The sequence below is a fragment of the Pleurodeles waltl genome, chromosome 6 (assembly GCF_031143425.1).
Source record: "Pleurodeles waltl isolate 20211129_DDA chromosome 6, aPleWal1.hap1.20221129, whole genome shotgun sequence".
NCBI classification, from domain to species: domain Eukaryota; kingdom Metazoa; phylum Chordata; class Amphibia; order Caudata; family Salamandridae; genus Pleurodeles; species Pleurodeles waltl.
This window is the reverse complement of record NC_090445.1, coordinates 1,546,962,806-1,547,106,984: the sequence shown is the minus strand read 5'-3', so window position 1 is coordinate 1,547,106,984 and position 144,179 is coordinate 1,546,962,806. Positions and strand designations below refer to the sequence as shown.

Below are 144,179 nucleotides of genomic sequence, written 5' to 3'. Positions count from 1 at the left end.
ACTCCTTGCAATTGACTTGCAAATGTTCTGCTCAACAGAAGCCCGAGAAAGCAAGAGCTAAATACCGTGTCTAAAAATAGTATATTGCTGCTTCTTATTCTTGCAGAAGCGCAGAGAGCTCTTTACAGCCCGCCTCTAACCTCTGAAAAATCACTCGGAGACTTCCCACCGAAAGAGGACAGCGACGACAGGCAATAAAGCATCTCCATGCTCGTCAGCACCACCGCTCATCGTTTCACTGCAAGATCCGGCGCTAATGGGCACATTTATGTACTCTTTCTTGGAACTTTTTCAACAAACACGAGGGAGTTAAATCAATCTCCAAGCAAAAGCCACTTTCAATCGAAATTTGATGAACTTCACTGAAATGTGGAGTTTCCCGGCTAACGTATAGTCTCCACCTGTGGGCATCAGCGTCAGTCATAGGGGTACTGACGGTACTCTGTCTTTTTTATTTCTCTGCTTCAACATTTAAGTTTTATATAGGACAAACACCAGCCACGTATATTTAAACTCGTCTGATTATTTTATATAATAATTATACGATATGGAATTAATTATACAATGCTGTTTTCATCATAACATTTGCAGTTTCCACCAAAATTCAACGCATTTTAAACTGCTTTTAGGAAATGAAGTGATTGAAAAAATGAAGTTTAGTGGACATTTACCAAAAATGTCCAAATGTGACACTTTGTTCACCAATGGAACACACATAACTTGAAAACAACTCCTAATTCTCTGAAATAATTTTCACCATGCTAGACATAAACCCAGCTCAACCCTGGACTACGCTCGCTCTTTACAAACGGAAAAAAAATTAGACCAGCATTTGGTGGGAAGGTGGCGTGGAGAGGCTTAAACGTGGTTTCGATTACTCTGTAATATAAGAGTGCGGAGAGAGACGGAAGATATTAGAAACAGCATATATGAAACAAGCAATGTGCAAATGCCGCCACAAGAAATGTATATCCGGAGCATTAAACACTTGATAGAAAGTGTGTGTGCGCGAATCCATACCTATTAGCACTGCGAATACTTTATAGAATACAATACAATGCACTCCTGGGCAAATTCAGTATATCATGATGAATCCATTAAATACGTCCACTAATCTTGTCACAATGAAATTAAACCTGGCACGAATCATCCATAAGAAACAGACATATTCAACAAACGATTACCTGTGCCACTCACAATATATAACACACATGAATATACATAATCCAACAACCGGTCTGTACAACATTCCACCAAACATGTTCAAGAAATACAACCCACCGTTAAGAATCAGATCCTAAACGTGCCACCCATTACACACATACCAAATGTAAACGTCAATCCACACAAACACATGCACAATCAACTCAATAGGTCAGTGATTCCTGTGTTCGCAATGGAATGTAACATATGCCATGCATCTAACACACCGGCAGCAAGTAAATAAACATCCATATGAAACACTCAGGCCCATATTTATACTTTTAGATGCAAAACTGCGCCAACGCAGTTTTGCGTCAAAAAATGTAACGCCGGCTAACGCCACTTGTTTGTGCCGCTTGGGCATCAAATTTATACTTTGACGCACAGCGGCACAAACCACTGGTGTGAGTCTTTTTTTTTTTACTCAAACCAATGCGTCACGTCGAAAAGAAAAACGACGTTAACGCGGCGAAAATGATTGTCAGTCGGTTTACGATGTCGCAAACCGGATACGGGCCTTTTTTTTATGCAATTGCGTCAAAAAGCAGCGCAAACACTGCAAAATGTGCAAAGGAGAGCCAAAATGGATCCCAGAAGTTTGGACAGACCCCAGGAAGATGACAACAGACCAGGAACCAGCCAGGAGGACCCACACAAGACCCAGGAGAGGGAGAAGAAAAGAAAGTGTCGGATAAGTGCAGAGGAGCAGGAAATACTGGTGAAAGAGGCGACGGAAAACCAGCACCAACTTTTTGTCACCTCTAAATTGCCAATTAGTAGGAGAGAGGCAATATGGCAACAAATTGTTGACAAGATAAACAGTGTGGCACAAGTAAGGAGAACAGTCATTGAGTGCAAGAAATGCTGGCATGACTGCAAGCGCAGGACCAAGGAAAAGATGGCCAGGAACAGGAAGGCAGCACTGCAAACTGGAGATGGGAGTCCAGCACCGCAGAAGGCCCTGGACCACATGGAGGAGATTGTGGCAGCCGTCATCCCTGAGGAGATTGTCACAGGGATTCAAGGACAGGACAGCGCAGACTACCAGGAGACAACACAGATGCAGGGTAAGTGGCATGAGGAACTAAAATGGCTATTTGTAAACTGTAAGCAGGGGGGGACCTACCTACTCACAATGCATGGAAATCATGATATTCAGGGCGTGGAATGGGCAAAGGGGCACGGCACAGGGGCACGGGCTGTCCAGAAGAAACCTGGGGCACAGTACTACACTACACCAACAACCTTTGCCTGGGGGTATGCTGCCATGCCAAGGATGATGGAAAGGTAAAGCCAGTCCAGGAGGGTAGGGTACAACGTAAAACTGGCCTGCTGTCACATGTCAGCTGGTAGTCTCCCTACATGCACAAGGGCTCAATTAACAGTCTCAGGCCATATCCGCAAGTGGAATTTAACATTTACAACAGCTGCCACTACCAACTCTGCTGTGTGTGGCGGTCAAGTAGCGAATGGCAGTTACGTGACCATGGATCAAACACGCCCAAATTAGAGGGTTCAGGATGACAATGTTATCAATCCCCTGTAATCAATACAAATGTGCCAAACCAGACAAATGTGAATGTCCATAGTCGCTACAAACATCAGCCATTGTCATAAACATTATGAGGTACACAGCAGTAATGTCATACCCATGCTGCATATGTCAGGGTCCACCCTGTGCCAGGGTCACAATAGCTGCAATGACACCATGGAACATCCCAACTGTTATACTGCTCAGGCAACAGCATTGAGGGGGAGGACATATGTTACTGGCTAGTGAGATACACCCGCACAGTCAGAAGAGGAAATGGAACACTGCTAGGACCATCAGTGCAATCCAATGTAGCACACATTCCCCAACATCAACATTACACACTACCAATGCTGACATCTGTAGTGTACCATGCCAATGCTATACATAGTATATGCTAGTTCTCAGCAACATATAGCTGGATGTGAAATATCTGAGACTGGGGCAGTTCCACATTGCTAAGTGTGTTGCAAGTGTCATCAGAACACCCACAGCCAGTGCAAGGCCACAACATGAGAATGGAAGTAGACGGAGGGTTGAGTAAGACAACTAAGGTGGCAACATACAATTTGGGCAGAACCTACACCTAGAGGATATGATGCTGGCATTGCCCCAAACTGCCCACACTACATGTGATATGCCGGAGGGGCATAGACCTGGGAGAATACTAGTATGAATAACAGGAACAATTAACAGGAACAAAGATCACAATGTTCAACTAATAGGAAGTCAGGCACGTCACATTACAATTGCCACAACACAGACACACTAATTGTACCATATCTCATTGCAGAGGACGATGGCTCTCCTGGGGATATGCCTGTCCTGGAATTCCCTGATGACATGGATTATGAGCTGACAAACATCAGCCACCAGACCCTCCAAGATGTCCTCTGAACCCTACAGACCCCACCTTCAGTCTCAAGGAGGAGCACAGATACAGCATCCACCACAGAGGACCCACCCACCACCCCAATTGTACGACCTGCCAGCTCCAACCCAGCTGAGGACTCTGACGACACTGACACCAGCTTTGAGAGAACTGTAGTTGGAGTACAGCAGGAGCTAGCCAAGGAGGTGCAGGTGGGGATGCAAAATATGGCAGCCAGCCTAGAGGAGGTGTGTTCGTGCATGATGACAACTGCAGAACAGGCAGCAGCCATGCAAGGGCGAACATCTATCTTGCAAGAACAGCAACAAACTGTGAAGGAAATCAGAACAGCAGTAAGGGAGTTGACACAACACCTCCAACAACAAACCTTTCAACGTGTGCACAAATGCAATATTGTCCCCCTCAGTGCCGACCTGGCTGCCTACCACAGTGATGTAGCTTCTATCCTTAAGAACCAGCAGCTCCTCCTTGCTGCAGTACTGCCTTTAATAGCCCCACAGTTGGCAGCTACCGGGATTTCTGACGCCACGTCTTCAAACACTGAAGTGTGTGTTGACCCTTCAAACCCACCACCACCAAGGGCAGAGGAGACACCACACACATCAGAAGATTAAGACATGGAACAGATCACCTTTACCCGTAAGAGTACCCAGTAGCACAAGTCCATGCCACATGGCCACTTATAACCAAGGTCCTGTGTTTTGTAACATGCCAGTCTTGCAACAGCTGCTAACTACCACTCTTCTCCAGCCCACTGTTTATCTTGTCACTTTGCCCTGTGATTGTTTCTCACTACCTCATTGGCAATTCATGTCCCTCTGCACTGTATGACACTTCACCCCAGCATGTCCAATGACATGTCCATTTGCAATTGTGTAGGATTACAATGGAAGGTGTCACACTAATGGACTCACAATCCTGGAATATGTAAAATAGCACTACAGTACTTTAAAATAAATAGCACTTACACAACCACTTTGTCTCTGTGTAATGTGAAACATCAACCGTGAGGGAGGTCAGTGATGTTTGCCTCATTTAAATGCCCATAGAATGTCAATACAACTGGCCTGAAAGATTGTGGGCTGATAACTATGCACTGCGGTCTGGATTGTATCATCATCTACTCTTCCTGAGGGTTACTTCTGAGGTAACTAGAAACTATACAGTATAATGCTGTGTTGGACAGAAAAAGTGATGTCTAAGCAGAAAAATATTTTCTTCTACTTTTTCTTCCAGACAATCTTTACGTGTGTGACATTTGTCACAATGTTTTCCTCACACACCATACAGCAGGAATGGATGTGTATGAGTGTACGTACAAATAAGTAACCTGGCTGTACAATGTAACAAATGATAGGTGTGAGTTATGTATACTATACTACATGAGATTATACCATCACTCACCTTATCAGGGTTCACATGAACATCAGGCTGCAGGCAGACGTAACACAGTGTCCTCAATACCAAATCTGGTCCCAAAGTATGTCAGATTGAAAACATACATCAAAACTTAACACCACATGAGGATCCATAGTAACCTTGAGTGGTGGGTGCAATGGATGGCAGATTCCTAGCGAAGTAGCTTTGGTGTAGCTGCCAATGTGACAGCTCAATTGGGATTTGGATGCAAAATAAATAGACACTGTTCACCGATGCAAAGGCCCTGATCCCCAAGCATATGACACATACTGTAAAGGAGTACCTAAATATTTATTTAACTGTAAAAAAGGATACTAAAAACAGCGGAAACACCTTAACTAACCTAACCTATCCTAACTACACATTACCCACAACTGGCCCTAACTAACCTAAGCTAAACTTACTTATCACATTTAACTAAACACTCTAAACATCAACCCCCCACCCCCGTTATAAGACGGGACACACGGAGGACAACATATACTAACCTAAACACATACTATCTTATAATAAACAAATATATATTTTTTGTATTTTTGTTTTATATATTTTTATTTTTTTAAACACAAATACCCCAACATCATTCCCCACCCACTCACCCACACACATAAAAAGAAACATGTAAAAATATCATACCCCACCCCCAACCCACTACTACTAACTAAACTAACAGTCTATTCTAACTAATACTAAGCCCCCTAAACCCACTAATTAAAAGAACCAGGAAAGAGGAGGGAGGGGAGGGAATCATGGGTGAGGGTATTATAGTCACAGGTTCGCCCTCCGCAGGGTCTTCTTTATTGCATGCACCCTCTTATTGATTTGTGACACCTCCTGCTGCAGCCAGTCCAGTCTTCGCAACATACGTTGCATGTCACGTTGCATTGCTCTAACATAACCACGGTCAATGACTGCAGCAGGGGTGGTCTGAGTGCCAGTTGTTGAGGTTTGTCCCGTTGGTGGTGCCATGCTTGGAGGGGGAGGTGCAGGTGCTGCTGTCAGTGGTCCTGGAGCTGAGGAAGTCGATGGTCCTGCAGTGGTGGCTGTCATCCTTGGTGCTACCTGGGTCATAGTGGTGGTGCTGGTGGTGGCAGCTGTTGTGGACACCGAAGGGCCCCCTTGGGCAAATGCCATCTACACCCCTGAGGCTCTTTCATGGCGATAACGCCGTGCCATGTGGCGGAACCCAGACTCCACATCCAAAATGTGCCGGTAACGCATCGCCCGCCGCTGAAACTCACAGATCTGGCTGGCATCCATATTGGTTGCTGTTAAAAAAGATAAAGCCAAACATTAGGTACTTCATTGTGTGATATAGCTACTGATGAGAATCAGCCAATACATCTAATGTAGCTGAAACAACCCATATCACCATACAGATCACAGATTCTCCCTGAGGAAGTACATGCCAACGCAGCCTACACATGTCCTATCTAACAGCACAGCAATGCTCTAAAAGATGTGTACCAACTTAAATAACCTATGCATAATTGTTCAGCCATTAGCCACGTAAAAAATGCTGCAAGTCCTCCACATGTGACAGGCCAACTAATGACTATCTTCTGGATGACAATCAAGGGCCACAAGATCTGTGATTTGTAAATGGAATTGCCAGAATGGTATGCAGTTGCTAATCAAGAGTGGGTATCCTAGGTTTGGACAAGTGATTCACAGATTTACATGTCTGTGTGCCAAACGTGGATCATAACACCTCGGGACACATATTTCATTAACCTAAGCCTGTGCCTTAGGGGGGGATGGACAATCAACACATACTTTCAAACTTCAAGGACACCCAGGAAGCTTTGGACAGCTGTACATGGGTTTAGGCAGTCCACCACAGGCAAGGAGGGTGTCCAACTAGGATAGACACAAACCTTGGACGATCCCATCCACATTTATGTTTGTAATTGCAGACAATTGTCAACATCATTTGATACCACTAATACCTATCCTAAAACAAGGAGATAGATGCAAGCACACATCTGGCCATGAGTTGCATGCACACCTATGACATTGTACTCAAGTGTCACGTACACGTAGCACAACATGTGGAGCTAGATGCTGCTAGGAAGTCAAACATACAGTCGAACATGTTCATTAGTGAACAGGGAGGCTCAAGTATGTGGGTGAGACTTTTGCATCCCTATTCTGTGAGATTCAGGGTCTGACTTGCTGACTAAATCATGAATATGGCCCTCCGCTAAATTTAATTTATAAACATTTTAACAACAAATGTCACCCCATTCACATGGCCATGCCTACAGGGCTGCACTACAATCCCAAAATATGACTATACACAACTGATTGTCCAACTCAAATATGGAAAAAAAGTGAAACTCCAGTCAAGTTAAATATCAGATCATGTGCCAGCACATCATACCTTGCTATGTGTCCAACACACAGGAGTCAGTCACACAACAGCTGCAAACACAACAGAAATATCAACACTTACTGGATATGTCTGGGTCTGCAAATCAAGCCACTTCTCAGACTGTGTAAGGGGCAGGTCCACCTGTAAAGCATGGAAGGGTGAAATGTGCTCAATGTCTGTGCACTGTACAACACTTTCAAATACAATTACTGTGTGTAACATTATATCTGAAAGACCAGCCTCTCAGGCATGATGATACTCCAACATACATACCACTGGAAACATGTATAGACCCTGTCACTCCAGTGAGTGATACACACACATCTGCACACATGCAGTGGCCCTAACTATCATGTGGTGACAAACATGCTCCATCAATTGTTTGCAGACTCATTTATGCAGTGTACTCCTCTCATCATTTGTAGTAATGAGAGACATGCAATTTGTATGTACCTTCGGAATGGCAGCAGTCACAGGAATGCTGGTCTTCTGATCTTAGCAAACACCCATGTCTGTGATAGTCTCCATGCTGGGAAGTTAGTTATTGCACATATGCTGCATTAGATCAGTAGGGGTGTACCAAACGAAACTAGCAAAATATTAGGGAACTTTATATGTATGATGGAATTGGTCAGGGGTCCCTTGCACGACATCATGCACGTAATACATTGTGACCATGCATTCCCCAACGTCAGGTATCCCATGATGACCCCATAACTTATGAGAAGTGCATGGCTATAGAGTAACACAGATGGGAAATGCATTAGCTCTGTTCCAGCTATTGTGCCCAAGACCAATTTAAAACACACAGGTACAATGAACAGAGGGCCATGGATAGTTGTTATCCCTCAATTTGTATAATTTGCTTCATGTTATATGCTACAGCTATGGAAAGTAGCACCAAACATTTAGATCTGAACCCATGTGCATTACTTTGGTATCCATTCCTAATTTAATTGCGGCACAACCAAGTCAAACTATCAGCCTAAGATATTACCTGAGGTTAGAAAGAAATTGGTACATATGGGCCAGAATACAGTTTAGACATGTATTCAAAATAATTGGGGAACACATTAATTCTTGAAATTAGCTGGTGAAAAACTTCTCTTTCCTGGTACACTCACAGACCATGGATAAAACATATGTTAGAGCTGCATTAGCATCATCTATTGACGTGAAGGCAGCACTAATTTACAAGCTCCAGTTGTGTTTTGTAACTTAGTGCAGCTGTTATGTCAAAAAATGACAGTGATGTGTAGGAATCATTGTATAACTCAGGGCCACTGTATGTTTAACTTGCATTCCACATGTCCAAAAACATTGCCTGCAGCATATCAACAAATCTGCTACTATCACTACTGAGCATTTAAATGTGCACATTACTCTGAATTGTACTCACCAACAGGGCCACCAATCACAATACCCAGGTGGTCCAGCAGGTCTTGCTCTCTGGCAACAAGATTGGCCCAGCGGTGCTTTAGTTGGTGGTCGTTGTGCGGTGTGTTGTAGACACGTCGCAGATGGTACAACACCTTTACCACCGGAGCCTGCTCGCATCTGTGTGATACCCCTGTATCACCTTGCCACCTGATTCGATCATCAAGGGGAGGAAGTGGCACACCAGCCAAATGAATCCCCCCAGCTCCTCCTTACCCATTCTCCCCAGATGTGGCCTACCCAACATGACAGAAATATTACTAAAATTAAGGGATACAGAGGATAATAAAGGGAAAGGAGGGAGGAAAATGAAATAAAAGTAACCCTAAAACAGCCCAACTATCCCCAAAGTAACAATACCCACAACAGACTCCCAAGAGTACAAAGACAACATTTGACACCAAAAATGACAAAAATACACTTACAGAGGATACCACAGACACTTTCAAAACACCAAAAGACAATATAAAGAGCACACAGGAGACAAATTCACAATATTCACAGAGAGACAAGTCAAAACACAGCCACACAGTCTAGAAAAACACAGACTGCAAAGTGAAAGTGAAAGTACACCCACTGTACCAATTCTGTAAACAGGATATCCTATTACATCACTTCCTGCCTCAAATGCAGTGCGTTTTTATTATGATGCATCAAAATATTAGGATGCTTAGTCTGTGCGTCATTGTTTTTGATGCACATGCTTAAAAACTACCCTGCATCCATAGTTCCAAATATTTAGCATTGGTAACCAATTTCATGGGGTACAATGTAGGAATTACCGCTCGGGTAAATGGATGTATCATGGCTGTGAGTGTCATTTTGTGACGCATGTGCGTCTTTTTTGACGCATAAGCGTCACCATTTCTGTCTTTTACTGGTTTTGGGTCATTTCTATAGTACATGACAGCTGTAACTATACAGAGATAGGCTGTTTGCACCTACATTGTGCATTCCAGTGTTTGGGTACATGTGGCAGATCACATTACTGCGGACCATGATCCTCTAGTTGTTGTTCCGGATTAGCACTCTTCACTGACGCTATAGATACCCCAACTTTTGTAACACAAATTGGTATTACCCAGCTTGAGCAGGTTGTGCGTCAATAGAGGATAGCAAGGCTACGCAACTTAAAACATTAACTCATTGCCTGTGTCACTGTCTGTGAATTTCATTTTTAGTTGGCCTTCTTTCTTAACCAGGTGACTGGTTGACACCTGTTCGGTATAAGTCAATAAGGACGCTCAATGAAGGACCACACGCCAATTATGAATACAATTTAGCTTTACTAGAATTTCAGGTAAATGTAGGCATTTAGCACATTAACAATAGTAGAATAAGAATAGCAATGAAAAGCATCTATTTGTATATATAAGTACACTACAAAGAGCATCTATGTATGCATATGAGCAAAGAGTTCATTGACAGAATAAGAATAGCAATGAAAAGCATCTATTTATATATAAGTACACTACAAAGAGCATCTATGTATACTTATGAGCAAAGAGTTCATTGACAGATATAAGCTTGGAATAACTGTATACCAAAATGTGTTACACTACGATGATCAGGTAGCAAAATATAAATGAGTTGAATACTTCAGATAAGCTTTGATTTACTGCACACCAAAATGCATGTTTCAATTACTGGAGCAGGCTCACACTACGATGTTCAGGAAGCAAAATATAAACAAGCTGAATACTTCAGATAAGCTTTGATTTACTGCACACCAAAATGCATGTTTCAGTTACTGCAGCAGGCTCACACTACGATGTTTAGAAAGCAAAATATAAACAAGCTGAATACTTCAGGTTATAAACACAGTGCAAGCATAAATAATCAATCATAATAATAGAGCAGAGAAACAAAGGCCTTTCATCCCTGTGTGGAACTTAACTTAGTCCATGAAATGCTGGGAAGCCCTCTACCACCTGCTTGGACCTCTCTCCCCCTCAAGCATCACGGTCAGCAAAACAGGGAGGCAGCGCTGGGCCATGGCAGCTTTCACAACTCCATCTGCGAGCTTCAAGTCCCTCACCCACACTTCAGTGCTTAAATAACTCGAAGTTTGGATTCTATCTCTTTCTGGCACTTTCTAGCTATGTTATCAGCACTTGGCTGCTCTGCCCTTCCCCAGCCTTTGTTTTCATTCCATCTTCTCCCTGTACTCTCGTTCTCAAGGTTGAGATGGAGTCTTCTACACAAACAAGCTTGAAAATAATATCATGAACTTTTCCAAGTTGTTCGGGGGTTTCAGCAGGCATCACGCTCATCTACACTGCTCAAGCTAATTAACCCTTCGCGTCACAATGTCTTCCGCACCTTTCCCTATACTGATCATCTTCTGTGTGAACATCACAAGATGTGTTATCATAAATGTGCTTGTATGCATGTGTTGTAAATGTGGATAACCATCAGATGCTATTCAGTGTGGCAATGAGTCAGGAAATGTGTTTGTCATACATGTAGCAACAAATGCTGTGTGTACATGCCTAACTTTTGGGACAAAGCATCCCCCATGACAAACTATGCACAGGATAGATAGAGGACGGTTGATAGTGGCAATGTTACAAGACTAAGCCATCACATGTACTGGAATGTTGGATACCACTTCCTGGTCACTTGTTTGGATACTACCCATGATCAGGCATTTGACAATGCTATGTGGGTACGGTGTGTGTGACACAGAGTCCCAATACCAATCCAAAAATGTAATGTCACTCCACAGTTTGAGTCATATAAATTACCTATGTTTCTCTTGTGGCAGTGGAGGACCAGCAGACCAAGCAGCATTTGTTCACATATTTCCATTGGTTAATTGCACAAAGGTGTCCAGTTCAAGTGTGTGGCCATGTGTACCCTTAGTCATTATTGGGGCCCATGTTGTCACAGTTACGTGCAGGTCTAGTCATGAGTCTGTGGAACCATTCCCTACATTAACAGAGTATCTTCAAAGCAGAATTGAACGAAAGCCAAAGAAGAATTGACAACACACATAGGGACAGCTATGGCACTGCAGAAGTTTTATGAGACTGACAACAGAGAAACCTTGTTGTGCTCACAAAGTTAATGAATCAGTAATTGTAACCCGGCAGGTTTCATTACAACATTTGTACACAGGGTGGCCTCTAAAATTCCCACTGCAACCGGAAACATCAGTGCTTCTGTGCTGTTAATCTCACAGCTATTCACCATGCAAGGCCCATCAATAGGTTGGGGCCGATGTGAATCTGTGTGTGGACTGTCAGGGCACAAACATGTTTTGTACTTTCATGCACATTAGCAAACGCTGTTTGTTGTGCTGGAGCCACCATACCCAATCCATGCATACAGCCATGGCACACTGTCACTGTTTGTCACTCATGCATACATGAAACCCAGACAAGAGATGGGCCGTGATTAGGCTATCTGAAGACATGTCCCACACCATGATACGATAAGTAAACTGATTCCGCTATACAACCTATTTGAGGATTCATTGTAGACCTACCAGACACAATACCCCAGGAGGAAAGTGGGGGCATGGAAGCAACTATGAGACAAATGTACCCACAGGGAACCTTTATGAGAACACAAAGACAGGACCCAATCAGGCTAACAGGATGGAGGCTCTGTCAGGAACTAACATGAACAAGGCAAATACACAGTGAGCAGACTCTGACTGGGAATACCTGGAACAACACTGTGGAAAATGAAAACTGTATTTGTCCTGTGTGCTGCAATGTTATACAATCACCCAAAGCCTGTGTTACACAAGGGATTTCTACGGTAATGCATAACAACGATATACATATAATGGCAGCTTCTAAGCCGTTCCAGGCAGCAGCAAGGGCAGTGCAGGTTCAAATGGCTGGTCTGCATGGAAGTGCTCACAGGTGTGTGCAGCTTCAGTCTCTCACAAGTCCTGTAGGTGAGAATCAAGTTCAAAGGGCCAACCGTACCTTTCACATGGGAAGCAATGGACAGTTGATTACAGGTCCTACAGACTACCAGGCAGTGAATTATCTGAACTAAAGTCCATGAAAACAGATGAACTATGACTATGGCATGCCATACTAAAGAGGGAAGCACACTGGAGTCAGAATGTGAGTCTGGGTGTGTGTAGATGAAGGATTATCTGGGTACAAAAAGTCAATTTCCAGGGCCCCCTAGAGAAGGGAGGGGAGAGATTGAATACATGCCTGTGGCAGGACTTATGACCTGGGATGGACTGCACAGGGCATGTCTTGTGAGCAATGCTTGTCATACCTGGGGCACTCGTGCTAGCCATTTGCAGCTTACATGGACTTCTTGTCACACATACTCCTTGCAGAGATAGCCGATGTCATACTTACTGCTGTTAAGGGTCTGGTCATACATTCCTGTTACCAATGAAATAGCACATCCACTGCCTCATGTATGAAGCAGTTTATTACCTTTTGAATAATGGTGTCTTAGTTGTGTGCCATATGCTGTAATGAACCATTTTGCCAACATGTATGTGTGCCATAGCTGTGGTCCCCTGATATTGACCTTCAAATGTGAAATGGACAGGATATATGTCATTTCATTTATACTGTGTGTGAAGTTGTCTGTACATTCATGCCCATCAATGTGATGTGGATTTTTCAGGATCCTAATCTGTATATATGCAATGCTCCACAAGGCTAAACTCTGATTATGAATCCTAGGGATAATGTGAAGCATAAAAAATTACCCAGACCATCATTAGTTGATTAGACTAGGTGTTTAATGACATATGGTAAGACAGTGTTGATGGTGAGTAGCGTTAAAAGAGGTTTTGTACAATGTGTTGTCTCCAACGCAATCCTGCTGCAGTGTTTGGATGGTCCCCCTCATGTTGATGGCCAGCATCCTCCTCTTCAGGCATTTGTGGGTCTGGTTCATAGAGGGGAATGTTCCTCCTTACACAAATGTTGTGCAGGATGGCACAGGTCAAAATGATCTTGCAGAACATTTCAGGTGAGTATTGGAGGCTGCCTCCGGTGATGTCGAGGCACCTGAATCTTGACTTCAGGATGCCAAAGATCCTCCCTACTATGGTGCGTGTCCTCCGATGTGCCTCATTATAGGCATGCTCTGATGCTGTGCTTGGGTTTGCAAATGGGGTCATGATCCATGGCTGGATCCCATACCACTGATCAGCTGAAAGAGAAAATGAGTTAAAAAAATTGATGGTGCTTGCACCATGATTATCACTTTGCATGGCAGTTGTTATCTTGTGTAGTCTGTGACTCATCTTTGTTTGTGTTATTGTGTGGAATCCTAGGCTTCTAGGATGTACCATCAGCATTGGAATGTTTCATTATCTGAACTGGTGTTTGGCTCATTGACCGGATGTCAGCGGTATTGTTGTAGACTTGCAGTACATTGTGTACTTTCATGCATTATGTCATGTAAAAGAGGTGTCCATGTGTCTTAACTGGGGGTGACATGATACTTAGAGGTGTGAAAAGAAAGCAGCTTCCATACACATAATCAATTCCACAGTTGTGGTCCAGTGGCCTGGACATCCCATCCAATTTAACATATGAAAACAGAATTTGTTAAACATCAGTGAGGCCCTTTGATTTAGCTAGGTGACAATGTACAACACATCTCCATAAGTTGGCAGCACTGACGTGTTGACAATTGACAATGCACAAATATCCCATGTGTGACAAGTTCTATGCAGACCTATTTATCTGCCCATACCGAGTTGACTCATGTTCAAACGTGTACCTACACTACTGAATCTGTCCAGTTCAGCTGGCTAACTTGGTTGTGGGGTTGGAGGTTTAAGTGTCAGAAGGTCCATATGCCAGTACATCTGTTGTGTATATGTGTAATTGTCTCAAACCGTATATGTAGGAATGTGCACTTTGCAATATTGTCAATATGTGTTCTTAGCACAGTCAATTTACTTATTGGTAGTGGGCAATGTCAGACCACAAGTGATGTGAGATGTTGGTACAGCCTCAATGATTCCATGTCCCATTCATTAGAGTCATCATCATTGTGCTATGTGTATCATGGTGTTTGACCTGCAGCGAAACATACCGCATACCCCTTACACTGTGCATATTGTTTGGAAGGGTGTGTGATTGAGTGTTATTGATGTGATATTGTAAGATTAATCTTCCAAGTAGTACTGGCAGTTAAGGCCATGTCATTGTCACTGTGTGGTTTTAAATTGTTCCCCTGTGTCTCTGGAGTGGCATCTGTTATTTGCATCTGTCATTTGTCCCTAGGTGTGTATCCCATTGGGTGAGGATATCACACATGACTAGCAGTGTCACAACCTCCGTGTCTTCCTGGCCACGTGTCAATGTAGTGGTGTATGTGTTGTGTGTCCTACAGGATTGCTGTTTTGTGTGTATATAAGTAAGTTTCTATACTTACCAACAAGTAGTCCATTGCCATATCGTCCATCCTGGAAGTGTTTATTGATGGTGCAGTGGCGGAAGATAAATGAATCATGTACACTCCCTGGATACTTTGCCACGATGTTGGTGATCGACAATGGCCTGCACATTGATGGAGTGTGTGTGCTTCCTGTTGCGGTATGGATGTTCGGTTGCAGCAGGTGACACAATGCGTACATGTGTGCAGTCAATGGCACCAAGCATGTGTGGGAAGCTTTTGATTTGGTAGAAGCCCTGTTTGGTCTCCTGCTGCTTCTGCTGTGTGTTGGGGAAGCTGATGTGGCGGGGTGTGAGGGAGATGATGGCATCCAATACCTTGGGTAGGAAGGCAGAGAATGAGGGCTGTGAGATCCCGGCAACCAAAGCACCAGTGGTTTGAAACGAGCCACTTGCCAACATGTGGAGGACAGCTAGCAGCTTGGTCTCTGGTGGAATGATGTGGAGTGTCTTCAAGCTGGGTGCCAACTGTGGCTCAATGGGGTGCAGCAGCTGCTGAATGGCTTGCCAGTTGAGTCTGTACCTCTGGATGATGTCTTGTGGCCGGAGTCCCTGAAGGGTTGTCCTGGTCCTGAATATCCTTTCCTGCCTTCTGCGTTGCCTTTGGGGTCCCTGCTGGTGTGGTGGAAGCTGCTGGTGTTGGTCCTGTGCTCTCTGTCTTCGTGCATGCTGGATGAATAGCACCTCCATGTCTCCCTTTTCGAGCTCTGCTGTTGCTTCTGTGTGTTTTCCTGAAGTAGTGGTGTGTTTGCCCCATTTTAATGCCTGCCCTGACCCAGGTGTTATTTTGTTACGCAAATCGAGCTGTGCGTAATTTTCTGACTCCGCCTCCCTGCCGTGCAGTTTTTTTGCATGGTAGGATAAATATGGCGCATGGGTGTTTAAGTCATTTTTTGGACGGGAACGCCTACTTTGCATGTCATTAACGCAAGGCGGTTTCACGCATCCAGAAAATGACATACACAGCGGAATTTTGGCATTCGCGGGGTTGGGCGTCAAAGTATAAATATAGTGTAGGGTTTTTTGCCGAATTAATTCGGGGCAGGCAGAGTATAAATATGCCCCTCAGTATCCAACAAATAATCAACTGTTCCAAACATGCACACAAACAACGCTTACATAACGCTTGCATAAAAAATCCCTAATACAAAACGGGTATATCATTGTTTTTCACCTGAGTCAACAGATACATCCAGGCATTCAGAATGAAATACCATAATTCACGCTGACGACTTCAGGAGGAGAAAGGTGACTAAAGGGCACCATCCGCGCACTTCATCAGGGGTGTGGGAATGGTACGATGGGGCAAAACTTTGCTTCAACTTCTTATGTTTCTTATACTACCTGAAGATTTGGAGTGTGAAGAAGACCGGGTTTGAGAGCAGCTCCGTCGACTCAGATGGTGAGCAGGTTTTTGACTTGGAGAGGGACTTAGAGTGGTCCCGGAACTGCATCTTCTTGTGCTTGGCTGTGTAAAATTTCAACTTGCGTTCCCAGATGGCCTTATGGTTCATCAACGTGCAGTCCCTGCAGGTCTTGGAATCATGGCCCGACCTCAGACATCGCAATTACACCTAGTCAGGAACTGTTGCAGGCATTTGTTTGCAACAGTCCTAACAGGGATTAAAACCTTTCCTCTTAAAGGGTGCTATGCCTTGCACACTCCAGAACCTTTGGAAAATAGCTGACAAAAAGCAGTCTCTGAGAGACAAGAGAAGCACCGAATCCACATTTAGAGGTGTGGAAAGAAAGCAGCTGACATCAGTGCGCAGGAGTGGTGCCTTTATAGGCCTCACAAGTTATTTTTGGAGTGGATTGGCATTAGTGCGAAGCCATATGGTGCCACTTTGCAGCAGGCTGAGATGCTACATAAAAGTTTCCGGATCCAGTCTGATGCCTGGGGAATATTCAAAAGATGGGGAATGTGCGGCTAGACATCTCTATCAGAATGAAGGTGCAGTCTCAAAGCAAGCCAACTGCTAATTTCCCCGTAAATGTATAAGTTGAATAATAATGAAGAACAATACAGTCTTCCAATAAACATGCTAAAGGCCTTACTTGCAAAATCCCCAGAGTCAGTGGAGAAGTTGGAGCAAGAAATAGCACAAGGACCCTTGACTGCTGATCCCTGAAAAACCTAGAGGCGATACCCCTCCCCACTGAGAACAGATTCAGAAACGTGTAGTGACCTTTGCACAGAGCTAAGGAAAGGCTACAAGACTGCACACAAACAGCTTCACTGGTACATACCCACAAACAAGGGAAAGCACCCACAAGAATATGCAAGATACAAAAAAGACATGCATTGACAATAGAACATCCCATGGCTGCCTACCCAGTGGGGTCATGGGACTAACTTCATAGAAAGAAGATTGCTGTGTAGAATCTTACCTTGCATTTAGTGTCAGATAGAAGATCCTGCCTAGCCCTTCAAACGCTTATATGGTTCTTCAGGGAGGTGAAATAGGCCTGGTAACCAACACTGATGATGCCACTCCAGAGTAATGAGGATCATTTTCACCTTTTGTTTCAGAGGATAAAAAGTCACAAGTTCAATTTATAGAACGGGTATTCTTTGATCAACATCTGATGGAAATTCCTGGCAGTTTGTGGCATAGCAGAAGTCATAGCGAAGTTGGTCCCCACAGATGGAATATTTCACCAGTGGCATCATCGCTGATGGCTTGTGTCTACGTTTTCTGTACTTGCTTAAGGTAATGCTGTTCCCTTAGAATACCTGTAATCAGAACTCCCATCATCAAGAGACTTCGAGTACTCAACAAATGGCAAATTAACTGAGCCTTACTACTTCTAAAGATAATACATTGCTTGCTGTGGAAGGATTTTATGGCAAGTTGAGATGTGCCTAAGCGTTTTTCCTCATCTCATAAAGCGATCCATATGAGCTTTCTAAACAACCAAGGAATTGCATGTTATTATGGACTACGGCCATAGCTTCAATGAAAAGGCACTCACTTCAGCATGTCCTTGTCCAGACAGCACTGTGGTGAATTGATGAGCTTCAGTTTATATTCCCTTTGGATGCTTTGTTAGCTGCACTGGCTCTTCATAATATTCAGGTTTTCAGTGCGGCGTGCATTGGACAAGAACGATTAAAGTAATAGTTCTGGATGATTCTTACACAACATGAAAAAAAAAACTCCCCTCCAGAGAATATGCTTTAGCATTTTCTATGTATCACAGCCCCAAATACTGGATAGTCTAAACCGGGAATGAAGTAGATTAGGTGAGACCAAGCAAGGGATGTTGTCACTTGAAAATTCTAACAAAGTTTATGGTATTTGTTGGTCTCAAGCATTGAATTGTGTGTATACACTGACATTAGTAAGTTCACCCCATTCAGAAGGCCATTGCTATGACAGCCATAGAATAGGAGAAAGCCTTTGTGGAAAAAATCAGGCTAAATTAAATGATGCTTTGAGCCTCCATAAGTTTGCTTTAAGGAAGCATCTGTCTTACAGAGTGCCTGTAAACATACAATCTCCCTGAACAAGTTACATGAAAATTTGATGTAAAGGTACCACTCTGAAATTTTCTTATTTGCTCACTCATGTTAATAGTTTTAAAATCTAGCATCAGGGTATTGAATTTAATAAAATATTTGCTTATCCATGGGACAGGTTGCTTCTTAAATCTACTTGTCTGGTAAAAAATTTACCTGTCCCTTTGTTGCCATGTAATTCACCGACAAATTATGGCAGCAATCTCATTGTGTAAGAGCTCCGATCACAGCTTATCTGATTATGCCAGGGCTAATAATATATTAGGGCTTGAGTACTAGCAATTTCAAGCCTAACTATAGCAATTTACTTATTTTGCCACCTCTCCACAGATCTACATGCTGGGGCTGGAGGAAGCTGTAAGCTATTGTTCCAGGGCTGGAATGCCTTTGAGTCTGTGCAAACCTACTAATTTGCATGTTTTAAGGATTTTCACAAGTTCTTCTCCATTTTGTTCCCATACTGAGAAAGTTTGGAAATTTAATCCTGACAAGGGCAGAAGGAGAAGTTCTTACAAGGTTGGGAAAAAAAGTGGTTGGAGGGAAAGGGGAATTGTAAACGCTCAATTGATTTTTGGATGAGCAAATCTACGCATGCATATTTCCTCGTGCTAAAATACAGTTCATAAATATGTTATAGGAGTACAATTTCCTGATCTACTTCTATAAATTCTTGTGAATTCAAGTAAGCCACTAATTTAAATACATATACCATGGGATCGCTTTTGTGACTTTCTTTAAGAATTGGGCCCCTAATTAGGTCTGGTGATAACCAAGATAATTTGCTTTTATTAAAATTCTATTTCTCTCAATATCGATCTATTGGTTGGCTTTACTGTGAGTGATAGCATTCTACTCTTCCAGAAGGAGCATATTGGCACACTAAGTAGTTTTCTTCAGTGCCAGGAACTACTGTGGCAATGTGTGCTTTTTGAGACCAAAAACCTTTTTACTTTTTGCCAATGTTTGTCACAATGGTGAGCACCTGGTAGTGCCCACAACAATAAAGTGTTACAAAAGCTTTGTCAAAAGAAGGCAATATTGACTCAAAAGATTGACAACCAATGTTGGATAAGTTAGCTTTGCCAGTGCTTGTTTATTTTCATGTTTCCCATGATCTTGTTGAAAATGGTTACACTGATTTTCCATCATGAATATTTTTTGGAAATTCTAGCATGCATCAACACAATAGTAAATGATGCTTTAAAGAAATAGTACCTAAAATTTCACAGTCATTTAGCAAAATGTTTTTTTCCTACTTGCATTTTTTTCTGACCATTTTATTTTGAAAGCAAGGAATCATCAGTCTTGCTAACAAGCTTCTGCAAACATTTGCATCTAATCAGGTAGCATTCTGGGAGCATTATAGATAGCCGTATATTATCAAACTTTACATATGTGTATACTATTTTTTTGTTTTGGTTTTTACTGAAACCACTGTCAGTAGTGCAGTGTGACCTTACAATGTTTATTTAGAGTGTTCATCCTAATAAAGGATGTGGATTAACCCCATTAGTGCATGTGTCACCCAATGGCTGACACACGCATAACCTCCCTGGTGCGGACCACGACAACTGGCCAACACCAGGGAGGACTTTATACCCTTGGGAGTTATGGAAGAGCTCCCGCATCTCCAGCTGTCCCTCCTCCTGCCTATTTGTGACAGCACACTGACGTCACAGGTTTCCCCACCAGATGATCGGAGGAGCAGGTGAGTGTCTTCTCCCCACTCTAGTGGAGAAAAAAAAAAGTCAAAACGGCCTCCCCAGATGCCAGGGAGGCACCAATGGAAAGGGGAGAGTCCCCCCCTTTCCATGGATTCCTTCCTGCCACCATTTCCTGGCCATGGATCAGAGCACAGCTGCTATCCATGGCCAGGAAACGGCTCTAGGCCCCAGGGATCTTGTTTGGGGGTCGGCCCCCATGTAAGTGCACCTCCCCTCCCATGGGGGCAATATTTGGAATAAAAACATGAGGGTTTCTCCTCTGGGGGACCGACACATGCACAACTTCCCTGGTGCGGGCCACGACAATTGGCGGACATCAGGCAGAACTTTAAAAAACATCACTGCACTGGAGGATTTTTCTGTTTTTTTTCAAAACTCTCGGGAGATGCGGAAGAGCTTCCACATCTCCCCCCGTTCCTGCCTATCTATGACGGCGTACTGATGTCACAGTTTTCCCCACCGGAGGAGCAGGTGAGCGACCTCTCCCCACTCGAGTGGGGAAAAAAGGCCAAAACGGCCTTCCCAGACTCCTGGAGGCATCGATGGAAAGGGGAGAGTCTCCCCTTTCCATCAATGCCTTCCTGGCCATGAATCAGAGCACGGCTTTTATTCATGGCCAGGAAATGGCCCTAGGCCACAGGGATCTTGTTTGGGTGGGGAAGTAGGGGAGGGGGAGGTTTCGGCCCCCGTCTAAGTGCCCTCCCTCCCCCAAAGGGGGAAATATTTGTAATAGAAAATTACGGTTTCTCCCCTGGAGTGGCCTTAAGAAAGAATATAAAATAAATAATAAAAATGGTGGGTTGGCCCTGCTGGCACGGGCAGACCCCTGATGGCTGCTTAATTGTTCTTCTTTTTATACATGTGGTTTCACTTGGGGTCGTGATCGCCCCCCAGGGAAACCACATGTACAAAACAAAATAGAGATAGGGAGAGAGCGAGCGAGAGACTGACTCTCTCTCTATATATATCACTGTTTTATAATTGTGTGGTTTTCCGGGGGCAGCGATCAGCGCACAGGGACACCACACACATAAAAATAAAAAAATGATATAGAGAGTCCCTCTCTCACTGTCTCTCTCTCTCTCTATATATATATATATATATATATATATATATATATATATATAATCTCTTTCAGGCATAGACAGCTGGCAAGCAGGAATAAAAATGTAAAGTTAACTCTTGTGATTATGTTCCTTCTAGAGAAAGAGATAAGACTTTTATCTAGTGGTAGTTTTGGGTGCCATAATATAGCGCAGAAGGTTTAGATGCTTGCTGCAAAGAATAGATCTGTATTAAATGTGAATAGCTGAGTGGATCAGTAATGCCAGCAGTTACCTGCAGTTTCAAACAAATGAAATGTAAGTGCGAGGGGGGCTATAGAGAGATGAAGGGCACTTTTGCAGCGTGGTAGTGAGGGAATACAAGGAGGAGGACATGGGACGGGAGCACCAAAATTGATTGTTGCTCTAGGCGCCATTATCACTAAAGGCTGTGATGATGGGTATGTGGCGAGGTAAAGTAACAGTGTGTCTTTTTTGGGTTTTTTCCAGTGTCTTTAGAGAACCTGCTCATTGAAGGAAGAAATGAAGGGAAGGTGACTGACATTTATTGTTGCACACATCACACACACACACACACACACCAGCAATTTTGCTGACAACATATCTGCCTTCTATGTAGGCTAGTGTTTTAGAGGGACAGTTTAGCCAGTAGCAGAGATGGTGCCTCGTTGGATGACTACTACTGAAGCCATAACTTGGGTATTTGCGGACAGCTCTGAAGCAGGAACAGAGACTGAGGCAGCATCGGAGAGAGAGAAAGGGAACAATGGAGCAGAATCTGGGAGTGATCTTTCAGTCGGCGGAGTCCCATCCAACGACACCTCTTCCAATGATTCTGAGGGAGATGATGAGGACAGTCATACTGTCCCTTCGCAAGCACAGTCTGTTCAGCGGGACAACAGTGGGTTAGCCTAACATTAGAGAGCAGGAGCGTGTAGCGGCAAGCACAGGGTGCTCTCCAGTCAGCCCCCCAATTTAGTTCAGTCCCAAATTCCACCTTTTACTAGTGACGCTGGATGTAAAGTCAATACAGACAACTTTTGCCAGTTGACTACGTCCATCTCTTTTTGGATGTTGACTTCCTTTGGCAAACTGTGCAGTGAACAAATATGCATGCAGAAAAATTTCTGAGGGAGCATGGAGGCACTCTTGGGCCCCGTTCTAGGACATGCCACTAGACTCCCACTTCACTGGTGGAGTTGAAGATATTTTTGGGCCTAACCCTCAAAATGGGGTTAGTGCAGAAACCCACCTTGCAGTCCTATTGGATGACTCGCACAGTTTAGGTAACACCCATCTTCACACCGTACATGAGCAGAGATCGTTTTTTGCTATTGCAGCGCATGCTGCATTTCAATGACAATTCTGTTGCATTGCCCTGGGACCATCTAGACCATGACAGGTTGTTCAAAATTCGGCCTGTCATGAAACATTTGTCTCACAGGTTTCCAGAGCTCTATAGTCCTGAAAAGAATATAGCAGTCAATGAGTCCTTGATCCTGTACAAAGAGCGGCTGCTGTTCAGACAGTACATTGTGAGCAAAAGAGCTCGCTATGACATCAAGCTGTACGTTTTGTGTGAGATCTCTTCTGGCTATGTGTACAGCTTGAGAGTGTATACATAGAAGGACTCCACGCTAATCCCTTTAGGTTGCCCTCCGACGTTAGGGGGTCACAGGGAAGATTGAATGAGAGCTTGTCCAGCCACTCCTTCACAAATGTTATAAGCTTTATGTAGACAATCTCTATACAGGAGTAGAGCTGCTCAGTGAGCGCCACAAAGATTGCACTGTGGCCTGCAGAACAGTTTGCTATGACCACAAAGGATTCTAACAGCAGCTTGCTTGCAAGAAGCTCCAGAAATCCAAGAGTACTTTGTTGCGTTCCAATGAACTGCTCGCAGTCAGGTTCTCAGATAGGCGTGATGTACATGTGCTCACTTCAATTCATGATGAGAGCACTCCCCCCCCCATCATCATGGTTTGAGGTCAGATGGCCTAAGTCCACAAGCCCACCTGTGTACTTGATTACAATAAGTACATGGGCAGAGTGGACAAGAATGATCAGGCTATTCAACCAAACAATGGGTGTCATAAAACTTGGCACAAGAAACGGTTTACCCACCTGATCCAGATGGCAACATACAATGCCTATGCTGTTTATTGTCAGGCAACCACAGGAAGACTCATGTCTTTCCTTGACTTCCAGTTGTCTGTCATTGAAAGCCTCACTCCTGCTACAGAAGTAGCAGCCTCCACTTCATATGTTCTGGTGGATGTGCCAAGATAGCAGGAAGAAAACTTTGCTGATCACATTCCTAAAACACCCAAAAGGGATCACTCATATCATCCCTTTAAAGTGTGCTTGAAGCATGGAAAGTGGCAGGAGAGTCCTTATTACTGCCCCCAGTGCCCATCTCAGCCAGGCCTCTGTTTCCCTACTTGCTTTACGTTGTATCATACTAAAGCAAAGTTTTGTGAAAATGACTGAGGTGGAGCCGCCACTGGGTAAACCTTTCAGTGGCTGAGCATGGTTACCGAATGTCCATGGGCCACTGCTTCGTTAGGTAAGCAGCCACAGAATTTTAGTTCAGCTGCTTCAGGAAATCATGAACTTCCTTGTGGCCCGCTCGAAACCTTTATCCGCTGTCAGAACGTGGTAGGTGTTCTGTTTGAATAATGTGCATTATAGGCCCCACACTGCACATACTAGTGGACAGAACATATGCCACATTGTCACGGAGTATCCTGTGTGGCAAAATGTTAAAGGCGTAACTGAATTTTGAAGTTCTTGCTAGGGAACTTATGTACGCTACACAAGGACCACCATGATTGCCAACGAGAACCAGAGTAAGTGTAAAAAGTCAAACAAATGTCCTGTGGGACATATTCACCAACATTTCTACTTATTTGAAAGTGTGCAAACTCAATTTGTAGCTTAACTGTCAAAGCAAAAGTAGAAGTGTTGGTGAACGAGTCCCACAGGATATTTGTTAGACTTCTTACTTTAGGGACCTTAGGTAGCATTCACCATCATGTCTGCCTTAGTTTCAACAGTAGATATGCAGACTGTTCGAGAAATAGGCCTGGCAAACACAAACTGGATGGAGTTGGATTTAGAACAGTAGGTGCACTTATGGAGCATGAAAGACATGTTTTCTTGAGCTTCAAGTAGCTAATGGCGGAAGGCATTAGTATAGGTTCATTTGGCAATTATACAGGATTAGTCAGGACTCTGATGACGACAGAGACATGAAAGGGTAAGAAAAGCTTATGGTAGGTGTCCTTTCCCAGGGATATTGCACAGATAGAAGGCAGATTGTAAAGGTAGCACAGATGCACATTATCTACACCTATGGATTGAAACCCACTGGTGCCACTCTGGCACTGAAGGACAATGGCATGTATGGGTCAGTGTTTGACCTACTTGCCATGTTCATCCTCCGTCATAACTTAGTAGATGTTCTATCTGCTGTATGATAAGTGCATTACAGTCACAGCACTGCACATAACGGTGTCTGGGACATATAGTACCTTCTCATGAACTGCCCTGTGTGCCAAACACTACCCTTCTTCATAGGTTATTTTGTTCTCTTTAGGGAACTTCGTGAAATTTCCCCAGCATGTCTGCCTTAGTTTCAAAGGTAGATATGCTTGCTCAGTTTGAGGCATAGGCCTCATGAAGCATACTCGGAAAACCCCCAACTTGCATCCACAAACTGGAGGGAGTTGGATTTAGCACAATGAGTGCGCTAAAGGCGCATGAAAAACATGTCTTCCTGAGCCTCATGTGGCTGTCATGGGAGCCATTAGTTAAGGTTCCTTACGCATGCCTTCGGTAAAATTCAGGAAGAAGGAGGCAGTCACCTGAAAGGTGGTAAAATGTAGTCAAACTTATTCTGTCCAGTGGCGTATGAATGTGATCGGCCCTTGTTTGACAGCAGTAAATTGAGGTGAGTGCAGTGATTGGTTGGTTTGGGTCCCTGGCCAGCGGTATGAAAGTGTGATGTGTTGTGCGTGAATGACCCATAAAGTGGTTGGTGCCATGAATTGGCTTTATGGCTCACCTTCAGAAGGCTTGGTGTCACTATTCAGATACTTTGAGTATTCATGATTTGAAACCATAATTTCTGGAGGTTCAAAAACCAACCAGTGTGAGTAGTGAATTAACTTTAACATACTAGTCCCAGGGGAGTACAAGGGTGAAGGACTTGTGTGGCTCTCACCAGTTTTCCTTCACCCAGAATCCCCTTGAAATCACAAACTTTGCTTAAAAACACCTTTTCCTTGCATTTAGGTTTCCCTAAGTCTTCAGAGGAAAAAAGCTGCCTCACTTGTGTGGGTGGGCATGTGACCACGACAGGGAAGGGCCCAAAACGTATTGTGGAGACATCAAAATTACTTATCACAAAACAGCCTGGTTTTGTAAGACGGTCACCTGTATTTTTGGTCCTGGGCTCGGCAGCCATATAGGGAAAACTACCAAACCCAGAGATTTCTTAAAACTAGACATCTGGGGCAGTCCACTGAGGTATAGCATGTGTGGATCCCACAAAGTTTTCTTACCCAGAATACCCTACAAAGGTGAAATGTTGATTAAAAATATTATTTGTCTTTGCTTTTCCATCACTTAAACTACAGGAATGCACAAATTCCTACCACCCAAAGTTTCCCCCCTTCAGGAATCTATAATCCAGGGTCAACAGTAGCCCTCATGCAAGGGCCTCCATTGATGCTTGTGTGATCCATTCCCGTCAAAGGTACTAGGCCTAGGAACACCAGTGGGGCAGCGTTTTTATATGGACAAGTTGGGGGATGCTAGGTGGTGAAATGTTTATGGATCCATGCATATTCCTGTAGTTTACTTCACAGAAATGCTAGGAAAATACTGTTTTCATTCAATGTTACACCTTTGCAGGGTATTCTGGGTAAAAAAAAAACTCTTTTGGGAATTCACACAAGCCACACCTCCGTGGACTTTCTTGGGTGTATAATTTGTTTTTTCTTTTTTTTTTAGAAATGTCTGGGTTTCGTAGGTTTCCCTAAATGGTTCCAGATCCCAGGACTAAGTAATACACTCACCTCAATTATCATTATCGCCACTGTACGTTTTGGGCCCTTCCCTGTTGCAGGAACTTGGCCTACTCACACGAGTGAGGTACCATTTTTATCGGGAGACTTGGAGGAATACTGGCTGGAAGGAAGTTTGTGGCTCCCCTCAGATTGCAGAACTTTGTATTGCTGAAATGTGAGGAAAATGTGCTTTTTTTAGTCAGACTTTGAGGTTTGCAAAGGTTTCTGGGTGACAGAACATGCTGAGAGCGCAACATGTCACCTCATTCTGGACTCTCCTAGGTGTCTAGTTTTCAAAACTTTATAGGTGTGCTAGGTTTCCTTAGGTGTCAGCTGAGCTAGAGGCCAAAATCCATAGCTAGGCCAAAAACGGGACAGGTTTTCAGGGGAAAAATGTGATGTATCACATTGTGTTTTTGGGCGTTTTCTGTCATGGGTACTAGGCCTATCCACACAAGTGAGGTACCATTTTTATCAGTAGCCTTTGGGGGAATGCTGGGTGGGAGGAAGTTTGTTGCTCCCCTCAGATTCCAGAGGTTTCCATCACCGAATTTTGAGAAAAAAGTGATTTTTGTCAAATTTTGAGGTTTGCAAAGGATTAGGGTGACAGAATCTAGTAGGAGCCCCACAAGTCACTAAATCCTTGATTCCCCTAGATGTCTGTGAGTTTTGTAGGTTTCCCTAAGTGGCAGCTGAGCTAGATCCCAAAATACACAGCCAGGCACTTTGCAAAAAACACATTTCATTGGCAAAATGTGATGTGTCTACGTTGTGTTTTGGGACGTTTCCTGCCGTGGGGACTAGGTCTATCCACACAAGTGAGGTACCATTTTTATTTGGAGACTTGGGGAAACACAGAATAGATGAACAGGTGTTATTGCGAATTGTCTTTCTTTACATTTGTGCCTTCCAAATGTAAGACGATGTGTAAAAAAAGTCATTTTGAGAAATGCTCTGTAATTTACATTTTAGTGTGGGTACCCCCAAGTTCAGAGATAGGCAAATAACCACTGCTTATAAACTCCGCATCTTGTGCCCATTTATTTCGGAAATACATAGGTTTCCTTGATACCTATTCTTCACTCTTTATATTTTACGAAATTAATTGCTGTATACCAGGTACATAAGAAAACGCATTGCAAGGTGCAGCTCATTTATTGGCTCTGGGTACCTTCGGTTGTTGATGAACATACAAGCCCTACAGAGCCCCGCAACCAGAAGGGTCCAGCAGACATAACGGTATATTGCTTTCAAAAATCTGCCATAACTGGAAAAAGTTACAGAAGTAAATGCAGACAGAAATGGCTTTTTTTTTGTTTGTTTTTTTACTCCATTTCAACATTTATTTCAACTGTTACTTTCTGTAGGAAAACCTTGAAGGAGCTACAGAAATGACTGTATTTCAGAATTGTGTCTTCTTTTCAGAAATGTTTAGCTGTCTGGGATCCACACTGGTTTCACACCCATTTCTGCCACTAACTTGAAAAAGGCTGAACACACAAAAAAATAGTAAAAATAGGATATGTCCCAGTAAAATGCCAAAACTTTGTTTAAAATTTTTGTTTTCGGATTCAAGCCTGCCTGTTCCTGAAAGCTGGGAAGATGGTGATTTTAGCACCCCAAACCCTTAGTTGATCCCATTTGCAGAGAAAGAAAACAGATGCTTTCTTGAAAAGCACTTTTTTCCCATTCCCCTTCCCCCAAAAACGTATTTTAGGTGTATTTTGGCTAATTTCTCTGTCTCCTCCATGGGAACCCACAAACGCTGGGTGTCTCTCAAATCCCCAGGATTTTTTTTTTTAAAAGGACACAAATTGGGCGTGGACAGCTTATGTGGACAAAAAGTTATGGAGGACTAAGCGCAAAGTACCCAAATAGCCAAAAAGGGGTCAGCACTGAAGGGGGAAAAAGGCCAGCAACTAAGGGATTAATGAACAATAAATACAAGTTTGAACAGTGTTAACATATGGACACAAACATTACCTCAACTGCAGACAGTTCTCTTCCCTGTAAACTGGCAGTCAAAGGGTTTGTGCTGCAGGGGGTTGGGCCTACTTGCCCCAAGAGCAAAATAAAAATGAAAACTCGTTGCCTTTGACCCCAAACAATATGTCCTGGGCTTTGGGTTATAAGAATTCCACACCCCTGTAATATCCACCTGGATACTTGGCGTTTGCGCCATTAAAAAGCATGAATAGGTGATGCCCTTGTCCCTGAGATGTTAGCATAAACTTTACTGTAATAGACTATGATCTTACTGATGTTTGTAACGTTTATTGAAGGATTAGAAATGAGGTTTTGTCTGTCTCTAGGGAATTTATAGTGTAATAATGGGAACAAAATGTTACAGTTTGTGTACAGTAAATGTTAACTATTTGCCCAACATGCTCAGTCTCACCATGAATCAAAGGTGCATCAAACCGCGTGGCAAAAATGATTTGATACATGCAAAATATTCTCTACACTTGACTTAACACTAGCAACACTTCATTTACTACCTCATTGAAGTCCTACTTTTTACTCTGGGGAGATTTCCAAACAAACTTTGCCTACAGCCCTACACTACCTTGTTGTACCTTTTCTATAGGTGCATATCCGTTTTCAGGTCTCATGGAGGTGACAGGAATGTCACTTAACAATATAGACTACATTTTACCTGCTGATCTTCTTTCCCAGATAATCTATGATGCAGATACATTGCATATCTTCTTAACTGCTGACACTAACTAAATTAGGCCTGCAGAGTTCATGTCAGATACACTGGGTCGTTTGGGGTGTTGGTAATTTTTCAACAACATAGTCACTTTTACTTTGCCATTACAGAAATAGATAGGGACTATGCTCTAAAAAGGTAGTAAAGCAGTGATACACATCATTTCAAAGAAGGTCAATCCTACAAGAAATAAAATATGATCACAGATTTTGCTTGAAGACAAGAGAAAGAAATATTTCATTTTGTAGTTCTTCAGATCACCACTTTATGGTGATGTTGCAAGGTGGCGACATAATTCAAAATGTTGTAAAATAGATGAATCACTGCTCCAAGATGATTAAAGTATTATGGATCGCTCAGTGGCATATAAGACTTTCATGCAAATAACTTATCACTCAATGGTGCATGACTCCATTTTGGAGAATGCCTCATAGACAGTGTGTCTTTTCTTGAAATTTCCTGTCTAACAGGAAACTTGTGGACTTCAGCTTGGGCCTTTAGTGCCAGAGCAGGCCTTTAATGGTCAATATATCCCACTTCGGCAGGTTAGAAGGCTATATTGGGGCTTTGAATGTGGCTTTGTTTCATGGTTGGTCTTAGCCATCATTCATCCTTCTTATCCATCATTCATACCTCTTTCATCCTTCTAGTGTGGGCCTGTTGCTACAAACAAACTACAGCTTTCTATTCTCACCACAGCTTCCAGTGATTTATTACAAGGACTACACACCAACACAGTCATTTTGGATGAGGGGCTCTATGATAATGCATCCTATAGACAATCCTGTCTGTGGGTGAGAGTCCTTTTTAAAAACAATATCTACAAAGATTCGAGCACTGTGCTGAAATGTCCATCTTGCTCCTCGCCACATACCCTTTGGAGATAGTAGGCCACATCTCACATATTGCTTATTGTACCTTCATTGAACTAATTGCACCTGAAATGTGAAAAGTTCAGGACTAGAGACTGTGGCCCTCATTCTGACCCTGGCGGTCGGCGGAGAGGCGGCGGTCGGACCGCGAACAGACCGGCGGTCAGAAAAATGGCATTCTGACCGCGGCGGTCACCGCCGCGATCGCCCGCCACTTCCCCACTCCGACCGCCACGGCGGTCATGACCGCCGGGCTGGAGTTTGCGCACTCCGGCCCGGCGGTCGTCCCAAGACCGCCAACGGTATCATGACCCTGCCTACCGCCGCGGTTTCTTGCGGTCGGGAACCGCCATGCGAACCATGGCGGTAAGCACTATCGGGGCCAGGGAATTCCTTCCCTGGCACCGATAGGGGTCTCCCCCACCCCCCACTACCCACCCGAGTCCTCCACCCACACCCTCCACCCCCCTGCCACCCCCCAGAGGTGGTATGAACCCCCTCCCCACCCCCACCCCGACATGCACATACATGCACCCCGACATGCACACACCCCCAACATGCACATATACACACCCCCTACACACACATACACAACGGGGACACATACCCGCACACATACATGCAGACATGCGCACCTGCCGAACAGCACACATTACCCATAGACACAGCAGCACCCCCCGCCCGCATACACGCACTCACACACCCCCTCTACACACTCACACGCACACCCCCATGCACGCCCACATCACACAACACCCCCCCTCCCCCTCCCCTCACGGACGGTCAACTTACCTTGTGCGTTGGTCCTCCGGGAGGCGACGGGAGCCATGGGGAGGTGACCGCCAACAGAACACCGCCAACAGAAGACCGCCACACAGATATGTGGGTCGTAATTCTGTGGGCGGTGTTCTGCTGGCGTGGCGGTGGAGGTTGACCAGTCTCCACTTTTCCGCCGACCGCCAGTGTGGCTGCTGGCGGTTTCCCGGCGGAACGCTCCCAGCGGTCGGAATGCGCACAGCGGCATACCGCCGCGGTCGGCGGTCTTCACCGCGGCGGTAACTCGGCGGTCTCGCGAAAAGACCGCCAAGGTCAGAATGAGGGCCTGTGTCTGTAATGGCCTTAATTGAGATGGCCACCTTAACCTCACCAGTGTCATGAGGCATAGCTTTTGAATAATCCTCCAATCTTCCTCTCAGCCAAATAACCTTCATCTCTCTGAAAATCTGCAGGCATATTCTAGAAAATTAACAATACAGCCACTAAGAGGATTTCTGGAAAACTCAGGATGCACAAAGCATGTGATCAATCCACAATTTTTTTCTTTCCACAGAAACAGCACTTCACAAACAAATTAGGGGAGAGAGGTCTTAACAGGAATCACAAATGATCAGATGGAAAAAACATTTCTGCAAGAACAAAAATATGGTAAAACAGGAAGGGGCATCAGAGATGTTTAAATACTGTCCTAAAATGGGTTCTTAAAACAGTTCTCTATTAAATGCCATTACAGCTATATGAAATGCTATTCAAATGTCGAGGGGATGAGAGCACACTGCCCCGCATAACAGCACAGTTGGCCCCTTTGCATTGTGGTAAATGCAGTACAAAGTTTGCGCTCAGTTGAATATTAGCTGTAGTTTCTCACCACAGTTGGTGCAGATAGTGCTGTATATCTCTAGACTTGTGTTTCTGGATTTTATCTTTCCTCAGTAGAGATCAGAAAATGAATTTCATCAGGGGTTGCTGAGAATGCTGCCACAGTCCTGTTAGTTCTCAGTACCTCTCAGTAGTGCACAGGTTCATCTCCAAAAGTTTGTCAGCTTGTTGGTTCCAGGGAGCCTTTTGAAACAGAAGGGGAATGGGAGCACACGGCCTCAATCACAGCATAGTTTACCCGTCTGCATTGTGGTAAATGCAGTAGAAAATTTGTGCTTGCTTTAATATTAGCCGTAGTCTTTCACCACAGTTGGTGTGCTCCCATCCTGGCCCGTTGATAATGAAGCTGAGAGACTCCAAAAAAGGGCCCACCATTTGGAGATGTGAGAACAGAACCTGCGGGGACTTGTCCATCAAGAGGTCGTCAATGCAGACAATCAGGTGGATGCTTTGAGCCCTGAGAAACTCCACCACCGGGGGCATCAACTTGGTAAAGCACCACGAGGCAGATGGGACAGTCAAGTATGCGTCCTTTAGATAGAGACGCACCATCCACTGTTTGTGTTGGAGTGGGTCCTGTAAAAGATGGATCCCTTCCATCTTGAATTGGCGGTAAGCCAGCCACTCACAGAATTCCTTCAGGCAGATGACTGCCCTCCGTCCCTCTTCTCCACGAGGAATATATTGCTGATGAATCCTGTTGGATGGGTGAATGCCCTGACGATTGCACCTTTGTGTAGTGATTTTGACACCTCAGAGTCCATCAGCTCTCTGTCCATGGTGGGAAAAGACCAGTGGAACAGGAGGCTTCCTTTGGGTGGGTGAGCCTAAAAATTTGATGTGGAAGTCCTGTACAGTTTGGAACACTCCTGCATTAGAGGCAAGAGCCGCTCAGTTGGGAAGGAACCTCGGAAGTCTGCCCCCCCAGTTTGTGATATGGAAATAACTGGATACTCACCTTGGGAGGAAACATGGATACCACCGTCTCTAAGGCCACCTACTGCGTCCCTATACTTGCATTAGGGTCTGGTGGCATAGAAGGTCCCGTGCTGTCCACGCTTCTGAACAGGATCCCTGCTGGGAGCTGGAAGTTGCAAGTGGCAGGCCGAGCGCCCCCTGCCTCAGAGAGCCCCAGTGAAAACCTGGGGCGTAAAGATCAGTTTAATGGACATCTGTGCCTTGGCCAAAGAATTAAAGGTCAGCACAAACTTATCCCGCTCACGAACAAACAGGTCACCAAACAACCCCCCTTGGGTGACGGGACCCGCCTTAGACGTCGCAAGGGCCCCCAGTTTGGGATGTATCTTGATGAAGAGCTAATGGCGCCTCTACATCGATAGGGCATAGTTTGCATTCCCCAAAAAGATAATAGCCCTCTGGGCCTAGCCTGTCAAAGGGAGATCAGGGTGCCTGACGCTTGTGTGTCCTTAGCCATATCCAGGATGCAAGTTAAGGGCCTGGACACATTCAGTAGCTTGTCCTGGCAGGCGCGCCAGGACCTGTTGATCCCCCTTTCTGGGGTCACCCATAAACTTTCCAAGGAAAGTTTCCATGCGCTTATCGATCTCGGGGTGAGTGGCACTTTATCACCTAGAGACGGGGAGAGCATTCGGCACATGGGTGGTTGCAGACCTCCTTATCAAGCAGCCTGCGGAGCTGCCACATGACATATGCACTTCTGGTACGTCTCAACGTCAATCTGGATCTTGCCATCGAATGGCCATGATGTGTCGACATGGACAAGGACCTCGACGGTGGATTTCCATGATAAGTCATAAGCAACCCTCCCTCTTCCCCAGGAGAATAGACAGAGGTATCGATACATACTGTACAAGTCTACCGTCGCCTTCAAAAAGAACTGAAGCAACTGCCACAGCTGTGCATGATGGGATACTGGTGGTCTTTAAGTTCTAAGGCTCCTTTTTTTAGCCATATAATAACAGCCTATGAGACTACTCTGTCCTCCTTTCCCTTCATTTCTATTATGCAAAAGGGATTTGGGAGGGAGATTAAATCTGTGAACAAATTACTCTCAAATTATAATATGCTGACCCTTTCTTTGATTTGAGATGAAGAGCTCAGCCAGCACAGCCTAGGTACATAGGCTGCATTATCTGTCTTTATCTTAAGTGCCTTTACAGGCCTTCCTGAAGAAAGGTGAAAACGTCCACCTAAGAACATATTTAGAAGATGTGCTCCGGGGTCCCCGCACATGAGCGGGTCTAATCAGTGCTTATTACTATACATGGAAATCCTCTATGAGCTAATAAACACTTTTGAGGACACAAAAACGCCTGTCATGTTTAAATGGAAACGCACCGCCTGAGCTGGTGTCAGGGCGGAGTCAGTGACACACTCTGCATTAGACGTGTATACCGACCCCTGTAAGGAGCATATTGCTCGAGGCGAGAGGGAGCAAAGCAGTGTTGGGCACCTGGCCTGTTGTGAACCAAGTTCAAAAACGCACGCCGACCTTGAAAGCCTGTGGAAGAGTGTGCAAGTCGTGCGGTAGATGGGGTGCCCCTTAGTGGTCAGAAGACAACACCGCATGAGCTCCTGGATGCCGCAGCTCGAGTTCAGCCAGGAAAGCGGCAGTGGAGGAGCAACAACCGATCCCACGGCTGTACACTACCAGAATCAAAGCAGTACAATCAACGCATACACTACCATGAATTTAAAATAACAACGAAGTAGCAATAACAGCGTATGAGGAAAAAGAAATGGCCCGGGGGGGGGGGGGGGGGGCAGAGATAGTTATCTCAGCTGTGGGAGCAGTGATGAAAGAGTAAGTGGCAAGAGACGAACGACTATCTGATTGTTATGGAGTATGGATTGTATGTTAATTTTGTGTTGACTGTTTGCTTTCGCAAGTGCTTATGGGTGACCTAGTTGTTGTTACTTGGCTGCTGTTATAAAGTGATGAAGAAAGGAAAAACATAATCCTCGCCTCCAGTCCTGACATAGAGTTCCATCATAAAGATAAATTACCTATGTGCAATTTCAGCACTGAACAATTAAACAGAATAAGAACAGTGTTTTGGTGACTATTGTACTCTATTACCCAAATACAAAGTTAGGTTACATGTCATTTCTAAATGTACAGCGAGGACCTCAGGCCAATGAAAAAATAGGTGCTTATAATAGAGGACGTTACCACTAAAAAGGAGAGTAGAACATGACTAGCAACTTCCCACAAGTCTTTAAAGTAATGTCTTTAAAGTAAAGAACATAAATCACAATTAGGAGGATAGCTACATCTTAAACCAGGTTATATTTTGGTGTACTTTGATGAAGCCCATAATAGCTCTTCATGATAAATGCAGACTGCTTTGAGAAGCATCCTAGTGAATGTGAGAAAGTTATCAGATAAAACATTTACAGTTAAGTGAAATAGATCAGCAGCTTTGGTTAAGCATGTAAAATTGTTTCTGATATTAAAATTAAGCCTGGCTTTTATATAAGCCTGCATGTAAATAAACGATGGCCGCACTAATTGAGATTTTAACAATTATTAAATTGTCATTCCTGAGTCGTGCAAGTAAATAGTTAAAATCCCAGCCTTTCAGAGAGCAAAAACATCCACCTTTAAATTGAAGGACAAAAATGACCGTTGCATCGATGAAAAAAAAATGTTGCATTGTAAGAAAGAGACAAGTGTGGTCATGACGGGTTGGAGGCAGAGACAGCGAGCGCCTTCAACTAATGACCGATTTCTAATCTTTCATTCGTGTTCAAGTGTGAAAGAATAATAACACCACATGAAATAGTTACAGTATGCTCCCTTTACACTTAAGCTTCGAGCAAATAATTGTATACGAAACACGAGGCCTTAATGTTTTTGTAAAGTTTTTGCCATTTTCTTTAAATTTATATACAGATCACGAACGCATTTTAATGAAATTAATTTTATATATGATTAAACAACCAATCTCACTGGAGGTAAACATATTTTGTTTTTCAACTTCAACAGAAATTATTTTTTGTTTTTAACAAAAGGGAGTGCGATACTTTCACTTCTCCGTTCATTACTAAATTAACTGAGGGCGAGGAGACCTGATAATTGCACATATTTCTAGAATCAGATTACAGCTTGCAAGGCTGGTTTCAGTCTCCACTGGCACCCTGTCCATGTTGCAATAAAAAAGTTTATTTTCACCATTAAAAGGACATGCAAAGTCTAGCCACACTGATCTTGTCTGATTACATTATGAGGCACCCGATTTGGTTAAGCCAAATCCAGCAGCAAATACTGACGAGAGAGATGGAGAGGAAATGGTCCTAAACACAGTACTTCTCTTGAGGAAGAAAAGAGTCACTAACATTGCAGACGGCAGTAGATTCATTTGGCTCACCCCACTCCCTACAGTTAAAACCATACTTGCCAGCATCCCACCATCCCTGAAAGCCAGATGATCCCAAACTGCAGTCTTCAAAGTGAAATGTATGCATACAAAACATATATTGTGCTACAACTACATGAGGCTTCCAGAGTCAGAACCTCTGTTAAGGAATTCCTCAGGAAAATATTTCTGTACATGAGACTTAACTAAATATGCCCAAGAAACAACTAGGGCATCATTTTCTCTTACAAGGCCTTCCTCTTGAATAGATTAGGTGTGATTACACCAAAGTGATTGTGAAAAAAATGGGGGCTTTTTAAATACAAAGATATTATTTGATCTGTGGACCAATAGTAAAATAATCTTTCCAATACAGAGATGAAATACTCCATCGAGCAGAAAAAGACAGCGCTGATTGGTCTCTTTTCCCTTCTTTTGGCATTGTCATAAATTCTGTGTTTCAAAGTTGGAGTGCATCTTACTATCAGTGAAGTACAAATTACTAAAACATAAAGCACGCAGAGGTACTAATTTATGGGATGATATGGTGATTTTGTGAATGACGGAGACGAGTACTCAAACTTAAGATGATTTAAAACTATGCCTTCTAACAACAAATGGAATGAGGTTGCCAGGATGAATTTGCCACTAAACATGGCTATTACCTGGAAACTTGAGGTCATTGTAGGTAAGGACAGTAAGAAACAGAGCAATAGAATAAACATGCTTCTCTACAATCATAAGCCCAAAAATAGAAGAAATGATTTAAGAAAATGTTTTTTATTTATTCTGCAAAAATATTTATATATTATGTTGTGAAGATGTATACATTTATAGTTTGTTGTATGGAATAACTTTTTCTTGAGCACTCTGCATTAATCATCAGACAGCAGGCTGACATAGTACATGTAAATAAAACATAAAACCCCTAGCAAAAGACTTTGTCCACAGCAAAGGCACTGGAGAAGTCAACAGCACGTTTTAGCATACAAATAAACACGTCAGCCGTAATAGACTGAATGTTAATTGGAGTTACAGAGTTAGCATAGAAAAGTTAAGAGCCCGTAGCAGGTTTTTAGTGGCAGCATGGATGAAGACATTCAAACTGGAAGTAGATGCAAAGGTTGGTGACAAATTATTACAATTCCTGGACAATGGAAGAATTGTTGGGGTACACCAAGCTGGCATTGGATGTAGGAGATCAGATCTTCACATTCCTGGGCAGATGTAGGTGGCTCTGACTTAGTAAGGTTGCTTATTTATGTGTAGAGAGAGGCCTAACTTAGAGCTAGTCCTCAATGTCAGCTGCCCCAGCCTCTAGCCCCTCCTCAGAGTTCCTGGCTCCTTTTCCCGCACTCACAGAATTATTTTTCTTTTTCTCTTTCTGTTCCTGATTTCGGGAGGCGAGTGCTTCGCTTTTTTGAGTGATAAAGACAAACTGAAAATAAAAATGCTGCAGTTAAAAGGTGTTCATCAATAGCTTATAACTGCAAGTGAAATCTTGGATTCCAGCCCCATTTGTGTGCCCAGACCGTCATGGACAGTTATTTGGCTTATTCCTGCCCCTTTATGCTACGTCACTCTTGCCTAAACACCCCCAACTTTAAGCATCTCAGTCCACCAGACCTTAAAATATAATCATCAAAACACTGTAGTCACCTTCGAGGGTCACACACGTCTGAAACCTGTTATCCTAGCGATCCAGGTTTCTTCCTGCCCTCCCACGAAAACAATGTTTCCACTATCACATATATTCACTGGTACATCAAATTTCCTGCTTGTTGTATATCAATGATCTTGAATTCGCTGCTCAGCTGGTTAAAGAGCTACATCAAAAATATGTAAACCTCACAGCAAAGTCGTAAGCCTGACAGATCTAATACAGATTTTAATCTTTCCTATATCTATACAGTTAGGACAGATTTCAATACAACGATCACCAATAACGTTTTCTAACAACTTTATTTAAGCCTTTACAACAGTGAGAAAGTTACAAAAGAATATCAATCTTCGGGAGCGCAGAGACTACAATCACCAATTCTAACACAATGTTGCCAAATAGCACATCCATGAATAGAACTTGAGTTGTAAATCATTAAAGCTTGAACTTATATGGTTACAAGTAATCAATGAATCAGCCCATGAAAGAATGAATTCAAAGAATGGACACTTAAGAATGAAATCCCGTTCAGACCACATCAAAAATGCCAAAACAAGTTTGCACGAGTTCCAACATTGAGTTAATGAATCCAATTGAAAATAAATATACAGTCTCATGTACTAATAGTTTGGGATGCTACATCTCCAGCCGCAGGGGGGGGGGGGTCACAGAATGACTACCTAATAATATTAGGCAATGCGCCATTTGTGACCTCTGTATTGGGCTACAGACTCAGGGATGGTGGCCTGCAAAGTACAGCAGTCTACCATCCATCCCAGTGTTAGCATTCCCAAACGTTTTTATGTTTGAAGCCAGTGTTTCATAAAGGAACCAGTGCCACTTCAACAAAAAAGTTTCTTGTTAAGGAACACATTTTGGGGGTGGGTGGGGTGTGGTGGGGGGGGAGAGCAAGCAGTGCCCCCCCACACACACACCATTCCCAAATCAAAAGCTGTCCCACATAAACAGCTTCTCCTTTATGGATGGATTTCAGAAGCCATTAACTTATCAATGGTTTGTAACTGCAACTGTGGTCACAAGCCACTGATGTATTTAATTGTGAATCAGAACTAGGCTGGAACACCCCTTCCTAATTGTGAATTGGAAAAAGTTTACTGAATCACAAAATGGGTTTAGTACATAGCAAAAAGCCATTTGCCTGCGTAAAATGGCTTTGTTGGGGATGGGGTGCACACTAAGGGCTCCATATACAGACTCACTGAATCTCAAAGTAAAGCATCAATGATAAAAGTAAAACAAATTATGATTACCAGAGCAGTGCTCCTCCTGGCCAGTAGCTTGACATCTTCTGCATTAATTGTGCTTCTCTTTGCATGCCTACGTAAAAGATAAGCATATTTCATCAACATCATACTTTCAGTCATTATTTGAGTTGGTGAATGGCATCTGGTTGCTTCACATGCAAAGGTTACAGAATAGTCTGAATATGTCAAAACTCCTCTCCTACATGTGTTCTGAACTGGAACAGGCCAATAAATTGAAAAGTCTGGCTAAAACAACCACACTCAAACATCTGACTAAAATAGGGCCTACACCCTTGAGTGCCGAGCAAAACTCGTTGAACCTGCATGCTGGCAAACACGGAGAAACAGTGTCTCTCTCTGATTTCGCAGGTATTCCTAAAGCTCTGTTGCCTAAAAAGTAAGGGCCATATTTATACTTTTTGACGCAAAGCTGCGCCGTCGCAGTTTTGCGTAAAAAAAATTACCGCCGGCTAACGTCATTTCGATGCGCCGTGCGGGCGTCAAATTGATACTTTGACGCACGGCGGCGCAACCAACAGGTGGGAGTCATTATTTCGTGACGCACACAGCGGCGTCAAGTCGTAAAGGAAACCAACGTTAACGCGACGCAAATGACTGTGGGTCGATTTACGACAGCGCAACCCGAAAAGCGGCGTAAATTTTTACGCAATAGCGTCAAATTCACCCGCGAACACTGCCCTTTCAGCAGAGGAGAGCCAAAATGGATCCCAGATGCCACAACAGACCCCAGGAAGATGACAGCAGACCAGGAACCAGCCAGGATAATCCATACAGAAACCAGGACATTTTTAGAAAAAAAAGAAAGTGTCGCTTCAGTGCAGAGGAGAGGGAAATCCTGGTTAAAGAGGTGACGGAACACCAGCACCAACTGTTCATCACCTCTAAGTTGCCAATCAGCAGGAGAGAGGCCATATGGCAACAAATTGTGGACAAGATCAACAGTGTGGCTGAAGAACGCAGAACAGTCACCGAGTGTAAGAAACGCTGGCATGACTGCAAACGTAGGACAAAGGAAAAAATGGCCAGGAACATGAAGGCAGCACTGCAGACTGGAGGGGGGAGTCCAGCACAACAGGAGGCCCTGGACCACATGGAGGAGATGGTCGCAGCCGTCATCCCTGAGGAGATCGTCACAGGGATTCAAGGACAGGACAGCGCAGACTACCAGGACACAACGCACATGCAGGGTAAGTCACATGGGGAATTATAATGCAATAATGATAACTGCAACCGGGGTGGGGAATACCAACTACACAATGCATGTAAGTCAGCATATATATGAAGTGGCATGGGTAAAGGGGCACGGCAGGGGGGCATGCCCAGCACAGACAGAAGCTGGGGCACAACAAAACACAGCACCAACACCAGTCCCATGGGGCCATCCTGTCATGACAACAATGGAGCTAAAGGAAAGCAGCGACAGGTGGGAAGGCCACTACGTCAAACTTACATCCAGGCACTCAACAGTCAAAATGTATCCTCCATCAACTAGGTCCCTATCAGTAATCCAGTAGCCAAAACAACAACTGCAATGTAACTGCAACAACAGTTGACACTAACACCTCTGATCTCTGTGCAGCTATAGTAGCAAATGGCAGGAACCTCCCCATGGAAAGACCTACCTAAATTAGGGGGTGAGGATGACTTCTGCAACTATTTCTAGAAATAAGACAAAGGCACCAGTACACTCAAATGCCAATGCCCATAGTTGACACATACATCAGCCAAAGTAAACAGCAATAGGAGCCACACAGCACTAAGGACACACACATGCTGCATACGTCAGGGTCCCTCACGTGCCTGGCTAACAAGGCAACATCACTAATGTCATACTGCTCAGACAACAACATTGAGGAGGGGACACAAGCAACTGGTCACTGAAACACACCTGCACAGTCTGAGAACCAAATAGGACATTGATACGATAAACAGGGCAATCCAATTAAACACACATTACCCAACATCAGCTGGAAACATCAACAATGTTTACAACCATATCACATCCTAACATTGCCATGCATAGGATATGCCACATAACAATTACATTTAGGTCAATGTGAATAAAAAGATTTTGGGGCAGGTCCTGAGAGGCAAGTGTGCTGCCAGGGCAACCACAACACCCACAGCCAGTGAAAGTGTAGTGTGGTAAGTTTTATGTATCCTTTGCGCATTAGCTTCAGGCTTTAGGCCTTTGTGCACTTTGCCCTGAATGTATTTCATTCATTTGCTGACAGCTTAGAGCCTCTGTGCACTTTGCACTAAATGCTTTTTATTAGGCTTCGTACTGTTATTTTTCAAATAGCCAGTTCTACGGTCTTGTTTTTTATTAATTTCACACTGTTTTGCCTACTTCAGCACTGGAGTTCTCCAAAACATATTCACTCTGTGCTTCAGTCAAGGATACAGTCTGGTACATTGCCGATAGACGTGGTAGGAGTTTAGATGTCGCATTCCTGCGTAGGGACATTTTGTGATCACGATGACATGTTAGTTATAAAATCACTTCCTTGTCCCAATACACACAAGAGGGAGTTTCCGAACAGAGAACCACAACTAGACACTGCCTGCCTTGTTGTAGATGCTGAACCAGATCACAGGCCTTTGCTCAGGTATGAGGGCTGATGTCTCCCCAGTGATTCGGAAAGGCAAGCTAGAAGCTTAACATGCTGTGCTCTAAATAGAACAAGCAGAGGGAGAGTAGAAACTGTTAGGCACTATGATAGCTTTGTTCTTAAGTTTTACTCTCCTGGTGACTATTTCAATTCTACTATGTTGTATTGTTCTGGTTATTGCGGCTCACGCCTTATTATCTAAAATACAGTTGTTTAATGAAATCATCATATAAAACTCATACTGTCTTTGTCATTTGTATATGAGATCATACTGGAAATGAGAGAGTTGGTTTGGATCTGAGTGACCACCACTTCCCTGAGAAGTTCCAAAAATGTCATGCGCTCGGCTGCCTAATAATTTCTTCCCCGTGGGAGACATGAGGCACTGCTAGTTAGCCAGAGCCATAAAAAAGATTTAGGGTGACAGAGTTCTTTACAAGTGGGTCAGACTCACGCCCCCACACCGTTATCGATCCTGCTGCCTAGAAATCCAGTAGTCTCATTTAGGATAATAAGAGCCCACGAGACAAAATGTCTCTCCATAAGAATAGATATACACGGAGGGACGAGTAGGACAAAAAGATGGCAATTCCCTAATTGGTACAAAGCAACACCTAGAGGCGATTAGGCAGACAAGTCTGATAACTATATATCATACATGTGACACACAGGTGGGCCATAGGCCTATAACAATGCTCATATGAAGGACAGCAGATACCAATACCAAACCAGAGCACAAAGTAAACTCAGCAAAAGGCTTGCATGTTACGGCAAAATTGTCACAACACAGACACACTAATTGTACCCTGTTTCATTGCAGAGGAACATGGATCTCCTGCCGATATGCCTGTCCCTGATTTCCCTGACGACATGGATAACGAGCCCATAAACATTTCCCAGGAGACCATCCAAAAGGTCCTTGAAACCCTCCAGACCCCACCTTCAGTCACAAGGAGGAGCAGAGAACAAGCAGCCATCACAGAAGACCCACCCACCACCCCAATTGTAAGACCTGCCAGCTCCAACACAGCTGAGGACTCTGACGACACTGGCACCAGCTTTGAAAGAACTGTAGTTGGTGTACAGCGGGAGCTGGCCAAGGAGGTGCGGGTGGGGATGCAAAACATGGCAGCCAGCCTTGAGGGGGTGCGTTCGTGCATGACGTCATTTGCAGATCAGGCAGCTGCAATGCAAGCCCTAACATCTCTCTTGCAGGAACTTGCTAAAACACAGAAGGAAATCAGCACAGCTGTCATCCAGTTGACACAACACCTACAACTGCAATCCAGTCAACGTGTGCACGAATGCAACATTGAACCCCTCAGGGCCGACCTGGCTGCCTACCATCGTGATGTGGCTGCTATTCTCAAAAACCAGCAGGCCCTCCTTGCAGCAGTACTGCCCTTAAGAACTTCACAGGGAGCAGCCCCCGGGATGTCTGACTCCACGTCTTCTAACACTGAGGTGTGTGTTGCCCCTTCACAACCAACAACAACAAGGACAAACCAGGCAACACACACATCAGAAGAAGAAGACATGGAACAGATCACATTCTCACGGAAGAGTACCCGGAAGCACTAGTCCCTGCACCATGGCCTACTTTGACCAAGGTCCTACGTTTTGTCAAATGCCAGCCTCACTACAACTACACTCAATGACTGTTCTGCTAACCACTGTATGACTTGTCACCATTGCCAGTGAATGTCTCTCTCCTACTATTTGCCAAATCCTGTCCCTCTGCACTGTCTGTGACATCACCCCAGCATGTCAGGAGCATCATCCACACCCCTTCTGTAGGATCACCATGTAAGAATGCACAAGAACGGACTCAGCAAACATGGACAATGGACATTTTGCACTACAGCACCTATCAATAAATAGCACTTGCACACCTAATATGTCTCTGTGTTATTTGACACATCAACTGTGCAGTAGATAACTCAAAAGTGCCTGTGTGGCAACCATGTAGCTTGTCAATACAACTGTCCTGACATCATGTAGTCTGACACATCTGTGCAGTGGCCAGGATTGCATTATAGCCTTACCATCCTGAGGAGATTAACTGATGAAGGGACAAACCTCACACAATCATGCTGTGTTGGGCAGAATAATGCTCCATCTATAGCAATTCAAGTCAACTAATGGTGGCTGATAAATGTAGGCACCATGCAATACTAAAACATGCAATTATGCAGCAAAATCTAAGCAAAGAAAACAAGAAAACACTGCATCAATCACCCTTTCTGAGTATACTTCCATGAAGGAAAGTCATGCTGAATCCTTACACACATGCTCTAGGTCAGCAATGAAGGCAACAAGACAAGAGTGTTAACAACACCTCATCTACAAAGATCTCCCTGAACATCACACTGCAGTCCGACCTATTCAATTACCCACAATAACAAGTCTGGAAGCACACTTTGTGATGTAGAATACCTACTCATCAACACAAATCCTTGGTGATCAATGTAAACTACCAATGGTGGGTCTCCCAAATGGTGGATACTTACCAAGTTAGCACACGGGTAGCTGGCATGTTAAACCTCCATTTTCTGTGGTGGGTAGCATAGGACACTAATGTCATAGAAAAACATTCACCTACACTGATGTCAAGGCCATGATAAAGTAGCACTTAACGCATCATGCAAAGGGTTAACTATATGTTTATTCCTATTTATTCACACAAGAGGCAACTAAGGGAAAAGTCATACCTACATTAATCTAACCTGACTACTACTAACCCACAACTGTCCCTAACTAACCTAAGCTAAACTTACTTTTTGGTGATTTTTTATATATATATATATATATGTATATATATATATATATATATATATATATATATATATATAATTTTTTTTTAAACAAACATGAATCCCAACATTGACCCCCACCCACCCAAAAAAGAAAAATTGAAAGAATAAGGACCCCCCACCCTCCTCCCTAACACTAACTAAGCTAACAACCTACACTAACCTAACACTAATCCCCAAAACCCAACTATCAGTACAAAATAGGAAAGAGGAGAGAGGGGAGGGGTAAAAGTTAAACATGGCAAAAGTCCTAGAGGTTGGCCCTCCGTAGGGTCCGCCTGACGGACCGAACCCTTTTCTTAATATATGCCACATCCTGGCTTAGCTTGTCCACCTTTGAAAAAACTTTGTCCACTTTACGGCTTAATGCCAGGAATGCGGCTGGGTCTACAGGAGGGGCTGCTGCAGTCTGTGTGCTGGCCGAGGTGGACGGTGTGGCAGTAGTTGTATGCCCACTGGACTGTCCTGGGTGTTGAAAATGGCTGGGTCCAGGTCTTGCCGACGAGGCAGGGTCAACTGTCCCTGCCGTTGCTGGGGCCACTTGGGGAGACCTGGTGGATGTGGTGGTGGTGGCTGTTGTGGGCAATGTAGGGCCACCCTGTGGTGAGGCCCACCATGCCCCGCAGGCCCGATCTGCTTGGTATTTGCGGGCCATCCTCCTGTACCCCGACTGCACCTGCAGGATGTGCTGGTATCGCATGGCACGCCTTTCAAACTGGTGTCTCTCTGCGGCACTCATGTTTGCCGCTGTGAAGAGAAATGGCAACTATTTACCATAGGAAATGCATTGGGTGGAATTGCACAATGGGTCATTTGCACATTACTTGTACTGTATTTGGTACAGCAATTGTCACAACATAGTTCATTGAAAGTCTCAGAGGAAGTACATGTGAAGCCTGCATACAAAAGGCCAGCTCACACCTAGCATATCCATGTCTCTACATGATGGGTGACATCAGCCTCAACTTCTCATCCAAATAATGGCTAATGCAGCTGATATTATGGCTGAACCTCTTCCGCATACTGACTTCACTACATATGTCACTCTATGTGATAACTATCACAACCCTCACTCAATGCCATTTGTAAATTGTTGTTTGCAAATATTGAACCCATGTGCCCTAACCGAATGTGTACACTAGGTTCTAAACTAAGTTGCAAAAGGTCACAAGTATGTGTAACATACTGGTTGCTACAGTCCTAGGTACCCTATTCCCAATCACATGGCACTCTTTGAGGGTGGGGTGGGAAGAACAACCAACAATCCCAGATTCAAGGCACACCCAGGAGTGTATAGAAAGCTCAACAAGTATTTGCCTCCACACACAACACCAATGAAGGGCTAGCAACACTTTGGAGTCAGCCAAACATTGTCCTATCCAAGGTCCACACATGTCAAAATGCACTGACTCAGGCCAACATCACATACTACCAGTGAGGCATATTTTACCACACACACAGAGGAGCAAGAACACCCATGATCATGAGTCGAATGAACACCTAGGCCATTGCACTCTAGTCCCACACACTTCTAGTTCAACTTGTGGAAGTACATGGCCCCGGAAGATCCAACCTACAGTGTACTCAGTCCATCCTCAACTCGGAAGCTGCATATTTAATACAAGCCTTTTGCAGAAGCTATCTGGGAGAATGTCAGTCTGATATGCAGACTCAGTCCAAGCCAAGTCCCAGAGCAACTCTTACATTAACCAGTGTATTCCACATGACTCATCCCACTCCCCATAGCGGGCCGACTGGAATGACCTACAGCCCCTAAATCTGAGAGATGGATAAGCATTGGTCTACAGAAACTGAAGTGATATTTGAAATCCCACTAATGCAACAATACCAATGAACGGGCAGCGACACACAGTAGTCCATCATGCATCACTAGCAAACAATAAAAATAGCACTCAGGCCACACTCACTGTAGGTGTTGGGGTCCTCAAAATGAGCCACCTCTCCCACGGTGTACGGTGCAGGTCCACCTGTAAAGCATGGAAGGAAGAATATACTCAGACTCCGTGCACTGACAAACAATTGCAGTTACAATGACACTGTGTGAATATGACATGCTTAATGATACACTTTCACACATGCTCATACTGCATGGAAGAATTCTTAATCAACATTTACATTGGATGAGTCTCCTGCTACAGTTTCACACCCTACTACACACATGCAGTGGCCAGGACAGTCATGTGGTGTCAAAGATACACCTCCATTAGTATGCCCCAACAATATCGGGTTGCATTCATCTCTTCATGTGCATCCCAGAGAGACATCCAAAAGCTGTTTACTTGAGGACTGCATGACCCCTCAAACTCAAACTGGCTAGGTGGTCATTTTCAACACACACCAACCAGACACACATATGACATATGTGTGGACAACATAGCTAACTCCATGTGACGTGAAGGCACCACTCATTTATAGCATCATCATGGTTTTAGAAATTTCTGTCTAGCTATGGCGTCTACATATGTAGGTATGATGTTTCAACATCCCTTTTTTCACTGGCAATTATGACCTGTAGAGTTCAAATAGAGGCATTAAAGTGTTGCTTGTCTGACACAAAGGCAAGACTACATTACATACAGCTACAGGCATCCGGTATGTGTTGAAAACATGAGCCATCTGACTGCTAGCATTGGTCTTCCTACACATTGTGCAACAAATACACATTAGGTTTCCCTAGCATTACACACAGTCAGCTACTAATCTAGCAGATTGGCTAACAATCATCACATGTCCCCACACAGCTATCAATTATTCACATGTAAATGATTTGTACTCACCAACATGGCCACCAATCCTGATTCCCAGGTGGTCCAGCAGATCCTGCTCCCTGGATATCAGATCAGCCCAGCGGTGCTTGAGTTGATGGTCATACCTCATGCTACCGTAGACCCGGACCAAGTGATGGCGCACCTTCCCCCACCGGACTTTGCGTGCCTCCGTGTGATACCCCTGTATCACACGGCCCCCAGCCTCCAGCATGAGTGGGAGGAAATGGCAAACAAGCCAAATGAATCCCCCCAATTCCTCCTCACCCATCCTGGAAAGCCGTGGCCTACCTGACATCTTAACTATTAGCAAGGTGAACAAATTAGAACAAAAAGTAAAAGGGGGAAATGGGGAAAGGTAGAGTAGTGAAGGAAAAAGAAAACTTAAGAAAAATAGCCCAACTAACCCCAAATATAAACTACCCAGAACAGACTCCCACAGACAAAAAAAAGAAACACTGGATTTGACAAAAGTATACAAAACAGACTAAGACAATATTAGACAACAAGACTATGATCACAAAAGCACAATAGACAAGGTACACAGGACACAAAAGCAGTAAAACACAGGACAACACTTTTCACACAGCCACACAGTCTAGAATACTCTGAGACAGCAAAGTGAAAGTGAAAGTAAACTCACAGTACAGATTCTGTAAACAGGATATCCTATTACATCACTTCCTGCATAAAATGGCCGCCGTTTTTATTTTTCCGTTATGCGTCATATTTTCACGCATACAGATTGTGCATCATATTTTTTGACACATAACAGTGCACATAATGCAGAGTCAAAACTATTTTCTTAATTGTGCCCTTACATTTGTGTGAGGCTGAGTTTACAGTTCTAGAGTAGAAATGTAAATTGCTGGCAAATATGAGAACGAAATATGAATATGATATTTGACTCTGCATTCTGTGCACTCCTGTACGTCAAAAAATTATGATGCCCATGCTGTATGCGTGGAAATATGACGCATCATAGAAAATATGGTGGACATGTAATGCAGCTTATTACTCTATTATTTTTAATATGAAAATTTTTGACTCTGCATTCTGTGCACTCCTGTACGTCAAAAAATTATGACGCCCATGCTGTATGCGTGGAAATATGATGCATTTTGACAAAAAATTCTTAATTTTTTCAAGTTGTGAAAGGAATTTTGTCATGACCAAACGGTGCTATGTGATACACATTTGTGGTTAGCTATGACACATGTCCCTTATTGGATGTATAGAAGGTATTCACACTGTAATATCAATGATTGCTCAAAATGGTTATTAACCATATTTGTACACATATTTTGGGTAATTGCTGATGGCTATTTTGAAATGATGAATGGGATACCAGGATGTATTCCTTCTCAAAAATGTGTCCACATTTATCACGGTAATGCATTTATCTATAGTCCAAACAGGTAGCGCAATTGTCACTTACACTTTTTATGGGGCTAACCATGTCCTAATAATGATTTTGTGTATCTTATATGTGTTTTACTTTTGACATGTAGGCCACACATGCGCCTTATGCATGTGTTTACTTCACATGTACATAATTATTGTATATTTGGGGGGCGGTAGAGGTGGACTTAGGCCCCCAGCACCCTAGGGTTTGCCCTTCCAGATTTGCTAATTTATCCATGGCTTTCATTTATTCTGTTATGCTAAACCTGCAGCAGCAGGCTCATGGAAGGCCATAGGGTATGAATCACTGTTAGCCATTCAATAATCCCATTTGCCCATTTGACGTTTGCCCTATTGATTATTTGGAGCAATCTGACATACCTTTTTGCACTGATTTTTTTTTCGAACTCTCGGCGTTCCTCATGTGCTGATGACAAATAGGTTGTTGATGTATGTGGCCCTTTATGCATTACCTGGTTTAGTGGCATGTTACATTCTTCCTGCTAGGTTCGAACTGGGACACTACTGTGATCGGCTGCTTGCAAATATTTGGTTGATTGGATGACATATGTTTATATGTGTGGGCGAATGTAGATCCACTATCAACTGTCTGGGTGTATGTTGTCACTGTAACTTCAAGGTCTCCTCATGAGTTAGTGGCAGCTATTCTTGTTCCAATTGGTCATTGTTTGTAGCAAAAATTGAGAGAAGCCATTGAGGACATGGTCACGTACACATGGATGGTCCCACCCTGTCACTGAACACGTGTAATGAGACTTTCAAATGAGCTACATTTTTGTGCTGAGTGAGAGAATGTCTCAGGTGTCTGGATCAGGCATGTGTCATTGCCACATTTGTACTCCTGTTGGCCTCTGTGGATGGTAATGTATCATGAAAACTCATAGCCTCTGTGCAGACATTTGTGGTGTATATTTTTTGTGTGATGAGTGTGATGTCATTATTGCTCAATGAGACGACATTCTTCTTCAGCAATTTCAAACTAAAGGTGGGCAGAAATGAATAGGCCAAACCATGATGTGGTGTTTGTTATCTGTGTTTATTTACAATTGTGCAATAAGTGTTGATATAAGAAATTAAGAAAATAAATTATTTACAAGCTGTTGGCGCCTACGCACTCCAGCAGCCGTGTTTGGTTGTTCCCCCTCCTGTTGCAGGCCAGCATCCTCCTCTTCGTCGTCTTCAGGCATGTCTGGGTCTGGTTCAAGGAGGGGAATGTTCCTTTTTACACAAATATTGTGCAATATGGCACAAGTGAGTATGATCCTACAGACCATCTCTGGGGAATATAGTAGGCTACCGCCAGTGATGTCAAGGCAGCGGAACCTTGACTTTAGGATCCCAAAGGTCCGCTCAACAATGCTGCGTGTCCTCTTATGGGCGTCGTTGTATGCCCACTCGGCAGCAGTAGTCGGGTTCCCAAATGGTGTCATTAGCCAAGGCTGGATGCCATACCCCTGATCAGCTGAAAGAGAAACACAGAATGGGATCATGTAGATGTAGGAGGCACTCTTGTACAGACCTTTGATGGCAGTAGTTGTCTTGTGTTGTCTGTGACTCTTTTGTGTACTAATGTGACTACCTATACTTGTAGGAGAAAACTTTTGCATTGAGTTTTTTTCCTTGGCTGAGCAAGTGTTTGTTAGCTAACTGTTTGTTAGCAGTATGTATTTGGATTTTCAGTACAGTGTGCCCTCCCTAGCATTGTGACTTGTGATACAGGTGTCCATGTGTCTTCACTGGGGGTGAGATGATAGTTCCATGCAGAGTTAAAACATGAAAGTGTAGTTAACACGTTCATATGAAAGTACCCTGGACATCCCATACCTTAAGACTTATGCAATGTATTAATGTACAGGTTATTGTAACACTTACAAATTGTAAGGTGACATTTAGGCAACCACACTCATTAATACCTTCACATTAAGCTGTAGAGTAAATTCCAATGTGTGACAGGTTCAATGGTGACTTCAGAAACATGGCTAGTGATATCAGGACCTCAGTGTGTTCCTGGCTAGGTGTTGCTATTGTGGTGTATGTGTTGTGTGTCCTAGTGGGTTGCTGTGCAGTGTGTATATAAGTTGGATTTTTGTACTTGCCAACAAGTAGTCCATTGCCATACCGTCCATCCTGGAAGTGTTGGTTGATGGTAGAGTGACGGAAGATGAATGCATCATGTACACTCCCAGGATATTTTGCCACAATGTTGCTGATCAATCCTTGGTGATCGACTATGGCCTGCACATTGATTGAATGTGTGTGCTTCCTGTTGCGGTAGAGGTGTTCTGTTGCAGCAGGTGGCACAAGGCGTACGTGTGTGTACTCGATTGCACCAAGGACGTGTGGGAAGCCACTGATGGCGTAGAACCCCTGTTTTGTTTCCTGCTGCTTCTGCAGTGTGTTAGGGAAGCAGATGTGGAGGGGTGTCAGGCGAATGATGGCATCCAGTACTTTTGGCAGGAATGCGGAGAATGATGGTTGTGATATTCCACCAACCAGGGCACCAGTTGTCTGAAACGAGCCACTTGCCAGCAGGTGAAGTACGGCAAGCAGCTTTGTTTCTGTTGGTATGGTGTGGGGTGTCACCAAAGTGGGGGCCAACTGCTGTTCAATATTTCTCAGCAGCTGCTGAATGGCCTGCCAGTTCAACCGGTACCTCTGTATGATGTCGTGTTCCCTGAGGCCAGGCAGGGTTGTTCTTGGGCGGAATATCCTCTCCTGCCTTCTGCGCTGCCTTTGGGGTCCCTGCTGTTGTTGTTGTAGCTGCTGTTGTTGCTGCAGGGCTCTGCGTCGACGTGCACGCTGAATAAAAATCACCTCCATGTCTCCCTGTTGCTGCTCTGCTGCTCTGCTGCTCTGTTGTTTGTTCTGTGTGTTCTGATTAAATACAGGTGTGTTTGCCCCATTTTAACGCCTGCCCTGACCCAGGCGTTAAATTTTGACGCAAATTGGGCTTTGCGTCATTTTTTTGCTCCGCCTCCCGGCCGAGAGTCATTTTTGCCCGGAAGCATAAATACGGCGCACGGCTGTGTGCGTCGTTTTTTGGACGGGAACGCCTACCCTGCATATCATTAACGCAGGGCGGGTTGCCGCATCCAGAAAATGGCGCACATTGCGGATTTTTCCCTTGCGCGGGCTCAGGCGTCAGGGTTTAAATATGGGGCAACGTTTGCGCTGATTGTGCGTCAACATTTTTTATGCACATTCGGCGCAAACGGAGTATAAATATGCCCCTAAGTGTGTCCCTTTTGATTCCAGTCTTCCAGAAACCAAAATGCAACGCTTTAAATATAGTTGTTTCCCTTTCTGTCCGTTTTCCTTGTATTTGTAACTCCTAGACAGTACAGAAGTTGTTTTATTTCACTCCTTACAAGCATACCAGTGGATTTTCACTTTTTCCTCGTTTGGGCCTGGTTTATAGTTTTCCATTTTTTTCGATGGAGTCTACTCACCCAGAGTAGTTCCCCACCTGTTTTTCTGGAACAGTTTGTGGTCTATAACCAATACGTCTCCTGAGCTCGGCTTTCCTGTACATCTGTAGTCTAGAATCTCTGAACTATGCAGCTTGGTAAAATGATCAGCTTCTTAGGTGTGACTCCCAGCTATATTAAAGCCATGTCTTTCTGTATCCCATATTCTTTAGAACGGTTTGTTGTTTTCAGGAGACCCGCTAGAAAATCAGTGGCTGCTTTAGAAATTGTCTGCAAAACGATAGAGCAGTTGTCTATTTTTGTTAAATGTACGCCGGTCAGATGCTGAAAAAGTGATGTAATTTTGTAAAAATATTTGATTTCAAGAAGGCAGCAGTAACCTAAAATGGCAGCTCATCAACATCACAAAGGAAAGACTCCAACAAATGGAAAATAGTAGTCACAATGATTTGTCACGTACACTTATTTCTAGATTACGACCGAAACACAAAATTGCCACTGATTGCCAATCCCATGCTACTTAGCATTGTAAAGTAATGGTCACAAAAGCAGAACTGCAGCATTGCAATGGTGTGCACAAGATTGAATGTATGTATGATCTGTTAACTTACAAGAAAAATCTGCATTTTCTATTCCAAATCCATTTTACCTACCTGTAATATGCACATCAAGTCAGTGCCGACTTTGTTTGCAGTTACAGAGGACATATGTGAGTGCATGTTCTCAGACAGGCAGGCATAAAATAGTTGGTGGATAAGGCGAGAATATGTTTACCTAGTGTTAGAATCAAAAGATACCTCGTTGCTATATCCATGTAGGCATATATCGACCAAAGGAAAATTTCATAAAAGCACTGTTGCAGCATTTGAGCTCCCTGAAAGTATTCTCAGACAAACAAAAACAGCTCAATTTGCTTTTTGATGGCTCAACTAAGTGCACACAAACACAGAATGTCACCAGCGTCACTGGAGAAGCCTTCATCAACTGGTCATTCACATAGAGATAAAATGTGCCGCTCCTGATGCAGAATTTGGGAGCTCTCAAACTCAAACCAAAGTTTTGGACTTTTCCTGAACGACATAAAGCTAGGAATAGAACCCTTTTCCACTCTTCTTGAAAGGTTACATCCTGTAGAATGTATATAGAAAGAAAAGGTTGATCTTTCTCTTGAACCATCGTTACTGTTCTTGGTAGGTAGGCTGATGAATAAATAGAAGACTGTGGCCAAAGGGTACATTTTCCAGCATCCACGTGTCTCGGAGAGGGCCCTGAAGGTTCTCATTGTTTTGGCTCTATAATCTTGTCAACTATAGGCGAATATCCTCACCCTCTTCCAGTAATGGATGATGCCTGCACTACTGCATACCTTAGTTGTGTTCAACCTGCATAAAAGGCAGTCCAGTTAATTTTCTGCTGAAACATCTGAAAGTTGATTGTTTATTGGGCCTGGAACACATGTGCAAACAGTTTTGATTATTTTCCCATTCAGTGTAAGAAACAAAAAATGTGTTCCAAAACACAAAGGTTGCTAAATCAAGGTCTTAACAATAACTTATCTGTTAAATCCTGCTAAACCAGCAGCATCCACAAACTGATTAAGTTGCTATTTGAAAAAGCAGGAGCCTGGTCTCTTTTGGAAGAAATTAAAATAACTTATGAGAGCCACCCTAGTGCTCCTGTCCTTTAAAACTGGATTGCCAGCTCTTACACCTGCTGTTAAGACCATAGACCCAGAAATGCACACATCCTCACCCAGACTTATGACTTAACAACTGTGAGAGTATATGGGCCTGTATTTGCGTTCATTACATGATGTAACCACCGAAAAGGAGTCCACAGTCCATAAAAAGGTGAATGTTCTTGCTCCAAGTCATAAAGGGTTATACAGCTAAACTCTTCCAAATCAAAACCGTAGTTGTAGTGTTGTTTGTTGCAGCCCAATCAGAATATCCCTAGCCACTTTATGTATGATAAAAAAGTGATGGACGGATTGATGGTGTAACTCCGAGACACTGGTAATTTCTCTGTGTCCAATTCTATTCCACCTTTAAAGTATTTATCCAATAGCAAAACAGCAATAAAGCTTAAATGCAAAACAATAAACATCCCATACAAATTAGAAAAATAGAGTAAAATTTAATAAACAAAATTATACCAAAATTACAAAAATCCAATAGCAGGAAACACATATACTAGGGACTTATATGCAAATTAAATATACCAATTAGGAGTTTACCAGTTTCATAATGTTGAAAGGAGGAGCTCAAGCACTTTACCACTGGTTAGTAGGGGGATAATATACAGAGTTCTAACAACAGCAAAAATATAGAGTCTAGCAAAAGGCGAAAAATAGAGGGTGACCACGCATAAAAGGCAGATTTTCAACAAAATTGAAAGCGTTTACAGCCATTACCTAAATCACCTATATCAACTCTCTAATTAAACAACTCTGCCCGCTAGGTTTCAAGGCACCACACTTTCCTGGGAGGCTGAGTTGTGTCTAATGAATGTTCAACCTTTTCACCACGAAGCTATATTGAAATTCAACTACAATACACTACCCAATATAAATACAAATATGATACAAAAGCTCTTATAGACTCCGAGTTTGTATAACACTTACAGACGTTCTGCACAGATATCACTTTCCCAAACTTTTCTCTTGGATAAATACCACATGTTTATGTGTCACACATTTAATTATTACAATGCATCTGTAATGAGTGAACTTGTGTAATTTGTATCTTAATCAACACATATAATCAACTGTATTCTGTATTTTCTCATCTTTTTGATGTACCATGATTGTTGCATATTATTTATACTATGACGTTGCCTAAATTGTGCACAATATTAGATTTGCCATTCCAAATAATTTAATTGAAAATAAAGACTGTATCACAAAGTGTCAGAAGCAGAACTTTCTCCTGCACAATGGAAAAGGTTTTCACAGACTTCTAGAGGTCTCTTGATTATGGGTGCACGTTTACTGACTGCTAGGTCAGCACACCAAGCAGAGTCAATTCAGCTAATTTATATTTAAAAAAACAACAAAAAAACACACTGGTTATCCATCCTGCAGCCCATTGTAATCTATTAACAGAACGCCTAAATTCGGGAATAATATTGCATGTTCGCAAGGATCCTGTATATGCTATGGATAATAAAAGATTCAAACAAGGGTTCAGCTTTATAGAACACAATGTTTGGTTCTAGGGTCCAAACAAATATAGCTTAATAAACAGCAGTAACTAAAAAGAAGGTCCTGGAGAAATAAATCTTGCTAAATGTTTCATTTACTAATATACAAATCCTGACTGGTGTTTTTACAAATGTTACGAATTGACTGTCAGGTAAAAAAAAGCTAAAAAGGACCTTGCCAATTATACACAAAATATTTTTTCAAAACGATGACGGACAGAAGCAATTAGAATACTTACTATATGATTTCAAGTAGTGTACAATAGGGGCTGATATTATCTGCACAAGCAAAAAGCGGTTACCACAGACTGGGGTATTTAATAAATATATATATATATATATATATATATAGATATATATAAAAACCTTATCACTGAATCTTACAGCAATGACGCATAATAGGAAGAATTGCTTACCACAGCTAATGTAGCATATTTTGCATGTAACTATGTTTTTGCTAGCAAAATCAGCCAGAAAAAAAGGCTCTGGGTACAATATTTAACGAAATATATGGAATTACAACAAGGAATTCCAATCTGATAACTTTTTATATCCAAGGGGAGTGGCTGGGATAAAAATGTAATGTGAAAGGAATGTATACAAAGAAAGTCATATGGTAGAATCTGAATGAATTCCAGTTAAATGTATGTAAAACCCACCTGAAAACAGAATATTCAAATTCTGGTTGCATTTTGTACTTCAGGTTTGACATCAAAATTAAAAGATTGTTTTTTTCCAGACAGCTGCAGTCAACATTTTTTTTTATTTTTTAAATAAAAGTACTTTTCTCCCTCAGGTTTTCCTGCTGTTTAGGTTTGTGGGTTGCATGTGCATCCGGCAGGCACATTAGTGAGTTACACTTATTCTACCTTTGCGGGAAGTAGCTTCCATCAAGGTTACAAAAAGTCCATCTTGAGTGCACAATAAACAGGAACTGCGTCCACTTTTTTGAACTGGAGTTGCCTACAACAGAGTTCCCTTAAGCCTCATGTTTTTTGACTTTGTAATAGAGTTACATCAGAAGCGTTAGCTGCAAGCTATTGCATGGTCACTACTAGACGAGTGGTAGTTAGGTAGGGGAGTATCAAACAGGATCAGATATATTTACTGCATTCCTGCACCAGTTATTCCATCGCATGAGAGCAGTGCACACTACTAGAACCAAGATGATACTGTTGCTTTAATGCAAATCACTGACTGGTTATTTCTGATCAGGAGATATTGGTTTCCGATCACAAGATCGGAAGCTGTTGTCCCACTGCTGCGGTTGAGGACTGTGTGCGCAAAGTGATGCGCCAAGCAGCACAGTGATGGGTGCAGTAGGTTGACTAACCTTGCTCCGTTGAGTTTTGCAGTATTCTTGGAGAGGCAAATCACTTCTGTCCACAGAAATGGTAGTAGAGTACGAAGTTTGAATTACTCACCATAGTGCAGCGTAATGCAGCAGCATGCTGTATCTCGATTGCTCTTAAGAGTGCACAGCTGAACACCAGGGAACTGTGTCTAAATTTTCCGCCATGTTGCAGTGTAGAACATAGTAATACTTCTAGCACCCAACCGCTACCTCCTGCAAACAGGCTTCTGCACTATTTGGTGGCAAGGGGTTGCATGAGCCGAGGGAAGGTGAAAGGATGCTTCATCTCACATGGTCCGATTTCCCACTAAACAGCTGTCTACATAACAGACTAATCAAGAGATACACTACTGTACAGAACTGAGTAGCGAGGTGTGCTTGTATAATCCAAATGTATATACAACACTACTTAGGAAGCAACTGCCTAAAACAGGTATCACTGCAAAACACCCATGGTTTAAAATCACAGAAACAGGGAAGTTTTCAGGAAATAACGAGATTGGATCGGAAAGTTGTGAAGGTTTCAGGTACATGTTGAGAAGCATGCATTTTTAGGATGGCGGCAATGGGTTATATTACATATGACAAAACCTTGGTCTCACAATCGAGAATGTAGCTATTTTTTTCAGCAACGCCACGAGGACAACAAAGTACTCCAGGTCACATGCACGAGGAATGGACTTTAATAAGGAGAATTCAAAAGATGAAGTCTGAAAACATGGGGCAACACGTTAAAATGTTTGATCCACGATTGACCATGGGTAGATGAAATGCCCTACCCATGGCCAATCGTGGATCAAACATTTTAATGTGTTGCCCCTTATTTTCAGACTTCATCTTTTGCATTCTCCTTACTATACTATAATTCCCAACATGCATTACTAGGACCATGACAAGAGTCATTAACAAGTTCATCCAATATTTTAAATGTACAGGAGAACAAATGTGTGTATTTAGTGAATAAAGTGCATGGGACAAGAAAAGGAGTGGGTTGTGGGAGGAGTGCATTCAGAACTGCTGGTAGCTAGCAAAATGCTCCCTAGCACCTTATGCACTTACATATCCATCCGTAAGCCTTATACATCAATGCCCTAATGGTTTCTCCTTGGCAAATTCAAAGTCAGGCATACCTATCACTCTAGATTTCACCACAGTGGGTGAAGGTATGCACTATACATTTATGCCAGTCCATGTCCATTTATGCCTGAGTGTACTACTATGGACCATTTTGATTGTCACCAATTGATGTGAATGCACTTGTTTTCACTCCCCTCTTCAAAGAAGGTTCTCAAGTCACAAAATGCAGTGCGATTCCTCCTCTTGGTGTGCACTGCACATGGGCACGGACTCCATCTTAGATTGTTTTCCACATAGGGGTTCAAGGCAGTATGTAGTGGGAATGAAAAAGATGGTGCATTATGACAATGGTTAGTGATGACAATTGTAATAAAGTAATCTGCGTCATTGCATGCAAATCTGGGGAGGAGGGTGGGTGCATGTGAATGTATAACTCTACACACTACAAACAGATGCTTACAGGGCAAAGAACATTTTTCGTTTGTAGCATGCATGGCTGTAGATAATTAGCATAGACTGAATAGCAATATCCCCCACAGCTGCAGCGACTAGAGCATGGATGATGCAGATTTGTGAAATAATGTTTTAGTACTCCCGGACCAAGTAAAGCTTGTTGGCAGGCCAATATTCCACAAAGTAATGCTTAGTAAATAGGTGGGATATTGGCCAAATAGCTGCTTTACAGATGTCAGCTAAAGAGATATTGGCAAGGAAGGCAATTGTAGCCTATGGAGAGGTCGGGGCTGAAATACCCTTTTGGCCTTGAGGTAACACGTTTAAATACATTTGACAACCCATTTGGCTATGTCAGCTTTGGAAATGGCCTGTCCCTTGTTATGTTTAGCAAATGAGAAGCAGTTGGTATGAGTTGATGAATGTTCTGGTCCAGTCTATGTAATGCATGCAATTCCACTTCAGCCACAGAATCAGACTGTGGTAAGAAGACTGAAAGTTCAATAGTTTTACTGAGGTGGAAAAGTGATACTAACTTAGGAAGGAATGTATGGTTGATTCTGAGTACTAGCCTATCCTTGTGGACCCATTATAAGCTGATGAAGGAGTTGATGGAGGAGTGTATGGAGAAAAAGCACTCGTGGCACTTAGGTTTTCATTGGGGGAGGCTTTCTTTTGGAAGGCTTAGGAGCTGTCTGTTCCTCGAAAACCAGTGTCCTCTAGCGTGGAAAAGGGTCTATTAATGGGGTAACCCTGTTTGAAATTTTCCCTGTGAGCAGTTCAATAGAGGCCCTGCTGTCCAATGTTCAATTCTTGCTGGAGCCCTTACAGTATGGGTGCCTCAACATCCACTTCTGAGGGGTTATTGAAGTCTTGCACAGATCTTTGTCTTTGTGCCCTTGTGGTTGATGCTTCCTTGCTGCCAAATCAGTCTTTGACTGAGGCTTAGATTGCGGTTTGGGCATTGATGGTTGTTTCAGAGCCAATGTGGCTTTCAGAATCAAAGTGGTGATGGCTGATGTGGGAGGTTTAGGAGCAGAATGGTGCCTATGTGCCAAAGGTGTAGAGGCAGCCCTGCTGATTTTGGAGCCAATGAGGGCTTTGGTGTCAAAGCTGAGGTCTGGGGGAGGCTGGCCTTGGTGGGAGGGTTTGTACCCTCAGGTGGCTTCTGATAGTGGCGACCCCACCCTCTGGAGAGTAGTGTACCTTGTGTAGACTTTTCTCTACCTGCATGCTCAGTATCCAATGCCCTACTCCCTCAGGAGGCATGCTCTACCTCAGTATGAGGAGCCAGCTTGTGTTTTTCATGGGCCGGTGTACTCAGGAGTTCACAAGTGGTTTTCATCCAAGGGCTGAACTTCAGCATCAGGCCACCTCTTCCTAGTTCGATCCGCTGCATGGCTGTGGGTTGGTAGGTCTTTGAGTAAAGGTGAGCCCCGATAGGCCAGCTTGTTCCTCTTTGTGGCTTCCTCCACTTGGATGCCCGGGGTGACCGACAGGTCATTCTGATGCATGGTGCTCGCACACACACGTTCCCTTCGGTGGTGAAGAGGGTTCCTGGACCTAAATGCTAGGCATGAGAGGCAGATTGCATCATTGTGATAAAGCAACACAAATTACAGTTCTCCTGGTGGTCGGTGAGAAAAAATGTTTAGCTTAGCATTGAGGACAGTAATGGACCAGTGTCCTTTCCATTACCTATGGCTCATTTTATGAGGGAATGCTACATGTAGAAGAGTCTACAGCCTCCGAAGCTGCTCGACATTGATGAAGTATGGAGGGTTAGATGGTCTTTCTGCGATAATACATGAGAAGTTGGAAACAAATTGTAAAAGAGGGGAACCAAAGGATCTGACAGACATGCGGGGCCACACCGAAATGCAGGGCCTACTCTGTACACGTCCGAACCCGATGACAGGTGAACAAAAAAAAAAAACTCAATCTAAAATGAAGTTAGTCTACATGCGCAATGTACATCAAGAAGAGGAGTCGTAATAAATCTCAAGACTCGCGAACATTTTTTAAAGGAAGACAACTAGCAAACGTTCAACACTAGATGGCAGGAGTATGCTAAAAATGTGTCTACAGCCACAGATGCTACAAACACACACACCCACATATATACATATCTTACATTTATGATTGTTAGGCACGCTCTGTGATTAAACTTACCTTGCAAACATTTCAAGGTCTCTTGCAAAGGTTTCTAAAAATACATAATCATTACAAATAAATGTGAGTTGACATACAAAAATAATCTTTGTTATTAAAAATGAAAAAATAAATTGCCCTAAACAGATTCAGCAGTTACAGTGCACAATACAATTAAAACCCCCACCGCCCCTAATGTAATGCTCATAATTTCATACATACCCCCACAGATATCAACCTCATCACAGGTAGCATCACATAACAATTCACATCAATGTCTTTACTACTAGTACCTTTGAACACACATGTGGAGATCTCCGCCAACAGGACGGAAAGCTCCCTATGGGAATGTATAGGAAAAATATTAAAGTTTATCCTTCTTTAAAACAAAATATTGTCATGTGAAATGTTTCATTTTAATCTAGAACTAATACAATAAAATGTTACAGCATATTACTTCATAAAATTTCATGTGTATTTGTAAAGTGCACTGTCACCCACAAGGATATCCTGACACTGAGCAGATATGTGTGCCTAGCCTTGTTTATGGTAGGTTGGTTAGTTGAAAATGCAGGTTTTCAGCTTCTAGCGGATTTCAAGAGGAGAAGAGGAGACTCTGATGTGGAGCTGATGGGTCATTTCATGCTTTAGAAGCAATGTAAGAGAGCACTCATCCTCCTGATCTGGTTCTGTGTATAGGTGGGATGTGTGAGAGTACGAGTCCTGCGGAGTGGAAGTGTCTGGGTGGTTGGTGGAAAGAGATGCAACTGTTCAGGTAGGCAGGGCTGAGGTGGTATAATGCCTTGGATGTGTATGTGAGGGTTTGAATTGAGTGTGTTTGCGTATCAGGAGCCAGTGGATTTCTCTGGGATGTGGTGTGATGCAACTTCTGTGTTGGATGTTGTGGATGAGCCTGGTTGCTGAGTTCTGGATGGTTTGTAGTCTTCTAGTGAGTTGCCTGGTAATCCTGGCCTAGATGTTTTCCCGATAATTCACTTTGCTAGCGACTAGGAAATAAAATACGTTTTTCTAGTGTTGCCTGGAAGCAATTTGAATACCTTCCTTAGCATCTTCAGGGTGAGACACAGGGTGTAGTATTAGCACTGACTTTTGCAGTCATGTCCAGTTTGCTGTCAGTGATTATTCCAAGGTTCCTGGTGTGGTTTCTGGGTGTGGGTCGTAGTTTAGCTAGTCAACAGCTGGAGTCTCATGATGAAATGTTTCTGTCGAACATCACTACTTCTGTCTTGTCAGTGCTGCGCTTGAGAAGAGTTGCTTTCATCCACTTAGAGATTTCTGTCATGCAGGCGGTAAACTTGTTTCTTGTGTTGGGCGCCTTGTCCGAGAGGAAGAGTATGAGCTACAGGTCATCTGTGTAGGAGAGGATATATATGTAATGTGTGCGTATGACATTGGCCAAAGGGATTGTGTACATGTTTTGAGGAAGTGTGGGTGAGCGATGAACCTTGAGACACTCTGCAGATGCGTCTCTGTGTGTCTGAGGAGTAAGTTACCAGACTGACAGCTTGTGTTATATCTGTTAAGAAGGAGCAGATCTACCAGAGAGCGAGTCCTTGAATACCATTCTTGTGTGGGCGACCAATGAGGATGGGGTGAGAGACACTGTCAAATGCTTCGGAGAGGTCCAGGAGAATGAGGACTGCCATGTCTCCTCTGTCTATCCATTGTGGATGTAGTCTGTGGCGGTGATGAGTACTGTCTCTGTACTGTGGATGGGCCTGAATCTGTACTTCAAGGCATCAAGGAGCTGGTGGTCATTGAGATGTTAGTTGATTTGCTTCTCGAATACCATTGCCTGGTATGGTAGGAGGGAGATGGGTCTGCAGTTGGAAAGTGTGGCTAGGTCAGTGGATTGTTTCTTGAGCAAGTGCATGTTTCAAGGTGTCCGAGTATGTGGCTGAGTTGAGGGAGGCATTGAGGAGTAGTGTTAGTGCTTCACAGATCAGTAGGAGTCCTTTGGTGAAGCGTGGTTTGGGATAAGGGTCAGATGGAGCCCCTGAGCGGATGGCCTTCATGGTAGCAATAATTTCGACAGTGGTGATGGCAGGCAACGAGGTAAAGGTTCATTTGTCGGCCGTGATGGAAAGTTGAGTTGTGACGCTGATGAAGTCAAGTTGAGGATCTAAGTTTCTGTGTATGGAGGTGTTTTTGTTACAAAATAATTCAGAAAGCAAAAGGTCTTGTGAGAGAGTGATGTTGCTAAAAGCAACAGGAGATGATGTAAAATCTCTGATGATGGCAAACATTGCCTTGCTGCAGTCAGTGCTGGCGTTGATGAGAGCTGCAAGAGCTGTGTGCTTGGTGATCTGTATCTGCTGGAGGTAGCGTCTTAGAGCTGATCTGATGATGTTTTTATCTGCAGTCTTGAATGAATTAAATATTACAACTTCACTTTCTTGCCATAATTGTTGTTATAATGTTCATTTTGTAATGTATGTTTTTAATTTAAATTATTTGTAATTTTTAAAAAAGAGTTTACAAATTATATACATACATCCACAGATAGGGGCCTACTGGGGCAGAACTGGTATTTAACTGAGTGATCACGTGCCTGCAATTAATCTGCTCAACCCATACATTTGGCCTGTGAACAAGGACTGAGATGTCTGAAAGGCATTAGGCCTGAAAAGTGAAAATGCTAAAGAAATAACTGTATGTTGCTGACTTTGCTGCATTCCACAATAAATAGTAACCTGTTGGGAGTGCACTTTCTGAGGACAACGTCTTTTTGCATACATCCACAGTTATACATCTACACATTCTTTTTTTCACTGTTGAAATAATTTAAATCTTTAACATTGGTTCCTATGGGATGTTACTTTATTTCCCGGTCTTTATTGTTTTCTCTGGGAATGTTTTGCAGTATATTTAAGCACATTGTACAATCTCAGGCAAATCAATGCCAAACCTTTCCTCAGTTTCCTTACGTGCAAAATAATTATAGGGGTGCAAAGCCTAGTGGAACTTGAAAAAAGCTGTGTCACCCCTACTCAATCCACTTTTTCTTGCCTGCCTTATGTTTCTCTTCCGGTGAAATTTTCTCCTAATCACCAGAATCCTTACCGAACTGGTAAGGGTTTGTCCTCCAAATATAATTCAATGGGGAAGGACGCTTTCCGAGGCTTCCTGTGTACAATGCCCCCTTGTCCCTATAACGGGAACCTTCCTTTCATCAGTAGGTGGGCCGTATTTAGTATGTGAGATTACTAGATTACATGTCCACAGTGAGGGAATGAACAGTAACCTGTGTGCATTGTGAAAAACGTCTACAAAGGACATGATACACAAGACTGAATGAGCTAGAGGTTACCCTACTGGCTGCCTTCTACTATCTGGATTTAACAACCTACATACATTTTGTTTCCGGAGTCTATGGTGCAAAGCTGTCTGCTCAGCTGAGGAATACCTTATTTCTGGTCTTCAACCAAACCAGCTTTCTTACACAGTTCCTGAAACTACTGCTCACTTTTTACCTGGGTTTGGACAACATAGCTTAGCAAAGGAGGACACCCAGCCTATGCACTCTATGTAAAATCCACATAGCACTTTAGGATCATCCGAACCTCTGCCTGCCAGTACCAAGGAGGAAGAGGTGGAAAAGTCAGAAAACTATTCCATTCCAAGTAGAGGATTGTTTGATTTATTTTTAATGAAGCTTAGTCTTTGGTTGTCTCAGCCTTTCAATCACTGGCTAAATAAATATTGCCCCCTTGAACTACCATTTTATATTCATCTGCACTTCAACAAATCTTCCCCTGCAGTGATGGACTCTGTCAGAGTTTGCTGTGCTAATCCTCCAGGGCTGGGATCAAGCCCCAGACTACGGAAGAAACCTCCAACTGCGTCTGCTCTTGGAAGAAAAGAAAGATTAACCCTTGACTAAGGATGCAAGCAGCAAGGCCTACCTGACTGATGCTTGCATCAGAATGTTTTCAGGAGCTAATTTGCCCAGGAGAAAGGCACACTGAAAGAAAAAGCATTTCAGACAATTCCTCAATTCACATCTCCTTTTGGACCCTAATCAAGCTTTTGTACATGCACGATATACAGTATAGTCATTTTTTCCTGGCCCGCTCAGACTAACTCCATTAAATGACAGCAGACCCACAGTTGTCTTCCCCTGGGATCTGTTGGTGATATTGATACAGTCTACGAGGCAACATGGAAGCCCCAGTTTTAAAAATTTCACATTGGGTTGCCTTTTCTTCTAGTCATCCTTAGTATCTTAGCCATACATACCACTTTAAAATGGCTGCCAATTAGATCCATATGGATTCACTAATAGCAGTTCCATTGTGTTAATACTTGACATACCACTGCCTATTTACTATGTGTCAACCCCAAAAAAGTCATGCTTAAAGTCGTTCCACTATATAAGAATGCTACATAGATGATACTTCCTGTGTGTGACCCCATGCTACCAAAAAACTGCTGTTTTGCCTATTTGACACATGTTCAGAAAGATTCTTTAGTGTTGTAAGCTTCTGTAAACTGCTTTTGTGAAGAAGATTCAGTTCATCCATGACGAGGCAATGCTCCTTATGGAAGTATACAAAGCAACTAAAGACAAATCACACAAAAACAAGTTTTATTTTAACAAAAACAAACTAAGAATAATGCTGGCATGATGATTAATGTATACCAAAGGCAACAATTAAAGAATGAGCACATTTTAAACTGAATTAGCCTGGACTAAAGTTTTCATATAAAAAACTGTTTAACAAGGGACACTATTAAAACACTTAGGCCCTCATTATGAACTCGGTGGGAAAACCCGCTGAGTTCGGCACTGGCGGTCAACAAAACACCGCAAGCGTGCTAAGGACCCCGCCAGCCACATTATGTACATTGCGCTGGGCCGGTGGGCGGAAACAGTGTTTCCGCCCAGCGGAATGCAGGGCCTGTACATTGACGCCGGCTCCACATGGAGCCGGCAGCAAAGTAGCAGTGCGGCGGGTGCAGCAGCACCCGTCACGTATGTCAATGCCTGTAAATCGGGCAGTGACATGCACAATGGGGCTGTGCACAGGGGCCCCTGACCCTGCCAAGTTCATGGGCAGTGCAGGGGCCCCCAGGGGGGCCCCTAGGCACCCATTCAGCCAGCCTTTCCCTGGCGGGGTAAACCGCCAGGGAAAGGCTGATGGAACCATGGAAAGTTATCCGGCAGACAGCGCTGCTTGCAGCGCTGCCCTGTCGGATATGTAACTTCGCCATCGCCAGACTGCCTGGTGGCGGAAGTCTGGCGGTGGTGGAGTTGCAAAAGTGGCAGTTCTGCCAGGAATATTATATGGCGGTTTGGGCCGCCATGCCGGTAGCGGTAATTACCGCCACCGCCGGTCTGGCGGCCCAGACCGCTATGTTCATAATGAGGGCCTTAATCTGTTAGGGGGCCAAACCCCCTAAAAATAGATATGAGTGATATTTTATTATTGTAATGTCATCTTTACTACTGTAACACAACTTCAGACATGAGGTTTGAAAAATTCTATAAACAGTTCGACAGTTACCGCATTGTCTGAAGGTGACTTCTGAAAGTGCTGCAATAGTCTGTTTGCTGAAATGAACTTGTTTCTCTTCCGCCATTTCCTGACACAAGGAACCCACAGTGTAGTGAAAAGCAGCTTTCAGCCTCTGCAGAGAAAATTGAATCAGTGCTTATAAAAAAAAAGGCATATCGAGTTGAGTTCTGAAATCTCTTAAATAAACTATCACTAGTTTTGGTTGAGGATTTGTAACAAAAGGAACTAGCAAGTACCATCTACATGAATCACCCCAATCAGGTCTCACCTGGCTATATACTGTCTGATGTACCACTTTAAAACACCACACAGGGGAGAGTCTCCAACGTCTGCTCTGCTCAATGAAAATTCTCCCTAGCTAGTAACATTATTAACACTGTAATTATGATTATATCAGACAAGGTTACATTGAAGGCCACCCTATTCAGCCAGCTGTGATCACCTCAGTAGCTCATGCAGGGATGCCAGCAGGGGTGTGGAAATCACATCATACAACACCTGAAGCATCCTGTTTTCTGCCACAGGCTAGAAGATGTAATTTCTATTTTGTCCCAGGGACAACTAAACAGTAAATCACAGTAAAATGAGGCAAAGCAGCGGCACTCTCGTGCTCATAGCTAATAAAGACTAAGAAATCCCATAATTACAGGAAAAATGTGTAGACCTGTGACTGGCAGTGAACCAATGAATAGACTGTAGCCTGGGATTGGCTGAGGATTCCTGAGCCTGCAAAACGTTTCTTACCTTTGGAGAAAATAAGTTAGGGGAAGGTCACAGGATAGGCACCCTTCTGTTATTGTCTTCTGAAGGGTGACTGCAGAATGCAGTCTCAGGCTGCTTTCCCTCAGAGGACCTTGAGAAGTTACATGGGACGCAAAAAAAATGAGGACTATGTGGCTCCATATTCCAGTGCACACATCTTGCTGGTGAAGCTATCTCACCCTCTTTTTTTTATATATTCATTTATTTTTTGGGGTCCACTACATGACATTCAGCCATCTAGGCTTTGGGCAGACCATATCATTTACTTGTGTTTACTTGATTATTTAAGCACCCAGTGCTTACATTTGTTTACAAGAGTGGTACTCAAAGTACGGCCTGCAGGCTGCTAACAGCCCGGCAGTCCCTTGCTTGTGGCCTGCAGATCTTCCTCTGAGACCCCTGGTAAACCGAGAGTTGCAGCAGAGAAAGCTGCTCCACTATCCTTTTTTGGCTAATAGTGCTAGCCAAGCAACATTGCTTTGGGATTATGGGCTTTGATTCTATACTCAGTTCACCTTGGTTTATGAGCGGGGTACCATGCACATTGAACAAGCAGAAATGACTCTAGAAACGAAGCCCAGAGTCAGAAAAACAATAAGAACAATGTTGCAAGTGCAGTATTTTTGTGTTACTCTGGTTATGGGCTCCGTTTCTACAGCCAGTTCAGCTTGCACTTTCAGCAAAGCAACCCTGCTCTTAGGTCAAAGCTTAGCTGAGAGCCCCTTCTGTCGACAGAGGAGCCATAGGTATGGATCAGTGCATGAGTCTGGAAAGTCCAGTCTGTTTAGCGAAAAGGTGCCCCCAGAAACATCACAAGATATGGAAAGAATGGGCCAGTCGCAGGGGGGAATACTGTTGGAACCCTGTCTATCCAAGCCATGGTCCATGAAGGGTGGGGGTGGGGGGTGTCAAGGACACGCACCTTCACAAGGTTGCAGCAGATTGCTCGTAGGGGGATGGGGAGCATGGGGACCGATGTGTCACATCACGATTGGGTATGAAATGTCATGGAAGTTTAACTGGAACTGTAATGTGTATTGCTGTGACTTTGCTTTTCTAAAAAAAAAAAAAAAAAGCTTAGCTGAGAGGACTGCAGAAGTGCATAAAGAAATACTAAAGACCCAGAACATGGAGGACTTTATCTGTTTCTAGTAGCTAGTGATTAATGGATATGACTGTCATATTGAAGAAACCTGCGTCCCCATCGGGGCAATGGAAGCACGCTAGTGCAGTTATCTTCCCCTCCTGCCAGAATCTCTTCAGGGTGAGGTATGTACAGTGAAGGTAGTGCAATCAGATCAAACTAGCCTCAGCCGAGAGGACATAGCAATTTCATGAGAGGATGTCATCCTTTTTAACTCCTTTCATGGTCTGCCCAGTATGTTTTATGACCAGTTTTCACTCACAGTTCTTTATCTTGTTTTTCTCTGACTTCCTATACAAGGCCTGTTGCAGCTTGTAATGTTTTTCCGTGATTAAGCAGAATAAACAATACACTCGCTATTACCATTGTGTTACTACTGTAATATTTTCAGAGTTTGACTCCATTCAGTAAAACAAGAGGTAGTAGCAGAGAGAAATCCAGTACATTTAAGCCCAGATAGCAGAATACTTGACAGCAGACAACACCATCAAATGCATGAAAACTTGTTGTATTTCCAGATTACAATAAGTGCAGTTTCCTAAAATATTACCTATACTTCGAAGTGTACTAAGCAAGCCATAGCATATATATATATTTGTTACCTACTGGAAGTCACCAATTGGTAGTTATAGTTAGGACCTAGGTTCCACAGAAAAAGCGGTTTTTGACCTGGCTATAAATCTCTGGTGCCATTTGATGAATCTTTATGAAATTTACCAAACAAAGTGTGATAAAAGGTCTTGTTGTACACAGAAAGTTTCAGGGTGATCCGTCAAGCGAGACAGAGGAAAAGGGTGGGATCAAAAAAATAAGTGAGTTTCCCATTTTAATTCGCACAGGAAAATTGAACACGACTACTGCACGAACCTATGGATGAAATTACACCAAATTTGGAAGAAAGGTAGCTTTTGGTCCAGAAAGCACGCTTTTTGTTATTTGGTGTAAATCCATTCAGTAGTTTTTGAGATATTAAAGGAAATCCGATTGGCTGTCAGCACTTTAACCAGGAAGTGCTGGCAGCCATCGCGGACCAATATACAGGACAGCACCAACTGAAATGCATTGTAGTGAATGACAGGTTTTGAGGGTCACAAAAAGGAAAGCATATAAAGGGTGATACCACATTTTAGTTACAATATAAATAATTTGATGCTAAGTTGATTTTACCCTGTGAAAACCCCTTCTTCTGGGATTTCATGTATCATATTTGAGAGAAAACTGTTTTCTCATGATTTTCCCAAAGAGATTATGGAAGGTTCTCCAGAAGCTAAGAGGAAAGCATATTTTTGGTAAATTCACCCTTTCTCAGCCATATGAGAATTAAGTCTGACATTGTCAGTAAAACATGTACTTCCAACAGGAGCAGCTGCTCAGTTGATTCCCTTGTACTCTACTGCAGTCAGAGTGAGAGTGTTCTAAAGAACAACTAGAGCACTAACAGACTCACTTATGACAAAACTGTAGCACACCTGAAGCCATCTTGATTGAATCAAGCAGGTAAAACTTTAAACATTTAATTCAGAAAGGAATAAAATGAGGGGGTTCATTTTGTCTTACAAATTATGGTTAGCGCTGTAGAAAGAAAAATTAGGACACTTTTTAAGTGAGTTCTCAAATACCTTCCCGTTGTACTTCAACAAGAGCAGCCTGCCAGTTTATTCCCTTGTGTTCTACTGCAGCCTTTTAGAGTTTTCTAAAGAACAACTAGAGCGCTAACAGTCTTACTTATGACAGAAGTGTGGCACAACTGAAGCTGTAGAAAAAAAAATTAGGACACGTTTTAAGCGAATCCTCAAATAGATTCCTTTTCTATTTCATTAAAATAATCTGACATTTATACTGAAACATGCACAACCTGAATTTATACCAAAAGTATGGCACATCTGACTGCCATCTTGATGGAATTGAAGTGGAATACTGATAGCATTTTCTTCTGAGAATATTGCAGTAAATGAGGAGATTAGGGAGCTTCATAACAAAAGAATCTCCGAAGATGGCCACCAGAGAAAACAAAAAATCCAAATGTAGCACAAGCATCGCCCACATGTAGCCCAAGTATAGCCCAATGACAGAAGTGTGCGAAACACTTACTTTTTGTGTGTGTCTTTTTTACATTTTTATATAGCACAGACTTGACCCAAAAGTATTGGAGCGCTTTACATGGTCATCAGTTATATGACACAAGAACACATTTCTTTTGGACTTTAAGCATGAGGAGATTTGCCCAGAATCACAGGATGTTGAGCTGACACAAACTCAAATCTGGATCCCCAGTTGCAAAGTCTGCAGCTTTGGCCGTAACACCACATTCTCCCCCCTAAGTGCAACATATAATCAAGTGATCAACTGGATAAAAAAAAAAAAAATCAAGATATGAAATAACTTAAAATCTATTCAAGATCTACGAAAATATTTTAGTTTTTTATAGCACTAACCATCATTTTTATGGGACCCTCTCATTTTTATCTTTTCTAAAGGAAATGCTTTAGGTATTACAGTTTTAATTACATCAAGTTGATGTCAGGCGTACCACACTTTTGTGATAAATATCAAATGTTAGCAACCTAGTTGTTCATTGGAAAACTGCGGGGAGGCAGGTGTCCGGTGCATGGACTCAGATAATTGAGGCCAGGGAGGAGGGTGCAGAGCCAACAAGTTGACTACGCTGGGCAGGCTGGAGGGGTGGTAGCAGCACAAGGGACCACTAAGGGCAGGGGAAAGGGGGGCAGGGGCAACAAACCAACCATGCAGGACAGGCAAGAGAGGAAGTGCCAATATAAGAGACCATTGAGAGCAGAAGAAAAAAGCAGTGGCAGTACAACAATACACGCCAATAGACCAGATTCAAGCAGGAGACCCCTGATGTTTTTAAGCCTAAAAAAGGCTTTATTTTATCTGTCCCCTGCTAAAAATCCCTATTTTTCATTGTAAGCGAACGGGGAATATCAATTCCCAAGTGTAGGAAGTTGGCTCTGCATATACTATTTCAAAGTAAGAAATAGTGTGCACAGAGTCCAAGGGTTCCCCTTAGAGGTAAGATAGTGGCAAAAAGTGATAATTCTAATGCTCTATTTTGTGGTATTGTGGTCGAGCAGTAGGCTTATCAGAGGGTAGTGTTAAGCATTTGTTGTACACACAGAGGCGATAAATGAGGAACACACACTCAAAGACAATTCCAGGCCAATAGGTTTTTACATAGAAAAATATATTTTCTTAGTTTAAGAACCACAGGTTCAAGATTTACAAACAATACTTTAAATGAAAGGTATTTCACTCAGTTATTCTAGGAACTTTGAATTATCACAATAACATGTACAGTTTTGGCACAAATGGCAATAAGCTATTTTAAAAGTGGACACAGTGCAAAAATCAACAGTTTCTGGGGGAGGTAACATTTTGCTTTTGCTCACCATGCCACCCCAGTTTAGACCCAGCCATATGCAAATCAGTCTTGACCCTGTTCCTCATGGGAACAGTCCAGCCCGAACTGACAGGCCAGGTCCACCCTGGACCGGAAACAAGCATCCTGGGACCGGTTTCAGGGTTTCACCCTTCATCAGCTAGGTTAGCTTGAATCCAGTGGCATAGTGAGCCCGGGACCGACTTCTGGGCATACCCGGCGCACTTATGGCAGCAAAAGCAAAGCAAAACACAAATGATGGACGGAATGCGGAACCAATCAAACATTCACCCCCAGTCACAGATCTGGGTTTAATCCATCGTTCTTTTGCTCACCATGCCACCCCAGTTAAGACTAAGCCATATGCAAATCAGTCTTGACCCTGTTCCTCATGGGAACAGTCCAGCCCGAACTGCCAGGCCAGGTCCTCCCTGGACCGGAAAGAAGCATCCTGGGACCGGTTTCAGGGTTTCACCCTTCATCAGCCAGGCTAGCTTGAATCCAGTGGCAAAGTGAGCCCGGAACTGGAATGGCACGGGCAGCAAAAAAACAATGGATTTAGGCCCAGATCTCTGTACTGGGGGTGAATGTTTGACATTGTTCAGCATTCCGTCCATCACTTGTTCTTTTTGCATTTGTCGCCCTTAGTGGGAAGGGTATGCCCAGACGTGGGTCCCATGCTTCCCATGCCACTGGATTCAAGCTAGCCTGGCTGATGAGGGGTGAAACCCCAGAACCGGACCCAGGATGCTTGTTTCCAGTCCAAGGAAGACCTGGCCTGGCAGTTCGGGCTGGACTGTTCCCATGGGGAACAGGGTCAAGACTGATTTGCATATGGCTGGGTCCAAACTGGAATGGCATGGGCAGCAAAAAAACGATGGATTTAGGCCCAGATCTCTGTTCTGGGGGTGAATGTTTGACATTGTTCAGCATTCCGTCCATCACTAGTTCTTTTTGCATTTATCGCCCTAAGTGGGAAGGATTTGCCCAGACGTGGGTCCCGTGCTTCCCATGCCACTGGATTCAAGCTAGCCTGGCTGATGAGGGGTGAAACCCCGAAACCGGTCCCAGGATGCTTATTTTCAGTCCAGGAAAGACCTGTCCTGGCAGTTCGGGCTGGACTGTTCCCATGGGGAACAGGGTCAACACTGATTTGCATATGGCTGGGTCCAAACTGGAATGGCATGGGCAGCAAAAAAACAATGGATTTAGGCCCAGATCTCTGTACTGGGGGTGAATGTTTGACATTGTTCAGCATTCCGTCCATCACTTGTTCTTTTTGCATTTGTAGTTCTCTGAGGCTTCAGAGGTCGCTGGACCCTGGGGGATGCGTCGCTGGGGAGACAGGCCGGTAGGACTGGGGCCAAAGCAGTTGTTGTCTCCGTCTTCTCTGCAGGGCTTCAGGTCAGCAGTCCTTCTTCGTCTTCGGGTTGCAGGAATCTATCTTCCTTGGTTCTGGGGACCCCTAAATACTCGATTTAGGGGGGTGTTTAGGTCTGGGAGGATAGTAATAGTAGCCAATGGCTCCTAGCCCTGAGGGTGGTTACACCCTCTTTGTGCCTCCTCCCAGTGGGGAGGGGGTCACATCCCTAATCCTATTGGGGGAATCCTCCATCAGCAAGATGGAGGATTTCTAAAAGTCAGAGTCACCTCAGCTCAGGACATCTTAGGGGCTGTCCTGACTGGGGAGTGGCTCCTCCTTGTTTTTCTCATTATCTCCTCCAGCCTTGCTGCCAAAAGTGGGGGCAGTGGCCGGAGGGGCAGGCATCTCCACTAGCTGGGATGCCCTGTGGCGCTGTAACAAAGGGGGTGAGTCTTTGAGGCTCACCGCCAGGTGTTACAGTTCCTGCAGGGGGAGGTGAGAAGCACCTCCACCCAGTACAGGCTTTGTTCCTGGCCACAGAGTGACAAAGGCACTCTCCCCATGTGGCCAGCAACACGTCTGGTGTGTGGCAGGCTGGCAAAAACTAGTCAGCCCACACTGGTAGTCGGGTATGTTTTCAGGGGGCATCTCTAAGATGCCCTCTGGGTGTATTTCACAATAAAATGTACACTGGCATCAGTGTAGGCATTATGGTGCTGTGGAGTTCGTGTATGACAGACTCCCAGACCATATACTCTTATGGCTACCCTGCACTTACAATGTCTAAGGTTTTGCTTAGACACTGTAGGGGCATAGTGCTCATGCACCTATGCCCTCACCTGTGGTATAGTTCACCCTGCCTTAGGGCTGTAAGGCCTGCTAGAGGGGTGACTTATCTATGCCACAGGCAGTGTGAGGTTGGCATGGCACTCTGAGGGGAGTGCCATGCCGACTTAGTCATTTTCTCCCCACCAGCACACACAAGCTGGCAAGCAGTGTGCATGTGCTGAGTGAGGGGTCCCCAGGGTGGCCTAAGACATGCTGCAGCCCTTAGAGACCTTCCCTGGCATCAGGGCCCTTGGTACCAGGGGTACCAGTTACACAGGATTTACCTGGATGCCAGGGTTGTTTCAATTGTGGAGACAAAGGTACAATTTAGGGAAAGAACACTGGTGCTGGGGCCTGGTTAGCAGGCCTCAGCACACTTTCAAATCATAACTTGGCAAAGGCAAAAAGTCAGGGGGTAACCATGCCAAGGATGCATTTCCTTACACAACCCCCCCCAAACGAAAGAGGATGAGACTAACCTTTCCCAAGAGAGTCTTCATTTTCTAAGTGGAAGAACCTGGAAAGGCCATCTGCATTGGCATGGGCAGTCCCAGGTATGTGTTCCACTATAAAGTCCATTCCCTGTAGGGAGATGGACCACCTCAACAGTTTTGGATTTTCACCTTTCATTTGCATTAGCCATCTGAGAGGTCTGTGGTCAGTTTGAACTACAAAGTGAGTACCAAAGAGGTATGGTCTCAGCTTCTTCAGGGACCAAACCACAGCAAAGGCCTCCCTCTCAATGGCACTCCAACCATGCTCCCTGGGGAGTAACCTCCTGCTAATGAAAGCAACAGGCTGGTCAAGGCCATCATCATTTGTTTGGGACAAAACTGCCCCTATCCCATGTTCAGAGGCATCAGTCTGCACAATGAACTGCTTGGAGTAACCTGGAGCTTTGAGAACTGGTGCTGTGCACATAGCTTGTTTCAGGGTGTCAAAAGCCTGTTGGCATTCTATAGTCCAGTTTACCTTCTTCGGCATTTTCTTAGAGGTACGTTCTGTGAGGGGTGTCACTATGGATCCATATCCCTTCACAAACCTCCTGCAGTACCCAGTCAAGCCAAGGAATGCCCTGACTTGAGTCTGGGTTTTTGGAGCTACCCAGTCCAGAATAGTCTGGATCTTTTTCTGGAGTGGCTGAACTTGGCCTCCACCTACAAGGTGTCCCAAGTATACCACAGTTACCTGCCCTATCTGACATTTGGATGCCTTGATAGAGAGGCCTGCTGCTTGCAGGGCCTTCAAAACCTTCTTCAGATGGACCAGGTGATCCTGCCAGCTGGAGCTAAAGACAGCAATATCGTCAAGATAAGCTGCACTAAAGGACTCCAAGCAAGCAAGGACTTGATTCACCAACCTTTGGAAGGTGGCAGGGGCATTATTTAAGCTAAAGGGCATCACAGTAAACTGATAATGCCCATCAGGTGTGGAGAATGCTGTCTTTTCTTTTGCTCCTGGTGCCATTTTTATTTGCCAGTACCCTGCTGTCAAGTCAAAGGTACTCAAGTATCTGGCAGCACCCAATGTATCAATTAATTCATCTGCCCTTGGAATGGGATGGGCATCTGTCTTGGTGACAGAATTAAGTCCTCTGTAGTCCACACAAAACCTCATCTCTCTCTTACCATCATTGGTGTGAGGTTTGGGGACTAAGACCACTGGGCTAGCCCAGGGGCTGTCAGAGTGCTCAATGATTCCCAAATCCAGCATCTTGTGGACTTCCACTTTGATGCTTTCCTTAACTTGGTCAGACTGTCTAAAAAGTTTGTTTTCGACAGGCATGCTGTCTCCTGTGTCCACATCATGGGTACACAGGTGTGTCTGACCAGGGGTTAGGGAAAAAAGCTCTGCAAACTGTTGTAAGACTTTCCTACAGTCAGATTGATGTTGGCCAGAGAGGGTGTCTGAATAGATCACTCCATCTACTGAGCCATCTTTAGGGTCAGTGGAGAGGAGATCAGGGAGAGGTTCACTCCCAGCTTCCTGGTCCTCATCTGTAACCATTAACAGGTTTACATCTGCCCTGTCATAAAAGAGTTTGAGGCATTCACATGGATCACCCTTTTGGGGGTCCTGCTAGTGCCTAGGCCTACCAGGTAGGTGGCCTGACTGTTTCTCTCTAGCACTGGGTAAGGGCCACACCATCTGTCCTGAAGTGCCTCGGAGCCCCAGAACCCAGAACTTCTTCCCTGGCTGAAACTCAACCATAGCAGCCTTTCGGTCATACCACATCTTCTGGAGTTGTTGGCTGGCCTCAAGGTTTTTACTTGCCTTTTCCATGTACTCTGCCATCCTGGAACGTAGGCCTAGTACATAGTCCACTATATCTTGCTTAGGCTCATGGAGCGGTCTCTCCCAGCCTTCTTTAAGAAGAGGTAGTGGTCCCCTTACAGGATGGCCAAACAGAAGTTCAAAGGGGGAAAACCCTACTCCCTTCTGAGGCACCTCTCTGTAGGTGAAAAGCAGGCATGGCAAGAGGACATCCCATCTCCTTTTATGCTTTTCAGGGAGCCCCATGATCATGCCCTTCAATGTCTTGTTGAACCTTTCCACAAGACCATTGGTTTGTGGATGGTATGGTGTGGTGAATTTGTAAAGTCACCCCACACTCATTCCACATGTGTTTCAGGTATGCTGACATGAAGTTGGTACCTCTGTGAGACACCACGTCCTTAGGAAATCCCACTCTGGTAAAGATAGCAATGAGTGCTTTGGCAACTGCAGGGGCAGCAGTGGACCTAAGGGGAATTGCTTCAGGGTACCTAGTATCATGATACACTACTACTAGGAAATACTGGTTCCCTGAGGGTGTGGGAGGTTCAAGTGGAACCACTATGTCCACTCACACTCTTTCAAAGGGGACCCCCACCACTGGAAGTGGCATGAGGGGGGACTTTGGATGGCCACCTGTCTTACCACTGGTTTGACAGGTGGCACAGGAGGCACAAAACTCTTTTACTTTCTGGGACATGTTGGGCCAATAGAAATGGTTGACTAACCTCTCCCAAGTCTTGGTTTGTCCCAAATGCCCAGCAAGTGGAATATCATGGGCTAAGGTCAGGATGAACTCTCTAAATTCCGGAGGCACTACCACTCTCCTAGTGGCACCAGGTTTGGGATCTCTTGCCTCAGTGTAAAGGAGTCCATCTTCCCAATAGACCCTATGTGTTCCATTGATTTTTCCTTTGGTCTCTTTAGCAGCTTGCTGCCTAAGGCCTTCAAGAGAGGGACAGGTTTCTTGCCCCTTACACAGCTGTTCCCTTGTGGGTCCCCCTGGGCCTAAGAGTTCAACCTGATAAGGTTCCAACTCCATGGGCTCAGTTCCCTTAGAGGGCAGAACTTCTTCCTGGGAAGAGAGGTTCTTTTTCTTCTGCTGTGTTGAAGCTGGTTCCCCAGTCTTCTTTCCTTTTCTCTTGGAGGGTTGGGCCATTATTCCAGGCTCCAACACCTCTTTTTCAGCCTGAGTCTTGCACTGTGCCCTTGTCTTGACACACACCAGTTAAGGGATACCCAGCATGGCTGCATGGGTTTTGAGTTCTACCTCAGCCCATGCTGAGGACTCCAGGTCATTTCCAAGCAAACAGTCTACTGGGGTATTAGAGGAGACTACCACCTGTTTCAGGCCAGTGACCCCTCCCCATTCTAAAGTTCCCATAGCCATGGGATATACTTTAGTCTGATTGTCAGCGTTGGTGACTGGATAAGTTTGTCCAGTCAGGTATTGTCCTGGGGAAACCAGTTTGTCTGTCACCATTGTGACATTGGCACCTGTATCCCTCAGGCCTCCTACACTAGTCCCATTAATCAAGAGTTGCTGCCTGTATTTTTGCATATTAGGGGGCCAGGCAGCCAGTGTGGCTAAGTCCACCCCACCCTCAGAAACTAATGTAGCTTCAGTGTGAACCCTGATTTGCTCTGGGCACACTGTTGATCCCACCTGGAGACTGTCTATTCCAGCGCTAACTGGAGTAGTATTAGAAGTCGAAACTTTCTTGGGACAGGCCTGGTCTCCAGTTTGGTGCCCCTGCTGATTACAGCTACAACACCAGGCCTTTTTGGGATCAATGTTTTTACCCTTGTACCCAAAATTGGATTGTGAAGAGGCTTTGGACCCTCCCTCCTGAGCAGGTTTTTTGGGCCCTGTAGAAGACTCTTTACTTTTACCCTTGGATGTCTCAACACTCTTCCCCTGGGGAGTCTTTGTGACCCCTTTCTTTTGGTCACCCCCTTTGGAAGTCTTGGTCACCCTAGTCTTGACCCAATGGTCTGCCTTCTTTCCCAATTCTTGGGGAGAAATTGGACCGAGGTCTACCAGATGCTGATGCAGTTTATCATTGAAACAATTACTTAAAAGGTGTTCTTTCATAAACAGATTGTACAGCCCATCATAATCATTTACACCACTGCCATTAATCCAACCATCCAGTGTTTTGACTGAGAAGTCAACAAAATCAACACAGGTCTGGCTCAAGGATTTTTTAGCTCCCCTGAACCTAATCCTATACTCCTCAGTTGAGAATCCAAAGCCCTCAATCAGGGTAGCCTTCATAAGGTCATAGGATTCTCCATCTTTTCCAGAGAGTGCGAGGAGTCTATCCCTACACTTTCCAGTGAACATTTCCCAAAGGAGAGCACCCCAGTGAGATTTGTTTACTTTTCTGGTTGCACAAGCCCTCTCAAAAGCTGTGAACCATTTGGTGATGTCATCACCATCTTCATATTTTGTTACAATCCCTTTGGGGATTTTTAGCATGTCAGGAGTATCTCTGACCCTATTTAAATTTCTGCCACCATTGATGGGAGCTAAGCTCATCTCTTGTCTTTCCCTTTCTAAGGCTAGTAGCTGTCTCTCCAAAGCCAATCTTTTGGCCATCCTGGCTAGCAGGAGGTCATCTTCATTGAGGCTGCCCTCAATGCTTCCAGAGCTGTTGGACTCTCCTGTGAGAGAAGCAACATCTCTATCACTTGTGGAATCAGGGTTGGAGGAACCCTGTTCTCCCTAACTAGGATTGGAGGGGGGAAATTGTCCTCCACTTCACTAGCATCATCGTCTGTAAGGACATCTTCAGAGGAGTTGTCTCTGGCAAACTCTGCCTAGAGCTCCTGCAGCTGTACTTTGGTAGGGTTTGAACCAGTTTTAAGTTTCTTGATTTTGCAAAGAGTCCTTAGCTCTGACATCCTAAGATGCAGCTATGGTGTGAGGTTGAGCTCCATCACTGTCTCTTCTGCAGCAGACATTATGGGGGTCATTACAACCCTGGCGGATGGTGTTAAAGCGGCGGTAAGACCGCCAACAGGCTGGCGGTATTTTTTTGAGTATTATGACCATGGCGGTTACCGCCATGGTCATCCGCCGCTTCTCCGTTCCGCCTGCCAGGGCGGAGACGACCGCAGGGCTGGAGACCTGGGTCTCCAGCCCGGCGGGCGTCACAATACCGCCGCCGGTATTTTGACCCGGCTTACCGCCGTGGATTTCCAGCGGTAGGAACCGCCATGAAATCCATGGCGGTAAGCACTATCAGTGCCAGGGAATTCCTTCCCTGGCACTGATAGGGGTCTCCCCCACCCCAACTCCCTCCCCTACACCCCCCACCACCCCTGCCACTCCCCAAAGGTGGCAGGGCCCCCCTCCCCACCCTGACCCCCAACATTACCTGACACATACACACCCGACACGCATGCAGGCACCACCAACACACATACACGCACACACACCGACATACATGCCAACATCCACACACACAGACACGTACACCCACATTCACACATTCACGCACACATCCATACAGACATACCTACAGACATACACGCACTCATTCCCAAAACACGCAACACCCCCACAAGCATACACGCACTCACACACCCCCCTACATACACAGACGCACACCTCCATGCACCCACACAACACACAACACCCCCCACCCCCCTCCCCTAACGGACGATCGACTTACCTGTTCCGTCGATCCGCCGGGAGGGGACGGGAGCCATGGGGGCAGCTCCGCCGACACCACACCGCCAACAGAACACCGCCGCGCAGAATCACAGGACATGATTAGCTGGGCGGTGTTCTGTTGGCGTGGCGGTGGAGGTGGAGCAACCTCCACTTCCCCGCCGCCCGCAAGTATGGCTGTTGGCGGCTCTCCATCGGAAAAACGACGGAGGGCAGCCAACGGTCATAATACGCCAAGCGGCAAACCGCCACTACTGGCGGTCTTCCGCACGGCGGTCCCTCAGCGGTCTTGTTAAAAGACCGCCGAAGTTGTAATGACCCCCTATGTTTCTAAAAGTTGGGATACTTTTTAAGAATCTAAAACTATTTCTAGACCTTAATCCAAACTTTTACAAAACGTTTAAACTCTAAAATAAATGCTAACAGGGACTAACACAAGGCCCTAGCAGGACTTTTAAAATTTTAGAAAAATAGCTCAAATTTCAAAAATCAGTTTCTAATGAAACTTTTTGGAATTTAGTCATGTGATCAGGTATTGGCTGAGTAGTCCAGCAAATGCAAAGTCTTGTACCCCACCGCTGATCCACCAATGTAGGAAGTTGGCTCTGCATATACTATTTCAAAGTAAGAAATAGTGTGCACAGAGTCCAAGGGTTCCCCTTAGAGGTAAGATAGTGGCAAAAAGAGATAATTCGAATGCTCTATTTTGTGGTAGTGTGGTCGAGCAGTAGGCTGATCAGAGGGTAGTGTTAAGCATTTGTTGTACACACACAGGAAATAAATGAGGAACACACACTCAAAGACAATTCCAGGCCAATAGGTTTTTATATAGAAAAATATATTTTCTTAGTTTATTTTAAGAACCACAGGTTCAAAATGTATAAACAATACTTTAAATGAAAGGTATTTCACTCAGGTATTCTAGGAACTTTGAATTATCACAATAGCATGTACAGTTTTGGCAAAAATGGCAATAAGCTATTTTAAAAGTGGACACTACAAAAATCAACAGTTCCAGGGGGAGGTAAGTAAATGTTAAGTTCACAGGTAAGTAAAACACTTACAGGGTTCAGAGTTGGGTCCAAGGTAGCCCACCATTGGGGGTTCAAGGCAACCCCAAAGTTACCACACCAGCAGCTCAAGGCTGGTCAGGTGCAGAGGTCAAAGTGGTGCCCAAAACACATAGGCTTCAATGGAAATAGGGGTGCCCCGGTTCCAGTCTGCCAGCAGCTAAGTAACCGCGACTTCGGAGGGGAGACCAGGGGGGTTTTGTAGGGCACCGGGGGGGACACAAGCAGGCACAGAAAGTACACCCTCAGCGGCACAGGGGCGGCCGGGTGCAGAGTGCAAACAGGAGTCGGCTTTTCAATAGGAATCAATGGGGAGACCCGGGGTCTCTTCAGCGATGTAGGCAAGCACAGGGGGGGGGGTCCTCGGGGTAGCCACCACCTGGGCTGGGTAGAGGGTCGCCTGGGGGTCGCTCCTGCACTGGAGTTCGGTTCCTTCAGGTCCTGGGGGCTGCGGGTGCAGTGTGGTTTCCAGGCGTCGGGTTCCTTGAAGCAGGCAGTCGCGGTCAGGGTTAGCCTCTGGACTTCCTCTGCAGGCGTCACTGTGGGGGCTCAGGGGGGTCGACTCTGGATACTCACAGGCTTGCAGTCGCCGGGGAGTCCTCCCTGTAGTGTTAGTTTTCTGCAGGTCGAGCAGGGGGCGTCGGGTGCAGAGTGGAAAGTCTCATGCCTCCGGCGGGAAACGTGTGGTCTTTAAAAGTTGCTTCTTTGTTGCAAAGTGGCAGTTTTGTTGAACAGGGCCGTTGTTCTCGGGAGCTTCTAGGTCCTTTTAGATGCAGGGTAGTCCTCTGAGGCTTCAGAGGTCACTGGACCCTGGGGGATGCGTCGCTGTTGCAGTTGCAGTTTTTCTTAAAGTGGGGAGACAGGCCAGTAGGGCTGGGGCCAAAGCAGTTGTTGTCTCCATCTTCTCTGCAGGGCTTCAGGTCAGCAGTCCTTCTTCGTCTTCAAGTTGCAGTAATCTATCTTCCTTGGTTCTGGGGACCCCTAAATACTAGATTTAGGGGTGTGTTTAGGTCTGGGAGGATAGTAGACAATGGCTACTAGCCCTGAGGGTGGCTACACCCTCTTTGTGCCTCCTCCCGGTGGGGGGGGAGGGTCGCATCCCTAATCCTATTGGGGGAATCCTCCATCAGCAAGATGGAGGATTTCTAAAAGTCAGAGTGACCTCAGCTCAGGACGCCTTAGGGGCTGTCCTGACTGAGGAGTGGCTCCTCCTTGTTTTTCTCATTATCTCCTCCAGCCTTGCCGCCAAAAGTGGGGGCAGTGGCATGAGGGGCGGGCATCTCCGCTAGCTGGGATGCCCTGTGGTGCTGTAACAAAGGGGGTGAACCTTTGAGGCTCACCGCCAGGTGTTACAGTTCCTGCAGGGGGAGGCGAGAAGCACCTCCACCCAGTACAGGCTTTGTTCCTGGCGACTTAGTCATTTTCTCCCCACCAGCACACACAAGCTGGCAAGAAGTGTGCATGTGCTGAGTGAGGGGTCCCCAGGGTGGCATAAGAGATGCTGCAGCCCTTCCGTGGCATCAGGGCCCTTGGTACCAGGGGTACCAGTTACAAGGGACTTACCTGGATGCCAGGGCTGTGCCAATTGTGGAGACAAAGGTACAGTTTATGGAAAGAACACTGGTGCTGGGGCCTGGTTAGCAGGCCTCAGCACACTTTCAAATCATAACGTGGCATCAGCAAAGGCAAAAAGTCAGGGGGTAACCATGCTAAGGAGGCATTTCCTTACACCAAGTTCTTTTTTTTCTTCAAACTCTCCCTCTTACGGAGATCCAAATTTTGGAAAAAATAGTACATTGGATCCCTGAGGGCAGGAGGAATGAGGTAGGGACATGAACTCGGGTAACAGGGGGCAGGAGGGAGATGAGCAGGGGCACCAAACTGACTTTACAGGGGTTGCAGCAGCACAATACACCACACAAGGCAAGCAGGGGCAGTGCAGCACAAGGGGCTGTGGAAAGCAACAGAGAGGGGACAGGGCCATGCACATGGACAACAGAGAGCAGAGAGTATAGAGGCAAGGACAGCAAGCTGACCATACCGGACAGACGGGTGGGACAACTGCAGCAAAACAGACCATAAATGGCAGGAGGGAGGGGGGCAGGGGTACAACAACGGATCAGACAAGGCAAGAGGGACTTGCTAGAATACACACAAAACTAGAGAACCATGGAGCTCGAGGAATACAAAACAGGTAAAGACCAACTGGCTGTTCTTCAAGAAAAACACCAAGACCTAGAGAACTGGTCTGTTGCGGGTAAAGACTTACTGATTGTCCTTCACATGGACGATTCCTCTGCATCTGAATAGTACCCAAGGGTTTGGAGGGAAGAGATGTCAAGACCTACGTCAACTGCCTACTGGAGACCGTTCTTGGAACACACCAGTGATGGTGCCCTCTCCCTCAACAGGGCCTATAGAGTGCTGATATGAGTAACAGGCTCTAGGAGACCCGCCATATATTCTGGCCATTCTACATTAATTTGAGGACAAGAAGAGAGTTATGAGAGCAGGCAGGAATGGGTGCCAGGTGTCCTACAACCGGACTGAATTTTAAATATAATCCAAGAGTTCTCTCTCATAGAAAGGAGATCCTGCAAGCAAGTCATGTAATTTCTCCAGTGCAAAGGCATCAGATACAAGTGGGGCCACCCCTTTCACTTAATCTTTGAGTGGGAGAAGTTTGACCCACAGAACCAAATCTCTGACTGAGGCTCGCAAGAGACTCTGCTTCAGCCAACCATAAGATGAAGGGGGAGAACACTAAATTGTCAATCTTTAAGAGGGTCGTAGAGCCACAATCACCCACCTGCTGCACTTTAATGCATCCACCCAGGGGTGAGGCAGTCTACAAGATGACAAGCCCATACAGCTTTATGAACACGTTGGTTCCATAATAGCTAACGCGGGTCTGGGAGGCTGAGCGGGTTGTCTGATACAGGTTAAGCAAGCGTGGGCATTGAAGACATCCTCGCAGGGGCAGTGCCTTTGATACCTGCTGAACTGTTGCCTTCTCCCCTCATTTCACTCTCAATCGTCAACTTATCAGGTTCAGAATCAACATGTAAATAGTCTCCACTTAACAAGTCTGGACCCTTCAATATAGGATTAGGGAACTGCCAGATTGCAAGCCGGTAAACTTTGGGCCAAATATGTTTATGTTACTTCTAATGTTCATCAGTTTAGGATTTAGTTCAAGTTCTTAACACGACTTCCCTCACCACATGCACGCCCAAACAAATACAGTGAGGGGCCACCCTCAAATCAGCGAAATACTAGGCCTTAATAATCCAGCAAAAAGAAAATGTATACTCCCATACACTCACAATCCTACAAACAGACATGGACCTTCTAAACCTACTACCCCTCTGATCAAGCTCTGCTTAGATTCAGGAACTTTGAGACCAATAACTCTTCTGCTGGGAAAGGAAAGCAGGAGTGGGACTCTTTATAGGGGAGACTGTGGATTTAAGACAAAAGACCACAACAGACACGTTAGGTAGGTGGTTGCACGTACGTTGTACTTTCAGATGGATGCCACCGTCATTTGTCTCCATTTACTGTCTGATTCAGGGACAATTTCTGCTCCAAACCTTAGTCACTCTACTAGAGTGGGCAGAGGGACCATTGGTGGTGGGCTGAGATCTGAACCTCACCATGAATGGGCAGTAGTGATCTCAGCACCGTGGAAAATTCACCTGGATGACCTGGGACTACTAGACTGGTGGAGAAATAGACAGTCATTAGGCAGAGACTATCCCCACTACTCGGCCGCTCATAAAAGCTACGCACAACTAAACCACATGCTCTTAGATGACAGATTATTCCCCTAGATTCGGGAACCAGTCAGGGCCCCAGACTCTTTCAGACCACTGGCCACTGTCCTCCAGTTTGGAATAACTCACTTTCCAAGGTAAAGATGGGAGGTCTTGTTAAGAGAACCAGTTGTCATTATAAACATTAATAAAAGCATTATGGACTACACAGCCCATAATGTCAGTAGATAAGTAAGCTCTAGTACATTTTGGGGTGATGAAGGTAGCCTTCACCAAACAGTTTATCACTGAGGCAGCCCATCTCCAAAAGATGAAAAAGGATCGGACATACAAGTGAGGACACACATAAGAGAGGCTAGGGACACTCATAAGCATACCCAACCTCTAAAGAAGTGAAGGAAGAGCAAGGCCCTTCAGAGACAAACTGAAGTCCTAGAGTTTGCAGGGGATGAGTTAAAATGACTAAGGGGGTCATTATGACCCCGGCGGTCAGCGATAATGTGGTGGTAGTACCGCCAACAGGCTGGCAGTACTGACTGCCACATTATGACATTGGCGGGTTGGCTGAAGCCAACCACCAAGGCGGTAGCAACCGCTGGTATCATGACCCTGCCTACTGCCATCGTTTCCGTGGCGTTCCTAACGCCGCGAAAACCATGGCGGTAGGCACTATCAGTGACATGGAATTCCTTCCCTGCCACTGATAGGAGGCCCCCTCCCCAACACTCCCCAGACGCCTCCCCTCCCTTCATCTACGCTCCCCCTCCCTTCCAACCTCCCCCATACACAAAAACACACAGGCACACACTCACTAACACAGACATAAACACATACATTCATTCATTCACGCACACACATCCACACTTACACGCATTCTCATTTCCATTCATACACGCATTCACACATATGCATACACGCACACAACACTAAACACACTTACATTCACGAACACGCTCACACACACATGCACACACAACACCCCCCCACCCCTTCCACTGTCGGAAACCCGACTTACCTGAATCCAGGGGGTCTTCCGGCAGTGGACGGTACGGGGGCGCTGCTACTGCTAGCACCGCCCACCAGCAGAACACCGCCAGGCCGTTTTATTTTTCACAATACAGCTGGCGGTGGTCTACTGGCGTGGCGCTGCTGGTGGTAGCAGCGCCACCTTACCACCATCCACCAGTATGGCCACAGCCGGATTTCTGCCCTTCTTGTGGCGGAAATCCAGCTGTGGTCATAATTGGGCAAACGGATAGTAGCCACGTCGACGTTCTTTTGGCTGTCGTCGCCATTTACTGCCAATGTTAAAATGAGGGCCTAAGTCTGCTGATTATATCATGCGGTCATTAACAGACCATCCAAGTCCCCCTCACCCACCCTTCATGGAGGAGCTGTCAGTTCCAGAAAGCGTAGCTTATGATAAACTGGGCTAAATCAGAAGATTTCATCATCTCCTCCCCCCCACACTGATGGCTACCTGAAGGTAGCACCATTACGATAGTCTAACTCCACAAACCAATACCTAGGGCTTGACCTAGGGAAAACTCTGGTGATGGCTAGGGAGGCTAATTTATGTGAACTGAAGACTGCAATACACACAACAACGGGCAAAGTAAAACTATATCATGGCTAGGACAAGTCACAGCTGTTAAAATGGTCCTGCTCCTCCCCAAGATACTATATACCATCCAAAGTATGCCACTACATACTGAAATGGAATAGACTGATGAACTCCAGCGCTGGTGCATTGAGTTTATCTGCAGAGTTAAAAAAGTTGAAGACTGTAGAGCATTGATTCCGAATCTGTGGTCCAGGGACCCCTGGCGGTCGGCGACTGCTTAGAAAATAAACCAATATTAAAAGATTAGGTCCCCAGATTCCAGTAATGATAAAGTGGGGGTTCAAAGAAGTCAAACGGTTGGGAACCGCTGCTGTAGACAAAAGTGTATCGCTGGCACCAGACAGTTGGGCACTGTCGTACCGAATCTCTTTAACTAGTATTTTGCAAATCACCTTTACTTTTTTGTAAACTGAACTAAGAGGGACACTGATAAATGAGAGCACATGATTGACCATACTCTGAATGGGAGGGATCTCTACGAATTCCTGTGGACAGTTAAATCAGATAGGAAGGCTAGCTTCTATGTCTCTCCGATCAGAACGTCCACCCTAAGGGTCTGGGAGAAAATAGAGAAACATTGAAGCTTGATCAGTTTTCCCTCCCTGTTTACTTCACTAAGGGGCAATAAACATTTTTCAACAGGATTTGTTGGATGTTTTTTTAGATGATAGCAGAGGGCTTGCAGAACTTTGAAAGGCACGTTTGAGGAGGCACAGATAAAAGGCTTTGAGCAGCTCAAAGAAGAGTGTGGGTTATAAAACAATGAAAGATTTCTCTACTGTCACGTATGACACTGAGTCATCCAACCACACATAAAGAATCCTGCCATCAGGGACCTTGCCCGATTTGAAAAGTTTCTTCTCAACCACAAAACTTAGGGAAGAGTAATTTTTAAGCCATACTAGCTTCTCATTGGGCCCAAACCTAGTAAAAGATAACCCTTTCAGGATGCATGGGAGGAAAAGCTCACCATCAAGCTGAATAATTGGACTATCATTACTCAAACAAAAAACAGACACTGGTATTTAACAAGTCTTTACCTTGACTCACTTGCAGATGCTGTCAATTTACAAATTTTGTTTGAACATGGCTGTCTGAGGGAGGGGATAAACAAAAGGAAGGGAGGCAGATCATGGGGAATGTTTTTTCTGCTTTCTTGCCTTTTCTAATAGGTTTGCTATGAAAGAACAATAAAATATATTTAAACCTAATTTCTACTTGGTGGGTGGAAGGCAACTGGTAGACCCCATTATGTAATACAAGATGTTCTATAGGTTCACTGCCAAAACTGAGCATCAGTTGTAGAGCTGAAATTCACAGGTTTCTGTCTACAAAACGCCTGAAATGCTACTAAGTGGTTGCTTACAGATGTGACCCAAGGTCTCATGGTGCTGAAAGACCACCAGCACGGGCATAGCCCTGAATGCATGTGAGTAGCTGTCCTCAGGAGGAGGTATCACAAGGACTGCAACAAAATCAGACGACAGAGAGAATATCCAGCGAGAAACAGAAACTGAACTTGTTTGGGCTACCATGTAATGAAAATCTATTTGAGTTTCTAAAGGCCTTTGTCTGATTTAAAAAGGCCTCTAAAGAGTTAAGCATGTAGCAGGAAGGTGAAAAATACAATCTCTGCTTCTGGAGGAGAGGGGGAGAGGTACGTAAGATATAAGTAAGAGAGATAATACCAAGCCTCATAAGTGTAATACAACAGCAGTCAGGTAGAAACTCTGATGAAAATGATGATATGTTCGGAGGAACACCTAGTTTTTAGTAAAACAGTATAAGGCGGCTCAGAAAAAAAAAAAAAAAAGTCACCCTGCTAGTCAAACTGATGGCCACACAAAAAAACAAACTTTAATTTAACGAGTGACATGATGTTCAAAATGCTTTTGAGGTGATTCCGAAAGCAATATTTAAGTCACAAACTAAGCTGAGCCTCCTACTGGACAGGACAACTGGGGAAACATGCTGACGCGGATTGACAGCAGGAATATGAAGAAGAAAACATTGCTTTTTGAAGTTTACACACAAAGCAAATCACTGCAAGGAACGATTTGCAGGTCTCAGGAATGCCAGAGCTAGTAGGTTGAAAAAACAAAAGAAGTAAACAATGGCAATAGGTCTTGCCTTTGGGATCTTAAAAAGGTTTAGCCATGCAGCACATTATAATGGGTGCTGTGCCGCCAGGGATTGAAGAGCTATACAATTGCTACACACACGTAATGTAGTCTGATTCAAGAGTACATGCTTGCCTCAGGAAACATTTATGGACACATTCCAAGGCTTTTAACGCACAGACATAAAGACAAGTGTCTAAATCTGTGTGTGGCCATCCTGAAGCTGTTTCCTTGATAAATATTACAAAAACTGGAGCATGCACCACTACCCCAGTTTTGCCATACTGTACACCATACATGCATCTGAAATAAGCTTATGACAGTGCATTTGTGGCTTATAAACCAAGATGAAGAACAGGGCAACACCTGGTATTACACTCAGGTAGATTCTTGGGACAGTGGAAAGAACAGAGGTAGCTTTAAAAGGAAACAAGCAATTGCAAAGCAATAGGTATCGCATTTTCAAGTTAGAGCTATTTCGCATTGTAAATGCATAATTGGACTTTTCTTGCCACATAAATTGATCAACGCTGTCTCATAATTTGGTCTTTTCCTGATACACAATTCTGCTGGCCCCGCATATAACTTAAGCAATTCCATGTACCTTCTTCCTCTATCTGCAGCAAAAAATGAAATTTGCCATTTAGCATCCTAATTTAAATCTGCCATGCTAATTCCAATAAAATACCACTTTCACCACTCCATCATCAGAGTTACTGGCTGGCTAACACAAGTTCCCAAAAAAACAAAAGACACAAGACAGCCAAGGAGGAATAACGAGAAATAAGAGAGAAATAAACTAGAATGGTCACCCAAACATCTCAAGGGTGTTAAAACAGTCATAGTGTAATAAGGGTATTACGTTGGCCTGAATCATGGTCATAATTGCAATAAAGCGAGATTAATAAAACATATACAATCATCATGTAAACACAATAAAAACCTTTATCATACAGTCAGACCCTAGCAGGCATAACCACATGAAAACAGAGTGGCAGAAAGTAATGCAGTGTAACCACGTATGTAGCCACTAGACGGCATAGTGCCTTTCACATTTTAAGGTGTACTAGAATATTATTACAAACATGGCCCTTAAAACACAAACTACTCCAAGCAGTAAAACACAGGTTCCAGCCATGAGAGAACTTCAAAAGACAATGAATTGTGGGAGGGGTTATTATTTTGGGGTCGACCCCCAACCTAGTGTGGGGACCCAGATGTGACCTAGCCAGAAATAGCGTGCTGTTCTGAACATTTTGATTGTGGTTCCATTGTCCTAGGACCACTATGAGGTATAAGCAAAACTGTTTTTTGTGAAAGGAATTCTCTTCAAAGCATTATGGGGCGAGTTTCCGAGTACAGCGAATATTATAGTATCTTGACTGTAATGCTCAGAACAGCCCCTGAACGGCGTAGTGCATTACACATTTTCAGGTCTACTAAAATAACATTACAAACAACGCCCTTAAAACACAAACTACTCCTGGCTGTAAAATAAAAGTTCCAGCCATGAGAAACTTAAAAAGACACTGAATGGTGGGGGAGGTTATTATTTTGGGGTCTCCAATAACCTAGTGTGAGGACCCAGAGATGACAGACAGAAACAGTGCATTTGGTATTTTCCCAAGTGCAGTGAATATTGTAGTATCTGCTCTCTGCTCTAATGCTGTGCCGAGAGAGCAGCTTTAAGGATTTCTGTGTTTTTTCTATTAAAACAGCTGCAGTTTGTATATTATTCAACTGCTAAACCTGGGAAGAGTTCAGGAATGGGGTTGCAAATTTAAATGACTCGGATTTGGTAACAATGTGATGTAACTGGTGCTTATGCAAAGCACTCCAATACCTCCGACCGAGTTTGCTCTTCAAGCTGCCATGGCCGCCCAGGAGCGCAAAAAGGAGAGACAATAGAAAAATGTAAATGACCTGGACTTGGTAACAGTGTGATGTAACTGATACTCCTGCAAAGCGCTGCAATACCTCTGATCTAGTTTGCGCTATATGAAACTTCGAGAGCCATGGAGCGCAAAGGGGACAGACAAAATAAAAAAGTAGTGCGTACACACAAAAGTATATGGCGGAACGTGCAATAATCTATGTAACATGGTCAGTCTGCAAGGCGTAACAAAGTAGCCCCAAGGCAGGACAAACGTAAAGCATTTACCTAGGACAACGAGGGAATTTTGAAAGGCATGTCCAGGAACAAATAAAGTAATGGGCGTGGGGTGGGTGTGGTTAAAGCCCACAGAACATATTACAACATGTCGAGACGAGCAGCAATTGTGCGTCGCTATGCTCAACCTAAAAAGGACCCCCATCCATTTCTGTAATCTTAGGTAGGGTAATACTGTGAACCCTTTATAAGCAGTGGCAATGTGCAAATGGTCTGATTTACCAACGAATTTCGAGGCAGGTGTGTGCCCCAGAGATCATAATACACATATGAAAGGATTGTTTTTTAGGACTCTCTTTGCATTTAATCAACATCATGTCCAGAGCAGGCCACCATTCTTATTTCCCGTACTTATCTCTGCTTGGGCATAATGACAGGCAACCTAATTCCATCCTATAGCTGAAATTATTGAAGCTGTAGTGAATCCATTTTAGTTCCCCGCTGGACTCAGTAGTTAGCTTAGCCTTCGGCATACAGGCCTGTTGCCCCATCACCTAGTGAACTTTTACCCGCTAGTATGCTCTGTTTCACTCCATTTAGTTTATTATTTCTTTTAGCATTTCACAGCTACCTACATTTTATAAGAAATGTTTTGCTTTGCTTATCAGTGCCATTCTGAGAAGGTGTCATTATCAGTGATTTACGTAGATATTGTCATCATGTCCCTTTCTCACTTACGTGTTACAGGAACCTAATGCGCACTTGTTAAGGATTGTTTATGTAACTGCTGACACAAGTCTCCCACATTATTAGTTGTTCAGAAAGATACATGTGTCAGAGATCCTACATTATCTCTATAATTACATCTGAAACGGACAAGGTAATTCATTAGAGGGGTTCCTTCCAGATGCCATGTATGCTGCACATCACCTTTCTGCAGGATTTAGCCTTTGTGTTACCACAGAGTCTGACCTAGGGGCCTAATTGCAAGGTAACGAGGGATGGGGGGGGCGCTTCTCATGGACAAGGTACTGGCAGATTTGGGTAGATATTAGGTTTTCTTTGTTAGGAATTCTATATCATATTTATTGTAAGATGGTGGTTTTTTTTTATTCACAACTCATTTATCGATTTTATTTCTTTTATTGCTCATTATCCTTATCACTTCAATTCATGCATGTTACCGTAGTTTGCTTCTTTTCAATAAATATATTGAAAACTCTCCTGCATCACCTTCATTGCCTATGTGTGTGTGAGAGATTTATTGCTAAGGAGAGAAAAGGGTAACTTCCATTCCACCACAACTCCCCTGAGAAATCGCATCTAGAGTCCATGCATCAGGCTGCAAGAAATCACCTTTACGGTTTGAGTTTTGGTGACGTACTGCTTGTCAGCCGGGAGGGTTGGGACGACAATTGCGACTTGTTGTAGGAGTGACTCAGTCCCCACTTGCCCACCAAACTCCATCGTACTTATTCTGCGTTGTACATCTGCATCTATTTTAGAAAGCCTCTGGTTACCCTTTTACCTGCTGACTTCTGAAAGTACAGCCTAGCAGAGTTTACTTTGGAGCTGAATTTCTCTACACTAAAATAAAATCATTTGATTCTAGCCCAGAGTGAGACAAACGCACAGATAGGCAAAAGATGTTCAATCTGTGGAACACTGGCAGTTTAAGCAGATGGGAACAAGCATAGCCGGAATGCCAATGTAAATCCATGTTCATTGCTCTGTAGTTATTTTCAGAAGATGGCAGGCAACTTGAGATCATGCTGGGGGATAGGCTCTTGTGCACACTTTAGTGGACATTGCTGCAACATTAAGGAAACCAAATTGATGGAACATGCTGAAAAAGTTAAATGATGGTTTTAACTGAAGATGTAAATGCCTCCCCACCCTGCTGTTTGTTTTATGCTTCCAGAGGGAGCAGTGGGGGGTAGGGAGACCTGCTGGAGGGGCATTGATACGAGAAGGATTTGCTTGACCAGTCGCTGAGGGAGCGTGGCTGCTCTGGAAAACAAGTGACTGGGGCAAAGAGCAACTGAGTGAGAGTAGACGGACGGTGCAATATATATATATATATATATATATATATATATATATATATTTATATATATATATATATTATATATATATATATATATATATATATATATATATATATATATATATATATATATATATATATATAACAAAGCTTAAATAAATATTTAAAAAATACAGCCTGGAAGCATGCTTAGTGTAGATTGAAGTAAAGTTAGGCGCAAGGCCATCATGCAGAAACATGAAGCAAAACGGCCATAAAGCGGGTGCCGTGCTGAGCAAATAAAAGGCGCGCGGCCTCCAACCAAAATAAAGTAATTAAACAAAGTTTAAATAAACATTTCAAAAACACACCATGAAAGCGACATGGGAGGAGGTGGGAAGAGATAAACGCACCTACCAAGCACAGTCAAACAGGAACACAAAGTAACGCAAGATGGAAAGAAAGAAAAGATTGTCCCAAAAAGCAATCATATAAACAACTAAAGTGTAAAGATACCGTACTTGGGTGGTGCTCCGTGGGAGGAAACAAAACACAAAAAGGAGGGACTAAAAAGGATTCACCAGTAGAAAGTAAGCATTTTTAAAGGACAATGCAAGAAACAATTAAAATGTTAATGGGCTTGCTGTAAGCACACAAAGTATATACAACATGTCTCAGGGAAAATGAGTGTGGGGTGTTTTTGAAAAGCAAAAAACAAAGTGCTGTGAGTTTCTCTAGAGTATGCAAATATTACAGCTGTTGTGGGAATGATATTCCTGCTGCAGGCGGCCTGCTGCACAGGGTTTTCTACCAGCAAAGCTGTCAGAAACAAGCTGATTCATCTACTGAAGTGGAGGAATAGAGTGGAATTAACTATTTTTGTTTTTACAGATTCCCGATATTGCATGACTTCAAAAGAGGCCTTAAGTGTTAAAGAAAGTAGAGGACAAGTTCAGTACCCGAAGGTGAACGTGGAAAAGGAGTTGCTGCTTTTAGAAGGGATCTCGCTGAACAGGGAATAGAAGAAAGACGTACACAGCAACCATATAAAAGTGTGAAGCTCAAAACATACGAGGGCAAAAAAGAATCAAGGAATTTTGCCTCTTCTCTAAAACATCACTATAAATGAACAACCCAAAACTGCACAATGGTGCACAAGAAAATTTGAAATGGTAACAACAGCAGAAGTATTGCAAGAGTTCATTCAGGACATTTTGAGAGCATGAAGTATTTATTCTTGAAGATACTGATATGCATACTTCATTGATTCGCTGTCTACTATGTAGTAGAAGGGGTTTCAATTATATAGGCATGAATAAAATATTTATTAACAGTAATCTTGTTTTTCCATAAAGTATGCAGTCTAGTAGCTGTGCTCAACAGAGGGTTGTCAGTAGGTGCCACCCACTTCAGTAGGGCCGATTTTATTGACCGCAATAGAATGAAAGGCTCAGTCACCTTACTGTTACCAAAATCTATAAATTTTGCACTGAGCAGAATGCTGCAGCAAGCACACTATGCTGCAGAGGTGTGCTTGTCACTTTATCATGCTACAAACTGATTATTAGGTCTTGCCTACCAGACACCACAAGCTGCCTAGTTACAAGAGATATGTTGTGGGCTAAAATTACAGTTGGCATTTAGACTGCCCACTGCTTATTACCATTGGTTGGCTTTATTGTCTATTTATTTGCTTGATTCTTAATCAGTTGCGTTCATTCTCATCATGTGTTTGTCCCTTTCCTTGTATCACAGCCTTTCTACTATACTTTTGATTGTCTGACTTTATTTTTCCACTGCTTACTTTTAGGGAATGACTTTTTCCTTTTTGGTTAAGCATCCTCTCAGAGTGCACATGTTTTCCAGCTATTTCCTTTGTGTGCTTCTCCTCACCACCAATTCTCCCCTGAGCTCTATGTTGCTCTCTCTTATGTGCTTCTCCTCTATGCCCCCATGCTCAATGCTGCTCTCTCGTGTGCTTAAGTGTATACATACATCACACATGCATGCGCCTACAAAATGATGGCCCTCCACTATTGTGCCTTTTTCCCCTTTTGGTAAACACTGCAGAGCATCAGCAAAACAGCTTTCTCTCATGGTGGACAGCATCATCAAAAGGCATTAGCAAAGACAACATGTCCCAAAGGCGAAACCTATTGGCTTTGCCAATGCTTGTTTTCTACAACAAACAACAAAGGGTTGGAAACTAATATGTGGCTAAGGTACTGGGAATTCCTGTTAACAACAAAAGTTGCAGAGCTGATGGTCATGCTCTTTGTAGACTTCTGATGGCTGTGATATGCTGTGCTGTAATTTGAATAGAGCACTGTCAGTCCTTGGTTATGCATTTAAACGCAAGAAATTGTATGCTCTCACTGACAACACATCACAGACCGAGAACTGGTGTGCATTTCACTGCTTAACTTGCGCCTACAAACTGTGCAGTCACACTGCTTATATGCCAAAATAACTTCTGACCCTCTATCAAAGTCCTAGGTCTCTCACACTACCAATGTGGCAACCTTTTCCTTCATTACCTTTCTGACTCCATGTTGGCCTGTCTGTAATCAATCTCCCACACAGGTCATCTAATCACTATTCAGAGGAATGGCCCCTAAATGTGGTTCCCCTCCCTACCCAAATAGACAGATTATCTTGCACACAAATCCATCTCTAACTGCGTCCCCAGCACTTTTCTCAATGGTGACATCAAGCCATCTCACAAAGAGCACATCCCCAGAAGCACAGCCAGGCACTGAAAATAAATCACCTTATTTCTAAGGCTGTCTTTATGTGGCAAGTAAAGGTCTCAACTATTTAGGAAATCTATTCCGTTTTACCAGGAAGAGCTCAACCCACACTATACTGATCTCAGCAGAAGCTCGTTTGTACTCTTTTTGAGCTGCACACAAACATACTCACCCCACAGCTCAGAATATGAACCCCTATCTCATAAACATACCCCAATGCCATGTATTCCCTCGGTTCTATGTAAACTTTGAGCACTGCATGTAAAAAGCACTTCAAATGCAAGCACTCGGGAATGAGATCAGTGCTATTTTCTCTAAACAAAATACGTCACTGTCGGTCATGATGGTCGAGTTATTGAAAGGTATTAAATATTCATACTGTAGCCTGTACCTTTACATTCAGGTAAGTTAAAAGCAGGGTTTTTCTAAAAAATAGCCACCAAAGGGATTACATCAGGATGAACAGGAATACTCAAATTCCGAGGGCGACAGGACGTAACTTTAAAAAAAAGAAAACACACAAAAAAACCTTACTCCTTGAAGGACGATTCCCAGCCTCAAATACCACAAGGCCTTCAGAGCAAAGCAATGACTTCTCTTCTGGTTCTGCCTCAGTTGACAAAGAATCCCAATCTGGATTTATGGAGGCATCAAACAACACGGGAATGGTGACTCAAGGGAGAAGGCTGCTCAGAGGACCCCAAAATGGAGTAGGTGACGTGGGTATCAGGGTTTGCATAAATGGTACCAAATCCACAGAGGAACTTAAATACCCCATCCTTTGCTGCTTCAAATTCAAGAGTTCTCCCCTAAAAGAGGACTAGAAGGGCTAAGCACAGTTTCTTAAGCACTCTACCCTTTTGTTCTGTTTCTTGTCTACAATCACACCTTGCTGAGACACACACAAGAGCACAGGATGGGCCAATGTGTTCTGACTCTAGATGATGTACAGCTTAAGATCAAAGAAGGGTCAGTAGATGGCCTTTCCACAAATCTTTGGTTTGGCTGGACCCTGGTCAGAGCATGCTCCGGCATAGAACTGTGATGCACTGAGACTCTGATGATAGCATGTTGTCTTCAAGGAAGCTCTGGTGCTGGGGCATTTGGATATCTTCGAGTAAGATCTAGCAGATTACACCATCTTGGTACCCTGGAACAAAAGCATCTTGATGCTTCTAAAGCATCTCAATGTTACTCTCAGTTGAACAGGCATTGGTACTGAACAGACAGTGACTCAAGACTTCTTCCCAGACCCCGCAGGTTTGCTTGTAAAAACACTTTGCTTTAGAAAGAGGAAGCATGTGTTTGTTGAGCTTATAAACAAGTGCTTACCGGTATTTACATTGGGTCAGCAATGCTATGATCAGATGAGGATAGCTTGGCCCCAAATAAATCCATTTACTGAAGAAGCCTCCTCTTCAACAGCATGATTTTTCTTCAATGACCTGACTGTAGACACAGATTATGTACATATGTTTCTTTAATTGTGGTATGCAGAGCTAGGTAATACTAGTAGGATGAGCTAGGAAACTGCCATGCAGGGGCTTCGGGTTAACTTGCTGAATCTTTTTATGTCTCCCAAGAAATGCTTGTCATCACGACGACCCACAGGCTTGCTGAGAAGTCATCTCTTCAGGAGGAGTAAACACAGTAGGTCATGTTGAGAGGACACTTGGACCCCCAACAACGATCAGTACTGGGATTTGGGCTATGCTCTTCATTTGTTAGATTGAAGGGCTTGAGTTTGAGCCTAAGGATGATCCAACAACAAAGATTTATCATCTCTACAACAAGCGCAATCAAGTACTGACGTGGGCAAACTGAGGCCACACTACTGCTTTCCAGAAAAATAGCCAGTGCTGCTGCTCAAAAACTGTGTGTAAATTTGCCCCTAGAGTGAACATCACTTCCACCTCAGCCAGCCATGTCCAGCGGGACTGCCATAACAGTGGCAATTTATAGCTGTCAGACCATCAAAAAAGAAAAAGAGAATGCAATGAGGTGGGTGCAACAGTGGAGTAAGGGGAGGAACAGCAAGCAGTTGCAGCATTTCACCTCCAATAGTTTGGGTGAGTGGTCTCCTGAGGACACGGTTTGTGAAATGATTCAGCCCTGTCCAGGTGATCTGCTCCCTTGCACCACATGTTTCTATCCCACTTAATCACAAAATCGTGAGTCAACATGGAGGCACTGAAAGATCCTAGGTGTACCAAACAACCTCTTCTCCAACAAGATCGGTAAATTATCTTAAGATTCTCCCCTACTGACTACCCATGCTAATGGGGATGGAAATGAAGAGGATCCAACTCTTCATTGTTGGTCCACTTCTCTATGTACACTACCTCAAAGCCTTTGGGAACCTAACTGATCCTTAAATCATTTCCCTATTATTTCAAATGTAGTGTTCTTCTCATATATGTACACGTAAAAAAATTCTCTTTCAAAGATCAACTATGTGTGTTTTATGAAAATGTCCTTCAAAATAATGCATGTTAGAATAATGCAAGTATCCCTTTGACTACTGAATATCTTAATCTTTCATGTTTAATTTCAACTAATACAAATGTGCTTGGAAAGAGCTTTCTTTTCGCGATTCATATACTGCAGCCTAATCTCCCCAAGCTTTATGAGCCCACCTTCTTATACAAGCTATTGGAAAGTTACAAGTAATGAAATAAAAAGGACAGTAACAAAGACATGCTTCAGAGTAGGGACTAACATAAGAGGAAGGAAAGCCATTGAATAAGAAGAAAACAAATGAGAAAGACAAAAAATTCAAGCAATAGTAAGCAATGGGTTGACCAAAAGTCCACTCTTTGTTTATTACTGTACACAAGAGGCCTTCGATAACAGACAGCTAAAAACAGTCTCTGGGTAAGGCTTAAAAATTTAGTAATTTCTGAAAATAATTTCTTTGTAAGGTCATAACTGCCTTTTATATAACTATAAAGTGTCAACCAAAGTGCGACAAGTATAAGACATTGAAATTTCACGAGTAACCAAGCTGAAATTTGGCAGCTATGTATTTATCCCCTCCAAGGTGTATATTTCTAGACTTCCTGAAACTTTATATTTGCAAATTACAGGTGGCTGACAATACATTCCATGTTAATTTGTACAACAGTAACTTCTGGAGACTAAAGATTTTCTCAGAGGCCTGCGTACTCCACATCAGATTGGTGGGTGAGGGGTGCAAATGCCATTGCTGCATAGTCTTGTTTGCACCTTATGCCTCTTTCATATTGCACGAGACAAACCCTACCAGATTACCTCACTCTTTCAGGTTCTTTTTCATCCTCGCTTTCTCCATTTGTCACTATGTTCCCATCTTTATTTTCCTCCTTCTTCCCCCTTTTATGTTTTTCTCTTGCTACGGGTGAAAGTCTCATGAAGAAATATCAGTGCCAGTCCCAAAAAAGAATGCCAGTGGGTCCCCCTTCAACTGTCAACTCAAATTAAGCACTCTCTTTACATTAGACTGACTCTGCATCTGAGGCAGAGGAGGAAGTGCAAGATTCTGGCAGTGAATTTTCTGGGCGAGAGGAATCATCTGATGAGGAAGCCACTCTCAGTGCGGATGAAGGGCCTGTTTAAGAGGAGGACACTGATGTGCCAATAGTACAGTAGCCTGGGGCTGAAAGGCTTCCCATTGGAAGACCTGAACTCTGGGTTGCCCCAAACATGGAGCAGCCAGAGTTACCTGCCTTTACTGGTCTCCTGGGGTGTAGAGTCAATACGGAACTTTTTTGGCTATCAATTTCTTTCAAACTTTATAGACAATGTATTTTTGGAAGAGATTGTTGAGCAAACTAATTTGTATGCTGAGCACTATTTGAGGGACAACAGTGCCCGACTTAGGACACACTCTAGAGCTACCCAGTGGATTCCCACAAATCTGGAAGAGATGAAAATTTTCTTGGGTTTGACTTTTTTGATGGGGTCGATAAGGAAGCTGTCACTGTCTTCTTATTGGTCTTCTAGTCCCTTGATGGCAACGGCTATTTTTCCTGCAACCATGACTTGTAATCGGTATTTGCATCTTCTTAGGATGCTGCAGTTTGTTGATAATGCTTTAGCCTTGCCACGAGATCACCCTGATTCTGACCGTCTTTTCAATATTAGGCCTGTCCTTGATCATTTTGTAGATCGGTTTTCAAAGGTCTATGTTCCAGGGAAAAAAATAGCTGTGGATGAGTCTTTGGTACTGTTCAAAGGCCATTTCGTTTTTAGGCAGTACAATCCTAGCAAGAGGGCACAGTATGAGATTAAGATGTATATGCTGTCTGAAAGTAGTACAGGATATGTTTATAGTTTCCGGGCCTACACTGGTAGGGATTCCAGTATTGACCCCCCTGGTTGCCCGCCCACTTTTGGAGTTAGTGAGAAAAATGTGTAGGAACTTGATAGACGACTGTTTAACAAAGGTCACCATTTGTACCTAGATAACTTCTACAATGGAGTGCAATTGTTCAACGAATTGTTCAGAGTGGACACTGTTGCTTGTGGCACAATCCGCTCTAACCGTAAAGGCTATCTAAGGGAGATTGTGTGTAAAAAACTTGAGAGGGGACAGTGCAGTGCCTTGTGTAATGATGAGTTACTACCTGTGAAATTTGCAGACAGGAGGGATGTCTACGTGCTGACTACCATCCATGATGAACTTACTTTCAATGTGACTGTTTGGGGTCAGGTTGCCGAAGTGCGCAAATCTGCGTGCATTTTAGACTACAATAGGCACATGGGTGATGTAGATAGAGTAGATCAGAGGTTGGAACCTTACACTGCTGTTTGTTAGTCTTACATTTGGTATAAAAAGTTGGCTATACATCTGTTCCATTTAGCAACTTTTAATGCTTTTATTGTGTTTAAGGATTGTTCCCCTGAGTCAAAGATGAATTTTTTGAAATTTCAGGAGTCTGTGATAGAGAGTCTTGTTGTGGTAGAACATGCAAGAGTTCCTAGAGAAGAAGTGGTGGAGGATTTGGCTAGATTGAAAGATCGCCACTTTCCTGATCACATTCCTCCCACACCCAAAAAAGACTTTCCCGCTAAGAAATGTAGAGTCTGTGCCCGATGAGGTGTCTGGAGGGAGACTCATTTGTACTGCCCAGATTGTCATTCTAAGCCCGGCTGTGTGTGACCGGCTGTTTCAGAAATTACCACACCCAAGAGAATTATTGGCAACTACTGTGAGCGTAAACTGTCTGTTCTCTATTGTTTTATATTTCATGTTCAGTTTCACATTTTACATTACTGTCATGTATTTAGTTAGAGCTTTTGTGTTTGTAGTTTTGTATTTACTTATAATTAGTTAGTGTTTTGGCAGTGTGTGTGGCGTGGCACTTGGCTGGCGGTGTGTTCGTTAAGTGGTGCTTGGCTGGTGGTGGGTGCGTGGAGTGGCGCTTGGCTGGCAGTGTAAATAGTGACTTGCTGTTGGCCACTACAACACACTGCTAACAAGATGCCAGCCCCCAGACTCCATCTGCTGGTGTGATTGCTGTGTCAGGCATGTGGGTGTATGAAAGTGATGAGCCCTTGAATGGCGCTGTCTGTTGATATGAGTATTGTAATGTGCTGAGCCTGCGGCTGGCGGTGTGAATGGTCTTGTGCTTGTCAGGCATGAAAGGTGTGTGAATAGACTGTAAAGCGGTTGGTGCCTTGATGTGGCTTTACAGCTCACAAGCTGCAAGTCACTAGTTCAGTTTTGGGGCTTTTCGGTTATTAACAGTGCATTTCATTTTTGTGAAATCTCTTGTTAATAAAATTTGATCTATTGAACCATCACTCACCCTTGTGCCAAATCCAACCAGTATGTGTGGTAAAATAAAAAAAAATGAAAAAACCTGCTCCGCTGTAATCAGGCATTGAAGCACACCCGTGACATGCTAGATGTCTCGGGTAGGACCCCAATGATGAAGCATGCCACCATCTAGGTTGGTGGGCGAAGGGTCTTTATCATAACCTAAGGGCATTTCTTTTCACAATTTGAATGTTTGGAACATCGCAGAAGTAAGAGTCTTGGTAGTGTGCTTACTTCTTCTCTAGGGGAAAAGTACCAACTCTAGATAAGTTTGAAAACAAGACACTAGATTGAGTACAGGATGGTGTGCCTCTTGTGGGTCCAAACAATTTTCTTGGCCACAATGCCCTGTAAACTTTAGAATGTGACTAAAATCACACATTTTTCTTGCATTTCTGTACAATATTCTCCCAGAAGCAACAATAAACCAGAAACGTATGCCACCCACTGTTCCCCTCGGTCTCCTGATGAAAATGCTACCTCATTTGTGTGGGTGTGCCAAGTGCCCACGACAGGGAAGGGGCCAAAACACAACGTGGACACATCAAAATGATCTATTGCAGAGCTAGTAGTTTTTGCTGGGTGGGGGGGGGGGAGAATAGGGGTGCACCTGCGTTTTTGGTCCCGGATGTAGCAGTCATCTAGGGAAACCTACCACACTCAGAGTTTTTTTTTACAATAGACATCCGGTGAAGTCCACGGAGGCGTGGCTTGTGTGAATACCCCAACATTTTCTTAACCAGACTCCTCTGCAAACCTCAAAATTTGTTTGACAAAAACACATTTTCCTCACTTTTCTCTGTAGAATCACCACGCTAGCACAAATTACCTACCACCCAGCGTTCCCCTCAGTCTCCCAAGTAAAACAATACCTCACTTGTGTGGGCCCCCAAAGCAGAGTCAGCCTAAAAATGTATTTAAAAAAAACAAATTGTGGTTATCAACTCGCTGTGCTGTCTCCTCATTCTCTACACGTTTTTTGCCGTTCCCTGTTGCAGGCACCTGGGCCTCCGAAACAATGGAGGTATCATTTTTTTAACAGCAGACCGAGGGGAGCATTGAATGGTAGGGAATTTGTACCAGTGCAGTGATCCTACAAAGGAAAGTGAAGAATTCTTTTTTTTTTGTAGCTTTGCAAGGGATTTTGTGTAAGAAATTGTTGGGGGATCCACGCAAGCCACACCACCCTGGACTCCACTGGGTGGATCATTTTCAAACATTTCTGGGTTTGATCTGTTTCCCTATAAGGCTGTCAAGCCCAGGACCAAAAACGCAGGTGCCCTGCTCTTGCAAGGACCGGTAGTTTTGTAATAGATAATTGTGTTGTGTCCATGTTGTGTTTTGGACCCTTCCCTGTTGTGGGGATTAGGCCTACCCACACAAGTGAGGTAACATTTGTATTGGGCGATCTGGGAATGCTGGGTGGAAGGAAGTTTGTGGTTCCCCTCAGATTCCAGAACTTTCCATCACCAAAATGTGAGGATAAAGTTTTTTTTTGCCACATTTTGAGATTTGCAAAGGATTCTGGGTAACAGAACCAGTTGAGAGCCCCATAAGCCACCCCATTCTGGATTTCCCTGGGTGTCTAGTTTTCAAAAATGTGTGGGTGGTTTCCCAAAATGCCGGTTGAACCAGAGGCCCAAATCCACAGCTAAGCACTTTCCAAAAAACACGTCCGGTTTTAATGTAAAAATGTGATGTGTCCATGTTGCGTTTTGGGGCATTTCCTTTTGAGAGAACTAGGCCTACCCACACAAGTGAGGTGCCATTTTTATCGGGAGACTTGGGAGAATGCTGGATGGAAAGACGTTTGTGGCTCCTCTTAGACTCCAGAACTCTGCAGCACTGAAATGTGATGGGAAAGTCTTTTTTTCCCAATTGCTGAAGTTTGCAAAAGGTCTGTAGGTGCCAGAACTTAGTTAGAGCCTCACAAGTCATCCCATTCTGGACTGCCCTATATGTCTAGTTTTCAAAAGATTTATAGGTTTGCTAGGTTTCCCTAGGTGCCGGTTGAGCAACAGGCCAAAATCCACAGCTAGGCACTTTGGAAAAAACATGTGCGTTTTCTTTGAGAAAATGTGCTGTGTCCACATTGTGTTTTGGGGCATTTCCAGTTGCGGGCACTAGGCCTATCCACACAAGTAAAATACCAATTTTATCAGGAGACTTGGGAGAATGCAGGGTGGAAGGAAATTTGTGGCTCCCTTAAAATTTCAGAACTTTCCATCACCAAAACGAAATGTGAGGAAAAGGTGTTTGTTTTGCATCAGTTTGAAGTTTGCAAAGGATTCTGGGTAACAGAACCTGATGAGACCCCCACAAATCACTGCATCCTGGATTCCCCAAGGTTCTGTTTTTCACAAATACACAGGTTTGCTAGGTTTCTGCAGGTGCCGGCTGAGCTAGAAGCCGAATTCCACAGCTAGGCACTTTACTGTTGCAGGCAATAAGACTACCCACACAAGTGAGGTACCATTTTTATCTGGAGACTTGGGGAAACACAGAATAGGAGGACAAGTGTTATTGCCCCATGTCTTTCTATACATTTTTTTCCTTCCAAATGTAAGACAGTGTGTAGGAAAGAAGTCTATTTTAGAAATGCCCTGTAATTCACACGCTAGTATGGGGACCCCCAAATTGAGAGATGTGCAAATAACCACTGCTTCTCAACACTTTATCTGGTGCCAATTTAGGAAATACGAAGGTTTCCTTGATACCTATTTTTCACTCTTTATATTTTACCAAATGAATTGCTGTATGCCCGGTATACAATGAAAACACATTGCAAAGTGCAGCTCATTTATTGACTCTGGGTACCTATAGTTCTTGGTAAACCTACAAGCCCTATATATCCCTGCAACCAGACGAGTCAAACAGACGTACCGGTATATTGCTTTCAAAAATCTACAACAGATGGAAAAAGTTATAGAAGAAAACGTGGACAGAAATTGATTTTTATTTTACCTCAATTTCAATTTTTTTTTTTTTAGCTTTTACTTTCTGTAGGAAAGCCTTGAAGGATATGCACAAATGAGCCCTTGCTGAATTTAGAATTTTGTCTACTTTTCAGAAATGTTTAGCTGTCAGGGATCCAGCATTGGTTTCACACCCATTTCTGTCACCAGCTGGAAAGGTGCTGAAAGCACAAAAAAATAGTAAAAACGGGTATGTCCCAGTAAAATGCCAAAATTGTGGTTTTCTGATTCAAGTCTGCCTGTTCCTGAAAGCTGGGAAGATGGTGCCTTTAGCATCGCAAACCCTTTGGTGATGCCATTTTCAGGGGAAAAAACACATGTTCTTCTGCAGCAGTTTTTTCCCCCCCAAAAATGAAATTTTAGTTTTATTTTGGCTAATTTCTTAGTATCCTCCAGGGGAACCCACAAACTCTGTGTACCTTTAGAATCCCTAGAATGTTGGAAAAAAGGACGCAAATTTGGCGTGGATAGCTTATGTGAACACAAAGTTATGAGGGCCTAATTGCGAACTACCTCAAATAGCCCAAAAAAAAAGCTCGCCACCCAAGGGGGAAAAGGCCTGGCAGCAAAGGGGTTAATGGGAGGCAGGCAAAATGCTGCCTCTCTATTTTGTATGCTATACTGGACTAAGGAAGAGGCGTGGTTCAAAGACTCATGGGTTATGTAGTATGTTTTACTCCTTTTTCATTGGCTGCTATGTTTGAGTAGTAAAGATTGAGAAGCATAACGCTTGCCTAACTGTCCTTAATAAAATCTTAAATTCTATGTCAGGACTGGAGGCTTCGGATTATGCTTTTCTCTCTCTTTACTGAAAAACTCAGCAGCCAATGAAATTCAGTAAAACAAAAGAACTACATTTCCCATAAACTCAGTATTTCGTGTCCACCAATCACAATCAACCTGTCCATATAACTGGCTCACGCAGCATAGTCCTTCCTTTTTCTTTGCTGCTGCAGCCAAGAGATAAGTGTATTCCTTTTGCACTGTATCGTTCATAGTATTTGTTTTTAGGTATTCCGGCACAGCGTGGAGTGGGAGCGGGCTCAAAGCATGCTGTGGTGCATTTCCGGCGCAGCACGCCCTTTCCTTAATTGGTTTTCAACAAGTTGAGGGGCTCGGCATTTGCCGAGGGGCGCGAGCGCGTCTAGCTTAGGAGTCGTTCTGACTCCTAGACCGTGGCGCGCGCTAGAGGACAAGTCCTCTTTTTATTTCCATGCGCGCGAATGCGCACTCCTCGCTCCTGCTGTTCGGAGAGAACGAGGTGTGTGCTGCGCGTCAGGAGTCAGAGAAGAAGCAATTTTTAGCTCGTTTCTCCTCTCAGATGAATTTTGGAGCTCTGGAACACCCGACGGGGGGAATTTACGGTGTCAGCTTTGCTGAGGGGATAAGCAGGAGCTCCCTCCACATCTTAATAATTGCTGTGCTAAGAAAATAATAATACAAACATTATATAAAAAAAATTATATATAAGTCAATTACATATTGACCAAATTTCCTGCTGGGAAATATAATCCCTCCCCGTGATCTCCTCCATTTCCTCTGTTGTCATGGCGTACTACGCCAGAGAGGATGATTTCTATCAGGACCAACCTGATTTTTCTGACGATCATATGGAGGAAAGACTAGTGCAGTGGTTCCCAAACTGGGCGCCGCGGCACCCCGGTGCGCCATTAGAAGTTGCCAAGGGCGCCACGTGCATTTTGGAAACATGACAGGAACAATTTAAAAGATTTATGTGCAGTTTATAAATTATCTCTTAGGACGAGGTAAACAGTCTTTTGCGGCGAGTAACTAATTTGGCATTTCATGTGGGGGAATTACACAATCAGAGCCTTCGCTTCTAAGGCGTTGCAAGGAGTGCAGCAATTGCGAAGACAGCAGTGTGATCAGGCCATGTTCATTGAAGTGCGCACATCCAACAGTGCGCACATCCGACGTGTTTCCCTGAAGTTCCTTGTCGAATTTAGGAAAATCAGGTAAGTATTATTATAATAATTAGGAGAATCTAGAGTGAGAGATAGGGCAGGACAGGACCGGAGATTTCAGGAATGCTCAGAAAATTCTCCTAACCAGCACAGGTGTGGTAATTAAATGGGGCTCCTCTTATCCTGCACTTCATCTAGGCGGCTTTGATAACAGTGTTTACAGAGTCTTATAAACGACAGAATTATTTACAATGATCCAGTTTCTGCTTCACAAAACCATTCCTCTGGGAGCCCCCGTCCGAAAAACAGGAAAATAGTTTATTTGGAATGAACCGAGTTAATTTGCTAGGAGAAGTCAGGGTCAAGTTGCGTGCACTCCACGGCCTTGCAGGGGAGATTTATGATGCACCATTGATGTTATAGAAAATTCTTAATTTTTGTAGCATGTCGCTAAATACAATCACATTTACATATTTACATTTTTATTACTGAATGGTTTGCGCCCAAAAAAGAGACAGTAGTATGAACTTTTATGTAACGGGGCTATTTTTACTGATTTTAAGTATAACTACTGGAGCACATGATCTGTTTCCATGCCTCTGCATTTATTTTGTTGAACTACAAAAAACAGAAATGAGTTATTTCAGTGTCGGCCAATCTGGTTGGTCATGACGCCCTTTTCTCATTATAAAGCACACCTTTCCTTTTTTCCCCATTTGTGTTTAAAAAATGCTATTTAAATTGTCCAAAATAAATTATAGGCCGACAGTCCTCCCTTACTTGCATGCCCAAATCAGATTACTTACTGAGTCTTGCTGCCAAGGAAAGGCAATTTTCGTTGGGAGGCCAGAAAAACGGCTATGGGAGGTACAGACCGAGTGGAACTTGGAAAGCACAGTTTTCAAAAGCTGAAGGCTTTGAAATAATTTAGAAACTGCAGAGTGTGAGTGTGAACGACAGTGCTTAATTTGTAAATAAAAATGTGCTGGTGCCCAAAGCCCTCCTCTTAAACATGTGGCTGCTGCAATAAATGTGGGAAAATGGAATACTGAGGCAGTGTAATCCTGAAGCCATCTCAAGCCTCTTCAATGATTTTAAAGCCACTCCCTGCCCCTTCAGCTCACTCTTGCAGCTTTCTGTTTTCTCCCATTGTGACATTATTTTGTTTTTCTCTTTTCCTCAGTCTTTCCCATATGTGTCTTATGTGTCTTTTGCTCACAGTAAATGCTTGAGGCAGAAAAATAAGTGACGGCCCTCAAAAATAAGTGCTGGTGCTGTGCACCGGAAACAAGCACAAATTAAGCACTGATGAATGATCAAGTACTGTTGCTAATTCATGGAAACATTTTTGGCCCTTAATATTGTATTGTTTCTGACTTAACTGAATTGAAAAAAATTCTTAAAGTAAACAACTTATATTTTTATTTTGTTACCAATACCTTCGTCGTCTTCATCCCAATTATTTGGAGGGAGAAAAATTGAAGTTCTCCCGAGGCTGGGCTTACATCGCCTACCCGAATAAAAGTGACATAATGGGGAGCCGCGGGCAATGGCCAATAAAGGTGAAGGGAGCCGCGTGTCGAAAAAGTTTGGGAACCACTGGACTAGTGGAAGCCCTGGGCTACCATGTCCAGGACTCCGTAAATCAGGCTCTTATTAATGCGATTAAGCCCTTTGCTCAGCCTTTAAGAAGATTTGGGCAGCGCGAACTGAGGGGTCGCCCTCTATTAGAAGCTGGTTCGCAACCCGACCAAATACCTGATCTGGCTTTGTCCCAGGGAGCCTTAAAGAGACCTTTATCGTCAGTTGACATACTAGCAAATATGGCCGCCTCAGTGATGCAAGATCACGGCTATGATGTTTATTCGTCACTAGACACGTCAGAAGGTAGCAGAGAAACCTCTACTAAGCCAGACGGCCTTTCTTCCTCTGATCAGTCCCCCACTTCAGATCAGGATCAAGAAGATCCCAAACCATCAGGAAAGCGCAAACGCAAATCGCATAACGCGCAGGAGCGTAGTTCCTCCTACCGCAACCTCTCATTTGATCCGGAAAATATGATCCACCCCAGGTCCACTGAATGGCTTCCATGTGAAGAAGTAGCTCAATATGTACAAGATCATATCCGCAACGGGTTTGACTGGGAAGTTAGGAACACCCTACGGTCGGAATGCCCCCGCCCCTCCCTCCAGGGCAAGGGAACAGAGACTCTAGACCTTGATCCAAACATGGCGACTTTTATGCAAAAGTTTTCTAAAGACCCTAAGAAAGCTCTGGATCGTGCCTGGAAGAATTGTCAGGACAGGCTTCTGGATATTTATGGCCCCATCACGAAAATCCTTGAATTGGCTGTCCAAGCCAAAGAGTCTGAATCTTCTCTTGATCCGCAAACAATTTTAGAGTGGGCTCAACGAGCAATCTGTCTATTGGGAAATGCGAATTGCGCCATGTCTACGGAGCGCAGACGCTCCTTTCTCATGAGAATTGATCCGAAATTGGCAGATTTGGCCCCCAACGACGCAGGCCCGGCAGCGAATGGCTTACTTTTCGGTGACAAATTTGTGAAAGACCTGGGGAAATATGTGGCCACCTTCTCCGCTTTGGATAAAGTTCAATCCTCCATGAGGGAAATGTTTAATAGGGGCCTTTTTGGCAGGGCTGGACGCTTTAGAGGCCGAGCGCCAGGCCGTGGCTTCAATCAGGCCTCAGGCAGTTACAACCAGCAAGGATACTATTCCAGGTCAGGTTTCTACCCATCCTGAGCCCGCAGAGGCCGCGGTTACCGTAACAGAGGCAGCGCCACCTCCGTCGAAGGGCCCTCCACAGGTGAGAATTATTCCCTTTTCAGAGGTTTTCTTGGGAGGGAGATTGAGGGATCATTTAAGGGCATGGGAACGGATATCTCAAGATCCGTGGATTCTTCAGACGGTTCAAGGTTACAAGATAGAGTTTTATGCCCCGCCTCATCAGGCGAATTTTTCTTGTCCCCTTGTTTTTTCACAAACAGACGGTCATTTCATAGACGTCGAGATTGCACGATTACTCCAAAAACACGCCATTTGCCGTTCCGTGCCACACCCAAAAGGGTTTGTAAGTTCGATCTTCCTGATTCAGAAAAAAGGAGGTGGCTCTCGGTTAGTTCTCAACCTAAGGGAATTCAATTCCTGGGTGGTCTACCGACACTTCAAAATGGAAGGCATCCATCTATTAAGAGACCTTCTATTAGAGGGGGATTTTCTAGTATGGTTAGACCTAAAGGACGCTTATCTTTCGGTTCCCATCTTTGCACCTCATCGACGGTTCCTCCAATTCTGTTGGAGGGAGATTTGGTACGAATTCTCAGTCCTTCCCTTTGGGCTTTCTTCTGCCCCTTGGTGTTTTACCAAACTGTTAAGACCAGTAGTTCAACTACTCAGAGAAAGGATTCCTTATCAACTTGGACAAATCAGTGTTAACCCCGTCCAAGGTTGTAGAATTCTTAGGGTTTCAGGTGGACTCCGTCAAAGCACAATTGTTCTTACCTCTTGCGAAGAGAAAATCCCTCAAGAAAGAATTGAGGAGAGCCCTTGCCACTCAGACTATATCATTGAAGACCCTAGCACGCCTGGTAGGTCTTTTAGCTTCTTCAATACAAGCAATCTTCCCAGGGCCTCTCCATTATCGAGCCTTACAGCGCTTGAAGATTCTTCATCTCTGCATAGGTCTTTCGTATGCAGAGCAGATTGTTCTGTCGGACGAAGCCAAGTCAGAAATCAATTGGTGGCTAGAACGCATGGATGCCTGGAATGGCAGAGCCATCTTTGCTTCGAGTCCGGAAATAATTATCGAGTCGGATGCCAGCCGGTGGGGCTGGGGAGCCCACTGCAGCTCTGTTCAGACAGGGGGTTGTTGGTCCCAAGACGAACTATCCCTCCACATCAATTGCCTAGAACTGCTGCGGGAGCATTTGCTATTCGATCCCTATCTCCACAACAGGGGAAATGTTGTATTCTTCTCCGGATGGACAACATTTCAGCAGTTCAATACATCAACCATCTGGGCGGGACCAGGTCCCGGGTACTAGTAGAGATTGCGAAGGAGTTTTGGCAATAATGTCTTCTCCATCACATATCAGTGACAGCAGAATACATTCCTGGATGAGTGAATCTCGTTGCGGACTGGAATTCTCGATTCCTCAGGGATGGCAGCGACTGGAGGCTGGATCCTCTGATATTCAACAAGTTGAACTCTCTTTGGGGTCCTTGTAGGATAGATCTCTTTGCCTCCAGACTCAACTCTCAACTGACATGTTTCTTCAGTTGGAGACCGGACCCTTTGGCGGCCGGGACGGATGCATTTCTCGTCTTGGGAGTCAAGGATACTTTATGCGTTTCCCCCATTCATCATGATTCAGAGAGTACTCTCTCAGGTGAGGAGACAGAGGGCAGAATTGATTTTAGTGACGCCCAATTTGAAAGCTCAGCCTTGGTTCCCTTTGGCAATGTTGATGCCTTGCACTCTCCCTGTAGCGATTCCGCAGGACCCTCGACTATTGTTAGATCCGGTGGGATCTCCACATGCTCTGATGTGGAAGGAACAATTAAGCCTCATGGCGTTGAGAATTTCCGGAGACGATGGCAGGTGCCGGGAGTTTTGGACAACGCAATGTTCTTCTTATCACAATCTTGGGCTCCTTCCACTCATAAGCGATATCAATCCGCCTGGAAAAGATGGGTGGGTTGGTGCAATCAACGAGGTATTGATCCCGTGGGGTCCTCCATTGTTATGATTGTTTTCTATCGGAACTTGCGTCGCATGGCCTAGCTTATAGAACCATTAACAATTTCAGATCAGCGATCTCAGCGGGTCATCCCCATACAGAAAGTAAACCAACTGGGGAACACCCGTTAGTATGTAAGCTACTGCAAGGGATTCGCATGGTGGCCCCTCCTCAACCTAAATACTCTTCCCTGTGGGACGTAGATATTGTTTTAAGGTACCTGAAGTCATAGCCATGTAATGAGGACCTTTCATGCAAAGAGCTTTCAGCGAAGTTGACTATTTTGCTATGTTTATTATCATGTCGCAGAGTGTCTGATGTGCGAGCTCTGGATTTAGCAGATAGAGTATTTACTCCTTCGGGAGTCTCATTTACTATTTCTAATCGGACTAAGACCTGTTCTAGAAGTGTTTCATACCCAGCTTTTCCTCATCACCAAAAGCTATGTATTGTAAAATGTTTGAAAGCCCATGAGGAACGTACTAGAGAAGTACGTAAAAATTCAGGGTCAGTTGTTGATTTCCTTACAAAAACCTTTTGGGCCTGTTTCAGCGGCGACGTTAGCACGTTGTGTCCGTTGGATCCTGCAAGAAGCAGGCATTGATGTTTCTCAATTTGGGGCACATTCTGTCAGGGGAGCGATGGCATAGAAGTCATTCTCGAATGGTTCTCATTTAGAGGACATTATGAGGGCGGCAGATTGGTCATCGGACTCTACTTTTAAAGTATTTTATCACAAACCAATTGTTGATGTGGTGTCAAATGTCGTAAATCAGCTTTGAACTAAGCATAATCCAAAGCCTTCGGTCCTGACATAGAATAAAAAAAATTCTAGCTATCGCGTCAAGAATTTTCAATTCTATTAAGGACATGGAGGCGAGGATTATCCCTCCCATGAAAAAAAATATCTGTAATATTTCTTGTCTGATGAATAAAAAAGTTTATTGCAATATTTTGACTATACAATTTTGACATTCCCTCCCCATAATGATGTAAACGAAGTATTCAGTTCTATGAATATTATCATGGCTTATTCTTTTTCCTATGTTCGGAAGTCAAGGGCGTTGGATCAAGTTGGACCTCCTTATTTTGGTCAGTTGAAGTCGTAAAAGTCTGAGTGGGCGGTGTTCTATCGTCAAGACGCGGTGATATCCCAAGAGAAGACGTTGAGGTTAAGGTCAAGAGTGTTCCAGTTCGGTTTCTTGTTATCTGAAGGTTTTATTGCAAAGAAAGAGGAAGGACTATGCTGCATGAACCAGTTATATGGACAGGTTGATTGTGAATGGTGGACACGAAATACTGAGTTTATGGGAAATGTAGTTCTTTTGTTTTACTGAATTTCATTTGCTGCTGAGTTTTGCAGTAAAGAGAGAGAAAAGCATAATCCCCGCCTCCGTGTCCTTAATAGAATTGAAAATTCTTGACGCAATAGCTAGATTTTTTAAAATTCTTGTTGCAAAGCTAAAAACTTTTCTTTCCATCGTCTGCTGCGTGATCTCAGGAATGAAACCAAAAAAACAGTTTTGAGCTCAAACAGATGAAACGTTACTAAAATTGCAGCAACGCGTGTTGCTGCGCCCTGTAAAGTCATTTGCAAAGGCTGCCTGGTAGCCTTTTAGTTGCTTATTACTATATGTGTGTTTTAAACTAGTACTACTGAAGTGGAACATTTGCCCAAACAGTATTAGTAACAAAAACATTGGAAAATAATGAAATGCGCTGCATAATTTGATTTTTCTTGCAGCATAATTTAGCCAACACTGCCACATAATTTTGTTATTCCCTGGCGCATGGTTCCAGCGGCTCTGGTTTAAGGATTTTATAAAGTCAGCCCTCACTACCTCTGCCTTTTGACATAAAGTTACCACCCATCGCCCCTCCCACACAACGCCTCACCTGAGTATATGAGTGCTGCTCCTCCCCCTCCATTACGACGTTGGAAATGTTCCTTCTCCAGCTGTTTGAATCACCCGCTCCAAGAGCGCGAAGTATTCTTAGAGAATGTGTACGACGCTCGAACACGCAGGCGCTCTGAAGGGGCGGGGCGTGAAGTCTTGGTCTTCCAGTTGCAGAGCCTGTACCGTTGCATGACTGTGCAGGGGAGGGGGGGTGTAGTCAGTTCCGGTCCTTCGTGCGCGTGTATCCAGAGGCGGGAACCAAAAAAGACAGCCAAGTGGGAGCCTGCTGATTTGTTTTTCTCATTTAGAGGCGGAGCTATTGCGTGATTCTTAGGGGTGGGAACTCTACGAATAGCCACTGTGGTTGCAGGAACTATGACTTTAGGGCTGCGAGGCTAGGGGGCGGGACTAAGGCGGTACTTAGTTGAATAAAAATCGTTCACAAAGGTGGGCGCAAGTCCAGTGACATCTACCTCCTGTCTTTCCTTGTGGCGTGGTGTTGCTGGGCTATGAATGTATAACCTGGTGTGGTACGTTGGGGTTACAATGATACTAAAGAACATATGCAGCCAAAACCTATTTCTCTGGTGTACTACAGCAACCATGGCAGTTTGCGGCAAATAACAGCAACACGCTTGGCCCTCAGTTCTCTTTGTGTGGACGTAGGGTTTCATTTGCAGGCGAGGGACAAGCTGAGATTCAGAGGCTGGTTGGGGAGTCAAAAATGAACAGTGATAGCTGCGCCATAGAGGATCCAAGAGTCTGGTTTGGCTCTAAGAGCCCGTGACCACGCCGAACCCTTAAAATAGCATCTAAATCATGCAAACTAACATTGTATAAAACATTATAATGTATCTTCCAAATTTTAAAAAAGTGTGCATCTTTAACGCACGGAAGGGTTTTACCTTAGTACATCAGATTATATTGCTTTAGTCAGCGCTGTTCATAAAAATATAGTTTTTAACCATGAATTTAGAAACATTCCTTTTCTGACGCCGAAGCCATTAGTGAAGTATGAGGCAACTTAGTTGTTGTGTCCCATACATGTAGGGTTGCCACCAGGACAGTTTTCTACTGGCACTGATGGCATTTTAATGTCCCAGCAGAGTACAAAAATACACAAAATCACTGGCATTTTCAGCCCTTTTGTGTTGATACTCCAAATAGCAAATATAAATAGAAAACACATATACAGTCATGTCAACTTACAAATACATCTTGCCGTGGGAGACGGGGGCATGCCTTTCAGGAGGGTTTGGGACTTTATGCTAAGGTCCACCTGCCTCCCGTGCCCTCCCCAGTGGCACAGTGTGAGTTGGCAGGTCTGCTTCTAAATGTGTTCTAAATCGAAAGCACTTCCAAATGTGTTCTAGGGCTGATGTAGCAATCCCTGACTAATAATTAGAAAAGTTATGTTATAAATGGATACATTCGATGTTTTTTTAAATCCTATTTAGTGTTATGTCTAATCAATTGCAGACTCTTAAAAATACAACAAATGGCTTGTATTTTTTCCCCTTTAAAAGGTGGCAACCTTACTTACACGTGGCCTAGATTCTTCTTATATATGGAGCAACAGTGTAGTCTTTTAAATAAAAACAAAAAGTTTTTGTACAGCACGCATCCTGACTGCACACATTTGAGGGTGCTTTAATATGTCATCACAACGAAAAATGAAGCACTGCAAATGTATATATTTACTTAGGATTTGGCCAAGTAGGGAAGCTAGGTTTCACATTATACAATTCAGCCAGTTGAAAGCCATCTCACTCTGTCTTATTTGTACACCAAACGTTTATGCTTTCTTTTCAATTCTTGGTGCATGATGTTAGAGCATTGGTGGCAGGCAGAAGCTACATGAATGCTTGTCTCATTTTGATCTCAAGAGTCCAAGGGGATCTTGAGTTAAGCCAGAAGTGGCTCAAGCCTGACTCAAGCCTTTAGCGGTTTGCCCACCTCTACTGAAATAACCTCCATGGTCCGTCATAGGTTTGACACTATCAAGATTACACTTCGGTGATCATTTCTCTTTTGTGTTGAAAATGCTGAACCCCCTGCATTTGAAATTTGAGACTGTTGTCCAATTTAAGATCTTTCAGGATTATTCAATGTCTTTTCCAGTTGGGCATCACTGCATAACACATGGCTGTATTAAGGAAGTCCACTTTGGACTAATACACGTGTTTACTGTCTCTCTTCTGGGGCGGACCGTAGGCGATCTGTCTGCACTCAGCTGTCCCCATTTAGTCCCACAACTGTTCTGTTATGATGGTTTGTATAATCACTGAAGGTGTGGGGTAGTAGGAACTGAATGTAGGACTAGGTCAGTCTTTATTCAGTGCCCGGTATTAGTGAGGTCGTTTTAGATCCTAAGGCAGGGAAGTCATGGTTGGAAAATGTCCAGGCAAGGGGGTGCTGTGTTGTCCTACATGGGGAGGGGGGATTTCCCTTACGGACTAGGTGGTCTCACACACATAATAGTGTCTTGCTTCATCATATGACCACCTAGCCCCACCCAAGTAAGATGGTACTACTTGGGCAGACTCAACCTCTTGGTTAAAAGAACCCGAGGGAGTGCTGAAATTAAACTGACTGGATAGTTACATAGATCCAGAAGGGGTGAATAATAAAATTACCAAGCATGTCACCAGTAGCTACTGCTAGTTTTAATGAAGGTGCGTGCTGGTAAGACTAAAAACAAGGGGGAGAGGCTCGTTAGAGAGTAATGTCTCTTGGAGTCTAAAACGAAAAACGGATGACCAACATGTTTCTGCCCTCACTAGGTGCTGGTAGGTCAGGGGCATTCGTCAGGGTCGGAGCACACGCAGTAAGTGGGGTGCTCAAGGTGAATAATGTATGGCCTACCTGAACGGGTAGTTCACGGTGGGGTAGGTCTGTGATAAATATTAAATAAATAAACCACAATTTATTCAGAATATATTCAGAGTGAAAAAAAACGTGGCAAACCACTGCAAAGCACACAGCAATAGGTGAAAAAATGTAAAAGGCACACACACACGCATGCAAATGTGACTTACCCCGCGGTAGGGGGTGGTTTGCCTCTGGTCTGGCTAGTGCCGGGTGGGGTTTTCCCTTGTAGTCACACTCTGAGGAGATTAAGGGTTTAGCAGGGAAAAGAAAAGGGGGGGGGAAAGAATGAGTGCACACAGAGCCTAAAGGAAGGAGGGAGACCAAGGCAGGGAAGGAGAGAGAGACAAGGGGACCAAGCTTAGAAATGAGGGAAGAAAAAAGAAAAAAAGGAAAGAAGAAAACAGAAGAAAGAAGAAAGAAAGAAGAAAGAAGAGAGAAGAGAGGAGAGAGGAGAAAGGAAAAAAGGAAAAAAGGTGGAAGCCAGGCCAAAGGGGAGCTAAAGGCTACAGAGGGGAGGAGAAACAGAGATTAAAAGAAGAATCCAAAGGGCCAAAGAGGCCCACACTTACCACTCCAAAGGGAATACCATGGGGGGTACCTACATGCCGGAGCCAGGCCGCTCTGGTACTGGCTGGAGGGCTGGTCTGATATTTATGTTGACCAACAGCCAATCGGTAAGAGGCTGGGGAGGTTGGGGGCGGAATCCCATGAAAAGATTGTCAGGTCTGTCGGGCGTCTTAACTTGGAAACTCCCGACTCAAGGAGAGTATTGTTGCCACGCCCAGAATCCGACCGCACCCCCTCGGGGGCTGTGTCGGTTCGGAAGCCTGGAATGCTCCCAGGTCCTGGTGGAGCGCGGCAGTCCGTGGTCAACCCGCGGGACCTCGGTAGGACAGAGGCCCGCGGGGTGGATCGCGCTTGAAAGTGATGTCATGCAGCAGGGCGCTGACTCCGCGGCGCGGCTGGCGAGCGCGGAGAGCGTCCTGCAGTGACGTGTCGCGGGAAGCGCGGCGCGTCATGCGAGCCCACGGGACTATGGGAATTTGAGTGTCGTGGAACGAGCCTAGTCGTCCGGCTAGGACGACTAGGTGAAGGTGAAGCGGGGGGGGGGGGAGAGAAGGGAAAAAAAAGAAAAGGAACGGGGGTAAAAAGGGGAGGCAAGCAGAAAAAGAAAGGAAAAAAGAGGAGAAGGGAGAAGAGAAGAGAGAGGAGAGAAGAGAGAGAAGGCCCAGACAGGCCGACTCAGGAAGAAGGGAGACCAAATACTAAGAATGCGTAGAGAGAGAGGAGGAAAGAAAAGAAGGAAAGAAAAAAGGAAAAAGAAGGGAGCTAAAAAGAAGGGGCAAGGCGGGGGAGCGGGGAACAGGGAGAAAGCAAGAAGAGAAGAGAAAAGAGGGGAAAAAAGACGGGACAAAAAGCAAGAGAAAAGATACGACGGAACGGAGATAAGGACACAGCCAAAGTAGAAACCAAAAGGAAAAAAGGGAAAAAAAGACAGAGAGGCATAAGAAGAGAGCAACAAGGTGGGGGAAAAAAAGAAAAAGGGGATTGGTGGGGGGGAAAGGAAGAAGAAGGGGGAGAGGAGACTGAAGAGGTATGTGCAGATGAGGAAACGAAAGGATGTGAGAGGGGGAGCGACAATAGCTATGATGGCAGGGGTCGGGGAAAATACTCTGGTTGGTAGGAATGCTACCCAGGTCAAAAATAGCAACAGGGGGGAAGGGTAGTGAATCCCACAGTGGGGCATTATAGGGCCCTAGGGGGGATCTCATATGGGGAAGGAGTCATAATGGTATCTGGTCATCATCCTAAAGCTGACCACTGGATATTGTCGTTCAATCCTCTAGTGTCCGTTTGCAGCCTCCATATCCACCTCTGTTCATATAGTAGGAGTTTTTGTTTGGTATTGATTGTTGTCGATTTTAATTGGTCCAACACCACCCATTGCATGTGATCCGGATGGTGATTGCTGGAGATATAGTGCTCGGTGAGTCTTGTGGCGTCTCTTTTGCAACGGATGGTACTCCTATGTTCGCAGATGCGTGTCCCCACTCTTCTTGTCGTCATCCCAATGTATCTCTTGTCACAGGGGCATGTGATCATATACACCACGTTTTTGCTGTTGCAGTTTGTTAATTGTCTAAGTTCCCAGGGCGTCTTTAATCCCAAATCAAGTGTAAGGGTTTTCTTGGTGAATGCGCAGACACTGCAGCTGCCGCATGGAAAGTGTCCTTTGGGTGGAGGAAGGTCCCAGAGTGTCCTTTGTTTGCTTGTGGTAGGATTTACCCGTGGGCGGGTATGTATGATCATATCACAAATACTTTTTGCTTTTCTGTAAGCATTCATTGGGATCTGGAAGGGAAGACCCCCAGAAGTGAGGATCTTCCAGTCTTCATTTAGTATCTTTTTGATCATATTGGACGCTGGGTTGAACGTAGTCACACAGATCAATGGGTCTCCCTTGCTGGTTCTGCTGCTAGGATGCAGTAGAGTCTCCCTAGGGCTCACACGAGCACGTTTGTCGGCTCTCCTCAGTAAGTGGTCCGGGTATCCTCTTGCTCGAAGTTTGTTAGTGAGCTGCTGAGCATGCTTTTTGTAGTCCGTTAGTTCGGTACAATTCCGCCGAAGGCGGAGATACTGACCCACTGGGAGGTTTTCCCTGAGGGAGCGTGGATGGAAGCTCTGAAACTGAAGGAGAGTGTTTCGGTCAGTAGGTTTGTAAAATACTTCTATTACCAGGGAGCCATTTCTTTCAGTTATTAATAGGTCAAGAAAGGAGACCGCTGGGTCACCCAGCGTGGCTGTGAATCTTAGAAAGGGATTCAAGGTGTTTAGCCAAGTGATGAAGATGGTTGCTTCTTCTCTTGTGCCTCTCCAGATTATCAGGATGTCATCGATGTATCTTTTCCATAGCCTGATATGGTTGACATATGGGTTCTCTTCAGTGAGGACCATTTCTTTCTCGAAGTGATCCACGTATAGGCATGCCAGGCTCGGTGCGAAAGTACTCCCCATAGAAGTACCCTGGATCTGTAAAAAGAAGTTCTTATCGAGCTCAAAGAAATTTCTGGTAAGAGCCAGATGCGCTAGGTCCAGGATAAATTCTGGGGGGGTGATGTAGTTCCAGACACCCCTATTTAGTAGGTCACTGACCACTTCCAGAGTTGCCTCCTGTGGAATGTTGGTATATAATGATTCCACATCCAGTGTCATGAGATGTTCTTTATCTTTGTCAAATTCTAGGGTATCTATAAGGGAGAGCACATCTGTTGTGTCTTTAAGGTATGTGGGAATTTGTTTCACAAATGGTTGGAGGAACCAGTCGCAAAATTGGGACAGTGGTTCCAGTATGGAACCGATCCCGGAGACTATTGGTCTTCCTGGGGGTGGATGTTTATTTTTGTGAATTTTGGGCAAAATATAGAAGTATGGGGTTTTAGGGTCGGGTTGGGTGAGGAAGGCGGCCAACCGTTGTTCATACCCTTGTCAATCAGGAAGGTAATCTCTTCCCTGACCTCTTCTGTCGGGTCCCTTGATAGTCTCTTATAATGATGGTCATTGTTTAGTAGACGTAGACATTCGGTATTGTACATCACTGTGGGCATTATCACTATGGCCCCGCCCTTATCGGCTGGTTTGATAGTGATGGACGAGTCATTGCTAAGATTGTGGAGGGCTGTGAGTTCTTCGGTACTAATATTGTGGAAGATCTCCCTTTGTGTGTTCTGTAGGTCGTCGATCCTCCTGCTCACTGATTTTTCAAATGCCAAGACTTCGGGTGGCATCAGGTGAGAGGAGGGAGTGAACTTGGATTTGGGACGTAGCCCGGTGTTCCTTTCTCGTTCTGTATTGGGTTCGGGGTTCATGAGAAAAAAGGTTCTTAGCCTAATCTTGCGAAAGAACTCTGCTAGTTCTATCCTTAGTTTAAAGATGTCAAGTTTTGGGGTAGGGATAAAACCCAGACCTTTCTCTAGGGCTTGGAGCTCGTTATTATTTAGTACTCTTGGGCTTAAGTTAACAACGGTGGTGGACCCCTTATTTATACTCTGCTTGTGCTGGGGGATTCGTCGTCCGTTGGTCCTTCCTTTAGGTTCCAACTGACTCCCTTTTTCCTGCCCCTTCCCCGTCTGGGGCCTCTCCCAAAAAAAGGAACATTGGGATAAGACCAGGTCGTTTGTGGCTGGGGATACAACGGGGCTTGGAATTGGTTTGGTGGTCCATAGGGGGAGGGCCAAGCCCAGGGAGGCATGTTAAGCAGCGGGGGCGGAGGGCCTGTAAATGGTGTGGGCCAATTATTCCGAGTATTCCCCCTCCTGCCCCGCCTTGGCCGTGTGGGTTGTGTGCGGCTGGCGTCGGAGTCCGAGCTAGAGTAGCCCCCGGAAGATGTATCGGAGGGCAAAGAGGATTGGGCTGCAAAGTCTTCCCTAGAGTAAGGATGTACTCTCTCTAGGGAGAACCTGTCCAGGTCTTTCTGGAATTTGGCAATTTTAAGGTGAGTCAAGTAATCTTTGAACTCGCCGATTGTCTTATTTGTTTCCTCTAGTTTCTTCTTGAATGCCGCGGCTGTAAGTCCAGTTTTTAGGTTACTTTCTGCCGCTTTAATTTGCAGCACTAGAGTATCTGATAGTCTGGTGGCTGTCTTGATGATTAGGATTAACCAATCACGTGTGCATTTCCAGGCTATCAGGGAAGCAAGGGTTTCTAATACTCCTGTGCGTATGTCACAGGGTTTAAATATGTAACAAGGCTCTCACAGCTGGCTGCTGCGCTCACTACAAGTACACAAAAGGAGAGCACTGGGAGTGTTGCTAGCCCACACCGCCTCCCTAAAGAAATCTGTATAATCACTGAAGGTGTGGGGTAGTAGGAACTGAATGTAGGACTAGGTCAGTCTTTATTCAGTGCACGGTATTAGTGAGGTCGTTTTAGATCCTAAGGCAGGGAAGTCATGGTTGGAAAATGTCCAAGCAAGGGGGTGCTGTGTTGTCCTACAGGGGGAGGGGGGATTTCCCTTACGGACTAGGTGGTCTCACACACATAATAGTGTCTTGCTTCATCATATGACCACCATAGTGATAATGCCCACAGTGATGTACAATACCGAATGTCTACATCTACTAAACAATGACCATCATTATAAGAGACTATCAAGGGACCCGACAGAAGAGGTCAGGGAAGAGATTACTTTCCTGATTGACAAGGGTATGAACAACGGTTGGATCACTTAACATGAGGCCGCCTTCCTCACCCAACCCGACCCGACCCTAAAACCCCATACTTCTATATTTTGCCCAAAATTCACAAAAATAAACATCCACCCCCAGGAAGACCAATAGTCTCCGGGATCGGTTCCATACTGGAACCACTGTCCCAATTTTGCGACTGGTTCCTCCAACCATTCGTGAAACAAATTCCCACATACCTTAAAGACACAACAGATGTGCTCTCCCTTATAGATACCCTAGAATTTGACAAAGATAAAGAACATCTCATGACACTGGATGTGGAATCATTATATACCAACATTCCACAGGAGGCAACTCTGGAAGTGGTCAGTGACCTACTAAATAGGGGTGTCTGGAACTACATCACCCCCCCAGAATTTATCCTCGACCTAGCGCATCTGGCTCTTACCAGAAATTTCTTTGAGTTCGATAAGAACTTCTTTTTACAGATCCAGGGTACTTCTATGGGGAGTACTTTCGCACCGAGCCTGGCATGCCTATACGTGGATCACTTCGAGAAAGAAATGGTCCTCACTGAAGAGAACCCATATGTCAACCATATCAGGCTATGGAAAAGATACATCGATGACATCCTGATAATCTGGAGAGGCACAAGGGAAGAAGCAACCATCTTCATCACTTGGCTAAACACCTTGAATCCCTTTCTAAGATTCACAGCCACGCTGGGTGACCCAGCGGTCTCCTTTCTTGACCTATTAATAACTAAAAGAAATGGCTCCCTGGTAACAGAAGTATTTTACAAACCTACTGACCGAAACACTCTCCTTCAGTTTCAGAGCTTCCATCCACGCTCCCTCAGGGAAAACCTCCCAGTGGGTCAGTATCTCCGCCTTCGGCGGAATTGTACCGAACTAACGGACTACAAAAAGCATGCTCAGCAGCTCACTAACAAACTTCGAGCAAGAGGATACCCGGACCACTTACTGAGGAGAGCCGACAAACGTGCTTGTGTGAGCCCTAGGGAGACTCTACTGCATCCTAGCAGCAGAACCAGCAAGGGAGACCCATTGATCTGTGTGACTACGTTCAACCCAGCGTCCAATATGATCAAAAAGATACTAAATGAAGACTGGAGGATCCTCACTTCTGGGGGTCTTCCCTTCCAGATCCCAATGAATGCTTACAGAAAAGCAAAAAGTATTCGTGATATGATCATACATACCCGCCCAAGGGTAAATCCTACCACAAGCAAACAAAGGACACTCTGGGACCTTCCTCCCCCCAAAGGACACTTTCCATGCGGCAGCTGCAGTGTCTGCGCATTCACCAAGAAAACCCTTACACTTGATTTGGGATTAAAGACGCCCTGGGAACTTAGACAATTAACAAACTGCAACAGCAAAAACGTGGTGTATATGATCACATGCCCCTGTGACAAGAGATACAATGGGATGACGACAAGAAGAGTGGGGACACGCATCTGCGAACATAGGATTACCATCCGTTGCAAAAGAGACGCCACAAGACTCACCGAGCACTATATCTCCAGCAATCACCATCCGGATCACATGCAATGGGTGGTGTTGGACCAATTAAAATCGACAACAATCAATACCAAACAAAAACTCCTACTATATGAACAGAGGTGGATATGGAGGCTGCAAACGGACACTAGAGGATTGAACGACAATATCCAGTGGTCAGCTTTAGGATGATGACCAGATACCATTACGACTCCTTCCCCATATAAGATCCCCCCTAGGGCCCTATAATGCCCCACTGTGGGATTCACTACCCTTCCCCCCTGTTGCTATTTTTGACCTGGGTAGCATTCCTACCAACCAGAGTATTTTCCCCAACCCCTGCCATCATAGCTATTGTCGCTCCCCCTCTCACATCCTTTCGTTTCCTCATCTGCACATACCTCTTCAGTCTCCTCTCCCCCTTCTTCTTCCTTTCCCCCCCACCAACCCCCTTTTTCTTTTTTTTCCCCACCTTGTTGCTCTCTTCTTATGCCTCTCTGTCTTTTTTTCCCTTTTTTCCTTTTGGTTTCTACTTTGGCTGTGTCCTTATCTCCGTTCCGTCGTATCCTTTCTCTTGCTTTTTGTCCCGTCTTTTTTCCCCTCTTTTCTCTTCTCTTCTTGCTTTCTCCCTGTTCCCCGCTCCCCCCGCCTTGCCCCTTCTTTTTAGCTCCCTTCTTTTTCCTTTTTTCTTTCCTTCTTTTCTTTCCTCCTCTCTCTCTACGCATTCTTAGTATTTGGTCTCCCTTCTTCCTGAGTCGGCCTGTCTGGGCCTTCTCTCTCTTCTCTCCTCTCTCTTCTCTTCTCCCTTCTCCTCTTTTTTCCTTTCTTTTTCTGCTTGCCTCCCCTTTTTTCCCCCCGTTCCTTTTCTTTTTTTTCCCTTCTCTCCCCCCCCCTTCACCTTCACCTAGTCGTCCTAGCCGGACGACTAGGCTCGTTCCACGGGACTCAATTTCCCATAGTCCCGTGGGCTCGCATGACGCGCCGCGCTTCCCGCGACGCGTCACTGCAGGACGCTCTCCACGCTCGCCAGCCGCGCCGCGGAGTCAGCGCCCTGCTGCATGACATCACTTTCAAGCGCGATCCACCCCGCGGGCCTCTGTCCTACCGAGGTCCCGCGGGTTGACCATGGACTGCCGCGCTCCACCAGGACCTGGGAGCATTCCAGGCTTCCGTACCGGCGCAGCCCCGAGGGGGCGCGGCCAGATTCTGGGCGTGGCAACAATACTCTGCTTGAGTCGGGAGTTTCCAAGTTAAGACGCCCGACACACCTGACAATCTTTTCATGGGATTCCGCCCCCAGCCTCCCCAGCCTCTTACCGATTGGCTGTTGGTCGACATAAATATCAGACCAGCCCTCCAGCCAGTACCAGAGCGGCCTGGCTCCGGCATGTAGGTACCCCCCATGGTATTCCCTTTGGAGTGGTAAGTGTGGGCCTCTTTGGCCCTTTGGATTCTTCTTTTAATCTCTGTTTCTCCTCCCCTCTGTAGCCTTTAGCTCCCATTTGGCCTGGCTTCCACCTTTTTTCCTTTTTTCCTTTCTCCTCTCTCCTCTCTTCTCTCTTCTTTCTTCTTTCTTTCTTCTTTCTTCTGTTTTCTTCTTTCTTCTGTTTTCTTCTTTCCTTTTTTTCTTTTTTTCTTCCCTCATTTCTAAGCTTGGTCCCCTTGTCTCTCTCTCCTTCCCTGCCTTGGTCTCCCTCCTTCCTTTAGGCTCTGTGGGCCCTCATTCTTCCCCCCCCCCTTTTCTTTTCCCTGCTAAACCCTTAATCTCCTCAGAGTGTGACTACAAGGGAAAACCCCACCCCTGCACTAGCCAGACCAGAGGCAAACCGCCCCCTACCGCGGGGTAAGTCACATTTGCATGCGTGTGTGAGTGCCTTTTACATTTTTTCACCTATTGCTGTGTGCTTTGCAGTGGTTTGCCACGTTTTTTTTCACTCTGAATATATTCTGAATAAATTGTGGTTTATTTATTTAATATTTATCACAGACCTACCCCACCGTGAACTACCCGTTCAGGTAGGCCATACATTATTCACCTTGAGCACCCCACTTACTGCGTGTGCTCCGACCCTGACGAATGCCCCTGACCTACCAGCACCTAGTGAGGGCAGAAACATGTTGGTCATCCGTTTTTCTTTTTAGATTCCAAGAGACATTACTCTCTAACGAGCCTCTCCCCCTTGTTTTTAGTCTTACCAGCACGCACCTTCATTAAAACTAGCAGTAGCTACTGGTGACATGCTAGGTAATTTTATTATTCACCCCTTCTGGATCTATGTAACTATCCAGTCAGTTTAATTTCAGCACTCCCTCGGGTTCTTTTAACCAAGAGGTTGAGTCCGCCCAAGTAGTACCATCTTACTTGGGTGGGGCTAGGTGGTCATATGATGAAGCAAGACACTATTATGTGTGTGAGACCACCTAGTCCATAAGGGAAATCCCCCCTCCCCCTGTAGGACAACACAGCACCCCCTTGCTTGGACATTTTCCAACCATGAATTCCCTCCCTTAGGATCTAAAACGACCTCACTAATACCGGGCACTGAATAAAGACTGACCTAGTCCTACATTCAGTTCCTACTACCCCACACCTTCAGTGATTATACAGATTTCTTTAGGGAGGCAGTGTGGGCTAGCAACACTCCCAGTGCTCTCCTTTTGTGTACTTCTGTTATGATGGTTGCCAGCCCATCCTGGTGTATAGTAAATAGACATGATTGAAATTTTTCTTTCATCTATTTATTTTCTTTCTTCAGTTTTTATGTATAAAACAATGGCAAGAGCATTATGACAAGAAGAGCTTTACATAGCAACACTTTCTCTGTACATAGCTCTAAAATAAACTGTTTGTTGGGTAACATAACCAGGATGGGATTACTGGAGTTCGTAAGTGAAAGGTGAGGAAATAAATTGCATCCATTATAAGACACTGCTGATGTGACTATATTTTACAGTATTTAGATAGGGTTGTAATTGGCATGAAGACCTGGCTGGAGGGACAAAGTGAGGTGGAAAACCTAGAATTGTGATGAAGAATGTAGATTTTCCAAGTATTTTATGATGGAAAGTCTTAATTTTATTAAAGACACGGAGGCGAGTATTATGCTTACTTTTCCTGCTTTATTTTAATAGCAGCCAACAGAAAATACCAATCCCAAACGTTTGCGTAACAGGCAACCAATGGGAGATAAGAATAATAACCTTAACCAATCAGCACACTATACAACATAAGATATACCAATCCTCACTGCAGGCAGCCCTCTTTTCTGCTGCAAGACTGTCAAGAAAATGATTTGAATAAAAGTAAAATACAACAAATTAAACATATTGCCAGAACAAGTGCAAAAAAGTCTTGAATTCTGTCCAGGTTAGGCGAGTAGAAAGACTTGACAGGATGGTGAACGGAGGAATCCATCTTCAATGGTGATTGCGCTGGAGGAGTGCTTTGGGTAGAAACGGCATCAGATGGATTAGTTCGAAGAGGACGGTGGAGCGTTGGTAGTGACTAAATGGGTGGGAAAAGAACAACATTAGTACGGTAAGTGGTAGGATAATACTCGCCTCCGTGTCTTTAATAAAATTAAGACTTTCCATCATAAAATACTTGGAAAATCTACATTTTATGACAAGACCGGAGGCTCCTATTATGCTTGTTTAAAGCATGTTAATTACTACAGAAGTTGCTGTATTAACAGGTTTACAATAAAATGTGTGAAAAATAAAATCATTTGACCAATCTGCCGATCTTAGAATATCTTCCAAACGTGACCCAGCCCAAAATGCTTTTGACGCCATAGCCCCTCTAGCAGAATGGGCTCCAAACTTTGAGGTATCAATGCCCGCTAATGACATTACCCATTTGACCCAACGAGCTAAGGTAGGGGAAGATACAGGTTTATAAGGTTTCCTGAAGGAGATTGAAAGTTGGGAAGCAGAAGATGTTCTAAGATCGGCCGAATTCCCAGAAATTTTTGGCTAGTTCGGCTAGAGGTTTGGATTTGGTACCGCCGAGGTGATTGATGTATTTGACTGCCGTGAGGTTGTCCATACGCAGTAGTACGGAACAACAGACTCTGTTTTTGGTGAAGCTTCTGATTGCAAAGGAGCCTGCAAGCATCTCTAAATAGTTGATGTGCAATGAAGACTCCTGCAGAGACCATGTGCCTCCAGTCGATTTTTGCCCACACCTTGCGCCCCAACCTGTTAGGCTTGCATCAGATTCTAAGACAAGATCTGGGGCTGAGGCAAAGATGGTCCTGCCATTCCAAGCTTCGAGATGGTCGAGCCACCATTGAAGTTCTGTACGGAATTTGAGGTCGAGGGGGATGAAATCTGAATAAGCAAGACCTTTGCGTAAATGACGAATTTTCAATCTCTGTAGAGCCCGATAATGAAGAGGGCCTGGAAATATTGCCTGTATCGAGGAAGAAAGAAGACCTACAATCCTTGCAAGAGACCTTAGGGAGAGAGAAGTCTGCTGTAAAGATAGGGTTAGCTCTGATTTGATACTTTTTATCTTTGTATTCGTAAGTTGTAGGAAGCCTTGAGAGGAGTTGACTAGGAATTCCATTGTCTGTGAAGGAGTAAATATCGATTTCTCGTTGTTGACTAAAAAACCTAGATCTGAAAGGAGGGATATGGTGTAGGACAGTTGAGATAGATAGATAGTTAGATAGATAGATAGATAGATAGATAGATAGATAGATAGATAGATAGATAGATAGATAGATAGATAGATAGATAGATAGATAGTTGAGAAGGATAGAGATGTCTTGATGCATGAGAAGGATATGGTCTAGATAGATTATCATTCTGAAGCCTTGAGATCGGAGAAGGGCTACAATAGGTTTCATTAGCTTGGTGAAACACCAAGGAGCCGAAGAAAGCCAGAAGGGCAGGCAAGTAAATTGATAGGTTTGATGTTTCCATTGGAACTGGAGGAACTTTCTGTTAGAGTAATGAATAGGAACTGTTAAGTATGCGTCTTGTAGGTCCAGACGGACCATCCAGTCGTTTAGAAGAAGCGAGTCTCTTAAATGAAGAATTGTTTCCATCTTGAAATGTCGATAAACAACGAATTGATTGAATTGTCTGAGATTGATGACTGGTCTGATTTTTTTGTTTTTCCTGATTACTAAAAACAGGGGGCTTATGAAACTGGATGGAAGAGGACGAGCTGGTTGGATAGCTCGTTTTCGGAGGAGATCTTGAATTTCGGTAGAAATGAGATTTGACATCTCTTCTGCAAAGATGAGGAGAAGAAGGGGAGAAGGTTGGAAGGGAGTCTCGTAAAATTCTATTAAATAGCCTTTGACTGTGTTGAGAACCCAAGGATCTGACGTAATCTCTTTCCATTTGTGAAGAAACCTTTTTAGACGACCCACTACAGAAGGATGGCCAGAAGATTGGCTTACCTGAATTGTTATAGGACCTGCGTTGGTTCTTGCCTCTGAACCCTCTGGAACACGGGGGTAGAATTGTGGCCGAAAGTCTTGTTGTTGTTGATAGTTGTAAGACCCTCTGAAGCCTTGATTCCTGAAGGACCAGCCGGTGGAGCGGCCTCTTCCTCTACCGGCCCTGGCGAAAACCTGTGTGTTAAGCACCTTTTTAAGCGACTGCTGTGCTTTGTCCAGTGAGGCAAAGGTGGTAACATATTTGCTTAACTCTTTGATAAAATTATCTCCAAAGAGCAAGCCGTCAGCCTTAACTCCTGGATCCATAGCTGCCAGATTCGCTAGCTTAGGATCTAGCTTGAGTAAAAGTCAGTTTCGACGCTCATGCGTTACCAAGCAAACAGAAGGCTCTCTGAATCCAGAGGGACAGTTCTTCAGGATCAATAGACTCTTCATTGATTCTTGCGGATTCTGTCAGGTCAAAAATGCAGGATAAGTGACCGACCAAATCAAGAACTTTATCCTGGCAGAGGGCCCAGGCTCTGTCTACCCCTTTTCGGGGATCTTTCCTGAATTTAGAGAAAAAAGTTAGGAGGGCCGGATCTATAGAAGGATTTGCAGTAATGTGTAGGGGAAGAGAGGGCCTGGGACACTCAGAATGTAGTTTGGCCCGTACTTGTTTATCTAGGGGAAAACGCAGTTTTGCTAGAATATAACTCGCAATATGTTCTGAAGGTAGCCATTCAGTAGAATTGGGGTGGTGAATTAAGCCAGGATCAAACATGGGGATTGCCATCGGAATCCAGCAGTGGGGCGTGTGCTTGGTCAGCTGATGCTGATTTAGACTTTTTGGGAGGAGGCCCAATCCAACAATCGGAGGTGTTAGCATCCTCATTGTCTGAGGTAGAATCATTGTCATCCCCATCATCATTAGTGTCTCTAATGTCCTCAATCACAATCTTATGGGTCTTAGACACATTTTTTGTTTTGTTTTTACTTTTGGAACCCATAAATGTATTCCCCTCCGTACTAGGAGGCCTGTGAGGAGCTTCGCCCTCTATCCTGAGTGAGTTTGACTCACTATCCATTAGCGCAGACGAGGCATTAGCCTGATTACAAGAAGCCTCAGAGGCTTTGTGCTTTCTGCTTTCCCCCGCAGAATTGGCCAAATGTGATTGGGAGAGACAGGAAGACACAGTGGGGGTCGGCGGGAGCACCGCCAACAGGCTGGCGGTGCTCCGCAGGGCATTGGTCAGAACAGGAAAACCGGCGGTGTCCCGCCGGTTTTCCGCTGCCCTGAGGAATCCTCCATGGCGGCGCAGCTTGCTGCGCCGCCATGGGGGATTCCGACCCCCTCACCGCCATCCTGTTCCTTGCGGTTCTGACCCCCAGGAACAGGATGGCGGTGAGGGGTGTCGTGGGGCCCCTGGGGGCCCCTGCAGTGCCCATGCCAATGGCATGGGCACTGCAGGGGCCCCCATAAGAGGGCCCCACTTTGAATTTCAGTGTCTGCTTAGCAGACACTGAAATTCGCGACGGGTGCTACTGCACCCGTCGCACCCTTCCCACTCCGCCGGCTCCATTCGGAGCCGGCTTCCTCGTGGGAAGGGGTTTCCCGCTGGGCTGGCGGGCGGCCTTCTGGCGGTCGCCCGCCAGCCCAGTGGGAAAGCCAGAATGGCCTCCGCGGTCTTTCGACCGCAGAGCGGCCATATGGCGGTTCCCGCCAGGCAGGCGGCGACCGCCGCCCGCCGGCCTCAGAATGAGGCCCAGTATCTTGAATTTGTTTGGAAATTTTTCCCATAGAAGCAGAAACTGCTTTTTTTTACAGAAGATTGTATAAAATTATTTAAGTTGGAAGAAAAATTCTCTTCAGAATCCTCATTTGCTGAGAAGAAATCTGAAAAATCCATTTTATTGTGGGAAGAAGATAAACTGGTAAATAAGGGGTTAAAGATTTGAAGGGCAGGGCTTTAGTACAACAACAACGTGTGACTCACCAGGAAACTATTGAGTGAGAGGCCGGAATAAGAGAGCCACGCCTCACCAGGAAGTGGCAGAGTCAGCAGAAGAAACGAGCCGAAATGGGGAGCGAAGGTGAGAGCTGCCGAAATGTTTATAGCAGCGAAAGGGCTAAAAACTAAACAAGCGCTTCAAAACAACTGCGCTCGGGACGGGGATAATGTAAATGAAGTGCTCGCGTCAGCCGGCGTTCAGAATAGAATGTTCACACGGCTACGCGAGTGAAGGCGCCCTGAAATAATGATTGGCACTGTGCGTGCGATGCTATTTTAGGAAAGAAACGGTTGACAGAGTCAGTTGAAACGTGCGCTTAACATTAAAGCATTAGGAATAATTATATATTGAGAATAAAACAGTAAATACGAAACGAATAATTAAAATTGTATGGAGCACCAAAAGATATACTTATCTTGACTGCGAGCAGCAAGAAAAGAGGGCTGTCTGCAGTCAGGATTGGTATATCTTATGTTGTATAGTGTGCTGATTGGTTAAGGTTAATATTCTTATCTCCCATTGGTTGCCTGTTATGCAAACCTTTGGTATTGGTGTTTTCTCTTGGCTGCTATTAAAATAAAGCAGGAAAAGTAAGCATAATAGGAGCCTCCAGTCTTGTCATAAAATTAGTAACATTTTTCTTCTTGTTTGAAAAGATATTTTTTACAGTAGACTTAAAAGTGGAGAGGAGAGGAGATGAAAAGCAGGTGATCGGGGAGGGAATTCCAGTGATGAGATTCAAACAAGTTAAAAGACCGAAACCTTGAGGATGCACAGTGAGGTTCGGATGTAACTAAAAGTTTATGGTTACCTAAGCAAAGGTTGCAAGGAGGGATGAGCTAGCTAGATGGGACTAGTCGTTCATGGTTTTGAAGACTAGGACATGCAGTTTATAACAGGCCCTGCTTTTGATACAGAGTGTGAAGCAGAGCAATGTCTGGGAAAGTTAGAGTACTGGTAGCAAAATGTACTACCGTATCCACTGGGGAAAATTCATGGGGTAGAGGTCTACTTATAAAATGTTGCAGTAATTCATCATGTCCAAGTGAACCCTTCTGTGCCAATGACCACAAATCCAGTTGCCGGGTACGAGGAGTTCACTGTATAAATAAAAGCGATGCCAGCAAGCTCTGGTGTAGTGATGTTGTGTTTACTACCAAATTGTGTCATAAGGTTCTGTTGGAATGTGGTGGTTGGATGGACTGTTGGAGGGTGACAGATTAAGAGAGCAGTTGTAGGAGGAATTAATCATGTGACCGCAAACTGTTCAGGAGAAAACAGGCAGCTAATTTGCACCTGTGTGAAGGAGTATTCACAGACTTTTCTGAAGTGTCTAGAAACCTACGCTGAGGATTAAGGGCGATATGTACGAACACATTTTCCCATTGACACAGAATGGGTAAAACCTTTTGATACATCTGGCCCTTAGTCTCAACAGGGAATTTCATTCTTTAAGGAACCACAGCAATATCTTCCTATCTTCAACTTGGCATCTTATTTAGCACACTTAGCAGTGTCTGTCATGTGTGACATGTTTACCAAACTTTGCCTTTTCAGCCAATAGCACTTTCATACTGTAATTTATAAGCTCTTTTGCATTATTTAAAGTTGATCTATAAAGATGAGAGTGCATCTTCTGCTGAATTAATCCCCATAATGAAATCGCCTAATCCTTCTGTGCATCATCAAATAGCTTCAATCCCCAGATTATCAAATCCTTGGCTCTTTCATCTAGAATTCTGTCTTTCTTAACCTCAACCTCAGTTAATCTCTCAGATCTATACTTTCGGTCATATCTGGTATAGACATGGGGGTCTAGGATTGTAAGACACAAAGTTATGTAAGGTCAAGATTGGGGTGCACTACAATAGTTGGTATGGTACAGTTCGGCGTTGAACTTTATTTATAGAGATATTTGAGTTAGACTGGTGTAATGATAACATATGTTCTGCAGTTTAGGATTGAGTTGTGTTATTGGGGTTACATAGGGTTAAGTGCTGAAATAGCAGGTCCTCAAATAATAGACGAGATGAATTGGCAGAAATGTCTTTTTATCAGAAATGTAGCAGCCGGGGGTGCCGCACGTGACAATGCTTTGAACTACAATTTAGGAAACGCTTATGTAAGAACTTCTCAGCAGTACTGTAAAGAGTTTAATTTATGATATTGGCTGCTTTTGAAGCAGTGCCACGTCATGGTGATGAGTAAACGTGTTGCCGTCCTGGTTCACTCGAGCACTTTGATGTAATGCGTGCCACCCTCAGCCAGTTATGGCTTTTCAAACAAGGTAACAACATTACTGATGGTGTAATTTTGGACAAAGTCGTACACAGATAAAGGATAATCACTTTTAGTAGGTGTGGAAATGGCCACCTCCCCGTGGTATGATTATAGTTAACTGCTATATATGAGAGTACCTTTGCTTGTTTTTAGAGCTCTGCTGGTAGGCAATACTGTGCCCTTAGGGTCTTTTTTTTAATACAAGAACAACTCTGAATCTGCATGATCAGATATACACCAATTGCTCTAGTATGCCATGACTTATTGCCTTGGAGTGTATCTCTTATTCTATGGGATGCATCTGCGTGTGGTGACACCAATGTCCATTTCACCTGGTTTTCCATGATTGATGTGTTTTGGGATAAATGAGTCAGTTATTGGCTATTCTCAGGAAAGTCATAACTTTAGACACATTTCATGGTGAACTGGCAAACGTGTACTTCATAAGGATCAGCAAGATTTCTACCAGCAGAAAAATGTACCCGTAAACTTGCCTGTGCACATTCAGGAACTCCTACTTGCTTTTGTAAAGGTGGTCTTGGCAAGTGCTAATATAGTCTTGTAAGAAAATGCGTTACTGGTTGGCCGAGGTATGCACCCTGTCCAAGCAGGAACCACAATCCTAATCAGGGTGATAACGCACATAATAAATTAACCCATGCTCACCCTCTAGTAACTTGGTGTAGAGCAGGCATGCTTAACTTAGGAGGCAATGTGTAAAGTATTTGTGAAATACTTAAACAGTAAATTATGAGTAAAAAGAAGCCAGAACAACAAAAATCCAATACCTAGAAGGCAAGATATCCAGAGATGCAGGTCCAGTCCTTCACACTCCCGGGCAGCAGGTCAGCTGAGCAAAGCATGAGTCCAGCAAAGTAGCAGCTCAGCGTAGTGGCCTCCCAAGTAGCAGCACAGCAGTCCTTCTCCCTGGTAGAGTATCCATAGGTCTAGAAGTGTACTGAGTTGCTGGTGTCAGAGGCCCAGATTTATTTCCAGTTGTGTCTCTGAAGTGGGAGGGGGAGACTTCAAAGAAAGGTCTTTGAAGTGCACAGATGTCCTCCCTTCCTGCCCTGGCTCCAGACTCATCACAGAGGGGTATGCATCCTTTTGTGTGTGGCAGGGCACTGCCCGTTCAGGTGTGTCAGCCCCTTCCTCTCATCGTGTCCACGTTGGCCCATCAGGATGTTGATGGCCTATGAGTTACACCTAAGCCCCCTTTGTGTGTGGCTGTCTAGATGGAATGTACACACTCCCCTGTCACTCCACCCCAGACATGTGCTGGAGACAGGCATTAGGTGCCAAATGGCTAAAGTAAGAAAATACCAACTTTCTAAAAACTGCACTTTCAGAACTGCGATTTTAAAATCCGATGTCACCAGTTGGTGATTCTAAATTGTGAGTTAATAGACACCAAGCTTGAAAAATATATCTCTTCCAGATTGGGAATTACACCTATAAGATGTAATAATGTAATCATGTAATCACAATGTTAATCTATGGGAGAAATAAGCCTTGTCGGATTGAAAAACAAATTGGAGAGTTTTTCACTTTCAGGGCATGTAAAACTTAAAAGTACATGTCCTGCCTTTTAATTACACTGCACCCTGCCCTGTGGGTCACATAGGGCCTACCATAGGGTGACTTATATGTATAAAAGGTAAGGTTTAGGCCTGGCAAGAGGTTTAATTTGCCAGGTCGACATGACTGCACACACAAGCTCTGCAATGGCAGGCCAGAGTCATGGTTAAGGGGCTACTTAGGTGTGTGCAAAATCAGTGCTGCAGGTCCACCAGTAGCATTTAATTTACAGGCCCTGGGCACATGCTGTGCACTTTACTAGGGACTTATAAGTAAATGAAATATGCCAATTGGGTATGAGCCAATGATGCCATGTTTTATGGGACAGAGCACAAGCATTTTAGCACTGGTTAGAAGTGGTAAAGTGCACAGAGTCCGAAAGCCAGCAAAAACGAGGTCAGAAAATGGAGGGAGGCAGGCAAATGCTGAGGGGAAGACCACCCTAAGGCTGTCAGGTCTAACAAGTCTGATGTCGCCACCCACATGTATGACCAATGTAAGCTTTGCTAGCACTTCATGGTTGGAACTCTTGAACGTCTCAGCCACATAGGCTATTCTAAAACTCAGTGCTATGTAGTGATGAAGGCCATGGAGGTTCTTTGAGAATATTGGCATTTTACAAGATGCAGTGTATGTTGAACTGAGAAAATTCCAAGATGAAGTTTAGTCTTGAGCAAAATGGCACACTATAGATGTCTTTGATGATTGCCTTAATGGTGGGCATGATGTTCTTCTGCTAGCAGATAACTTTGTTCAGTATTCTTAAGTTGATGCATGTTGTTGGGACAGGAATGTCCCCTGCATGGTATACAGTCATATTCACTTGCCCCAGTGCCTTATATTTGTATCTGGTATCCTGAGTTTTGATTTTGACTCTGGTCTGTTGCAAATCTAGTGCGTGCACAGAGAGCTAGGCATGTGAATTGACCTGTGTAAGACCCTGGACGTGTCTTCTGACTTAGAGGGGGTGCCTCAAGCGTTCTCTCATAAACAAACAGTGGACTATTGTCCCTCTCATAGTTTATAACATAGAGTGGGGATGGCAGAATGTCATGTTTTGTGAATCCATAGTTGCGAGCAGACCTTTCCATCAGTGTCACTATGTAGTGCTACAGGCCCACTTGTGTAAAGGTCCACTTCTAGGCACTTACCCAGTCCTTATCACTAACACCCGAAGTGCAGTTTAGGCATGTTGATGTGTGTAGCTTACGTGGGCCATGAGTGGTGTGTGAGAGTCAACTACAGTAATGGAGGCCTGTGAGATCCACACTTGGTATGCCAGGCCTGGCCTTTGCACACGATGGAGTTGAGGTTGGTTTCCCAGACAGTGAAAGTGTATTGTTCACATTCCTGAATGTGGCGGGAGGAGACCTAGACAATGAAGTAACGGGATATAGAGCTCCTTTAAAAACACGATTAGGCCTTTTTCTAGCAAGATGCTGCTGATTAATCATTCTGAATACTGCCATTTGGCAGATTGTAGAAGAGAGGATGTGGAACTGCAGACCGCTATGCAGAGGTGTAGAAACCTTTAGGTTTTGCCTTTTTCTGACTACACAGTCAGTTGTCTGATAAAAGCCAGGCACAGAAACCTTATGCCTCTGTTGTGAGTGCTGGAGGTTGGAGATTACCCTGTGGTGAAAGCATCACTCTACACAAAGGATGTGTCTTGAAAACATCCTGGAAAGGACACTTGAAAGGAGAACCACCCTAAACCGGCAGTACAGTATCATACAGTGGATTCACATCTACTGTCAATTTTTTGTGTATAACAGTGGGACCCCAATGCCCCACTTGTTACAGTTCCAAGACCTCAGTGGCTTAAGGAGCTGTATACCTGTCCTGAAGTGCCCTACAAGCATGCCTGCCTGTTGAGAGGGAAGGAGCCTGCTAGACCAGCAGCAGTACCTGTCCAGGAGGAGCGAGGTGCAGTGTGTCCCAGGTGTATATGGGCACCCAGAAGAGCAATATGAGAAGCCCATTGTTGGGGTACCCCCAGTCTTGCCATGCTGGTTCCTAAATGTAATGTAATCTAAACCCCATTAGAGCTGTGATTGTGTGTTGTGGCTACAACTGTTAGCAGTGCAGTCGACCTATGTGTAGCCATGGCTGCTTTAGCTAATCAGCCTGTGCATGGTGACTCCTGTTGAACATCTCTATCGGCCTGTTCAAGGCTGCAACTGCCCAGTGTTGTGATTGGGCTGTGCATGGCTGTAACTGCGCAGTATTTTGATCAAACTGTGCATGACCGCAACTGCCCATTGAACCAAGCCCGTGTGGAAAGACATCTGCCAAAGTCGTGAATAGCCAAAAGAGGCTTCACCTGCAAGTATCTTCTGGCCTGAAAGGGATACCAGCAAGAATAGCTGGCTTTGGCATGAGCCCTTTGCAGAAACCCTGGCTGCAGATACAATCTCCATTGGTCTAATTGGGACCATGTGGATCCAGGACTGCCACCTCTGTTTCTGCCAGGTGCACTAACAAGTGAAGGCCTAGGGGGCGAAGCAGGAACCAGAGGACACTGCAGACTGGTGTGCAACCTGTCCTGTTGAGAGGATACAAGTGAGCCTGAGAGCCAAGTGGCTGAACCCATCCATCAGGGATTGAGTTACTGTGAATTGTGAACTGAGTGTACCTGTAAGGGAGTGACAAAAACTGCACCTCAGCTCTATTCACGCTACTACCTTATACCCTATGGGAAGGGGGACCACTGAGGCCACAGTAGAGAGAGCTTGGATCAGGGGTGGAGAAGATAGGGAAACAGTGGTAGAGGTACAGCACTATATGCATTGTGCCCACAGACACTACAGTTCGTTCTGCTGACATAGTGGATAGTAGTTTGTTCTAGGGTGTATTAAAGTACTTTTCTTTCTTATAAAGATAAGTGCTCAGCTAGACATTTAGTTATTGTGTTATTGTGTAATGGTTGATCTCCGAGTTTGATCACCCCCACACTACCACCCCAAGAAGCCTGTGACTGCTTGTCATCACTACCACTAAGAATCAAATAGGGAAAAGGTTGTATTTGGCCCCTACATTTATGGCCGAGTAGCTCTTGCTTGTCTCATGGCCCCATGAACAGGATTGGACACATATTCCCAATTACCTGGTTATTTGGCCTTCAGGGTGATCATGATTGGGGATACCCATTGACTTGTCCCCAGCACCTTTTATATCAAGGTTGCTTTTTCAAGTTTTCCCAGTTGTTCTTCAACCTCTCACAGTGTTATAAAACAGCACTCTCTGATGTCTCAGGGATGCATGAGTTCCTTGGTCACTGCTGACAGTGAAAATACGAGAGAGGTGCAGAGTTACATGTGTCCTTAAGCTAGGAACTGAGTTCTCTTGCTGGGTTCTTGTTACAACAAGGGATGTAAAGGCACACAGGTCCTCAAGCTGTAGGTAAGGATCCCTTGCAAAGGCTGTCACAGGACCAGACTCCAGAGTTAAATATGCACTTTTACTAGGCTTAAAGTCACTTACGTGTAGAGCAAACGTGTGGCTAAGTGGTGGTCACATACATTTTATGTCTCAGCAGTCATAATCCTTCTAAACTCTTTCTAGCAGTGTGTTGGCCACTGGATTTACACTGTAATCTAGGTAACGGCAGATTCTCTACACACCAGACAGTCTGTCTTTCTCTTCCACGGGTTGCAGTACTAAGGTCTTCTCACTCCCAGGCTGTATTCTGTACCCCTCTAGCAGAGATAGTAAGTGTTTCGGTATGTTTTTCAGCCATAATACCCAATGGTGTACAGTGTTCTTCCAAGTACAAGGTGAACATTGGATAAGCCTAAGGGTTCAGTTTATATCCAGTGCAGTGGAAGCAGGGATCCTTCCAACTTCCCAAGTAGATTTGAGGCAGGGGGAGCTAATAGTTACAAAGTGCATTTTCAACAGGTGTATCACATCTTGTAGGAAGCTGACTCTGTATATACTATATCAAAATGAGATATAGTGTGCACAGAGTCCAGGAGTTCCCCAGAGGCTTAACAGAGGCTAAAGTAGATAATACCAATGCTCTCTCTTGTGGTAGTATGGTGGAACAGTTAGGCTTATCAGAGGGTAGTCAAAGCATTTGTTGTACTCACACAAATAATAGAAGAAGCAGACACTCAATGAATGAACTCCAGACCAATGGTTTTTATATATCAAATATATATTTTCTTAACTTATTTTTAGAACCACAAGATTCAAGTTGCAGGTAAGTACTTCAATAGATTCGTATTTCACACATGTACAACAGTACTTTGTTTGAAATCGATGTGATACCGTTTTTTTTATTATTTGCAATAATCTGTTTTTAAAATGGACACAGTGCAATTTTTAGAGACAGTTCCTGGGGGGAAGAAATTTTTGATCGTTTTACACGTAAGTACAATCTCTGGGTTTTAGGAAGTCCACCGGTTGGGGTTCAAGTTAACCCCAAACACTCACCACCAGCATCTCGGGGCCGGCTGGGTGCAAAGGTCAAAGATAAGCAATTTTAACGTGGGCTCCTATGGAGACACAGGATAATCGGAATCAGGCCTGCCTGCAGGTAAGTACCAGTGGCTCGGAGGGCAGAACAGGGGGGATTGAAGGGGCACTGGAGGGGCCACAAGTAGGCACCAAACACACACCCTCAGCGGCACAGAGGCAGCTGGGTGCAAACAAGACATCGGGTTTCCGTTGCTGGTCTCTGAGGAGACCCCAGAGGCTGCAGGCGAGGTCCACGGGGATTTCTTGGGCACACCACCGGTCAGACAGGGAGGAGGGCCGCCTGCTGAACGTAGATGCGCTGGGTGTCGATTTTCCCGAAGCCGGGGGGCTGCAGGTGCAGTGTGCCTTTCGGCATCCGATATCTTCATTCGGAGTTTCGTGGTCGGGGGGTCCTCGGGATTCCCTCTGCAGGCATTGTCGTGTAGGGGTGGAGAGGTCACTCCAGGGTGGGCAGTTGCTCACAATCGCCTGGGGACCCTCTCTTGCTGGGTGGACCACCTGGTCACAGGCCATGGGCATCGGGTGCACAGTGGTCAGAACTCACGCATAAGGAGTGAGGTGGGAGCCCTTGTAGGTTTTTCCTTAGACAGAGCCTCTGTCCTCGTGAGTTCTTGGTCCTTTCGGGTGCAGGACAGTCCTCTGTATGTGGGCAGAGGTCGCTGGTCCAACTGGACGCTTTGCTGGTCTTTTGCAGGTTCTTTGAAGCAGGAGACAGGCCGGTAGGACTGGGGCCAAAGCAGTTGTCATTTTCCTTCTTCTCTTCTGGGGATTTCAGCTGAGCAGTCCTTCTTCTTCTTGTCAGGTTGCCAAGAATCTGGAGAGGTGGTTCAGGGAGGCCCTTAAATCCTAGATGTAGGGGCGTTTTAGGGGTCAGAGGGCTGTAGCCAATGGCTTGTGTCCCTGAGGGTGGCTACAGCCTCCTTGTGTCCACTACCTTTGGGGAGGGTGGGCATAAACCTAATCCTATTGGCCCCTGTCCTCCAAACTAAAATGGAGGATTCTGCAGAGAGGGGGTCACCTCAGCTCTGGACACCTTAGGTGTAGTCCTGGCAGGGGTGGTCACTCCTCCCAGTTTTCCCTAATTTTCCTGCCCGACTTGCCGCCAAAAGTGGGGCTTTGTCCGGTGTGCGGGCAGCTCCGCTATCTGGAGTGCCCTGGGCACTGTAATCCGAGGCTTGAGCCTTTGAGGCTCACCGCCAGGTGTTACAGTTCCTGTAGGAGGGAGGTGTAAAGCACCTCCACCCAGGACAGGCTTTGTTTCTTACCACAGAGTGCACAAAGGCACTCGCCCGATGGGTTCAGAAACTTGTCTGAAAGTGGCAGGCTGGTACAGACCGGTCAGTCCTACACTAGCAGTTTGGCTAACATACAGGGGGCATCTCTAAGATGCCCTCTGTGTGAATTTTTCAATAAATCCCACACTGAGTTTATTGTGCTGAGAAGTTTGATACCAAACTTCCCAGTATTCAGTGAAGCCACTATGGAGCTGTGGAGTTCATAATGACAAACTCCCAACCCATGTACTCAATATGGCTACACTGCACTTACAATGTCTTAGAATTGACTTAGGCACTGTAGGGGCATATTTCTCATGCAGCTATGCCCTCACCTGTGGTATAATGCACCCTGCCTTAGGGCTGTAAGGCCTGCTAGAGGGGTGGCCTACCTATGCCACAGGCAGTGGTTTGTGGGCATGGCACCCTGAGAGAGGTGCCATATTGACTTTGTCTTTTTCTCCCCACTAGCACACACAGGCTGCAAGGCAGTGTACATGTGCCGGGTGAGGCGTCCCCTAGGGTGGCATAATACATGCTGTAGCCCTTAGAGACCTTCCCTGGCCACAGGGCCCTTGGTACAATGGGTAACTTTACATGGGACTTAACTGTGTGCCAGGGTTGTGCCAATTGTGGAAACAAAGGTACAGATTTTGAGAACGAACACTGGTGCTGGGGCCTGGTTAGCAGGATCCCAGCACACTTGCAATCAACGCTGCCATCAACACTAGGCAAAAAGTGTGGGGGAGGTTAACCATGCCAACAGTGGCACTTTCCTACACAGCTCCACAGCAACCAATCACCAGGGGCAAAGTCACTCTCAGGTTGTGCAAACTAGATGACCTTGTCCAATAATATGCCACTGATGGTCATAGCTTCCCTAAAAGAATAGGTCGCAGGATGTGGAGTTGGGCAGGTTGCCTATTTCTTTGTGGTCTGTCGCTGTGGTCATGCCCTTGGCTAAAGTTCCGGTCAACTGTTTCTCCTCTCAGGCCACATGTAAGCAGGCTAGAATTGGGCTGCTTCAGAAAAGATACCATAATATACCATCTCATTGTTCCATTCAAGTGGATGTGATTTGTATCCATAGACTTCTCTTTACAATGGTGTTTGCAAGAAGGAAGGAAATTAAATGTGCAGAGCCTGGGAGTAGGCCAGGAAAGGAGACAACACCTCAGTGTACTACTGACCCCTATTAAACATCTTCAACCTTAGGGACTACACATACATTGTTTAAAAATGTTACTACTATGTAAGGAAAACTTGCTATCAACACTAAAATAATGAATGATTGAGTTAAAACCTGCAAGGATTCAGTCTTATTCATTGCAGGTTTCACTCAACTATTTTCCTGTAGGTTACAGAGCTACTGCTGAACAAACTGTTTCACCAACTAAGCTATCTTACAATTAATGTATTTTTTCCCCTGCAGCAAACATGCAGTGCTCTGCAGGATGCCCATTAACGATCTAAGTTATATTATGATTTAACCATTTGGAAAGAAATTATACCCATATCTGTCCAGAAAGAGTGCTAACCAGCTGATCTATCTTACCAGCATTTTAACCCAGGACTTTCTAGATAGAGGTGTTTCTGCAGCAGAACCGTTGCGCTTCTAAGTTATATTAAAATGCATTATGTTTCTCAATAATTATGTAAGCCATGTTGTTCATATCTTTAGGGTTAACAGTTTCTAAAAATAAGGCTTATGTACTGGAAGACTGCTGTCTGACCTTCATCGACTCTACTCCTACTTGTGACACTGCCTTTCATAACCACAGAAATGAATTTCCATTTTTAGCACTGGCGACACGATGACCTGTTTGCTAATTTAAAAATGCATAACTTATTTTGCACTCAACATGCATGAGTCCCACACCACTGTTGAAATAGCTTATTTGTTACAATTTGTTTTTTACTTTTATCCCCAAACGTTTCCACCTTGGTGTTGTTTTAACATGTCATATTAAAGCTCACTCCACTTTGTCCAGAGTTGACTAATATGTAAGACGGACTGCTAACTACAGGATTGCCACTGTGGGTGATTTTTTTAAAACCGTGAAGTAACAAAACTATCACTTTCAGTCAACTTTGTTAACTTTGTTTAAAAGGATAAATCCACAGGGCCTGGATAGAGTTTGGCAGAGAAAGTACTGCATAGCAACAGTGACAGAGAACCCTGTCTGCCAAACTCTTGGTCCCCCGCCTTATTTTGAGTCGGCCTGGCCACCAGGTTTACACCGATGCAGTGAAATGTACTCTGTCAGTGTAAAACTTTCCTCCAAGGACCTGAAGGAGTACGGGCAGGAGGCAGCTAACTGACCATCTACTCTATTTAGTGGGTGGTCATTTGGCTTTTATTTTACTGCCTGTTACCGCCAGGAATATTCTGACGGTGAGGCATAGTAAAAAATAAAAAATACCTACATACCACGAGAAGATAACTCCCATGGTGTTGGAGCAATTTGTTTTTTTGTTTTTCAAAAACTAACGCTTCAGAAGTTTTTGGAAAAGAAAAATATTTAAAAAGTTTGGCTTAAGCATCCGTGCACCAATGACTGATGCACATCAAAAGTGTAAATGGCTTTGTATGAGCCACTATGGTGCCGGTTAATACAAATCCATAGAGCTCACTGCAGGGCCAGCAATGAACTCTAAATCGGGCGAAGTAAAGCCTAGGTGACTGATGTAAAGTCCTCCACAATCCTAACGATCTTTACTCTATCCGCCAACCTCTAAATCATGCCCTTAGTTTCTGTTTTTTTGTTATTATGTATTAATTAAAGTATTTGTAAATTGTTGTAGGAAGTTGGCTCTGTATGTACTATTTCAAAGTAAGAAATAGCATGCACAGAGTCCAAGGGTTCCCCTTAGAGGTAAGATAGTGGTAAAAAGAGATAATTCTAATGCTCTATTTTGTGGTAGTGTGGTCGAGCAGTAGGCTTATCAGAGGGTAGTGCTAAGCATTTGTTGTACACACACAGGCAATAAATGGGGAACACACACTCAAAGACAATTCCAGGCCAATAGGTTTTTATATAGAAAAATATCTTTAGTTCATTTTAAGAACCACAGGTTCAAGATTTACAAACAATACTTTAAATGAAAGGTATTTTACTTAGGAACTTTAGGAACTTTGAATTAGCAAAATAGCATATACAGTTTTCACACAAATGGCAATAAGCTATTTTAAAATTGGGCACAGTGCAATTTTCAGCAGCTCCTGGGGGAGGTAAGTGTTTGTTAGTTTTGCAGGTAAATAAACCACCTACAGGGTTCAAAGTTGGGTCCAAGGTAGCCCACCGTTGGGGGTTCAGAGCAACCCCAAAGTTACCACACCAGCAGCTCAGGGCCGGTCAGGTGCAGAGGTCAAAGAGGTGCCCAAAACGCGTAGGCTTCAATGGAAAAGGGGGTGCCCCGGTTCCAGTCTGCTAGCAGGTAAGTACCCGCGTCTTCAGAGGGAAGACCAGGGGGGTTTTGTAGGGCACCGGGGGGGACACAAGTCAGCACAAAAAGTACACCCTCAGCGGCTCGGGGCGGCCGGGTGCAGTGTGCAAACAGGCGTCAGGTTTGCAATGGAGTTCAATGGGAGACCAAGGAGTCTCTTCAGCGATGCAGGCAGGCAAGGGGGGGATCCGCGGGGTAGCCACCACCTGGGCAAGGGAGAGGGCCACCTGGGGGTCGCTCCTGCACTGGAAGTCGGATCCTTCAGGTCCTGGGGCTGCGGGTGCAGTGTCCTCACCAGGCGTCGGGTCTTTGAAGCAGGCAGTCGCGGTCAGGGGGAGCCTCTGGATTCCCTCTGCAGGCGTCGCTGTGGGGGCTCAGGGGGGTCAACTCTGGCTACTCACGGGCTCGCAGTCGCCGGGGAGTCCTCCCTGTAGCGTTGGTTCTCCACAAGTCGAGCCAGGGGCGTCGGGTGCAGAGTACAAAGTCTCACGCTTCCGGCGGGAAACGTGTGTTCTTTCATAGTTGCTTTTTTGTTGCAAAGATGCTTCTTTCTTGGAGCAGAGCCGCTGTCCTCGGGAGTTCTTGGTCCTTTTAGATGTAGTATAGTCCTCTGAGGCTTCAGAGGTTGCTGGACCCTGTGGAACGTGTCGCTGGAGCAGTTCTTTTGAAGTGGGGAGACAGGCCGGTAGAGCTGGGGCCAAAGCAGTTGGTATCTCTGTCTTCTCTGCAGGTTTTTCAGCTCAGCAGTCCTTCTTCGTCTTAGGTTGCAGGAATCTATCTTGCTGGGTTCTGGGAGCCCCTAAATACTCGATTTAGGGGTGTGTTTAGGTCTGGGGGGTTAGTAGCCAATGGCTACTAGCCCTGAGGGTGGCTACACCCTCTTTGTGCCTCCTCCCTGAGGGGAGGGGGGCAAATCCCTAATCCTATTGGGGGAATCCTCCATCTGCAAGATGGAGGATTTCTAAAAGTCAGAGTCACCTCAGCTCAGGACAGCCTCTAAGGTGTCTCATTATCTCCTCCGGCCTTGCCGCCAAAAGTGGGGCCGTGGCCGGAGGGGGCGGGCAACTCCACTAGCTGGAGGGCCCTGGGGTGCTGTAACAAAGGGGGTGAGCATTTGAGGCTCACCGCCAGGTGTTAGAGTTCCTGCAGGGGGAGGTGAGAAGCACCTCCACCCAGTACAGGCTTTGTTACTAGCCACAGAGTGACAAAGGCACTCTCCCCATGTGGCCAGCAACATGTCTGGTGTGTGGCAGGCTGCTAAAACTAGTCAGCCCACACTGGTAGTCGGGTATGGTTTCAGGGGGCATCTCTAAGATGCCCTCTGGGGTGTATTTCACAATAAAATGTACACTGGCATCAGTGTGCATTTATTGTGCTGAGATGTTTGATACCAAACTTCACAGTTTTCAGTGTAGCCATTATGGTGCTGTGGAGTTCGTGTATGACAGACTCCCAGACCATATACTCTTATGGCTACCCTGCACTTACAATGTCTAAGGTTTTGCTTAGACACTGTAGGGGTATAGTGCTCATGCACTTATGCCCTTACCTATGGTATAGTGCACCCTGCCTTAGGGCTGTAAGGCCTGCTAGAGGGGTGACTTATCTATACCTGTAGGCAGTGTGAGGTTGGCATGGCACCCTGAGGGGAGTGCCATGTCGACTTAGTCATTTTATCCCCTCCAGCACACACAAGCTGGCAAGCAGTGTGTCTGTGCTGAGTGAGGCGTCTCCAGGGTGGCATAAGACATGGTGCAGCCCTTAGAGACCTTCCCTGGCATCAGGGCCCTTGGTACCAGGGGTACCAGTTACAAGGGACTTACCTGGATGCCAGGGTGTGCC

The 144,179-nt window shown here is 44.5% G+C and overlaps 1 protein-coding gene across 2 annotated transcripts; it reads right to left on the bottom strand.

The window, feature by feature from the left end:
• Window positions 1-37,408: 37,408 nt before the first annotated feature.
• Window positions 37,409-112,418, bottom strand: LOC138301096 (centromere protein S-like). Of its 2 annotated transcripts, none has more exons than XM_069241198.1 (5): window positions 112,289-112,418; window positions 65,996-66,119; window positions 60,489-60,522; window positions 39,153-39,219; window positions 37,409-37,659 (listed from the first exon to the last, which is right to left on the bottom strand). In XM_069241198.1, the coding sequence occupies exons 1-5, from the start codon at window positions 112,319-112,321 to the stop codon at window positions 37,510-37,512; spliced, it is 408 nt and encodes a 135-aa protein (XP_069097299.1). In that variant the 5' UTR covers window positions 112,322-112,418; the 3' UTR covers window positions 37,409-37,509. The 2 variants fall into 2 exon arrangements, with proteins under 2 accessions (XP_069097299.1, XP_069097300.1); XM_069241199.1 differs by lacking the exon at window positions 112,289-112,418 and adding an exon at window positions 68,176-68,237.
• Between the last annotated feature and the right edge of the window lie 31,761 nt (window positions 112,419-144,179).

Excerpts from the sequence above, each read along its gene's own strand:
- LOC138301096 (XM_069241198.1), bottom strand. The coding sequence starts at position 112,321 with ATGGAGGGGGAGGAGCAGCACTCATATACTCAG. Across the intron at positions 66,120-112,288 it reads AGCAGCACTCATATACTCAG|AGGCTGAAAGCTGCTTTTCA; the intron begins GTGAGGCGTTGT and ends TTTTCTCTGCAG. Across the intron at positions 60,523-65,995 it reads AGTCACCTTCAGACAATGCG|AAACCTTTGCAAGAGACCTT; the intron begins GTAACTGTCGAA and ends ATGTATTTTTAG.